We start from the raw sequence: 144,179 nt of genomic DNA, 5'->3' as shown, positions 1-144,179 counted from the left end.
TTGAGACTGCTACGTTTAATGTCACACTAGCAAATTGTATGAGAGTTAAGCCATTCGGGATGCTTAAGAATTGGCCAGTAAAGATCGCAGGTGTCCAGTTCTCCGTTGACTTTATAGTCATGAAGGGAGTGGACTACGACATCCTATTAGGCCGCCCCTGGATGCACAACGCTACGGTCATCGAAGATTGGGATAACGGCTTAATCTTCCTTGGCAATAGGACGGATGCCGTGAGAGTAGAGATGGACACCCGGAAGACCTCATCTGTCGACTTAGATGCCATCTCTACTATGCTCAAGGGCAATGCTCAGGCCAAGAAGCCCTACGGGCCCTTGACCAGGTATATCCCATGCCCAGAGGACGAGCGGGATTGGATGCATGTCCTTGCTACAATCGACTTGCCGTTCTCTGATCACGAAGCATATGAGCAGGCCATCAAAACAATTGGCAAGGCTAACGATACACCCTCCGTGCCAGTCTGCATGTTGGCAGGAAGCCTTCAAGGGAAGCCGAAGCCTGTCAACTCCCACGTTCCAACCGACAAAAGAGAACTCCAGGAGATGCTGGAATATCTACTGGACAAGCTAGCGGGCAATTCAGCTACGAATCTCAAACCACTCCAGGATCTCCTAGATGAACCCAAGTGGCAATGGACCAGAGTGCATGACTTAAACCTCATGTATAACTGGGCCCTGGTGCCTGACCAACGACCAAGGATAGGCCGAGTCTGAGGAGATGACGAGCAGTCTGATGAAGGAAATTCGAGCGATGAATACAAAACTACCAATCCTTTAGCAATGAAAGTGGGGTGAGGTAGATATTGTGGAATAAAACACTGAAGGACAAGAAATAGAGCAAATACGGGCAGACTCCAAGCCGTAGAGAAGGAGTATATTCCAGAGGGAACGAGGATTCATGAGTGTGGAATGTGACCGCGCCTGGTTGGAACATGTAGGAGCTATAGACCTCGAGCAAGTGGGACTAGCCTAGCCAGGAATGACGTCGGTATTGAGAACTGAATCACCATTTGAACTACGGCCACCAGGAGAAACCACCTCTTCTAGCAAATGGGGGGAATTCGATTCTGAATGAGAGGTTAGCTCGGAGAGTGATCCAGAGATCGTTAGGCCGTCCGCAACCAAAATCACTAAGGGGGACCTACCGGTCCACCTGAGGCGCAGGCGATTGAGAGAGGAGAAGGCAAAACAACCCAGGGAGGATCGAACGGAGGAACAGCGAAAGCCTCAGGACCTCCCTGAACGATTTACGAAATTCAAAAAGGGGGATAGGGTGGTAGTGCTATTAGGTGCCAAACGTCAAGCACAAACAAGTGAACCAATCGAGGGACCAACCAGGGTCAAGGAGGTGGACGTAGCCCGAGAGGGGAAACCACCCCCACCAGTCTTCATTGCTGATGATCTGACTAATGAAGAAGAAACGAGTCTTGTCGCTCTCTTGCGAGAGTACATAGACGTGTTTGCCTGGTCCTTGGGAGAGCTTAAGGGTGTGGACCCAAGTGTTGTGACCCACAACATACCCATGACGCCGGATGCAACACCGGTCAAGCAGCGACCATACCCTATGAATCCTAAACATGCTCATGCCGTCAAGGAGGAGATTGATAAGCTAATGAGAGTAGGATTCATTTATGAAATTGAGCACACGGACTGGGTATCGCCCATAGTCATTGTGATGAAAAAAAATGGAAAAATCCGAGTGTGCATCAATTATAAGAAGGTGAACGCTGCCACCAAGAGGGACAATTATCCGTTGCCGTACGCCGAGCATATGTTGGAGAGAGTGGCAAGCAAGGAAGCCTACAGTTTCCTGGACGGCTTCTCAGGATACAACCAGGTGCAAGTGCACCCTGCTGACAGGCATAAGACTGCCTTCGCCCCACTGAGTGGGGTGTCTTTGCGTAGATAGTCATGCCCTTCAGGTTGACTAATGCCCCTGCCACTTTCCAACGCCTCATGTGCACCATCTTTAAGGACATGCTTCGCAAGGAGTTAGAAGTCTTTGTCGACAACCTCTGTGTCCACTCGACATGGGTCAAACACTTAGACAAACTCTGAGCAGTCTTTAAGTGGTGTCGTTTATACCGCCTCTCCTTGAACCCCTTAAAGTGCCAGTTTTGGGTGAAGCATGGATGCATTCTAGGATACGTGGTGTCAAAGAACGGCATTGCCACTGACTTCTCAAAGGTGAGGATCATTGTTGACCTTCCACCCCCAAGCAACTACAAAGGAGTTCAATGCTTCCTAGGCCATACCGGGTACTATCGGCGGTTTGTACTCAATTATGCGTTGATCACCAGACCATTGTACAAACTGCTTATAGTCTTCGAATGGACTGAAGCATGCCAAAGGGCATACGAAGAGTTGAAGAAGGCTCTAACCAGAGCACCAATCCTACGAGCCCCAGATTGGACCATCACCTTCCACGTGCATATCGATGCTTCTAAGTTTGCCGTGGGGCCAGTGTTGTGCCAGCCTAGCGAACACAATTTAGACTATCCAGTAAGCTTTGCTAGCAGACAACTCACTGAGACAGAAATGAATTACTCAACGACGGAAAGAGAAGGACTAGCCATGGTATTCGTAGTGAAGAAATTCCGGCATTACCTCTTGGCCACGCCCTTCACCTTTTTTGTGGACCATCAAGCCTTGCTATATCTAGTAAACAAACCTTGTGCTACGGGACGTATAGCTCGATGGCTCCTTTTGCTTTTGGAGTTCGACTTCTCCATAGTGGTACGGAAGGGAAAGCAGCATTACATGGCTGATCACATGTCGCGCATTCCTACCGGGAAGTCGCTGGGCAAGGTGTTATTGATGAACTCCCCGACGCCCATCTGTTTAACCTCTCCAATGAGAGAGACCTGTTTAAGGCTGATCTGACACCATATTGGGCAAATGACATAGTCCAAGTGCTCGAGCACGAACTGCCTAACCGACCAATAGAAAAAGCCCGGCTTAGGAGATTAATCCTCAAGATCCAGCCTTATCAGCTGATTGCAGGCCAACTCTACAGGCTGGGGCAAGACGGATTGTTGTGCAGGTGCATGTGCGAATATGAGGTGCACGATGTGCTCTCAGAAGTGCACAGCGGCATTGCTGGAGGGCATTTTAGCAGAGACACGACATCACGAAAAGTATTGCAGTCTCAATTGTGGTGGCCCACGCTTTTCCACGACGCAACATGATTCGTCAAGCACTGTGACGAGTGCCAACGGACGAAGGTCCCAATTTGCAAGGATCGAATGGAATTAACCCCAGTTATTGCTCGACAACCCTTCGAAAAATGGGGAATTGATTTCATTGGGCCCATTAGTCCTGCAGCACAGTATTCGCAGGCCAAATACATCATTGTGGCCACAGACTACCTCACTAAGTGGGCAGAAGCGCGAGCCACACAAAAAAATGATGCTAGAACGACGACTAAGTTCTTATGGGAGAAAGTAATCTCACGATTCTGTTGCCCCATCGAACTGGTCAGTGATAAGGCACACACTTCATCAATGAAGTGATCGCACACCTCCTGTCCACCTTCCTCATCATCCATCGCAAATCCTCGCCATACTACCCTCAAGAAAATGGCCAAGCTGAATCAACAAACAAGGTTCTCATCAATGTCCTAACCAAGGTCGTTTCTGCTTCACACAGCGACTGGGACAACAAGTTGATGGGAGCTCTGTGGGCTTACCGAACAGCCTATAAAACGGCTGTCGGTCAAACCCCCTTCAGGCTGACATATGGCACGGAAGCGATTCTACCGGTAGAGTTCTTCGTCCCTAGCCTAAGAATAGCACTTCAGGAATGATGGGAAGGAAAGGAGGCATGGACGCAGCGACTAGTTGAGCTCGAACGTCTCTTAGAGACTCGTCTTCTTGCCACCCATGCACTGATCTGCGAAAAAGCCCGACGCAAGAGTTGGTTTGACAAGCACGTCAAGCAGCGCGAGTTTGAACAGGGTGACTTAGTGCTCCTCTACTCAGTTAAAGGGCATAAGCAGAAGATGAAATTTAGAGGTCTTGGACCATTCAAGGTTCGTGCAATCAGCCGAACAGGCAATGTCGAACTCGAGACCTTAAACGGTGAAGGAATAGGCTTCTTCAATGGCATCTGCGTCAAGAAGTACTATCCTCCCACGCATGCTTTGCATGAACCACCAATGTTAGAACCGCTTGTCAAGGTCTGAGTAGCCACACTCACTGAAATCGATGATGAGGATGAGGAAGCTGTGGAACCCGCATACCTTCGTATCACGGTCATGGCCAAACACACATGTGCTTTCACCGCCTTGATCGACGAGGAAGCAGACTTCAACATCCTGACCTACGATCATTGGACTCAACTTGGCCAGCCACAACTTCAACGCACCATTGCAAAATTAAACCCATATGGGGCTCATTCCTACGCACTACTCGGCAAGTGCAAGGCAGCCGTTTCTATCGAGTTTGAGACTGTTCCAATGCTTTTCTACGTATTGCCAAATGCTAAAAATGCAGGCACAGAGTCATTGTTGGGGCGCACCTTCAAAAAGCAGACCCACTACAATGTCGACTACACATCGCAGCGCATCCACCTAGCAATAGGCAAAGTTCGCATTGTTACAGCTTTCAGCAAGGGCTGCGCGACCTCATCCCGGGCCACCCAACCACCAATAGAAACACCCGTAGGCAATTCTAAGGAGGGGGGTGGAAAACGGCCGCCACTTCCCGAGTCTCATCATCTGCAACCCATACTAGCCCAAGCTGAGGCCCCACAATCTCGCCTCCAATGGGTGCCTAAACAACTGCAACAGCCGCCAAGGAGTTGACGCTCCTACTCTCAGAAGACCAGAAACTCTAAACCTAGGAGGCCCAAACGCAGCCACAGGAATAGATGTGTAATCAGTCAGAGGTGGGTCCCCAAGGCTCTCTTGCGTGCACAAGGCTACTATGAGGGCAATTCTTGGCTATGGATACCTAAAGCACACATGGCCAGAGGCACCACTCGCACACCGACCTCAAGATCGATCATCCCGAAAACTGTAAGATCTCGAAACCATGAGGCCGCTGTTAACCTAGTTTCTGTCCCAGCGACCCAATTGCAAGCTCCTAAAGTCTTACCACAGCAACTCTCCGTAGTCAAAGGCTCAAGTCCTACAAAGCCCCAACCGCCCGCAGGCCTTAGGCCCTCTTACGAGCGGAAATCCTTTCTCTCACTAGCAGCTGATTTAGCTGAGGAAACAGGGGATGATGTGGTGGATTGCATTAGACGACTGGACGCTACTTTTGTGTCGCTAGGTCTGAGCTACAATCGCCTCGACTTAGGCCTATTGGATGAATCCTTCGCAGTCGAAGTTCAAACGATGCCTTGTTCTTGGGAAACATTTGAATATGCATTTGCAAAAGCCCCTACCTCCGCAACTAAGTTGCTCAGTGGTGAGATCTCAAAAGAGCAGACAATCAAACAGTGCCTCATCGTGTTGTATGATCATCGAACCACCTTTGCCATCACTGACCAAGAGGTGGAAAAGTTGTCAAAACTAGCTGAGACGAAATCCCAATTCTTAAGGCATTGGTATGATCTTAGACTGCAATGGGAAGTTGAAGGATGCTGAGTCATGACCAATGCCGAGCAGCGACATGCTATCAAAAAGGCAAAGTACGACCCCACATACGTCACGCCGACATCATATCAAGTGTTAACCATGTTGCGAGGCCGTCCTATAGAAGACCACATCAAGGGGCACCCCTACCTCGACCGACTATTGACTGAAGAAGAGTTACACATTGCTAGCTGAGTCAACTCAGACGACTTTCTAACTGATGTTCTCACATCCATCACTCAAGCGGGGATTAAACCCTCCAACTTGGACCACGAAGCCCATCTCGAATACAACCCCAACTTCTATACCTGGCTCCTTCACAAGTAGCCAACCATGCCAAAATACCTACACCTTCTAACCCTCATCCTAGAAAGGATTCTTCTCAGACTAAAAGGGGAAGGGGTAAGGTGAATCAGATCAGAAGTAATAAAGCAAACCAAAGCTACGAAGTATGCAGACATGCATTGGGAAAAACGGATGGGGTAGGAAAGAGAGCATAAAAACTTTGAATTAAAAGGCAGAAAGTCAAAGTCTGAAAAGTGAACCTGCACTAGACTTTAATGAGTTCATTTAGAAGCATAAAGTTTTTTCTGTTTTAGCGATTACTATGTCGTAAGCACTAACGGAAATTACGGTTATGACAGGAACAAAAGATGTCACAACAGGACCGAGCAAACCGACTCCCCTTCATAGAGGAAGAAAGAACGCGGTACAACATCAACCTGGAGAACCGCGCCTATAATCAACTGAAATTCCAGACTATCCACAATTTGGAAGAATTAGTGGCCAAAGAAGAGGCGGCCAGGAGCATCGTGGAAAGTTGCAACCTTAAAAATTACATGGAAAGTTTCTCACGAGAACCTGAGCACACAAGCTGCGTAGAATTCCTCAGGACCTACAATCCCGATGGAGAGTGCGGCACTGTCACAGTGGGGAGGGGACAAAATGCTAAGCAGGTGCTATTCCATCTAACCCCGGCCTTGGTGGAGAAGGCACTGGGGCAGGAACCGAAGGTGGAGAAGAAGCAAAAGAGGGACATGTATGCCATGCTGGGGATGCGGAAGGAGCAGGTGCTGACGAACGATGGCATCAGTATCCAGGACATCCCCAGCGCAGAGACCAGACTACAAGCGAAGCTCGTACATGTGCTCTTCTCCAGCCAGCGCTATAACGCGCTGATGCACAGGATCAGCGTACCAATCCTAGGAACCGTAGCGGCCCAGACCCTGCATGAAATCGACTGGAATGGCTACGTGAGCAAGACTATTGATCAGGCAGCCTGAGCTCTAGCATTAGGAAGCCTGCCAGCAGGAGGAGAATGTCGAAGGCTGCAGAAAGAAAAAGGGCTTCCTCCAAAGCCTCATTCATTGCATATGGGGGCATTTTAAAGGCGCTTATCCAGGAGGCTGTAAAGGAAGCAGAAGAGGGGGAGGGAGAAACACCCGACTGATCACCGCCCCATCAACACCAGGACAGGTCTAGCGATAGGACGGAGACAGAGGAAGAAGGGGAAGAACAAAAGAGCAAAAAGCAGGTTAAGGAGACTAAGAAGAGAGTAGCGCAGAAGAAGAAGAAACAGGATGAAGGCCGTAGAAAGGAGAGCGAGGACTTAAATAAAACAAAACGACAATCCCTCAAGGAAGCTGAGGAGAGAGAAAGGAAGAAGAAGCAGAAGAATAAGAGACAATAGAACAAGTAAGGCAGGCTAAAAAGGCATCTAAGCGGGAAGCCGAAAGGAAAAGAAAAGAAGAGCAGGAGGAAAAAGAAAAACTAGAGGAAGAATGCAAAAAGGCCGAGGAGGAAAGAAAAAGAAGAGTCACGGAGGAGGATGAGAAGTTACGAAGAAAGGAGGAGGAGGACCTGCCAGAAGCTACCTGCTGGTCAATCGAGCAATAGTGCAGGGCAGATGACCCAAAAGCCTGGAATCAGCCCAAGGAAGAGAGGCCTAGCTCCAGCATGTAGGCCCCAGAACCCGCGCCCCCTACAACTCCAGAAGGCAAAGGCAAAGTACCCCTACATCCCATCCCCACCCTCATGGCGCCCCCCGTTGAAACCACTACGCCCACCCCTAGCATCCCCACCAGCTTGGAAGTGTCCAACTTGGTGGCCTGGATGCAATACTTCATCAGCAAGGAAATGGCCCAAGGGAAAAGCACGGAGATGATGACCATGGGACCAAAAAGGCAAGCTGTTGTAGATGCTGAATCAAGGCAGGATCAAAAGCGCCCGCGCATGGAGGCCTCAACCACCCCCACCCACACAACAATGACACCGCTAGCCAGTTACGACGAATATGTCACTGAGCTGCTCTCCCAACTGGAGAGGACCAAGGAGGAGAAAAGGACGGCTGTGGTGGCTGAGTTGATGGCAGAAAAAGAGTCAGTGGCGGCTTTCCAATTGGAAAAGACCCACATTATCGCCATGCAGCAACGCCAAATCTTTGAACTCAAGCAAGAGCTGAAGGCCAAAGAAAATAAGGAAGAGAGTTACAAGCAGCAGCTGGAGGACGAGAACCAGGAACTCTTGCAGATGCAGCGGGAGCATAAACTCCTCCTGATGCAATATAAGGAACTGGAGTCAAAGCATAAGGAACTGGAGTCAAAGACCGCTACCATTGAGCAAATGATGGGGGAGCTGAACGCCAAGAAAGAGGAGAGGAGCCAAGAGAGGGAGGAGCAACAAAAGAAGATCGAGTCTATCTCCGATCAGCTATGTCTCAGGAAGACAGAACAAGACAACATGAGCAGAGAGCTCAAGGCCCAAGAGTAGAAGCTCGTAACCCTAGCTCAGAAGCAGGGGGAGAGCATGGAAGGCATGAGCAAAAGGGCCGAGGAATGGGCTATGCAAAACGAGGCGCGGGTGAAGGCTCTGGCGCGGTGCCTCGCCTTGGTGGAGAAGGAAAAAATCTTGGCAGAAAGCAAAGCAAGTGCCATCCAAACAACCTTCACTGCCCAACAACAAGCCTTCCTCAATACGCTGCTAGATACAACTCAACCAGAGGGAGCGGAGCCATTGGAGGTGGTAAAGAAGAAGTTAAGCATTGCACGCAGAGCTCTGCATGTGGGGCTGCAGATGCCATCCCAACCTGCGGAGGTAAGGCTGGGCCTAGAGGAGCAGCGCAAGTATCTACTAATGGCCGACCTAACCCCCCAGGAGGCAGATGCCCTCGGCTTTGAGGAAAGAACACTACCAGAAAACCGGCAGGGGGAGGAAGTCGAATTCAGAATTGACATGAACAGGTTCAGAGAAGATGTAATTCCGCGTCCCCCCTCGCTGCATGAATAAGATCAGCAACAACCCGACTCGCCCCTGGACAGACAGGCCATCCTTAAAGAGCGGCGGAAAAAGCTGGTGGAAGAGGCCAGAAAACAGCTGAAAGCCAAGCCCGTCGTGCAGCCATCCGCTCCCCTCCCACCATGCCCCGAAGACCTACCTATGCAATTCCACGCCGAACTGGTGGTCTGGGAACGGCAAGAATTGGAAAAGGACCCTTTCTCCTTTAATTTTCTTATGCCTGATAGTTTGAGAAGGGTCCTGCTGATCAAGGCGATGGAGGAGGTGATAGCGGCTGGCAGCCGACCAGGCCAAAGATGGTTGGAGGACAGAGCAAAAACCCCCACCTTGTGGGGCACGGAAGAGTCCGAGTTCTTGCAAGATAAGATCTACGAGGTACCACACACGGTGAAGGGCTACGACTGCCAACCCCTTTGGAGGAGGTGAATATGTAATACCAACATGTTCGCCTGGATGGCTTTTTGTAACACCCTACCCCACGAGCAGAACGACCCCACGTTTATGGCGTATCCCTGTAGGGTAGGTGTGGATTTTTTTGCCACCCTCCATGGGCGGCACGACTTCCCCATTATCTACAATGCCAACGCCACTTCCTTTGAAAACGCTCTACTCTTTGACCTAGAAAGCCTGCCTACCTCCATGACACGTTTTCTTGCGGAGTTCTCCTCCTGCCCAGATCTCGCATTCATAACCACTTGTAATTACCTTAGGCTCCTTAAACTCTTACTTAAACAAGACCCGGCACCGCAAGAAAGCGGCTTGCCTCCCCTCTTTTTTGATCCTAATGCTATCGATAGTTGCGCCATGACCCGCTTAATGATGTGGGCTAGCCTTCTACCTTCATTTTGCCTAGCGCTCCTAGAGGATATGAGCGACAGCCAATTCACTAGGTGCAGCCACCCCTTCCTATCCACCACCTCTCTCCATGTCCGCATGAACCTGAAAGGGTACATGCAGAGCCATCAATTTTATGCAAATCCATCCGCCCGCCCTCCCCTCCTCATTCTGACGACGAAAGCTAGCCTTGGTTGTTCTACTCCTCATGTAATACTATCTCGCAATGTGGAAAAAAAAAAAACTACACCTAGGGGTCCTTAAGTTAGGCGTGTCCAGTGACCTCGATTGGCTGGCTCCACTCCTAACGCCCTAGCCCTTTTGATCCCCCCACATCACGCTTAGGGCACATCAACGGCAGGACACACCTGGGGAAATAACACTCCCCTATGGTTTGACCTGTCACCCTAAGCCACTAGCACCACTCCCCCTTGGCACAAATGGGGTCCTCAAGTGTGGGACATCACCCTGGTCCAACCCACTTCCCCATTTCACTAGCACGAGCACACCGCACCAACACGTTGACAACAGCCACCTCCCTAGATAGAGTCTCACACCTTCTTCTTCAAGTCCACCACTTCCACCCAACCACCAACTTCAGAGGCCCTCGTTCACCCATGCAATCCACTGCGCTGCTCCAACGACCATCGTTCTTGAGTTGCCACAAACCCCTAAGTCTCCATGCTACCCTTAACCTTACACCCACGCCAAAAGTGCCATGGGACTGGCACCTCTCTAGGAGGGGGTAATATTAACCCCAAGTCAAGGTGGCGAAGCCAAGATGGCAAAAAATGGAGAAAAATCAAAGGAAGATGAAGAAAAAGAGCGAAGACATGCAAGCGGCCCCTAAAGATGGACCAGGGCAAAAAGAGCAAGCATAAAAGAAAAGGCACCTCAAAAACTCGAAAAATCTTTGTAAAAGAGCGCCAGGCCCCCTCCTGTGCCCATTGTAAAATATTAGACGGGTGTAGGCTAGAGGCACGGGGCTAAAAGAGGAAAATGGAAAAAGAACCTTGCCACAATGGCCGGTCATGTAAAAAAGGGGTGGGCGCCCATGGGATTTTAAGGTTTGTATATATAAAGTTCAAAAAGTGAATAAGAGATCATTCTTGTGTGTGGCAAAAAGTGGCTCTCATCTTCTTCTTCTTCTTCTTGTTCTTTCTTGCTTGAGCTTGTGCTTGAGAGAGGGAGTGTGAGAGTGTGAGGGAGTGAGTGTGTGAGGGTGAGGGACCGAGGAGGAGAAGCTCTCCATCTTCTCCTCTCTTCTTCTCTTCTCTTCTCTTCTCTTCTCTTGCTCGCGGTGATGGAGCTTGGAGCGTGGAGCTTGAGGATGGAGCTTGCTTGAAGCTTGCACTTGGATCGTGGAGCTACCGGAGTGCGCGGGAGAGGAGGTAACTCGAACGGCATGGAGTAAGCTCACTACACCCGTAGATATGGATGGCGTGTCGGCTATGTGAGAGGTAGCCATTAGTGCTCGGCTTGGAACGCTTGAAACAATAAGCGGTCTGTGGGTCTTGGCGGTTGAGCGAAAGCTCCCACATTACTCTACTAATAATGCATGCAAATTCAACTCCCCAAGGTATTCTAATTTGTATATGTCATACCAACTTGTAGCAGACGGTATTAGCTAAATGTGTAAAAATATCCCATAATGTTTTTGGTCACATAGGATTATTGCAATGCTCCTCTCTAAATATGTAAAAATATCCCATTATGTTTTTGGTCACCTAGGATTGTTGCAATGCTCCTCTCTCTTTCTCTCTCTCTCTCTCTCTCTCTCTCTCTCTCTCTCTCTCTCTCTCTCTCTCTCTCTCTCTCTCTCTCTCTCTCTCTCTCTCTCTCTCTCTCTCTCTCTCTCTCTCTCTCTTTGCCTGCTACTCGCATAACAACTCTTATATTGCCATTACATGCCTCTCGTCAAGAATTTTTGTTTCAATTTTTTCTAAGATCCAAAACAACATTGTCAAATTATGAGAGCTCCATGTGTGTGTATGCATGTGCGTGTGTGTGAAAGATCACCATTTAATCAATCTATCTCTCTTTATCTATCTAAACTCAATCGATAATGCATTGTGAAGAGGAGATGTGGCTAATAATGATGTTGTGTTTAGAGGTAGTAAGGCTCTACTATTAGGAACCTTCGTCTACTTCATTCTCCTTCCATGTGTTCTACAAGCTGTGTTCGGTGCACGAACATATTTTCAAGACTGGTGGATATTTCACAAACAGCACACATTGTACGTTAAACAAAAACCACACATTCTACATTGTGCCACAACAAAACATTTGGCTTTGTGAAATTGATGTGTGTGATAAACTATTTCAAAGGCATTTCAATATGCCATACGCATCATTCCAACATCTTCTTTGACTAGTGGTGCCCTTTTGGTCTATAGAAAGTGATGTTGACAAGGTGCAATTGCCTGTTGAGAACTTGAGAGAACATTGAGTCACACACTATTTCACCTCACTCATAATGAGTCCACATACCATATAGCCAACACCTTTGGGATTGGCGAGTCCAATATAAGGGAGTACTGCCATATAGTTACAAAGCCACATCTTAGCTTCATCTCTATTCCATCTAGTGAGTGTCTTAAAAATAATTGTTGACTTCTAGGCACTAAACTTTATTCCCTTATGTATGTGGGTCAATCGATGGTAGCCACATTAAGCTTGCAAGGAAGCCTAACATTGAGGATATACTTGTGTAGTACTAGTGTAAGCACCACTTCCACTCTGTCCTCCTTCATGAAATATATGATGTGCATAGACATATATGGGATGTTTGATCATGGTTCTAGGAGGTGCCAATGACATGGGGCACCACAAAGCTTCATCCACTTACAGGTGTTTCAAGGAATGGAAAGTCTTGTGTAGAAGCCGATTCTTCATGTATAAGGAGTGTGCATCATACCTTTCCTTCTTGCAAACTTTGGATATGGAGCTTGCAAACACCTTATCACACCATTCAAAAAGTCCCACCCTCCTACAAGCGGCGATTGGAAGCTTCTCACTTTCCACCTCTCTAGAGGTCATGTGTGCATAGAGAATGTGTTTGGTATGCTCAAGAATTGCTATCACATTCTTAGAGACATTGACATGAATCTAGATTGTGTTCCCATGTATATTATCACTTACTATGTTCTCCACAAATTTCTTCTGGATAATGCAAGTGCAGACCTCATAGATGATTAGTTTGATACCTATCCAAACAATGCAAATGTAGTGTGCAATGTCACAAGATTAGCATGTGTGGGGGGTCAAACCCTATGTTGTGCTAACTTCGAGGAGTGGGCTACCTAAGTTGTTCTTTGAGACACCATGCCATCTATCATTTTATGTGCTAATGTCACAAATCTTCTAATAAAGAGCATTTTGACTCCTCTTTTTTTCCATGTTTTACAACCATGCATATGATGCTTATGTATTTCCATGCTTCTTTAATAGTTTTGTGTAGCATTTTGTACCCTAAAAACATGTCTTCCTCTGTATGATGACTATGTATCTTCATACTTCTTGCATACAATGATTATGTATCTTCATTCTTCTTTAATAGTTTTGTGTCACACTTTGATACCCTAATAACATGGCTTCCTATGTATGATGATTATGTATCTTCATGCTTTTTTATTAGTTTTGTGTTGCACTTTGATACCCTAATAATGTGGCATCATGCATACAATGATTATGTATCTTCATGCTTCTTTAATAGTTTGGTGTTGCAATTTAATACCCTGATAACATATTTTCATGCAAATGAACACTTTAATACCCTAACGACACGACTTCATGTGCATGATAAATATGTATCTCCATGCTCCTTTGATACTTTCACATTGTGCTAGCAAGTTATGAGTAATAACTATAAATGAAGTATAGCAATGATACCAAAAAATGATAATAACTTGAGATTAGTGTCTTTAAAAGAAAAATGACAATGACTTCAAAAAAACACTAGTAACATGGGAAAAATAGTTGCAAATTAGGAACTAAAAGGGCCTACGGATGCCATAAATACATCATCCTAGTTTTGCTTTAGTGGGGTGTTCCATGTTGGTGCCAAGAGCTTTGCAATCTCCAACTACATCTCTATGCATTTCAACTCCACCTCCTTGAAATGCAATATCAAAAGACCATGCATTGTGCTCCAAAGATGCGCCAAGAATCTAGAGGTTATGCTAACTTCTATTTCTTGGTCTTCTGTTCTCGACAATGTTGGCAACCTACAACACTAGGTGTAACATCATCCAAGCTATTGTCATCAGCTCTGAATGGGTTACTGGAGTCTGCCATGGAGGCACCCTTGTTCAAAACTACATCCATTATTGTTATGTCTACTGCTTCATCCTCCATAGCAACCTCCTCGTCCCTTGCCAAGGACATAACCTTAAGAGACATGACGCCCTCCCCGTTCAAGCCTCCCTAAAGCTCTGATACCTTGGGGTGCCATTTAGCAAGTCTGACATTCTACAAAAGTGTTCCCATCTTAGCGATTCAACACCCAAGGATGCCTCCTTCTAATGTTCTTCCATAAACTTTTTTTTTCATTCTCTCACTTATCTTTACATTAAGTCACTATGAAGTCAGTGTTGCACTTTATATTGAGGTCTCATGCAATGCCAGCCCAGTGTTTTGCCTTCAAGTTCCCTTTGTTGAGGCTAATCCACTTGTCCTTGTTGAGGTTAAGTAGCATACTGATTTCCAAAGGGTTTCCAAATAACTAAAATTTTGAGAACTTTCTTTTTTGAGGGGGTGGAGCTTCCATATCAAGGAAGGAGTTGTACATGTCCTTAGCATGATAATTGCAAGAACGATAGCCATCTAAATGTCATATCAAATAAAAGGAAAAGGTTGTATGAACAAGACAAAGAAAATCTAGTAGAGAAACTGAAATTCATACATTATGGCAATCAACAACTTAAGGAAATGGGACTACCTCATCTCAAACTCCTTCAATGTCAAGCATATGACCAATCCACAAGATAAGGTTACACAAATGCCTTAAAACCACCTAGAGTGGCATTACCACCAACTAACTATCAAGATCTGTGCAGAGCTAATTCATCGATGGAAGGAAATAATGAGGAATCTTAGGAATAGTAGGACAAGGAGCCACAAGAAGTATTAGAAACATCCACATATAATCAAGATTATTATAATAGGATGATGAAAATTATTAGGCCTCAAACATAGAAGGTGCCAAATATTCCACTATCAATAGACCTGTTAACACCGCCATCTAACAATTTCAAAATTGTCACAAGACTAATATTGCCAAGACTTAAAAGAATCCAACTTATTTACACCATAGATGCCCTCATCAAGATGGTTATAGATATCGAAAGAAAATGGTTGAAGGAAGAATATGTAGTAGCATTTGGTGAAGCTTGCAAGCGTAGAAAAAACTTTAAAGTAGCACAAATTATAGGGATGCATGGAAGGTGCAACCAAAATGACATTGCACTTTCCTAGAGATAGACAACCATGCCTACTTTAACTTATGTAACACTATTTGATGGCAAAGGGCTAATGTAACTTTTTTCCATATGCTAGATGACACATACTCAATTATGACCCAAAGGAGCATGAGAGATACAAATTTCGTAGGATCCCTAATGTGAATGCCACTAAATGAAAAATGGTATACCTATTCTAGTTAAACAATCTTAAGTACTCACTTTCTAACTTCATCAAGAAATTCTAGTCAAACAATCTTAAGGAGTCACTTTCTAACTTCATTAAGAAATTTAAGAATTTCCCTAACCTATCCTTCATCACCATATGTAGCTATATCATATTTCTACTCAAACCACTCTAGTAGAAGCCAAGACTATATGAGGATATGCTATTACTCTTGTTCTTTTATATCAATGGTAGGATTAACCAAGTCACAATAGCACATCTCAATCTCCAAGCATTGATGCTCCAATCATCAACCACTTCTTGATAAGTAATATTCACTTTGTTTTACTAAAAAAATGAGATTTTTAAAAAAAGAAAAGAAAGGACAAAAAAGAGTAAAAGATTCAATTTAGAATAGGTGCATCACATTCATGCACCTAGGGTTTCTCAAGCTTAGAGGTGCTTGGTGGCTTGACCAGCTTGATCCATCTCTAGTCTCCCCTACCTTTTCGTCACAACAAAAATTCAGGGCACCTCAAAGGTTTGGACATCGCTGGGCTTGCTCATTGGCGTAGCTATGATCCAGAATTACACTGCACCACCCACCAATTCACTAATGAGATCCTCAAGTGTGGGAATACCCAAGGAGCTTTAGCATCTATGTTAGACCCAATTTCTAATCGCACATCCACCACCTTCAATACATAATTAGGTAGTCACAATCCTAGGGGGAGCACATTGTTTGGGTTGAAAAGTGTGAATATGAAGTGTGGTGGCCATCAACTTGTAACCTCACATTCCTTGGCAGTAGTTTCTATCCTACACATCACCCTTCCATCCATTGAGCTCCATACCCCTATAGGATTTGGAACTTGAAAAGACCACCATGCCACATTGACAGAACATGGCTAGGAAGGGAACAAAATCTTAACACATACAAAAGAAAAGCTATTGAAGCAAGTTTGAAGCTGATTCAAAGAATAAAGATGATTGATAAAATTTTCTAAAAGAGAAAGCTATTGAAGGCAAGTTCGAAGTTGGATTTGAAGAGTAAACATGATTGATAAAAAGTGCTAAAATCTATATTTCAAAGCTATGTAAATTTTAAAAATCAACTAATATTTAAGGCACCATTCATCCATGACATGCACTTGTAATCTCTCCTATTCATCATCAATTTTGTTTCCAAATCATGGCTACAATACCCTAAATTGGAATGTACAAGGAGGACCAATCACAAGTGGAAAAAAGTAGATGATGCCCAACCTAAGTGTGAAACACTACCCCTAGCGTACATAATATGTAAAGTTGAATTGTAGGCTCATTCTTGTGTGTGTAACTTTTGAGTCTTCTGCTTCTCATCTACTTGTCTACTTGCTTGTTGCTTCCATCACTTGAAAGTGAGGAAAAGAGAGGGAGAATTTACGGTTAAGTGAGACTATTGAGGGTAAATCTCAATCTTCACTTCTTGCTTCCATCTCTTTGTCCCCTCTTACTTCCATAGCTTGAGAGGGTAAAGAACTTGAGTGAGAGGGAGTGTGTGAGGGAGGAGAGTATATGTGGTCAATTGGAAGAATCTCTTATCCATCATCATCATCTTATCTTTATTATTTTTCCCTTGAAATTTGATGAATGGTGGGTGATGTAGATTTGTAGAAGCTCAGGTGTAGCTTAAAGTGTAACACTTGGATAGTGACACCACCAACAACCACTCACGCATTTTGCACTACAACATGAGAGAAGGTAAGTAGGTAATTTCCTATGTTCATGAGGAATAATGAAGAAATATTAGATGGCTTGGAGCTAGAGTACGAGCCAACTAGGTGAGAGATAGTTGAAATATAGGTGATTCAGCTCTTGAAACAATAAGATTCTTTATCCATGCTCTAATGTTAAGCTCTCACAAGGCATAAGAGGGGCCTAAATTGGATAGCTCAAGCTTGTGCCAGATAATGCTAATAGCAATCCATATAATAAAAAGACCATATTAATTGTTGGGGAACTCTAATATAATCACCATTATAACCAAAAACTTACTGATATTTTCCTATGTGCTACCTAGGCAAAGATGTTGAAAAATAAGTATTTCTTAGGAAACCTTTTAAACTACAAAATAGTTACAAAGTGGATGGTACCAACTATTCCCATCAAGTGTGAGGATCATTGTAGCTTTTAGTTAGGCCAACCGATCAAAGGAAGACAACCATTTGTAGCAGCTAAGAGCATTAGCTAGCAAGGGAGGACAATAGTTGGTGATAGACTTGCTCAAAGGCAATACTTAAAACCAATCAACTAGATTACACTATCCACTAAGAAGAAGGAACACAAAGAGAGGAAGGAAAGGTTCCAAGACAACCAAATTAGGAAGCACCATGAAGACAAAAGAACACAAGTTAGACTTCAAGAAGCAAAGCAAGTAGAAGGGATAAGCCATACAAGAGGTTCAGTACCATACCGAGGTGGGTGTCAAAGCCCTACTCCATGCAAAAGGGTACTACTATGGTAATCACATATTTTGGCTAACCAAGTCAATATAAAAATAGCCTCTTATATGTCCTTCATCACAAGCTTGTGAGATACAAAGTCCAAACTAACTCCTCTATGCAAATCAAAACAAGTAGTGATATTGTTAATCTAGTTATTAATGGTCGCCAACTCCCAAAAACCAAAGACTACAAAGTTGATAGTCACCTACAAGACAAAGAACCAATCGATTGAGGGTCCACAATAACAATAGTCCTCAACTAGTGCCACTCTCATACTTGAAAAGAAGGAAGACACCAAAACCCCAATCATGGATCTCGAACAATAGGAGTCCACAAATGTACAAACCTTACAAAGACAACAAAATCCAAAGAAACTAAGATGGGGATAGACCTAAACCATCAACTAGCAAGTTTCAAAGTCAAATAACATCTAGGTAGATTCGATAAGTTCAATAATTCAAAATCTCATGCTAGATTAAAGCCAAATTATCACAAATGATCTCTTTTTAGTATGGCTAAAGATCTAACTCAAAAGAAAACATATGGTTGAGGCTTGTGAGAGATTGATACAATGATGAGCTTACTTCCACATAGCCATGACATTATAGATATAAGAGAGGTTGATGAGGGTGTGGTTAAGGTAGCGACATTACTGTGTGTCACAAGGGAAGATTGAAAACATATCTTTAGCATGCATGAGTATAGGTGACTCATAATATGTTATGACTAACAATATGTTGTTCTTCTTCTATGAGGATCTTGTCTGTAAGACCATTGGACTTAGATGCATATGTCACATATCTCATTGTTACATCATTGGACGTAGATGCATATGAAGATTTTCAATTATAATCTACGTCTCTATGATAACTTGAGTTTCAAGACTCTGTACATAATAAACAAACGTATTTTTCTTTCTATACTAATAATATCTAAACACTAAAAATTTCATACAATACTACTTTCCTTATGACAAACAGGAAATGAAAATTCTTGTCAATTCCTTAATCTAGATTTATTTAACCTCATATTGTACTTATAATTTGATCTAGTGAATTCAAATAAGATAAATAGTTGGAAAGTCTATAAGAGATAGACTTATTTAACTACATGATGCATTTACAATTTGATCTAGTAACTTTGAATAAGATTAGTTGGTGGCAAGTCTACAAGAGATAAACATATGCTAAACTTATAATTTGATTTTGTAACTTCACATAATATAAATAGGTGACAATTCTACAAGAGATATATCCTGAAAACAACTTAATGAAAACAAATGAAAGAGCCTCTTGATTGCTTCAAAACATAGTCATAGTTAGAAGGGAGAAAATCATACTCTATTTTTTAGTCTCTTATTGTTTGAAGTGTTATGACATTGCATTATGATGCAACTCAAAGAGGAAACCATCAAGTCCCATCAACTAAACCCAATGTTGCACATGCTTTCAAAAAAGAGTACCTTGATATATCACTCACCCCTAACACTAAACTTTGTTAAGAAGATTTGCTTCATCAATAGGCTCAAAGGTCTTCAATGACCACATTCTAGCAAGCTTGGTTCTTCTTCAATGACATTATAATCATTAAAGCTTTCCAATCAAAGTGATATTAGCCATGGTCCATCTGCATGGGATTGAGTGTGAGAACTAATTGTATGGCCATGATTAGCTTTTCTACCTCAAATCTCGTAAAAATAAAGCTAAAAGTTAGATTTATGATATTGAATATCATTGTAAAGAAAAAAGAGGGAACGAAATGAAGAGAGAAAGAAAAAGGAAAAATCACTACACCACCTAGAGGTTCTCTAGTTAGAGTTACTCAGTTGTATTGATCAATTGGCTCTGTCTCTAACCCCTACCTCCCAACCTTTAACCCCATGTATACTTAGGGCATGTCAAGCATAGGACATACATATAGAAGCTCTTGCTTGCTTAGTGTTAGATGTGACTCCCTAAAGCACTTACACCTTTGTTTCCTAATAGCTCCCTTCAACATCCTTAATACTAGTAGCAAACCTACAAATAATATGGTGGAAGAGGCATTTTACAATGAGAATATTCCTTATGTACCAACTACCATCTCAATTAGTGGTTGAGTTATTATGGAGTCATACACTTCAACTATCACTTGAATTGACTTCACATATTCACCATCCAACTTTTTCTCTCCATGCATTTCTTTTACATGATTCTATTTTTCTCATCATCAACGATGTTTCATGTCCCTCAATCATGGAGATTATGCTTGCTAATGAACTTCAATAGGAAGCACCAAGAGAATCTATCTTCAATACGTATGTATTATGTAAGCATGTGCACTCAAATTATTGCATTATAATGTATATACCAATCATGTCTTCAAGTATGGGTCATGCCTAGGGAGTTTTTGGAGTAATTTTGTGATAGGCCCATCTCCCAATCCAACAACATATGTTTTCTTCACAAGAAGACTAGCACTCCCCTTACAAATGTGAAAGCAACTACATGTGGGGTAGGTATTGGAGCCAACGGAGAATCTCAGCCCTTCATCTCTACTTTTGAAAAATGAAATTCATCATCCTTATAGACCTCCTTGTTTCCACACCTTTGTGCCATTTCTTTCTAGTTCTATTGTGCCTTGAGCTCATTAGAGTTGACAAAATTTGCAAAAATGGATCATGTTGATACATGGGGAAAAGAATGTATCAAGGAATCTTATGCTTTTAAGGTTTACTACTATGAAAAAATTAGTAGATGTTTCTACATGATTCAAGAAGGAATAATGATTGTAGTACTCCCATATCTCATGTCTTATATCAAGCTACCTATAGAGCCCATTATCACGAAAAACCTAGAATGTACACTATGAGTGTGGATGTGTATGAGGCAATGTATAAGAGCATGCCAAATGAATTTTGAGATTAGGGACAACTTAAATGGTTATATACTTTATTTAATATTGAAATATAGCATTTTTATTCTCTATTTGATAGTTGTCAACAAGGAGTAGCACCTAGAGTTTCTTGCATTGGGAGACAAATAAAAATCAATGACTTGCATACATGTGATGTGGTAATGGGAAAGAAATCTTTGTCATGAATGAATATAATCTACATCAAAGTGAATAAGAACAATTGTTTTAAAAAATTGTAACCATTTCACAATCAAAGACAACATTAGGACCTTGTTTTAAAAATGCAAAGCCAAGATAAGATAATAGTTGTGCTCAACTTATACACTTTTAAATCACCATATTAGCATTAACAACCTTAAATTTTTTAATTGCCTTAGATTTTCAATCTTGTTATTTGTTTTTGCCTAATAGTGGTTAAAGAGTACTCACTATGTCACAAAATGAAGTAGCATTATTAGTTTGCCCTTTTTGAGTGATGGACTAATAACAATGTTGTGCATTAAAGTGTTGTGACAAGTAAAACTAAGTAAAACTAGGATGTGTTCACATTGCCAGCTAGCATTATATGCAATGGTAATTAAGCTTGTTAAGTAGCAATGCTAACAATCATAATCATGAATCTAGAGCTCTTTGTAGCAAATATGAAATCCCCAAATCTACTAACAACTATTACTTGCTATTCGATAGCACTTGTAAATAAACTAGCACTATTAATTAGTAGTGCTCACATTATAAGCGATCTCATCAATGGTAGTCGCCATTGTTAACTAGAAAACTTAACATCCATGATAGTGAATATAATGGAATAATAGCAAATTTGCAAGCAAGTTCTTTTTAAGGACTATTAATTGCTACTAGGTAGCCTTGTTAACTAGCACTTTATTTATACTATTCATATTGTTAACTAGTAATAACAACAATGGAAATTAGCACTATATATTGCTAACTAGCAATAGCACTGGAATTTAGCACTATCAACCAAAAATGGAGGCAAATTTTGACAAAACATGACCCCATGACTATATAAAAATAAATTGAAAGTTTCACATCAAACATTACAATCCAAGTCAACCATGACCATATGACCATATTTTCAACTTCTCTACGAAACAATCTTTGATATACAAATAAATTCTCATTCTCTTCCAAGAACTAAATTATATCACCATCTATGGCTTCCTAGATTATTATGTGAAACTAGCCATTCCTTAAGAAAAGGAGCTACTTGCCTAAGGAGAAAACTCTCATGCTTCAATAATAAAGTGTACTTTATTATTACATGTTACTTGTAGTGACTATAATGCAACAACAATGGCCCTCGTGGGTTGAAGGTCAAAGCCAGACCTTGAACAATTATTTTGTCCCAACAATTAGAAACATAATTGATCAAGCTTTGTAATAAGGTCTTGAAACATCCTAGAGGGTTCAAAGATTTTGAGGACTGTGTATGAAAACTCAAAACCATTCAAAATCACACTACCAAAATCTTTTAGCATCCTTTAACACAAGAGAGGTGGCGTTAGAATGGGCCACCCACTAGAGTCCATCCCTTGAATTGCTAATGATGAAGACTTACAATACATTATACACTTTGAAGAGGAGTAGAATCCCCAGACAAGATGCAATAATCCTTATACTTGTAATAGATCTATATGTCTAATAAAATTAAAAAACATGTTGCAAGAAACCTATATTTGAAATCATAATATTGCCTTTGAAGTCAAATGCATGTATCAGAATAGCACAGTGAAAGCATGGTAGGTCCTAATCCAAAGGACATATGATCAAACTTACCATGTAAATAGCATTAACCCTAGTTTCTCACGAGATGAGGCCATCTTGATTCCTCTAAGGGGAAGAGAGTGTAATGGCTTAAACACTAAAATGAAAAATAAGGAAAAAAAATAGTCATCGTTTATGAGGCCATCGACATCACCATCACTACCATCATCATGCTCATCCCCTCAAAGCATGCCAATAGACTGTCACATGGCAACTCCATTAGAATTAACGTCATGATTGCTTTGATACTACCATCGGCCACTAATAACTAGCACTTAAAGCTTTCTGGGTGGTGAGCCGTCTAGCAAAATGGCCCCCACATGTTGAATCATGATCATCTCTCTGTCATTTCTCTTCATCCCCTATGAAAGCTACATCCCGACTATATTTCCTACCCGTGGAATTATGCCATAAAATCCTCCAAAGATTCTTCCTTAATTTCATTACTCAACCCACCTAAATCAAATTCCCAAATCTCTTAAACTCCTTCATACTTTTCTATGGGTTCTCTTGCTTCTACAATTTTCAACTCAAAGTTCAAGTCCTCCGACAAAGATCGATGAAAAAGGAGGAAACCAAAAAGTGCTGAAAATGATGGCCCAAAATGGCAGAGTCCTAGAGCAAGATAAGACGTTGCACATGTAAACAAGAACCCATCTACACCAACCTCTACTCATATGCCATTGGCTAGATTTAAGTAATTTTGACTAAATTGATCCATCGATTGATTAGTTAGCTATTGTTACTGCTAGCAACAATGAAGGGCAAAGAGTAGTTTCTATCCATCCTTATCTATCCTTATAATATTATGCATTTAGGAGGATATTCAAACTTACAAGGTCCCTAGGATATGAATATGAAATCTTTAGCTAAGAACTAGTTAGGACTATCCCTTTAAAATCCTAACTACTAGGAGTAAAGGTAGATGCCCTACTTACATGTGGTAAGGTATTGTATGCTAAAGCAATGGATCATTTAATGGAAAATTTATAACCTTTGAATGAATGAAGAGGATTTGAGGGGTATCACATCCTAACAATAGGGGAGCTACCATGTATTGATCATACAATTGCACTCAATGAGAAATAATTATGGATTATAACTTCTGAAATTGTTATGATTTTTTATTGAATGTTTATGATATACTTGTTTCTCAGAAAATAGATGGTCTCCTAATTGAGAATAGGTTGATTGCCTTGCTTGTGATTTTTGAAAAGTGATATTCTGCCCAATTGGTGTGGATTCTTGGATGCACACTAGGTCTCTCCCAACACTACTGATCGAGCCCTTCACCAAGGGGTTGGATTTGTCCACAGTGGTGGGTGCTTGGATTGGCCTTGGATGCAATAAGAGGTCTGTCCGTAGGAAGGACATTAGGCTAATAGGCGACAAGGGTGTCAAGGGTGCTTAGGATGTAAATTCCTTGGGCATTAAGGACCAACCTAACCCTTGGGAGCCCAAGATGATCTTCTCGAAAGTTATTGATGCTAGATAAGGGAAAATTGGTTGATTATATGCAAGCACATGTATCTAGGTACCTTGGATATGGGTCTTGATGTAAAAGGGATAGAATATCAACACAGTGTTGCACCTTGGAGAAGGTGCAGATAAATATTATGGGCTACTTAAGAAATTTGGTTGCAATGTGTTAAACTAAATTGTGTTAGGAATAACTAGCAAACTAAAGAAAACCTTAGAGGGAAGCGGGTAGCTAGATTCCCTATGAGTCTTGCCAAAGGCAAGGTGGTCTCAATTTTCTTACAGGCTTCCATCACAATTTAAGCATTAGTCTAGGGAAGTTTAGGAAGAACACATGACTTTCCTCTCATTTCTCACTCTCTTTGAACCAAGTGCAGCAATGGTTTGCTTTGGTCTAAGGGATGATAGCAATGCCACCTTAGAGCTGATGTTAGATGGCTGATACAAGACCTTAGTATGTCAATTAGGTTCTTGTTTTAGGTCAATCATTATGGGGTTGAGGTAGAGCTTCAAATAACTATAGGGTAGACTCAAGTAGTTGAAGATTATAAATATTTGGTTATTCAAACAAGTTCCATACGATAGTATTCTTGATTACTTCTTGATGGGCTACAAAAATACGTGCTATTGACGTTCGTTCATAGGCACGTCACAACTCTCATCAACAAAGGTTCTGATTTTAACATATTGACCTATGTATCATGGATGGAGATCATATAGCCAAAATTAATACCCACAAACATGAAGCTCAATTCATATGGAGCCATTCCTTAAAATCTTGCATGGTAAATGTAAGATTGTGGTAACTATAAAGTCTAATACTTATGTGCTTCTACATTCTTCCAAATGGAGAAGATGCCAAAACGAGATCCTATTGGGAAGACACTTCAAATACCAAAGTGAAGTGCAATGTTGATTACATTGATAGTCATATATACTTGACATTCCTAGGAGCCCAAGATACCTCATCTTGCACTTCTAGGGACCTTGCAAAAGCGAAGAAAAAATGAAACGACCACACACAAATTAGACTGCCATGGGGGATAAGGACTTATTGAGAGAATTACTCAATGGACAAGAGAAGATATTATATCATGTAAGCATTGGAAAACCTTCAATCAAAAACAAAAAACTCTACCCGATATGTGGAAACCCAAGGGAAAAATGATGATAGTATTTAATGCGAACACCTAGTCTCCTAAGGATGTTGAATCAAAGCATAAAACATAAGCAAATGTCAACCATGTATCTAGAAGAGAAACAAACCTTGTGTGTTACTACAATCATAAGCCCAAAAAATAGCCAAAAGGGAGTGCTAAACTAACCACTTGAGATCCACATTAGTAGCATCCCTTGTCTAATACTAGGGTTGCTTCATCACAAGAATCTAAAGCTCCCTAATAGAGTACAACATCTCTAAATTCACTATGGAACTAGCCACAAAATATTGGTCTATTGATGCTAAACTTGTGGCCAAAAACATCTAGCATTAGAAGAATTACAAGGCTACAAAGATGAAACATTTATAGATAAATATCTAGAATTTAATGATCAAATGTGTCATCCAATGCATACATCCATACCAAGCTCATAGTTGGCAAAAATCCTAACTATATGAAGCAAAGAATCTATAATTGGAAGAAGTGCTAGCAATTCATACCAACCTTACAATATCAAAATGCTACACAATTGCATAAAATCTTCAATGGCTTGGTTAGAGCATATGAAATGATTGACATGGGTGCTGCCAACAAGGATGTATCAAAGTGTTATTGTCACATTGACTTCTCGTAGATCAATAATCCATACAAGGAATCTATATTTGCCACACGACAACTTCAAATCACCCTATACTTAGTAAGGTTTTGCTCAAAGAGAAATCTATTGTGAATCATTTTGGAAGGCCCAATCCACTCTAAAATATCATTGTATACCCATGTGCCTTAACATGTAGGTCATATGACTTGGATCCCTTAGCAAACCTACAATTTAACCTTGACCACAAGATTGGGTTCATGTGAGTTTGTATCACGAGTGGAGCAATTTGATACAACATAATGCTCACATCAAATCTATTGGAGGAAGAACCAAGCATCATACAAGGTTACTAAGTTACAATAACACAAAAAAGCTAAGGCCATTTGAATGTAGGAAACCATAACTTATGAAGATGGTCTACTTCCTAGTGCAATAATGGATGAAGACTTGCACCTCAAAGCCCAATTTTTCCACATCATGTTTATTTAAGTAAGGCCTACCATATATATGATGGTAATCCCCAAAGACATTATGAAAGACCTTGTATTTAGAGGGATTGTAGATCAAAAGCTCAAAAGCTCAATGATCTTTCAATTCATGTCCATGAAGCTATGGTGAGAGCCCAAAAGTCCTCATCTAAGACCTTGAAGATAGGATAAGTAGCAACAGGGCAAGAAATGCCATGATTATTTATGGTAATGCTCTATCCAAGGTTATTAATACAGCCTTCGATATGCCCAATGCTCTATCCAAGTTATTAATACGCCCTTGGATATACCCCATACTCTATCACCCATTCGATAAACTTAAGAGGACCCATCAATCCAGAGTCTTGAGCCTTCCAAGGGATATTGCTTTTGCTAATGAAATACCACATCTAAAAAAATAGTGTGCATACTATGGCAAAATATACATATTCACAAATTTACTTTTTCTTCCATATTTAGAATCATAAGAACTAAACATTTAAACATTGAACAACATGAACAAGCTGCACATTCATGAATATTACCAATATCGATTTTTCCATGTCATACTTTTAATTCTAGAAATCCTTTCTTCACCATAGAGAAAAGGTATTCCCTAATGATGATTGTATAACTTCAAAAAATTATGCCACTCTTCATTGTACACCATCAATAGTCCATTTATTGTGTCATTGTGCAAATATGAGCATATATTTGGGACACATGCACTGACTTTTCTTGAATGAAAGTTGTGGCTTCACTCTACCTGTAGATTAGTTTTATCAATGATAATGGGAAATACCAATATATACTCATGAGGGAAATGGTGGCATTAATAAAGCATTGTATGCATTCAATATCTTTTTCCTAATTTTTTCCTTCTTTTACAGTAGAATAAGATACAACATATGATGGTCAAGAAAATCCTAAGCTATTGATAATGCTTTATCTTTATGTCTATTATGAACAATCTTATATTATTGATTAAGCACATCATCATTTATCCCATGTTCATCATGCACAATAAATACTAGTTGAAATGCATGACAAATGCCAAATCATCAAACACATCTCAAACACAAAATTTCACATTTATAACCCTTCCATTAATGTGTGTTTAGTCTTATGGTCTAGTTTTCTCTTTTCATCTAAAATATGTAGATAAGTAAGGTATCCAAACACATACGATACATTTTCATAATACTTTCCCATGGTGTGCTCATATATATCATTGCAATAGGTGTCTTATTTTATCTATTAGATGTAATGTCTACTACTTCCACCCAACCCTCAATCAATTGGTCTTCTACTCCAATGATGTATGTATGTATGTATGTATGTATGTGTTTATACCTCTACACAATCATCAGTCTCAGTAAGATGTTCTCATTTAGCAAAATCTTAGTTCTTTGCGGTAGTGTTTTATCTTCTTTTTCTGCAACTTTTTTTTGGATTATATGCCATGGAACATTTCCCCTAATGCCATGCATAGCCAAAAAGCGATCACATTCATTTGGCATTCTCCTCCACTATTACACATCGAGTGCATTTTATCTACCAACCAACATATGTTTCAAAGTCCTTTAACATGTCCAACACTCCTTCATGGTGCTTCAAGAAGTAATTTCTAGTATACCTACAATAGTAATGTCGTAGTCACCATAAAAGTAACATATCATCTAGATCCTCCCATCAATATCTTGTATGTGCTAGACCCCACACATATGATTGTATAAACTACAATGGGCATTAGTTATTATTGGCATGCTATAGAAAAGGTAACCTTTCCTATTTACCAAGCTGGCATATTACGCACACAAGTCCGAAATCACAAAGCTTAGAGCTTGGTACTATGCACACCCTAATATCATTGGTTGCACAATTGTGTACTTGAGTTTTATAGTTCTTTTTCACTATCTTTGATTGTATATATGTGAGCTTTGGCTTGCTCCTTCATTGCTTGTGTTCTTGTGGTGCCACCTTGCCATGGTTCCAACTTATACCTCCAAGCAACTTATTGATGATTTAAAAATGTAACTTGGCATGGCCTTTTTCTTAGGAACATTCATAAATCAACTACTATATTCAACCATATCTTCCTTTTGAATGATGGTAATAGTCTCTTCTTTAAGCTTAGTAATGAACAATTATCTAATTTGCAATAGTTTTGTTTGAGCTACTTTATAGATGTAAATATGTTTTGTTAATTCTAACACTTTTTTTTTCACATGCACAATAGTCTTGCTTTTTATAGTTCTTTATCTTTCCAGTCTCTAATGACACCCATGTAGGTACTAGTATCTCCCTTGTACACACAAGCCTTGTGAACCAAAGTCATTTCCTTAAATTCTTTCCATCATCTAACGACACCCATGTAGATACTAGTATCTCCCTTGTGCATACACAACCTTGTGAATGAAAGTCATCTCCTTAAATCCTTCCTCAAGTGGGTCGTATGACTAGAAGGACCACATTAATGCACAATCCATCATTTCAAGATTGGTCAAAGCACTCACCCTTCTCAACATTATTGATAGGAAAGAAGATAAAGGTTTTTCACATTGTCTCTACTAACAAATGCACGGTGCCATCTATCACATTTTCCTTTCATATCTCCTTACTTCTTCCATGGTAATTATACTTTGAATCTCTATTCTATTATGATTAACATGTAGGTACTAGTATCTCCCTTGTGCATACACAACCTTGTGAACGAAAGTTATCTCCTTAAATCCTTCCTCAAGTGGGTCGTATGACTAGAAGGACCACATTAATGCACGATCCATCATTTCAAGATTGGTCAAAGCACTCACCCTTCTCAACATTATTGATAGGAAAGAAGTGATGTCAAGAGGCATATTCCACGGTGGATTCCGTGAGGTTTTGCGGTGGATTCCGTAAAATTTTATTATCGGGGCTTATACACAAAGTGGATTCTTTGTGCAAAAAGTCGATGGGGACGCCTATCCTTTTCGGACATTTTGTTAATTTAATATGTAAGTGGGTGATTCCATAGCAGGTGATTCCGCAAAATACATATTTAAATTAATAAACGTTTATGAGTTTAGAGTGCGCACTCGTAAAATTAAGGTTAGGATTGATTTCTAACCAATTTATTTTTGTAGCTGAAGACTGCTAGGTATTCACTTTTGTCGGTTTAATTGTGTTATTTTTCTAACAATTGTGAATGCTTCAGTTAATGTGTAGAGCAAGCAGCGGTGGCATTGGGAAGCATTGGAGGATAGCGTGTATTCAAATTGTCGTCAATTTTTTATGGCCGTGTATATCTTAGGCATGGCATCCATATTTTGACGCGTCTATTTATTAAAGCGCTTGATAATTATTTATTATTTTTGTATGCGCATGGACGCACGATTTAAATATTTGTATTGGACATTCTATTTGGGTACCGCCTGACTTCTTGGGTGCCCAATAGCTTTAATTCTTTAGTGACACAAAAGCAAACACAAAAGCTAAAGAGTGCTAATTGTAAATTGGGCTATTTCTTGAGCTTGAAGATGAATAATATATAAAATACATGCTTTGTGAAGCGCTCACATAAGGCATGGGGAGAGATTGCACCCAATTAGTCTCTTGTTCATGATATGCAAGCTTTTTTCATTGTTTTTTGTGCAAAAAGTAGAGTTCTTTTGTTCTTGGGGACCTGACGCTCACTACACGCGCATACGGCGTCCGATCTGTGCACCAATGGTATCAGAGCAAAGCTAAGATCAAGAGCCTCCAATCGCTTACCATCTCGCGCGAAGGCAGAGCTCTTGGAATGATTGAGCTCTATAGTCAGTCTCGTAGCAAACGGTTGATACCAGCGTGTTCCTGGCAGTCAAGAACCCCCTTCTGTACCCTCTGATCACGAAGGACCTCTCATGATAGTAGGCAAAGGACTGGCGGCAAAGCTTCTACGTCAAGTCGTTTTGTTTGAGAAGTTACAGAGAAGAAAAAAGAGAAGTTTATAAATATTAAAGTGTCAAGCTTAAGGCTTAAACTTTAAAAGCTTAAAGCCCTTCAAATCGTCGATTCACTGCAGCAGTATGTCGTCAGAATCAACGGCGTAAAAAAATGCCCCTCTCCCCCCCTCAAAAAGCGAAATGGCGATACATATTTCCTTAAGCTTCATAAAGCTCAAGTCCATTAAGCTTAAAAAAGCTTAATCACCTAAATCACATTAAGCTTTCAACTTACTCAACCAACAAGACTTACTTTCCTAGTGGCCGTTTATACTGCTTGTAAGCTGAACTGGTTTTGGAGCTCCAAGAAGTCCATGTTCACACTTACAATCTTGCTGAACCAGTTTCAACAAAAGCAAAAGTTCACACGCAAACTATACGCAGTCTATACGCAAATTTATTTTCTTGGAAGACGGTTGTGACATCGAATTTCGCAATCGTAAATGAGAAATACTACAAAAGCCAAACTAATATATATATATACAAGCCTTGTAAACCCGCCTTTGAGCTACGCTCATCCCACTAACAAGGTTTCAAGTGTGTGAGGTCTTTTGGAATTTTGTAGGATGACTGATCAAAACATGGACACTTTTATGGCTGAATGTGATCTACATGAACCAACAATGGAGCAAAAGTTGGATTTGATTATGATGCAGCTTCAAGAGGAACGAAGAGCACGACAAGCTTTGCAAGCTCAATTGGCCAATCTGCAACGATCTACCACCGACCAAGATGGATCGCAACCTGAAGATCTTATACGAGGTACCATCGATGCAACACTTGAAGCCCAATCTATTCAGAAAGAAACAAAGATAAGTAAAAGAAACTTCAAATTTTGTACTTCAATGGATCACGCGATGGAAAGACTATTCTTGTTTTTATCAATCAATTTGATGATTACTTCCATGCAGAAACATATGCTGAGAATGATAAAATTAAATGTGTCACTAACCATTAGTTGACCGAGGATCCTTATGATGGACTGTGATCTGCAAAAGTGTTGATTGTCCCACTACTTGGGAGACTTTCCAAAATAAATTTTTGCAGAATTTTCTTCTGCCCAATTCCACGAAAAAGCCATCAAACAATGGGATCTTCTACAACAAAGGAATCGTGAACCTATTTCATTGTACACTGAACGTTTCTGAAATGCTCTACTGCAACTACAAATGCTCGAAGATGTACCTAAAGCAACTCATAAACGCAAGTTTATGTCTGGCCTACTTGGACATTTTTATGCGGAAGTCAATATGTTCAAGTTAACCCTTGAATATGCAATTTTCTTGGCCCATGACACTGAAGACAAAATTCGCAGACGAGACAAGCGACCACAACAATTTCCAACTAATGGTAACTTTGGTTCTAAACAATTCAATTCAAATTTTCGAATATTCAATCAAAGTCGTTTTCTCCCATCTTCATTCCGTAAATCTTGGACACGACCACCTGCCTTGCCATCAAACATAAGTCCAAACCCTAAGCCATCTCTTTAGTCAAATCCCAACATTCCTAAACTTCCTGCCATTACCAATAATGTATCCAAAGTAAAATCCATAGTTTGATATAAATGCCATCAACTTGGACATCTAACAGCCAATTGTCAATCCAAAAAGCCATCCGTTCATATCAATTATCTGGGAGCAATAGAAGATGAACGTGAGGAAATGTCAGACTTTACGAAAGACGATAACGACATTTGTACTACTTCTGATACTTTGCCAGGTACGCCAACTCTCCATTCCTTATAAACAATGAAATATTTTATGAATGGTAAAGAAAAGACTATTTTACATGATGATGAGAGCACACACAACTTATTTTTGTAAAATTAGTCAAAGAATTGAATTTACATATTGTTTCTACACATTATCACATCAAGACTACATTCCTAAGGACAAGATATAATGGAATACAAGAGGTACATAATTTAGAAATTAAAATTTGTGATTATATTGAACGAAGAAATTTCTTAGTTGTACCTTTGCAGTCTAGTGACATTATCTTAGGAATGCCTTGGCATCATCAATACAATCGTGATATAGATTATTCTACGCATTTAATTAAAATTTATTTTCAAGGAAAACAAATAACACTGCATGGTATACACGATTCCAATAATTTTTCATTGCTTACTCATACTCGTACTAAACATGTATTATGTAAAAGTAGCAAATCCTATTTAATATGGATGAATGAAATTCAAGCTAAAGAAAAACATATGCATTCTAAGCATACACAATTCATTGCCCAATTTCAAGATTGTTTTGCTACTGATTTACTACCTGGATTACCACATTTACGTCCTAAAGATCATAAGCTAAATTGAATTCTTATAACACAACCACCATGTAAAGCACTATATAAACATAACAAAATTGAATAGAAAAAAATTCCAAACCAAATAAAAAAATTACTTAGAGAATTAATTAGACCTAGTAGTTTTCCATTTGGTACACCTGTCTTATTAGTGAAAAAGAAAAATAATACATATCGCATGTGCATTGATTATCGTGCCCTAAATAAAATTATTGTTAAGAATAGATACTCGATTCCTAAGATAGATAATCTTATGGATAAGCTACAAGGATCTATCATATTCAGTAAGATAGATCTTAAATCTGGATATCATCAAGTAAGATTGGACAAATCTGATATATTCAAAACTGTATTTAGAATACAATTTGAACACTATAAATTTTTTGTTATGCCTTTCGATTTAACTAATGCACCAGTCACATTCAATCGTATGATGAATCGCATATTTTTGAAACATCAGCATTGTGTCCTTGTTTTCTTTGATGATATATTAGTTTTCAGTAAAAATGAGAATGCGCATTATGAATATTTGTCTTTAGTTTTGAAGTTATTAAAATACAATCAATTATATGCTAATCTAAAAAAAAGTGAATTTTTCTAAACAAAAATTGAATATCTAAGACATATTTTTTCATCAAAATGTATTAAAGTCAACTCTAAAAAGATAGAAACAATTTTAAATTAGCCGATACCCAAAAATTTGCATGAATTATGTTCTTTTCTAGGTCTTGCTAGCTTTTACAGAAAATTTGTGAAAATTTCTCATTACTTGCATTACCTTTGACAAAACTCTTAAAGAAGTGTATTGTATATAATTAATCTGACAATCAAAAAGTCCTTTGATTTGCTAAAACATGCTTTAACTCATGTTCATGTATTACAATTACCTAACTTCAATAGACCATTCTTCTTGGTAGTTACTAACGCAAGTGAATCTAGAATAGGAGCAGTCCTTATGCAAGATTCTCATCCCATAGCTTACTCTAGCTACAAACTCAAGCCATCTAAACTTAAATATTCTACCTATAACAAGGAATTGCTAGCCGTAGTACGTCAATGGAAACATTATCTAATGGAATCTGAATTCATGATCAAAACTGACCAACAAAGCATTAGACATCTTTTTAGTCAACCACAAATATCTGATCGACACATTAAATGGGCTGCTTTTATTCAAAGTTTTCATCCCCTTATACAATATCAACCTGTAAAAGAGAATGTTGTTACTGATGCTTTGAGTAGAAGACTGACAATTCAAAATATTTTGTAATATCATTTGATTCCCTTATTCCTATGAAAGATACTTATCATTAAGATCCTACTTTTCAAGCTGATTAGAATAAACTAATTACAAATAATTGGATTCTTATTCATCCATTATCTTGCACTAATGGATTTATGTTTTATGAAAAAAGTTTATGTGTGACTGTTCCATTTCGATCATTTGTTTTGCATGAAATTCATTATCCCACATATCAAGGTTATAGAGGAATTATATCTACTTTGCATACATTGATTAAAGATTTTTATTGGCCACATATAGACACTGATGTATTTAACTTTGTATCTGAATGCCTAATTTGTCAACAAGTAAAAAGACACCACGGTAAACAATATGGTTTATTAATGCCATTATCCATTCCATCACGACCATGGGAACAGATTTCAATGGATTTTATTACAGACCTACCTAACACTAAAGCTAATCATGATATGATTTAGACTGTTGTAGACAGGTTCAGCAAACAAGCATATTTTATTCCATGCAAGAAAACCTTAACTGCATCTCAAGCTGCTTAATTGTTTTTAAAAATTGTTTTCACTAACCATGGTTTACCAAAAGTCATTATTTTTTATCATGATTCTAGATTCTGTAATAATTTTTAGATTACTTTGTTTGCTAACTTAGAAACAAAGATTGATTTTTCATCTACATTTCATCATGAAACAAATAGTCAAACAGAAGCTACTAACAGTACTATTTTAGATCTTTTACATACCTACAGTATTTCAAATCCACATTCATGGAATATATATCTATATTTACTTCAGTTTGCATATAATAACACACCATATACAACTACAAAGAAAGCACCATTTGAAATTATTTATGGATATCGATTACCTACACCTATTACATCATTATCAAACAAAATTCAGACTGCTGATGATATTGATAACATGCATGTTACTATTTTTTATGAAGTTAAATAAATAATTACCAAAGTCTAGCAATCATACACAAAACAAGCCAACAAGAAAAGACATGCTATGAATTTTAAAGTTAATGATTATGTTTGGTTACAAATTGAAAAACGCAGATTACAAAGTGTAGATAAACACCCCATTGTCAAATTAGCACCTAGATTTTATGAACCATTCAAGATCATACACAAAATCAATGACAATGCATTTAAACTAAAATTACCATAACATTGGAAAATCCACAACACCTTCCATATCAGTTTATTACGACCTTTTAGAGGATAACTACATGTACACCCTGTTTATGAAAACTCTCCTTTGCTAGATGATGAAACTGAAATCCTTGAGCCTGAAACTATTATAGATACTGACTTTATGACCACTAGAACTGGCCGTAGATATTCTAGATATTTGGTCAAGTTTAAAAATCATCCTGTTGAAGAAGCCCAATAAATGTACGCTAGAGATTCAAGTGTTTTTCCTACACTGTTAGCTCCACATTGAGCTAATAGCAATTGAGGTCAATTGCTATCCCACCCCGAGGGTATAATGCCAGGAGACATATTCCACGGTGGATTCCGTGAGGTATTGCGGTGGATTCCGTAAAATTTTATTATCGAGGCTCATACACAAAGTGGATTCTTTGTGCGAAAAGTCAATGGGAATGCCTATCCTTTTCGAGTGTTTTGTTAATTTAATGTGTAAGTGGGTGATTTCATAGCGAGTGATTCCGCAAAATACATATTTAAATTAATAAACGTTTATGAGTTTAGAGTGCGCACTCCTAATAAATTAAGATTAGGATTGATTTATAACCAATTTATTTTTGTAGCTGAAAATTGCTAGGTATTCACTTTTGTCGGTTTAATTATATTATTTTTCTAACAATTGTGAATGCTTCAGTTGATGTGTAAAGCAAGCAACGATGGCATTGGGAAACATTGGAGGATAATGTGTATTTAAATTATCGTCAATTTTTTATGGGCGCGCATCTTACGCATGGCATCAATATTTTGACGCGCTTATTTATTAAAGCGCTTGATATTGATTTATTACTTTTGTATGCGCATGGACGCACAATTTAAATATTTATATTGGACATTGTATTTGGGTACCGCCTTGACTTCTTGGACGCCCAATAGCTTTAATTCTTTAATGGCACAAAAGCTAAAGCGTGCTAATTGTAAATTGGGCTATTTCTTAAGCTTGAAGATAAATAATATATAAAATGCATGCTTGGCGGAGCGCTCACACAAGGCATAGGAAGAGATTGCATCCAATTGGTCTCTTATTCATGTCGTGCAAGCTTTTTTCATTGTTTTTTGTACAAAAAGTAGAGTTTTTTTGTTCTTAGGGACCTTCTGACGCTCACTACACGCGCATATGACGTTCGATCTGTGCACCAAGAAGATAAAGATTTTTCACATTGTCTCTACTAACAAATGCATGGTGCCATCTATCGCATTTTCCTTTCATATCTCCTTACTGCGACAAAACATCCCAAAATCATAGCTAAATCAAGGACTAAGCAAAAGAAGTTATCCATGAATTGTAATCAAGTAATTGTCGAATCCAAGTGACTATCCTCAGATACAATGCATAAAACTAAAATATCAAGCTCCTGTAATAAACTAATAGTATGCCAACAATCAACTGTGAGTAACCAAGAAAAAAATACCGAAAACAACTAACATTGGAAGCTGTCACAATTGCAGAATGTCAGTAACCATGCATATAATAGGCATAGACATCATGCATATAAGAGATCTCAAGGTAAAGAAAAGAGAATTGCTAAATGCATAACCCACAAGCAAAGCTCAATATATAACCCAAAAGCATATATCACTGACAACACATTGACAAATATTAAGTGTCAAGTCCAAAGTAAGTAATCAAATTAGTCCATTGTAGGGTAACTCCATTCAGTACATATCAAGAGAGCATGGGATACCTAAGGACACTGCAGATATATGCATATGTTATGGTGGCCACGATATAAGAGTCATGGATACACTGGCTCTACTTATGCAAGACATGTAGAAAGTAGGAAGTCCACCTCTAGCTATGTCTTTACCTCTATACTCAATTTTCTATCATTTCTTTTTCCCGACCTCACTTTGTTTTATTGAAAAAAAAAGGGACAAGGAGTGGGAGGTTATTAAGGGTAAAGGTACTTGCAACATAGGTAATCTTTGCGTATTCAAAGGTATAAGTAATAACATCAAATGTTCATAGTTTTTTTTTTTAAGTCTTTTTTGCAAAAGTAAAAATAGCCAAAGGAAGGATAGCGCAAGTAAATGTGTATAAGCTCAATAATCACCCGTGTATTCATTACACTAATAGTACATGCACACCTATACACTACACATGACAAGCACCCATCACTTTTACTTCATTATTTATTCTTTTGAAACTATTGAATAAATAAAGATCTATCACATATTGTAATTGTTGGAGTTTCCACATACGATGTCTATCTCTCTTACTCCATCTGACATATTCTATTCACTCATTTTTCTTCCAATGCGTGTATTTGCTTGGATTTTCTAGTTTTAAGGAGACCCCATAGAATGGTAATCAATATCCTTACATGTAAGGCTTACCATGGAATAATCTCACCTATGTACATCTAAGGCACTCTTACATGTAGAGATGACAATTCTGCTTCTTGTTCTTTTTTCATTCTATGTTATTTTTATAAACTAATTAAGCCCTGATTTTACTATCATTATTGGTTTTGCAAGATCAAAATGATTGTGTACGTGATATTCTCTATTCTTTCGTTATTTATCTCTATATGGCAAGACCATAACCAAAACCCTTGGCTTTTGCTTATGATTATGTAATGCATATTCTTTTTTAAGTGCAACGGCAAAGGGGGATATTGAGCTTTGATATCCTATCTTCTTTGAGTAACTTATCTATACTTACATATGGGCACATCCACCTCTTTGTTTGGTCATGCTATAGCTATGGTGTATTTTACTTACATAATGTTGCATCACTTGTTTTTCTATGTCATAAACATTCTAAGAGAAAGTAACCACCAATGACCCTCTAATGCATCACCCATGAAGTTTGTCAATTTGATATAAATCAAGCCTAGCCACTCCAAAATGCATTTAAACTTGTGAAACCTATTATAACATCACTCCAAACAACATTTTTCTAAGATACCAAGCTATCTTCTACTTGTTGAATATGTTGAGAATCAAGCTCATAATCAGTATCACTGACATGATCGACCTTATCTAGACAACTATCGTCTTAACTGTCACTCTACATGTGTGTTGTAATAACTGAGTCGATCAAACTCAACTACAGTTAGTGGTATGGTCAATTAGTGGCCTAGGGTGTTTATCAATTATGTGTGATTAGACTTTAGTAAGCATTATGGAATAATGAGAAAAAGAGAACAATGAGAGTTCACGACTCTTTATTACAACTCCATATATTTGTGTCTCTGTCCCTCTTAATCTTCAACATGGTATCAGAGTCTGAAGGCTGAAGGCTTCGTAGTGGTCATTTGACATCAAGATATTAGATCTTAAAAAAACGTCATCAAAGGAGACTGTGCTTGCAGTTCCTTTTTTTGCAGAAGTTATATCTTGCTACAGAAATGGATTTTGGAGAAATGGCTCGCGATTCCTAACCGTTAACTTTCCAAAATAAAGTTTTTCAAATTCTTTCTAGATTTTGAGATATTTAGCACAGACATGTACACAATGGTTGTTTACTGCAGTAAACATCACATGGTTCTAGGGCACTCCTGGCTTTCATCCTAACAATGTATATGCCTTTATTCTCATGCATTTGAGCATGATTCTGAAGTGTTAAATGCTCATTTTTGGAGCTTATTTGCATGCTGAAAACAATGAACTGGTTACTGTCCTGAATTTGGAAACAATATACCTACAGGATTAAAGTATCAATCATACTTATTTGCTACTAACAAATGCTTGGATCATACCATTTGAGTAGTAGATGCTTTTTGGGATACTATGAGTACTGAAAGCTCAAAGTCTAGACTGAATTGTTGCTCGTTATACTGGGATATTGACTAGTTATTGTCTGCAGGAAGGATACCTAACATCTTCACTTGGCATACATGCAATCTATTTTGACCGGTTGGACATGTCTCAACTCTTGCATAGAGTGGCAATTGAATGAGATGTTTTGGGACTGTTTTGAGGACTAAATACCCTTGTTTTAGCATAGAAAATACTGTTGGTTATAGCAATGGCCTGACTGTAAACATGTGGTTCAAGTATTTGGTACTGCTACTTGCATACAGTACAAACATTGATGCTTGTCTGGTCACATATTAAATCCGCAATATATTGGGACATGTCTATGGTGGTTTGAGGATATTTTTGAGCTGAGAATACCATGATTATTGCAAAGTTTATGTTGTTGGTCATAACACGCTGCTTGTCTGTCATAAAATGTGGGAAAGTCTAGTAACTCTCAGTATCAGTTCTATGCATCTATTGATGCTTGTATGGACATAGTTTGTTGTTGCAATGTTTTGCCACTACCATAGAATGTTTTGAACTGATTTGAGCTTGGTTTATGCTCAATTGACTGTGTTTTCTTATTGCTAGAATATAGTTTACAGCAAGTTGCCAAGAAACTCTACCTAAAGAACTGCACGAAACTGGTCCTAAACTGCAAAAAATTGTTCCTGAATTGCACGAAAACTGTTTTTGAACTACAAAAAGTCAATTCCTACACTGTAGGAAAACTGTTCCTGAACTGCAGAACGTTTGTTCTTGAATTGTAGGGAGTCAAACACTTACAGATTGCATGTAGCATTGAATATCTTAATTGCAAATATGGCAAATGCTCAAGGCACTGACAATATCACTCAAATTGTGGCAGAGAAGCTCAACAACAAAAACTTCGCTTTATGAAAGTTCAAGATGCAAAACTTTTTAATTAGCAAAGGTTATTGGGATTTATGTACAGGGGCTGAAGTTGAATCCAAATTATCTGAACAAAATCCGACACATGAACAACGGAGAGCTCACCGACAATGCTCGGAAAGAGCTAATAAAGTACTGCATTGGTTTTCTTTATGCATTTCTAATGCAATGGCAACGCATATTACCAATTGCTATTTCTTGAAGGATGCTTGGGCTACACTCATGAAGAATTATGGTAATGTCACTCATGCAAGGAAGATATAGTTGAAGCAAAAGCACTTCAACAATATATCTAAGAACGGCAAGAGCATTCAAGTATACATGACGAAAATAAAGACCATAGCTGACTAGCTGGCTACTATTGAATCTCATGTTTCAAAGGAAAATATGATTGCAATGACATTGAATGTGTTAGATAAGGAATGTAAGGCATTTGATACGTCCATTTCTATGAGAACAGAACCCCCTGATTAGGATGAGTTACTTGCAATGTTGCTACATGAAGTAAAGCTTGGCTTAAATACATGTTCAAGCACATCTCAGGGCAAAGACACTATTTTTTACCCTAGTCAGCAAGCTAGAGGTGGTAGAGCTTATGGAGTTTTTCGGGGTCAAGTCTTTAGAGGCACGGGATAATCACCTAGAGACAAAGATGGCTCCTGGCAGTCGAATGAGCAGTCTAGCAGGGATAAAGACTGTTATTATTGCGGCAGATATGGGCATATTGCAAAGGATTGCCATGAAAAGCAAGCTGATATGAAGGCAAAAGGCAAGCTATATGGACATTATGCATATTCCATTGGTACTCAAGATGACTAAGGAGATAGATTGTTTGCTATGCAACATGTATCAAAGAATACACCTAAGCAAGGCAAAGATGAGAAATGGTACATAGACTCGGGAGCATCCAATCATATGATTCCTCATGCTAAATGGTTTGATAAGTTAGTAACAGGGTCTCATGGATTTGTATGTACTAGTGATGATACACAGCATGACATTTAGCATACATCTGCAATTCCATTGCTCATGCCTGATGGCAAAAAGAAGAGTCTACATGATGTACTATATGTACCTTCTATTACCTACAATTTACTGTCGATTGGACAGATGGCAGAACAAAACTACAAGTCAAATTCAACAGGGATGATTGTTTTATTGAAGAATATGGCAATGGATATAAATTGATTGCCAAAGGTAACAGAGATGGCATAATGTTTACTTTGGATGCATCTATCCCGGAATTGAAGGTAGCCATGTTTGCCCATGATAATGGAGTAGTCCGGGATGTAGAAATCTGACACAAATGCATCAATAATGTTAATGTATAGAAACTAAAGCAGAAAGAGGTTGTACTTGGCTTGCCAAAGTTCAAGCAAATACCTTGATCTTGGACATGTATGCTTTGGTTGTCAATTTGGAAAACAAGCGAGATTTTCATTCATGGCATGTCAAAAATAGTTCTCAGCCTTTGTGAAGGGAACTACAAGCTCAACCCCTAAGACCTACGGACCGCTTATTGGTCAAGCATTTCAAGCCAAGCGGCCATGGCTACCTCTCACATAACCAACGCGCCCTCCCTACCTATGGGGTGTAGGGAGCTTACATTGATGCCCGATCGAATACCCTCCTCTCCCGTGCACGTCGGTAGCTCCATGATCCTTGAGGCAAGCTCAAGCAACCTCAATCCCTCTCCAACAAGCTCCATCCTCCATAGTTGCGGGAGACAAGAGAAGAGTAGATAAGAGAAAAAGATGAAGAGAGGAGATGGGGAGCTTCTTCTCTTCGATCCCTCACTCTCACACACTCACTCCCTCACACTTACTCACTCCTTCTCTCAAGCATAAGCAAGAAGGCAAGAAGCAGAGAAGAAGAAGAAACTTTTTGCCACACACAAGAATGAGCTTCTCATTTACTTTTCAACTTTATATACATAACCCTAAATCCCTTTCGGGCGGTGATCCCCTTATCCCCTTTTTTACATGGTCGATCATTGCCTAAGCCCTTTGTACCATTGTTCTTTTATCTTCCTAGCTTCCTTCCTACCACCCAACCACCTTTATAAATTGCACGAGTGAGAGCCCGACACTTTTAAAATAAACCATGGTGCGCCTTGCGCTTTTTTACAAAAGTATAGACTCACGCTTTTTCTCGTGCGCCTTTTACCATGATTTGGGACTTTTCTGCGCTTCTTGTGTTTCCAGATTCTTCTTGGCGCGCCTTCGTCTTTTGTTTCACCTTTTGCTTGGCCTTGTCTTCCGCTTTAGATTTTCCAGCTTTTCCACCTTGTTGTTTGAGGGTTAACATTATCCCCCTTCTAGACGAGTGCCAATCCCATGGCACTCACTGTCATAAGTAGCAAGCTTGGGCATGCACTGAAGATGTGGGTGGAGGAGACATTATGGTGGGCTTTGGAGAAGTTTTAGTGGTGGTGCGGATCAAAGTGGTTAGTGGCACTTTGTTGGGTTGCTTGATTGGTGATAAGGGTGTTGAGGTTGGGGATGGGACCCGTTTTTGTTGGGAGTTGCATTCATGGGTTGAAACAGGTGTTGATGTTCAGGGGATGCTGGGGCAGGCGACGAGTCGTTGGTGGGCTTGCAGGATAATGAAGGATACGAATTCGGAGTGGAGTGCTGATGAAGAGCTAACGGTACTTCCGTCGGAATCTGCAATACCTGCAATTGAAAAGCTTTACATGTGGTCTCTCCCTGGGGTTAGTGCTAGTCTTCTTATCGTGCACAAGATGTAGTGTTGTTTGGTTTGGGAGACAAGTTGAACTCTCAACAAGCTGAGAGTATTGTCTTGCACTTGAGGACCCAAACTGTATATATATTATGGTGGTGCAGATATTATGTGAGTGCACATGCATACTTAGATATTACATAGTTAGGAGACCGCGGGCCTGGTCCCTCGTAGCAACGTGTGGAGGAAGCAAGGGTCTAGTGAGGTAGAGAAATTTATCGATGGTGAGGGAAAGTACACACGAAGGTGCATGAGACATAATTTGTGCTGTGACAACACAATGTAGCATGATTGAACTCAGCGACACCTTACTTTCGGTAGCGGATAGCTACTTGTATTGCTTGACAAGTACAGTGTACTTTCCATGGTTGCTCGTGCTTTGCATACCATGATCGATTGCAATGGTAATAAGGCGGGGTGCAGAAAGGAATCATGCAAATGGGTCAAGGTGACAGGTTTAACCATAGGCGAGACAAGCTCCTTAGGAATGCCCTGCCCTTGATGTGCCTTGAACAATTGTGAGCGGTGTGTAGAGGGCTAGGGGACTAGGGACGACGGAGCCAGCCGACCAAGGTCACTCGGCGTACCTAGTTTGAGGAACCCTAGATGTTGTACTGTGATTGTGGGTGCTTCATTTTTTTTTTTAAAGAATAACATGAGTACAACCACTGCAATACTTTGAGGCTAGCCTTTTAATTGGATTGGGAAATATCGAGATTTAAAGGCTGCAAAATTGGATATTACAACGATGATTGTGTCCTAGCCTTGTTGCTAGAGGAACATTTATTGAGATGGAGAGAGACATTGGAGATTTTGCAAAACCTCTTTGAAACGTGTGATGTTGGTACAATTGAGGTAACAGCTACCATGAGTGCCAGGTGTAGAGTTTAACCCAGAAGGAGAGAGTGGTCACTGATCATGCTTTGGGCCATGCAATGTGGACGATCAGCCAGGGTGATTTTCACCTTTGGCGGTGTGGCTTCGGCATGGCTCTTTTTGAGGTTGGTGGTCTTACGGTGACTTGGGCATTGAACACTTTCGTACAAAGACCTGTGTCGTCCTGCATCCACTTGATATTTCGTGAGAGTATATGCTAGTCACATGCATCAATTATAATGAACAGATGCAACACAAAAAGATATTACTTGATCAAAATCCTATGGTGCTAACTGCGATGCATATTATCAATGTTTGTTAAAGACTTGGCATGTATTAGTAGTAGGCAAGGGAGACTGGTACAGTTAGGAAACATGCCCCTTTAACCACTTAAGGAAAAAAAGTTATGGCAAGATGGCCTTTGTTAAGCGGTTTATACAACATGGGGGCTATTCTATTTGTATCAGGCGGGATGAGTTTGGGTGGTTGGACGACTGAGGCTGTGCTAGTGAGGAGCTCCCATCAGGCTGAGCAAGGAAGATATCGACCGGGACCCAAATGGTGTAGTCCCTGGCCGCAGTTGTTTCAAAAATGCCTTTAAACAATTCATCCAATTCCTGCTTGTTTCTAGCTGCCTTCTCCTCTTTCGAGCACCTAGTGCCTGAGCGTGTAGTGGGGGTCTACACGGCCGGTGTTGCTACACCCCGGGTGCTCCCTTGAGCCTTCGTCCCCTTGGCTTGGGGAGTATTCGGCCTGCGTCCTAGGCAGTGTCTCTTGGGGCCTCTTTTCGGCACATACCTCTTTAGAGTAGGCACATAGCGTTCTGATGGAAGCGCTAGTGCCTTATGCTCCCTCCGACAACGGAGAGCTTCCTTGTAGGCCAGCTGCGTTGTGTGCTCCATGACGACTACTGTGGGATCAGTTGGAATAGTAAGAAGCAACCGACCGTTGCTTTATCTAGTACAGAGGCAGAATATAGGGATACAGCCTTAGCGGCATGTGAAGAAGTTTAGCTTGTGAAACTACTGCATGACTTGGTTATACAATTGCACAGCGAAGTCACATTGCATTGTGACAATCTCAGTAGTGTGATGCTAGCTAGCAACCCCGTCTATCATGCTAGATCCGAACACATAGAAGTTCATTACCATTTTATCAGGGAGATGGTACTTGCTGGAAAGATTGATCTACTCCATGTGAAGACAAAAGACCAGGTAGCAAATATCTTTACCAAATCACTTGGTAAAGAGAAGTTTATGCATTTCAAGAAGCTACTTGGAGTACATCAATTAGCTTGAGCTTGAGGGGGAGTATTGAGAATCAAGCTCGTGATTAGTATCACCAACATGACCGACCTTATCTAGACAGCTATTGTCTTAGCTGTCACTCTACATGTGTGTTATAATAATTGAGTTTGTCAGACTTGACTACAATTAGTGATACTATCAATTAGTGACCTAGTGTGTTTATCAGTTATGTGTGATTAGACTTTAGTAAGCATTATGGAATAATGGGAAAAAGAGAACAATGAGAGTTCACAACTCTCTGTTACAACTCCATGTCTTTGTCTCTCTCTCCCTCTGAATCTTCAACAGAATATAGTCACAAAGGCTTCCTCAATACATTTATTAAGCCAATACAAGTCACGATGATAGCCATGAGAAGAGGAAAGATTGTCTAGTTTTTACTTTTTTTCGCTTACGAAAATCCTTATGTTAATGGAGACATTACAGACTTATAGAAGACCAACCGTTCCACAAAGTTATCTATTAACCACCACAGAGTTTTACGTAGTGACGACTGTATCAATGCAATTGCCCCCACTAACGTTCCGGTTAGGCGTCCCCCTACATAGCCTGAACAAGTCGAGAGGAGGCAAGCACAATGTTCTTATTAAGTGGGTGGGCAAGCATGTGCAAGTTCATAACTACCCCCGACCGAGAATTTTCTAAGACTACCCTCCATCCACTCCTCTTAAACGTCACAAAATCCTTCACCTGGCAATCGTTGTGAAGCAAACACTCTAACTAAATCAACGTACTATTCTTGATGCAGCTGCAAGACCCACAATAAGCACAATGTCTATCTAACAGGATTGAGGGTGAACTTTCCCTCGTTTGACATAAAGAATTTCTAAGACACAAACAACACCTTTTATAACAGCTTTAGAAGTTAAATGTATAGCAACAGGTACCTACACTAGATTTGTATTTTTTGTTTTATGTGATTAGAATATATCCAAATATTAGATCTCCAAAAGATAATAAATTATCCAAGGGCTATACAAAAGGCCATGGTTCAAAGACTTACATCAGGCCCGTAAGGACTTCCTGGACACATTTCCTTTGTGCAGCTGCCAATGCACCAAACCTGCTATTACATCCTCCCAAAAACCTTGTCCCTCTTTGTCCTTGCTGCAAAAAGATGGAGGACCTGTCTCATCTCTTTCAGGCATGCCCAAAAGCGAAAGACCGTGTGGTCTGAATTGAAGAAACTTACTCTAGATTGTTACTTTCTTCCTCAAGTAAATAATGGCAACTACTCATGCCTCTTGCTTGAGCAAGCATTCTGATCAATTGCAATTCTCTACAGGAAAATATCCAAAACCACCATCGATCTGTGAGTAATAAAATTGCCCATTCCTCCCACCATAGCTACAAGGCCAAGATATTTTGGCTTTAACCACTTCATTAATGCATACCCTATTTGCAAGTTGCAACAGACGAATGCTGCAGTATAGGGGGTGCCATCTGATGGCCCTCTTACCCGGGTAAAGCATCACAATCATCCTCAAATTCCTACTTGTTTGCCTTATCAATGGACCTCCATAAAAATTCCATTTATGAAGACTTCTAGTCCAAATATCATCAGGGCACATGGTCCTCTAATTTCTATTCGCTCTCAAGCATTAGCTTCCAAGCACTTCACTGCCACACTTCACCTTTCTGCTTTACAATCCCATATCCAATGAGTGATCTGCCTGAGTTGAACGAAGAAAAGACAATCAATAAGGCACTTAGCAATCTGCAGGATTCTGCAACTTGTTGCTCTTTTATACCTTTTGACATAAACTATCCAAATGTACAGCAGTCTCAAGAGTTACAAGGACATCTTTGTTCCACTATCTAAAACGTCAATGCAAGGTGTCACTCATGCTCTAGGTTGGAAGTCCATAAGAAGATGGCCCAAAAATAATGAGTTGATTTTGCTTTTTTTCAGTGCTAGAGCAAGCAGGCATGCTATAACCGCTTGATCCAAGTGAATGAATTGCTTCATTGGCCAGCTCGGGCTCAAAACATGCTATTCTTTGGTCCCTCTCTTTTTCAATGTGCCAATCTGCTACATCTTTTCAGGCTCTTCAGGACAGACCCCCCCCCCCCCACAAGCCTGGTCAGGTCAGTTATCGCAAGAGTTGATTGTTGTCCAAATTGTTCTGCACATCAGCGGTCTGAGGAGATTTCATCCTGCAGGTACACAAATGTTCAGAAATTGCACAAGGTGCTCTTGGATGATCAGACATACCATTTGGCGAGGTGCAAGATAATAAGGAAAAACCAGGCCTGAATGTAAGCTACACTCTACCCCCTCCACCACCACCTCTTCCTCTTTCACCCTCCATAGGGGAAGTTCCACATCAGCATCTTGGTATCTTGAAGGTGGGGACAACTACCTCTTACTTTCTTAACAGACTCAATATGCTTGTTCCAGCTCTATCAGCATCTTGATTTTCAGCTTCATTGAATTTAGATATCATACTTGAAATCAATTTCTTGCAAAACTTGGAAACAGCAGACCTTTTAGGCAAAATTTTGCTTCTAGCTGCCCATGTAAAAACCTCGGAACAATTGTCAAGCATTGAATAATATCATCACAAAACCTCGGTACAATTGCCCAGCATTGAATAATATCATCACAAGATGGTCAACCCCTAAAAGCACATTCTGGTTATGTCGTAAAGATGAGGGTGTTCAAGCAATGCACCAGGCAGCAATTTCAATTTCCCAGAACACACTTTCTGATCGTATCATAAGCTACTTTTCCATGCCTTAATGGAGGACTTCCCATCTTCAGATCAAACATTAAACAACTGTAGTACCTACAACAAAAAGCTATGGCTTTTCTAACCCTGACCACAGGCCAAACATCCAGATCTTCTGGATTAATGATGGAATTTCTGTCCTCAATCAAACATTAAGCTCCCATACCAACTATAACAAAAGAATACAGCTTTTCTAACCCTGAGCACAGGTCAGACACACAGATCTTGTGGACCCAGTAATACCCCATGGGAAGGAGACTATCCAAGAATAAACTGAACCTTAAAGCTTGAACATGTTTTTTGCAGCATGGTGCATCGAAGGGCTGCATGAATCTCTTTGTTTCCAGTTTGTAGCATGCAGTGTCTCACCTAACAAGGAGAGCATTTGACAGAAATAAGGGTGCGCCCTTGAGTAAACCCTATCAATTATTGAAACCTCTCCAGATGCTCTTGATGTCTCCTAGCATTTCAGAAGACAAAATTTCACCAAGCGTCTACAGGAACGCAAGATGCTGACATCAATTATGAGGTTGTTTGCTTGCTTACATGTAGAATCCACCATGGTGGAAGAAACCACCAGCCAGGAAAAGCCACATTTGCTTCATCTGTTTGCTTAAGCTGCAGCTACAGCCTCTGCTACAAGGTCATCCACAGCCGCAGACCCAGCAGGTAAACGCTCCATTGTACCAGCTGTGCGACGAGTGACCCAAAGCATATCAATCCACTCTTACTTTTCAATCTGAAGTGCTTATCCAATTAATAACCAGGAAAAAAAAAGGAACTGTTAATAAATAGATGTGAACCTGAAGTCATAAGTGCCAGATCCCGTAGTTCATGTGCATTTCCATTTGTGAGCATGTAAAGAGCCCTTCTTGCCCTTTTGCCAAACTTTGCCTTAGGCCTATATTGCCTGTACATTTTTTAAAAAAACAGTCCAGTAATAAGCAACAAGAAAGAACACAACCAAGAAACCTATATTGGTGACGTGGTTGACTTGCTGAATACCATCCTAAAAACCAAATTGTTAACTGAAACAGGTAAGTTGTAAACTGCAAAAAGCCCCTTTCAAGAAACAGAAATGTTAATTAACAGTCATCTCTAACCCTAGCAAAGCTTAAACAAGGCCACCTATGTATGCTTCCTGACTTCCCTACTCATAGAATCCGCAGAAGTTTGAGAAACTTCAGTAAAATTTAAGGACTACCACGGGTTAGTGTGAATTTTGGAGATGTTCAAGTTTGACGTCGCCATGTCCCTCAAATCAAATGGTCAAACTGGATTTTTCATCAAGTTAAATCATAAGGAAAACCTGGATGTCACTTAATTTTTAAAAATCAGGTATTCACTTCTGAAATCTACAAGCATGTCTACAACCAATGGCCTGCCGCAAGGGGTTCACTAAATATAAATCTTCTATATCATGTACGTTGAAGGCCTATTTAAAAATACCCTTACCTCTAAATTTTTTCTAAATAAAAACACACCCCTTTTTATTCAATCTATAAGTAATCCCTTTATATGGCACCCTTCTATATGTTAAAAATGTGAAAAAATGGTATTTAAAAAATATCTTCTTTTGAATCTATGAGTGACCCCCCCCCCCCCCCCCCCCCCGAGCAATCTACACCCTGTCCCTCCCCCAAAGAAAATACTACTTTGAGAATAGATTTAAAAACAAGAAAAAACTGAAAAACTTGTGAGCAGACTTCCTTTCAGTGCTTTCTATCTGCTGCCCACAGTAGTGCAAGGGCAAAGATAAGATCTTGTCCAAAACACAATGTTTCTGTGAGACACACTAACCAAAGCAAGGCATTCTCGAGAGGAGTCATTCAACACATTACTTGCTTTATCAGTAAGAGAGGAGTCATGACTCATTCCTTATATGAAGTAATGCAAATCAGCCAAGCAAGTATGGGATCAACTTGGTACTAGTCATTAGAAAGCAACTCCATAAGCAACTTGAAGATCTTCACATAGAAGGAGATAATTTTGATTCTTAGTCAACAAGTATTAAGGAATTGAATAGTTTTCCCTATCTTATCAAGGCTTTGCTACCGCATTAAAGTTAGTGATTATGTGAAACCATATCGACTATACCTTGAACCAACTTGTTTCTCTCTTATTGCAGGAAAAAGTGAAGTTGTGAGAATTGCAATGACATGATGACATCAAAGCAAGCCTTTTCCATGCAACACAAAAGGAAAGGAAAATCCCAAGCTAAATCCAAGTCTAGCAGCCAAAAAGCAACCACTACACATGCTGGTCATGATTCCTCATCCTCTCATTGTGCTCCAAAATCAGCCCATTCTCATGCTGATCACTCTTCAACCCATTCCACAATAGGTACTCATTCAAAGAACAAGAGCTATTCCAAAGAGGTTGTATGAGGGATTGGAGGGATTGATTCACCTCATCTTGGAAGGTAGTGGAGACAAATCAAATATCACTCACTAGAAACTGATGACTTTGCTTGAAATTGTGTATAAGGTCCTTGCTAAAGCAACCAATCTCAAATTATCTCTTCACATGCCAAAGAGCGTCCAACCTACCTGCATAGGTTTTATTCAGGAGCATGTTATCTTGGACAATATTTTCACTTTCTAGAAATCCACAACTCTTGCACACTTTAGGAGATTGACCTCATTGTGTTACCTCTGGACTTCAAGAAGGCTTATGACAAAGTTGATTAGGAGTTCTTGCACAGCACCGTACTGAGGACAGGATTCCCACAGCATTGGTTCAAAAGTGTAGCAGCCCTTTATTCCTTTGCTCATAGCTAGGTTCTCATTACTCATTCCGAAAGTAACAAATACAAAATTCAAGATAAGGCTGCCTCCAAGCACCTCTGCTTTTCCTATTTGTAGCACATGCCATGAGCTCTGTAGGAACAAATCTACAAGTATCTATAGCATTAAGCTGCCATTCAAGAGTTTAAGAGCTCTTGGATGTAGAGTTTGCAAATGACAAAACTATCAACATGGATGGAGATAATGAGAATTTTAAGGTTCTGTAGATGCTATAGAGACAACCTACAAAGCCTCATGACATCTTATCCATTGGCATAAATCTTGGATTTTGGGTTTGTGACACTCGCTAGCAAGATTGGAGACCACAAGAAGTCACTTGTGTTCACATAGTAGATTGTAAGCATGAAACACAAACAATATGAACAAAGCTAAGCAAGTAAGTGCATTTGATTCTCTCCAAATCCAAACATATTTGGCAAATGTTCGTAGCTCTTCATTAAAGAGATCTTCCAAGAACATTGCTCTTTGGAGAGGATTATGTGTGATTCTAGTTCTTAGTTTACCATCGGGTTTGGAAAGGCTTTGTTCAATGGCGTTGGCACGTTGCATGATGTCAAAGTTCGACCCACAAATTGATGGGCAAACAAGGAATTCTAATCGTAGCATGCTTACTATACTTCAATGCTACTTTCAAGATCATCAAAGTATGTGGAAGGAATATTTACCATTTAATCAGGCTCGCAATAAATGATATATTTCACACTTCTATCAAGCAAACACCATTTGAGAATATATAGGGGCAATTGTTAAGGAAAACCTTACTACATCTAGTATTGCTATTGTATTCAATTTTAATTTGATGCATAATCTAGTACTGCAAATATACATCACAAAAGCAAATATCCATATCCAAAGACATGTCTTTGTGTCCTCAATAAGCAATTAATTGAAAGGATTCTAGAAGTTGAACATGAAAGCTTCTCATTTGATCCAATGCTACAAGATGAAAATAAAAAAGAAGCAGATATAGTTTGCTCAACAACATAATCCATGCCAGCCAATGACGCTGCTAAAAGTGGGAAGAAGAGTCCTTTCATGCAATCACACACACACATCACCCTAGTACAACACCCTTTCAAACTACCCCATTCACATGGAGGTAAAAAATAAGTGCCAATTCATAAGCTCAAGCCACATAGGATGCACTAGTGCCACACAAGGTCCACAGAACCGACCAAGTCCCATTCCAACTGAGCACAAAGTGTAGGTGATGATCTTGGAACCAATCTTCCTTCTCATATATGGTGGTAAATAACCTAATTAGGCATTAATTCTAACAAGCATAAAATTCACATAAACTGAAATACAAACATTACCAACCAATCTTGGACAATGGACACCCTGTTGACCCCAAAAACTTTTGTCCCGTGTGGTATTTCTTTAACTTGTATTGCCATGGGATGAAATACACTCAGATTTGGCTCCAATCTCCTTCATTGTCAACTGTTTCTTCTTGTCAAAAATGAGCAACAAGACTTCTTATCAGTTTGCCCCTCCTTTCACCTAGGGATTGTGACCTTCAATTGACCCTTGTCTAGTCAAATCTAACCCCAAATCCAATTGGGATGGTTTCTTGAAATCTCTACCAATTCCTTGAATTCCACTTGCTGATTTCAAGTATTAAACCTTCAATTTTCTAATACATAACTCGAGGTAGTTGCTAGACCCTAATTTCTGTTGTAAATTAATTTACAGCAGTGAATGTTCTGTCGTCCAACTTCTATGACTAAGATCTTCTGTAAATGGCTGAGAAAGAAAAGCTGAGGGAATAACTATAGACACGAGAGAGAGAGAGAGAGAGAGAGAGAGCACTAAGGAGAGAGAAATTTATACTTTTGTAATATTTCCACGCAATAAAAGTTAGTTGGTTAGTTCGAAAGTTAGTTAGTCGATTAATAAGCTAGTAAGATTACTAACTAAAGACTAACTAAGGTAAAAACAAACTAACATTAATAATTAATTATTTTTATTTTATATTTTAAAATAAACCGAGAGTTATAATCCAACATTTTTCTCGGATTGACAAGGATCATAGCCACCTTTCACGGAAGTTACAACGTGAATGAGACTTATGAGCCATATTAATCACTAGTATTAATGTGTATAGTTTGGATGGTCCAAAAATATTGGATTTTTGGGAAAAAAAAACTAGTATATTTTAGATATTATCCAAAAAAGATAGAGCTGAAAGTCATTTAAAAGAAAAGACAAGTGATGTCTTAGTTAATTTTGAAGATTTTATAAAAAGAATAAAATTAAAAAAAAAGTGACTGACGAAATCGCGCGCTGCGATCGCAGTCTACAAGCAATAGACAGCACTTTGAACAGAGAAAAGAAAAAGAAGTGAATTGAGAGCTTTCTAATCAAGTATCTTGGGGTTTTACCCCCCTTTTGGAGCGAATGCAACCATCAAATTTATGATCTGAACATCAGATCACTGAGTCTTCCAAGAGCCCCTCTACTCTTGTCCTCAACCTTATCCCCTCCTCTCTAATTCATTATAAATATGAGGTATGGGGAGGCACAAGGGAGCATAAGAAGACCCCGAGAGGCTGCGAGAGAGAAGTAGACAAAAGAATACCCCTCCAAGAGATTGTAAGAGAGAGCTTGAGAGAGAGGAGAGAGAAAGAGAGAGAGAGGGGGAGAGAGAGAGAGAGAGAGAGAGAGAGAGAGAGAGAGAGGAGTTACCTCGAGAGGCTCCACAATTCTCTCTATCTCGATCCTCGACTTAGTCATCTACACTCTCCTATCTCAAATCCATTCCGCCTTCTTAATATCTTGAGTCTACTTATGGATGGTGGCCTCCAAGCGAAGAATGTCGCATGCGGATGGCAATCCTACAATCGGCAACGAAGCTTTGGGTAAAGGCATCACTGTCAATCCAACTGCAGTTCTGGTCGTAAGTAATGTATTTTCTAAATTGTTAGATGCTTGCTTTGATTCTCACATGAGATATATTAGGCCCATGCTTTGACATACGAGAATAGATCCTGGGAAGAGATAAACCTCTCCTCACATATTCAGAAGATGGAGTTTGCAAAGTGCATGTATCAAGGGAAGTTAATTGCACTAGTTGCGTATGGCTTATTCGTTGATAGGGCAATCAATCAAGGGTTATGAATAGCATAATCGTAAAAAGAATAACATTAAGAATTGTGCATGCAAGTATTAAGTAAATTTTGCATAGTATCGCTCTTCGACCCCAAGGGGGAGAGCAAATATGCGATGGAATTATTATTGCGTCCATTCTTGTATTGTTTGGGAAAAATACAATTAGTTTGTTGGATTGATTGAACAACATCCTAAATGCTTTTTACAATCAACTGATTGTTGTACTGTGATTTGGATAAATATTCCAAGTGCTTATGTTTGATGGCAAAAGTATGGCAAGGGTCAATAATAACAAATAGCCATGGGGAATAAAGGAATGTTTTCCTAGAAGATGATATTAGAGCTAATTGCCTTGATTATGCTTAATTCTTAATTGGATTAATTAAGGAAGGATATTTTGCACGCGTGGATCATCTCCAAGATCACACCGCGGATTACCCCGAGAGGGCACTGCTCGATTCATAGGCCGATGGTCGAGTGGTGAAAGGCCAACCACGGAAATGGCATCTCACTTCTAGACCGCTTGTGGGTCAGGTGGAGCTTTGGACACCCCTTGCTTGTCCAGAATGGAGTTGAAAATCCCCGTGAACCCAACGTCTAGGGCGTTGGGAGATCCTATTCTAGATAGAGGATGGAAATTTTGGTGCCATATGATTTGTACCAGGTACTTCTGTTGGACAAAAGGGATACATAATTCTTTTGTATGGGCAGGAGACAAAGATTAACTTGAAGATAAATTAAGGAACTTGTTTGTCAAAAGGTCTGCTTGCTTTGTTTTCGTGTCTGTGCTGTAAATTACGCGAACAAACCCTATTCCCTAAAAGGCTAAATTAATGAAGCTGATTTTAAATGTCACACATAAATGTGGTAGGACCTAATTAAAAAACTAAAGCTATCAAGGGAAGCAAGTGGACGGAATCCCCAACGGATCCGTCCTACGACTGGATGGTCCTAGAGAACTGGGAGGCTTCTCACAAGGTTTTACCAACAATGACCTTAGGTATTGTTAAGTTAGAATCCGATTTATGCCGTTTTTGGGGACCGGAATGGAACTATGCCCTACGGGCAGAGAGGTTAAGCGGCGCATCCCTCTCATTTCCCATTCTCTTTGAACCAAGTGCGGTATGGATCTGCTTCGGATTGGATATCTCTACGTAAAGTAGGATGTCCAAAAACCAATGCTAGGATGCTGTAAAGAGACTTTGTCTACTAGGAACCCAAATTTCAGGTCAATCCTAGTGGGTAGCCGTGGACGTTCTGTTGCGAGGCAGACTCGGAAAAAGCTAGGCGACCAACCCCGAAACATTCCATGGGAGTGCCGGGTGACGACGCCTAGAATCGTTTCTCGATGGAATGCTAAAACGTGCTTGGACAACCGATTAGCGGGCGCGTTACAAATCTTTTTCGCAAGGAAGTGCTCAAGTCTGCTGCTGCCATGCTGAAAATAGCTAAATGACTGCATCCCACCATCAACAAGAGTCCCACATGCAATTGTCAGCCCCTATGGGGCCTAGGACTATTGTTGCCAGATGGCATATAGGGGCTATCAACTGCCTCCAATGGCCTCCTAATCAGTTGGCAACAGCTCTCTAACAATCTCTGATGGCTGTGGGCCAATGACCAATGGTCGAAAAACTGCAACTACAGCTCTCTCTTCTCCTCTACCAACCTCCACAATGCTGGAATGAGGCCAACCAGCCTCCAACAACCTTTGTCTCGCTTGGATTGCAAGTTTTGCCAAGTGGTAGCCTTCTAATTAGATTTTCCAGTCATTTAATTAATTTCAAAATTAATAATTCTGAAAATTGATTTCAACCTTTGTAGCTACAGCTCTCTCTCCTCCTCTCCTAACCTCCACAATGTTAGAACGAGGCTCAACCAGCCTCCAACAACCTTTCTCTCACTTGGATTGCAAGTTTTGTTAAGTGGTAGCCTTCTATTAATTTTCAAAATTAATTTCAACATTTTGTACCCATCCAAAGTCAAATTGGCCGAGCCATTTTGACTCCAAAGTGACCCTATACATTCATTGACCCTTGAACTAGCATTGATTAATTAGTTAATGCCTAGGTCCTAGTGTCACCACTAACACTTATTGGTTATATAAATGCCCTAGGCCAAAACTGACGCCAAGCACCACCTACTAACCTATCCAATGATAACTTATTGCAACCTTTGGCTTTGACACTCACTGATATCTTGGGGTGCTTGACCCATCCTTGTAACTTACCTTTCACATCGCATCTACAAATATCATTAATGCCTAAGCCAAAATGCCAAGCATGGCATTAAAGTTTCATGTCTTTAAAATTGAGGAGAGGAGCAACTTTTAAAGAAACTTGAACCTCAAAATCTTCTATCCAAATAGCTACTTACTCTCTCAAGTGGTAAGTTTGCCCCTCCCCTTACTTTTTTTGAAACATAGAAGGAAACAGAATCTATTCTACATGGTCACTCAATTGAGAAGCGTTTCATTCGTCCATATTTTGAATGGTAGATCCATCTCAGTAAGAAACATTTTGAAATAATACTCTTCAATGACCAGGTCTAAGATTAGGTTCTAAAATGAGCCATCTCCATCCACCAAGCAAAGTCCACGAGCTTTTCTAGGCCTCGTTCCAAATATTTTGGTCAAAGCAAGTTTAATTTATCTGTCAGAAACTAATCTCGTTCCTAAAATATATGGCATGATCTGTTTCTTTCTTCCTCGCTTCCTACGCAAAATCTCGTTTCAATATGTTATACCCCTTCCCTTATGAACCTCGAGAAGTTTGCGCCCACGCCCATCACACAATCATGTCAACCAAGGGAGTTGAATTTACAACCTCCAAGAGTAAAAACTAAAGGGTAGGAAGCCACGGGAAAAAGACAAGGCTCCCTCCATAGTGTTGACCCTTGCCTTGGTAATCCAACTTGGGCATCTTTTTGTGGTCACCTTTTCCATTGTGTTTGGTTTGCTTGCATATAAATTACTTTTTTCCTTCCTTCAACTTCCAAGCCTTGTCACAAGCAACTACCTTCTTGTAAGAGCATCCGCCACTATTTCTTGACTTCACCTTCTCAATGTCCTTGTCTTTCTCTATCCGGCATTCCTCCATTTCTATCACTTCTTTTATGTGACATCTGTCTCCATGGCCTGCTCAAAGATAGTTGGTTGTAGAGCCTCCACAACATCCATTGACATAGCATTAGAGAAGCTATCCACAAATTAGGAAATGATATCATTAGAGAGAGAGAGAGAGAGAGAGAAAACATGAGTATAATTTTGATGAAGCCAATCCAAGAACTATATACATCCAACTACTTCTATTGAAAGTATTCCCATTCTTATTCCTTTCCTTTGTGGGAACAAGGAATCCTTAAAGTGAAGTATTGAAGAATAACCTATGAAGAAACGGTAGGTCTTGCGGTGAGAAACACATTGTGTGTATGACAAATGTTGAGACGTAGAACTCAGAAACACAGAAAATGAATGAAATGATGAATCATATATAATGATGATACAATACAGCCTCAAGGTTCCATGTCTCTTGGACCGGTACTGATGTGAGCAGAGTTGAGTTAATGATACCAATCAGAGATTCAAGATCACCATACGGCCCTAGCTGATCAGGTGGCAGCATGGATAAGCATGCCCTCTGGAGTGCAGTCCTCGAAGCAAGGGAATGTTGGAATAAACACTAGATGATGATGGACAATAGTAGAGATAGTGAAATGCAAACCTCAAGCTGTTGGCGATGATGAAGATGATTGCTCAACATGAAGACGAATATAGCCTGACAACCGGCTCAGTTCAAGAAGGCTAACGGGTCGGATGCTGATGAAGATGACCTCTAGCATGCAAGGGATGATTCCTGAATGAAGCAGCTGTTCAGCCACTAACCTCTAAATTAGTCTCCTTAAAATAGCCCCATACAGCAAATAATGAAAATTTATCAAAAAGAAATGGCTTATGTTTGATAGTAGGACAAATGCACCCCCAATCCTCTGTAAATAGGAGTCTTGTGTTTGTGCATCCCTATTTGCTCATTCCAGCCAGCTATCCATCAGTCCTCTTATCACTCACTGCTGTCTACACCTCTAGCCAGAGGACACCTCAGTTCATGGAGCTTCCTGGGCACTACTATCCACAGCCCCTAGATAGCCAGTCAACATGATTTGCAGCCATTCTACACCTGTGTTCAGTCTACATCTATCACCCCACTTGTCTTGGACAATATTCAGCTGCTGTGCACCATCTGCTGCCTGGCAACCTGTTCCTGCACTCAGATCTGCTGTGTTTACACCTGTCCCTGGCCGGCATCTGCCCACCTCCTGCAGCTGTCGCCTACATCAGAGGACCTGTGTTTTGATGCTGGAGCATCAACATAAAGAAATTTGACCTCATAGAAAAGTGAGCTCTTTATGAAGGACCATCACTTCCATGCATCTTGCCTTCATTCAAAACATGAGCTCTTCATATAAAGCCACCATGGTAAAGAAGGAACCTTCCAACTGTTTTGAAGAACAAGAAACAAACTTTCAAAAAACCTCCAAGCTCTACCTTCCCAATAAACCTTTCATGCTATAATAAGGGAATTGAGCCTGCTCGCCCCAAAAATCCTCCATGTATACTTGGAAAGAATTACGCGTACTGATATATGTCAGAGAGTACACAGAAGCTAACTGTTCAGCTTACACAAGCAATCACTACAGTCTGTAAACTTTCTTTGTTTTCTACCATGCAAGCAGCAAGAACAATCGCTAACAAAAATGCTTCCATGGATCTGGCATAAACACAATCTACAATAGTCACAAGACCAAGGATACCAACAAACAAAGAATCCCACGTGCATTGGACAAGACAAATAAAGCTGTTTGAACTCTCCCGATAGAAAGCAATCATACAACTTCTGTAGCAATTGCAGAAGAAATAAAATGTGAATTAACATATCCACATGGAAGTACACACAAATAGGCAAGCACACAAAGCAGATATTGTTACAAACAGTACCTTATGTAATGCTTAAGCATGATGCTTGCCTCCAAAAAATCATATCTATTCAAAAACACCTTTGCTTCCATTGGAATTCCAGGTAGTTGTTTGGGTAATTTTCCGACACTTGTCGAATGTGAAAATGCCCCTACCATATAAGGGCCATATGTCATGTCACGAAAAGCATTCACCTGTTGAAAGACCAACCTAAGAAGTGATTTGGGGTTGACCAAAGCCAAAAAAGGTGCACACACTGCATTAATCTTTTGGTCAAATCACAATGTATATTAGATGAAAAAACTAATGCATCAACAATCTTATAAGCGTACCATTGCTAGTTCCCTTGCATGGATTGGCCTCCGGCCAAATTCATTATAGGCTTCATGATATGCACTGAAAGTAAACCAGCTGTTGAACTGCATCATAAAAATGCAATGAATTTTATCAAACCTCACTTATCCTAGCTTAGCAGCATCAGCAAGTAACTTAAACATCCTTTTAAGCAAAGAATCTCCCTACCTCATCAATAGCAATAAGAACTGGAACCTCCTCCACCAGAGAAAGCTCCTTTCGAAGTCGCACTACAACCCCAACTGCTGCCTGTGAAGACTCTATTCCAAGTTGGATAAGGTTTTTTAAGGTAAACCCTTCACGCACAGCAACCTGTTGAGGACCTGAGACGCGGCCAATTCCAGCACCTTCACCTAAGGGTATAGGATCATGTACACGACATGGGATCAATTCAAGAATGTCACTATGGCTCTTCAAAAGATCCTGCAGAAAACACCCAAACAACATTAAAGAATACATATGGTATACAAACAGTACATGCTCTCTTACTCCTCTGTGCCCATCCCCCTAGCCAGCCCATCCTTATCACTTGGAACAAGCACAATACAAGCATGCTTTCACTTATTGCAAGTATTCTGGTAAGATTTCTTCACAGTATCCTCACATAAAAAACCCATCGTCATGTATGTGCATGGCAAACTGCCTAGTTTTTGCATCCACAGTACTTTTATGGGTCTGCCTACTGCCATTACCAGCTGTCATTTTTCTCTTCCCACTTTGGGATTCATTTCAACTTTAGGGAAATTTCAGATTCATTTCAGCTTGGCTTATTGATTTTCCTGATATTTGGAGAAATTCTATCTTTAAAAACTACCGCAAATATGAAGTTTCCCAAACTCTGAATTTGCTGATGTGATCATGCTCCTTCAAGCACATGAATTGATATTCGGGGAATTTCTATCTTTGAATACTACTGCAAATATGAAGTTTCCCAAACTGTGAATTTGCTGATGTGATCATCCTCCAAGCAAGCAATAGTTCATGTGCTTAGTGTCATTCTCTGCTGTGGCTGTCCAGTAGCTCACCATCTACATCCAAAAAAACATCATATGGCACATCTTGAGCCACCTTATTACCACCCAACAAATCCTTCATAAGATTGCCAACATAAAACATATGGAGCACAACTAGGGATCCAATGGAAGGATTCTGAATATTTTCTGTCGCTAGCCGAGTTGCTCCTTCGGATTCTCTTTCCCCATCACAAACTCTTGCCTTTCTTCATCCAAAAAAGCATTCATGATGCTTAACACCCTTTGTCTAACGCCTTGGCCTCTCTAGGGTGATCACCTGGGCTCCCTTGGTAAGATTACTATCACCTCTTCAGTCCTTGGAAGGTCATTGGGCAGCTAACGAGCCACATTTGCCTAGATGATGGCAGCCTTATTGTGCTGGTCTTATACGTGGATGACATGCTAATTGCAAGAAAGCATAAGAGTACTTTGAATACTCTTAAAAGACAACTGAGTTCAGCCTTCTCAATGAAATATTTGGGGGCAGCTGAACACATTTTGGGCATGCGCTTTAATAGAGAGAGAGCACAGAACTTGGTGTTTCTCTCACAGAACAAGTACATCAGCAAAGTACTTGACAGGTTCACATTGACTAAGATCAAAACCCAAGATGACCATACAGATGTTCTCACTAAGAATCTTGCAAAGGCTCAACGTGAGCATTGCATCCGATTAGTGGGAGTTGGCAATCTTAAAGGTACCACTTTGGGCCTTTAAGTGGGAGGTTGTCAGGTGTAAAGTCCCTTATCTCCATGTGTATAAACTTATATAGGTGTGAATATACCCTTATTTGTACCCTAACATATAAATACATTTTATTCTTTGTGTACCGTGATTGGATGGTACACTCATCTTGGGATTCTCTCACTCTCACTCTCAACAATGCTCCTGCTCCATTTCTGTCTCACATTCCATTGCGCACTCATCCCAACACAACATTCATTATTCATTCATCTTCTTCAATGTTCATTGTCTTTGAGTTACCCTAATTGTGCTCTTTATCAATCTGTGCTTTGTCATACGATTGTATTTGTTATTTATAGATGAGTGTTTCTTTATATGGTTTTAGAGCACATGTACTTAGAGAGCTAAAGATTCTCTTCATCAGATTCCAAATTAATTCCCTTGCACTATTCAGGGGATACCGTTATCTTCTTCTCTCTCCCACCCTCCCCTACAAGTTTGACGCATTGGCGCTATCACTTCTCCAAGGATAGAAGCATAGACCACTAGGTGCTCTGTGTAGCAAGATTTGCAAGAACGGTCATTCCACCACAAATTATCATCATGGACCTTTGCTCCCTACCCCACCGGAGCATATGCATCTACCTCCTACCACTACTTTGTCGCCTTGCCGTTCTAAGCAATACAAACTGTCCTACATCAACTATCACAATTTTATGCTCAAGGCAATAAGATGCAAGATGCGCACTAAGCCCTTGCAAGCAAAAGAAGGCTCTAAGACCTCACAAGGTCATAAGCCCTCCTAGAGACCACCGCAATCTGCTACAAAGGTTTTCCCTATCTATTTTCAGGTCCAATGGCTTATACAGTTTGCAATTATGCAATCCACTCCACTAAGAAGCAAAGGTTGTTAGATTTTGCCTTTTCAACAATCCACTCTGCCAAGAGACCAAGGCTATTCAACTCCTTTGGCTCCACAATCCACTCCACTAAGAGACAAAGGTTGTTGCCCACCCATGGTTCCTCCATATGAGCTACACATTTCCCCTCCACCCTATCCTAGCACCACGGGAACAACTCTGATTAGGACATCAAGGAGATTATCCTTGATACCCCTACCCCTTGCCCCTCTTCTACTTAGTTTTGAGATGCCACCTTTGGGAGATGGCTGGCCTCTATTCCATTGCAGTCTAATGGTACTTTCTTTGATAACACCAGCGGTCGTTTCTTCGTCATCAAACACTCCAAAGGTCGCTTCTTTGTCATCAATCACTCCGAAGGCCGTGATCCATGAGTTTTTAGATTTAGAGGGGGATCCTATTTCTGCATCTTCAGAGGGGAATCTACTTCCTCCATTTTTAGAGGGGGTCTCTACTCATCGTGCAGTGCTTCACAACAGCTTGGCAAAAAGCCTTTCCATTCTTTATCTTCCCTTGGATGGGATGGTTGGCATGGCTGCCATCTCACCTATTAATACCCAAGATCTACAAGTTCTACCTAGGTTGGGCCCTTCGATATTTTTGTTAGAATTTGCCAATTCCGGGCAGTGCTCAAAGTAATTTGTGAGGTGTGGACACTTATTCAAGTGTCATTGTAGGGTGTGTACACCTAGTGTCTTATGACATTAAAGTGGTGATACTAGGCTCTAGAGCAAATAAACTCTAGTTAGTTGGTGGAAATGTGGTTAGGTCAAAGCTTAGACCTATACCTTAGTCATACTTTCACCTATCTTTCCAATTGTGCAATCAAGTACACTCTCTCGTTGAGCTCTCACATTATCTATTGTTTACTATTCACTCTCTTGTTCCTCTCTCCTCCATTAGAGCCGCTTGCAACTAGAACTCCATCTATGCACAGTGTCACTTGCTCAATTGGTCACACCATTTGTTCAATTCATCCCCCTCAGGCTACGCCACCTATAGCGTTGATCAATTGATCACACCCCAACAACACCAATCCTTGCCACCTGCACCACCCACCATTTTGCCTGTTGTCACCTACCAACTACACTAATGCCGCCATTGCTACCCTATCCGCGTTGCCACAACAATGCCCCTATGGTTCCTGCCACCTACCACTAGAAGCAACGCCGCTACCCACCTCCCTAGTTGTTGCTCCTGTAGCTCTATCTCCACCTATTGCCCCAATCCGTTGGCTCCACTTGGTTATTGCCTCCACCATCAGCACCACTTGAGCCCACAGGTTCAGCCGCCAAAAGGTACTTGAATGCCATCTAAAGTCTGCCTAGCTGACGATGCATTTGGAGTCCTCACATGCTCCCCAAGCACCCAAAATTTAGGGCTTTTGCTCGATTTGAGCTCCCATGCGCAAATCTCCACTGAAATTGCCAAGATTGTGCAATTTCCTTGACATTGGTGCGAGAAATTTGGGGCTTTTCCAATTTTTGGGTCCACCACACATCCCAAGGCAAAATCCAATTGATAGGTGCTGTCTACACACATCTTGATGTGACATTTCACTAAATTCTAAGGCTGTAAGTTCTATTTTTTGAAAATTTGTCCAGAAAATTTGGGGATTTTTCTTGGCACACATCCCAAGGCAGCAACAGCGTTCAATTGCTGTTTGGTTCAAATCTAGCAGAAAAATTTCTAGAAATTTGGGGATTTGCAGCATTAAATTGCTGAAATCTGTATTTGGCACACATTCCAAGGCAAGTGCAGTGAGACAACAATGAATTGCTGTGTATTGCAGATTTGGGACTTTTTTGTGCAATCTTGCCACACATTTCGAGGCACTTAACAATTTTGGACAATTTTTGGTATTTGCATTTATATCCCGTGTCAAGATCTCGGTACTCGTGAGAGTACATTTTACACTTCAGCATGGAAGTGTTTGGTTGTAGTTTGTGCATTTATTGCAGCAATGACTCAATAAGGTCACAGTGACTACAACAATATTTTGGGTGTCCTAACTCAAGAGGATAAATTGGATGCAATATGGTGTGCAATCTACTTGTTGCAAAGGGTCTTTGAAATTTTGTGACCATCGATTCAACCTGATCAGGAGGGTTTGCAACTTAGTCCAATTCAGCCTGGACAATAGGGCCTTTGGGATTTGATGACCGGCAATTCAACTCGAACATGAGAGTTTGCAAAGGGTGTATGGGATTTTGTGACTGGTGATTCAACCAAACTAGGAGGGTTTGCACCTTAGACACCTCAAAGAGGAGCTAGAGGACAACAAGATGCCCTGGAGGGTTTGCAAAGGGTCTTTGGGATCTTGTGACCAGTGATTCAGCACAACCAAGAAGGTTTGCACCTCAAACCCCTAAAAGAGGTGCTACAGGACAGCAAGCTGCCCCTGCTGATGCCCATGTTCCTCCTACAAGAGAACAAAAGAAATGGGATTCTCAAGATGCACACGCTTTATCTTTGATTGCTCTTTCAATCAAGAGGGCATTATACCTCATATCCAATCATGTAAAACCTCAAAGGCAGCTTGGGATATCTTGGAACGGATGTTTGCAACAAGCAATGAGGTCAAAATCTCTTACTTGAGAAGAGAATTGGCCAATGCATGCATGGATGCGGGTAATGCTATGATAGATCACCTCACTTACATTTAGGATTTGAGAGACCAGCTACTAAATATTGATGAGGTGCTTACCGATGATGAGATGATAGACATCACCCTAAACTCACTTTCTAAGCCTTACCTTGGGTTTCACACTTCACTAAATTTGTCTTTGAAGGGGGCACAGCAGCCTCTCACATTCGTGGAGTTCACCGGCCACTTCTGCAAAAGGAGTAGACTAGGAAGAATGTTGCTATGCGATCAGGTGATGTAGCCATGCTCTCCAATTACAAAGGCAAAGGCAAAGCAAAGCAGCCAGTCAAAAACCAGCCTAGGGCTGATGTGGAACAGCCATTTGGCAAGGCTGCTCATGATGTTGTTAAAGGGAAAAAGAAAGGAAAATAATACCACTACTATAAAAGGCCAAGCCATTTCATCCAAGAATGCGTCAAAAGATTGACCAAGGAGAAGAAGAAAGACTCATGTTTAGCTGTCCAAGAGACATCAGCCACTCAGTCACGGATGGTGATGCTAGAACCAACTTTGTTGAGAAGAATTATGTGTTTTTCACATGCACTTATGACACCTCTATTGTTGATTTTACATTTAATGCGATTGAAACACAACACACATGGTATTTTTGGTATTTTAACACTAGAGCATCCAAGCACATCCCTTCATGGAAGTGTTTGATTACATCTATGCATTCAGCCTCTATGGATAAGAGGGTTATATGTGTGAACAACTCTAGCTATGATATCGGTGACATTGGTTCAGTGTTGATTACTATTGCAGATGGATTAGACTTCATGCTTGTGGATGTATTATTTGTGCCTGGGAATACTATAAATCTCTTGTTAATTTCAGCATTCAATAAACAAGGTTTTCAAGTCATCTTGGAAAAAAACAAGTGGATTGCCACAGACAGAGAGCTTGATTATGCCCTTCGGTTGTCAGGCACCTTGTATAAGGGCCTTTTCTTGTTGGATATCTATGAGAGGAGTTCTCATGATACTCTAGCAATTAGCACACTCATGCCCGCTATGCAAAATGCAGAGCTATGGCATGCCTATTATGGTCACATGAGTTTTGGCAACCTGAAAATACTTCAGCATTGTCAAATGGTGGATGCCTTACCTCTTGTTGAGACCCCACCTCCCCATGCATGTGAAGGCTGTATTATGGGAAAAAAGCATCATCTCGCCTTCAAAAAGGATGGTGCAAAGCATACTTTCCATAAGTTGCAGATTATACACTATGATGTGTGTGGTCCCATGCAGCTACTCCCATCCTCTAAATTATGAATGAAGGGGGGGACTTGCTGGTTTTATCATTTTTTATGTGGATGATATGCTGCTCACTAGACCTAGAGAAGATAAATTTGCAGATTTTAAGGCAGATTTGAAGCATGCTTTTGCTATATCAAATATGGGTTGTTTCCAATGTTATTTGGGAATTCAATTCCCCCAAAATCAGCATGGTATCATTATATCGCAGTCACAATATGTGAACAAGCTTTGGCATAGGTTAACATGCAAGATTGTAAACCTATGAGCACTCCAATGGAGCCAGGGCTGAAGTTGTCCATGCATAATGGTAGTGAGATATCCAATGTTGCAATTTACAGCCAAGTCGTTGGTTGTCTTATTTATCTTCGCAACACACGCCCTAACATGCAATTTGCAGTATCTAGCAACAAGCTTGGATATGCCCTAGCTCATTGTGATGGAAACGTCGACAAGTGGGGCAACTTCTCAGGATGTGTCCTAGCTCTCCACACTTGTGGCACCTCTTCCCATGTTCTTTGGATCATCAAAGTCTTTCTTGGAGTACATTGAAAGGTAGTCATCTTCAAGATGTTGGCCTCTATTTGAACCGAGCAAAGCTTTGGCTCTAAGGAGAGCGTCCTAAAGCCCCTTGGCTCGCATGGTTTCCAATTGAGTGTCCAAGGGAGGATTTAACCCTCCACAAAACTTGGCTACTTGTTGCACGATATTCATTGTTAGAGCGTACTTTGAAGGATTACAAATCGGAAGTAATACGCTTCCAAGCTCAACCCCGTTGGAAATCCACTCCTTCAATTCACACACTTCATTTAGGGTTTCGCACTGACAGCACCAAAAAGGGCTGGTGTCCACATTTTGGCCATTTTTCAATGGGCATCCACACAGTAGTACACCACCCTAGACAGCTTATGCCTATAAAGGCAGCCACTTCATTCATTCTTCACTAACCATCCTCTTCAGTCATTCTTCACCACCTTCTTCAGTCACCACCACCACTTTCCTTCTCTCACATCTCCCTTCCACTGCCCTCACACCACTTCAGGAGGACTGAAAGAAACCTTCCTTTCGTGGATGGGTGGCAATTCCCTGATTACAACTTCAGGACAACAACAACATTTATTACAAAATTGAGAAATGCAAATTAACTCACAATCTTGGACAATGGACACCCTATTGGTCCCAAAATTGGCGCCCCTTTTCGTATTTCTTACTCTCAATGAAGAAGAAGTTAATGTACAATAGGATTTTACAAATCCCCTTCAATATTCCAACTCCCCTTGCTGTCCAAAATGACCAACATATCTTTAATCTGATTTGTCTCTTGATTGAGGCAGTAAATTGGCATTCATCCATTTTGATGGAGATGGAAAATGCCCCAAATCCATGGGTTTGTTGATCCCTCCACTTGAAATTGACTAAACTCAGCTTCAGCCCTATTAAATCCAAGTCTTGGAGCTTCCAAACTTCAACCACGCTTCTCGAGGCTGCTGCGAATCCCTAATTTCTACTCCAGATTGGGGTTCACAACAGATAAATCTGAAATTTCTCAGCCTCTCATAATCTCAATGCTATAATCTTCGGGAGCAAGGCTGTAGACAAGCTAAGAGATGAGAGAGCATGTTGAGGAGAGAGACAATTCAGACTTTCTTCACAAAGAACGGAAGAAAATCAATCATTTACTGCTATTGCCCTGTCTCAACAGCCCATAGATGCTACCGCCTGCTGCAGATTGGTCTTCTCCTACCCCTGGCTGCCTCAGAAGGTCCTCCAATGGCTGCAAATCAGACCAGCAGCATCTCCTCCCTCTCTTTTGAAAGCTGAATGCACTAAAATGCCTCTCTCCAGTCTCTAAAGACGTTTTTCAGTCTTGCATGGGCATTTTTGACAAGTGGCAACCTTCCCAAATGGTTTTTCCAGCATTATCCATAATTGAATATTAGTTTTTAGTCTTTAAATACTGAAAATTTATCTCAGAATTATTTTGGTGCCCAAAAAAATAATCTGACTGACCAATAATTAAATTGCTAGGCAACTTCCATTCCCGAGGATCTCTACGTCATCTTTGACCATCCGATTGGTATTAGGTACCACTAAATGCCACTTCGCTAGTGTCACCAATTGACACTTAAGGCGAAATGAATGAGCTAACAATTGGTACCAAATACCACCAAGTACCTGTCTAGCATAACTTATAACAACTCGTAAATTTACTCTAATCCGAGTTACACTTCACATGTGCAACATATAATCATGTGATTGAAAATTAATCCACATGTTGAGTGAGGTTTCAATAATACATGTCCTCATGACAAGGACATTGCGGTTCGTGGCTCATGGTTGGCTTCACCCTTTCTCTTCTGCTTCATGCGCCATGTTCCATCATCAAGCCTTGCGCTTGGAGCATCTGCCACCTGGCGACACCATCATTTGCTTGGCATCAACACCTTTCTCCTTCACGCTCCACCTTCACCTGCGTTTTTTAGTCTAGAGGTCTTCTCCTTGTCTGGCATCATCATCTCTAGCTTGGCATTAGCATTCTAGCCTCTGGCGACAGTCTACATCACCTAGAGTCAGTGATTTCATCACTCGTTTATCTCAAGGGCTACTAAGACCTGCATTTTTGCAGCTTGGCTCCTCCTCCATCACCTAGCCTTACTCATCTATCACAGAAGATGCTGGGACCGGCGTTTTTGCAGCCCGACTCATCCTCCATCTTTGGTGTCATCATTATCTACCTAACATCAACATCATCTGGGTCGCTCTCCTTACGTTTGGTAGCTTTGATGCTCTGGGATTTGTGTTGTGCTGCCCAGGCTACTCCCCGACATTAGAGAGCTACCGTTCGCTCCCTCGACAGTTGATGATCATCTTCCACATCTCCGACATCATCAAACCACTTCTTCGACAATTGTCCTTCATCTTCCAGTGATTACTTCAATAGCCCACTACCCAGAGGACTTTGTTTCGCTCCCTTCACTGTGCAAATTCCCACAAGTGTTGCCGCTTGATTCAAACAAGACAGTACAATTATCTTCTAAGCTTCAGCTCTGCTCTATCATCTTTTCGCCTCATAGCATGGTTCAATGCATTATCACCGTGTTCTTCTTGTATTTCTCAGATTCTCCTCTCTCAGTGTTTGGTGCTTGCCATATATACTCTGTGTTATGAAGGGTCAGCGGAAGTGCCCGGGTAGTGTGCAAGACAAAGGGGGTGTATTTAGCAATAGAGTGTGTGCAAAGGAAGTGGAGACTAGAGATGGGTATATACCAGTGTGGTACACAAAGAATAAAAGAATGTATTTATACTTAGGGTATGGTACACTCACACTCACAAGGATGCGGTCAGATATACAAGTAAATTTATACATGGGAGCAGAAGTAAAAGAACCTTTACACCCAACAACCTCCCACTTAAAGGTCCTTAGCGAACCTTTAACCAACTCCCACTAGCCGAATGCAATGCTCATGTTGAGCCTTTACAAGACTTTTCATGAGAACATCTGCAAGGTTATCTTGTGTTTTGATCTTAGTCAGTGTAACTAGACCATCATCCAGAACGTGTCTGATAAAGTGATATTGCACATCAATATGTTTGGTACGTGCATGAAACATGGCATTCTTAGCCAGGCATACAACACTCTGGCTATCACATCCAAGTACATGTGTTTTGGTGGGCAGCCAAAATCCTTGACCAAACAACCAAGCCAAACAACTTCTTTCGAAGCTTCAATTGCTGAAATATATTCCACCTCATTGGTAGAAAGTGCGATTGTTTTTTGTAATCTAGAGCACCAAGAAATGGCCCAGTCAATTAAGGTAAATATGTACCCGCTAGTAGACTTACGAGTATCCAAGTCACCTACCATGTCTGTATCACAAATTTCTGCAGATCTAATGTACCCTTTCCATAGCAAATACATTTTCTTTGTGTGTATTTAAGGTACCGGAAGATGCATTTCACTGTCTCCAAATGTGCTTTGCTAGGATTTGACATAAACATGCTCACAACTCCCACTACATGAGCAATGTCAAGTCTAGTGGCAACCATAGCAAACACGAGTGACCCACAAGCTGAAGCATAAGGAACACCCTTCATAGAGTTGGCTGCCTTATCATCTTTTGGGCAATCTGTTTTGCTAAGCCTAAGATATGGTGGTAAAGTTACACCAAGTGGCTTAGCATCTGCCATAGAAAAATGATCAAGTACTTTGCTCATGTACTTTTCTTGTGAGGAAAATAAGAGTTGTTGCTCTCTATCTCTCGTCACACACATGCCCAAAATGTGTTCAGTTGCATCCAAGTCGTTCATAGAAAAGGCTAAATTCGACTGTTTTTTTAGAGCATTAACCTGGCTTTTATACTTACCAGCAATAAGCATATCATCCACATAAAGCACAAGGATTATAATACTTCCATCATCAGTCATTTTTATATATAAGCACTGTTCCGCAATGCTTCTTTTAAACCCATGGAAGAGTATGAAGGCATCAAATTTTTTATGCCACTGTCTAGGAGCTTGTTTTAAACCATACAAGCTTCTCTTAAGTCTACATACCAAATGCTCTTTCCCTGGCATAACAAAGCCCTCTGGTTGTTTCATGTACAGCTCTTCTTCTAAATCACCATGCAATAATGCAGTTTTAACATCCATCTAATCAAGTTCAAGATCTATAGATGCTACAATAGCAAACAATACCCAAAGAGTGGTCATTTTGACAACACATGAAAATACTTCCTAAAAGTCAAAACCCTCTTTCTATGTATAACCCTTGGCCACAAGCATGGCTTTGTATTTGGATTTGACATCCACACACTTGATTTTATAGACCCATTTGTTAGAAATAGCTTTCCTATCTTTGGGCAATGGAACCAGATCCCAAGTATCATTCTGATACAAAGATCTCATTTCTTCTTGCATTGCTAGCTTTCACTTTTTCTTTAACTCATATGATAATACCTCTTTATATGTCAGAGACTCACCCTCATTTGTGGGTAAAATGCAATCCAAAGAGGGATCAAACCTTTGTATAGATCTCCTGACACGTATAGACCTTCTCACCAACTGGCGGCACTTCCTTCGTCATCAAATAATCCGAAGTATGTGATCCATTAGTTTTTAGATTCCCTCTCTTGTAGAGGGGGCCTTAGAGGGGGATGTACTCTCTTTGCCCTTAGAGGGGGCTTCTACTCCTTCAGCTTCAAAGGGGGCACTGTGTCTCCACCCTTTGGGGGGGACCTACTAAACCTAAAGTTTGCCACCCTCCATAGGGTTGTCTTCGAACAATTGCCACTCATTTTTCCTATTGATACCCAAGATCTTCAAAGACCGCCTAGATTGGAGCGTTGGAGCGACTTAATGACCAAGCCTTCAAATTCCTTCCAACATGGAGTTACTGAGCTAGTGGCTTATCTCCCGAGGTGGAGTCACATTCTACAATTCATCATGTCTACTATTCCTTACTACAAGTTATCTTTCAAGTGGAAATCTTGGATCTCCCAGATCCTCTTCTTCTTCATCGTATCTCTCTTTGCTCCTCTTTCTTCACCCCTTTTTGGGCCTGAGAGGGTTTGTTGAGAAACCACTCCTTCAATTCACACACTTCATTTAGAGTTTCGCACTATCACCCTCAAAAAGTGCCGGAGTCCACATTTTGGCCATTTTTTCAATGGGCTCCCATGCAGTAGCACACCACCGCAGACAATTTATGCCTATAAATAGACAATCACTTCATTCATTCTTCACTAACCACTCTCTTCAATCATTCTTCACCACCTTCTTCAATCACCACCACCACTTTCCTTCTCTCACCAACCCCTTCCACGGACATTGAGGTTCATGGCTTGTGGTTTCCTTCACTTCACTCTTCCTCTTCTACTTCAAGCACCCTGTTCCATCATCATGCCTTGCATCTGGAGCATCTTGCACCTAGCGACACCATCATCTACTTGGAATTAGCACCCTTCTCCTTTAAGCTCCACCTTCATCTATGTTTTTCAATCTAGAGGTCTTCTCCTTGTCTAGCGTCATCATCTCCAACTTGGCGTCAGTATCCTAGCCTTTGGTAAAAGTCTACATTACCTAGTGTTAGTGATTTCATCACTCATCTAATCAGGGGCTGTTGGGACCTACGTTTTTGCAATTTGGCTCCTCCTCCATCAGCTAGCATCACTTGTTTGTCACAAAAGCTGTTGGGACCTACGTTTTTGCAACCCCGCTCATCTTCCATCACTCGGCATCATCATTACCCACCTGGCGTCAGCATTTGGGCTGCTCTCCCTACATTTGACAACTCCGACACTCTAGGATTTCTGTTCTGCTGTACAAGTCACTCCCTTGCATTAAAGGACTGCGGGTCACTCCCTCGACAACTAGTGATCATCTTCCACATCTTTGATGGCATCAAAGGACTGCATTCCGCTCCCTTGACAGCTATTGTTCATCTTCCAGTGATTACTTTGATAGCCCACTGCCTGGGGGACTAAGTTTTGCTTCCTTTACTATGCAGATTCCCACAGGTGCTACCGCCTCATTCAAACAAGACAGTGCAATTATCTTCTAAGATTCGGCTCCACTCTATCAACTTTTCTTCTCATAGCATGATTTAGTGCATTATCACGGTGTTCTTCTTGTGTTTCTGAGTTTCTCTTCCTTCTCAGTGTTTGCCGTACACACACTATGTTACTCCTCGCAAACCCTGTTGTCTCTTTGCATTGTCGCTTATTTTGACATGGTATCAAAGTGTACCTGTTATTTTTGACATGGTATTAAAGCATACTTGTTGCTAGTGAAGATCAAAGAACTCGTTCATTTTAGAGACGCAATAGGAAGAGAGAAGATATCTCCCACGTACAGCTTCTTTTATGAGTTCCCATGGCAACGACTTCCGAAACTCTAGTTTCTCTACACCACTGTTTCCACAAAAGACGCGCTTCCCTTGCTAGCTTTAGCTTTAGCCAACATGGCCTAATTAGGGGTACTCATCCTTGCAGCTCGAAAATAGTCTTCCATAGACTATCCAAACTTCTGCATCAATTTTCACATCTCTTTCTTTCCCATCAAATTTCGGAGGTTTCTTGCAATTGGATAGGATCAATGATGACCAGAATATCCTAAGTTTCAATACATTAGGAGCTAGTTTCTCATCTTTTATTCCATTATTTTCAATAGCCAAAGGCACTACATCATGATGAGGGTTCTATTATGGAGATTTACCCATGGAAGTCGGATACATCAATGGTACTATAAGATGGGGGCTTGGAAAATATATCTGAGATTTGATATTTGAAAGGAAGGTTTGAGTAGTCTTCTTTACAATAATTTTCACAATGCGAGCAGCTTAGGATAGCCACTCTATCAAGCAGAAAAACTTGGATCACTTGCTCATAGACATAGCGGTTGTGTGTTTACCTAATGTTTACCGCAGCACAGAGGAGAAAAAAGGAAAATAGAGCTATGACTAGGTTAATGATGCGGGCTACTCTCCTTCCTTCCTTCTATCTAGAGCTCTTAGAAAATATGAGTGACACCCGCTTCACAAGGTGTAATCACCCTTTCTTGTCAACCACTCCTCTGAGAGCTAAGGCCGATATTAAAGAATACCTACAAAGTCGCGCATTCTTATCTCAATGCCTGCGACCGCCCCGTGATTAAATGGGTGTGATATGCCTTGACAATTGTACTCCCTCTCTCATTCTCATTCTCAAAAAAAAAAAAAAAGCAAAGAGAGAAAAAGCCACAAGGAAACAAAGACAAGGTGACTGGAGAGATAACAAGAGCAAAAAATAGCAAAGCTGAAAGATGAATCTACTACTAAGCAAGTTAACAAGGAGAACACTTCACATGTGCTTGCAGTCTCCCTTCATTGTTATTGTGCACCACACTCACTACATTTAGGGTTCTCCCTAGCCCCTTCCCCACTTCACACTTAGGGCACATCAAGGAAGGGACTTTCAGACCTGTCACCCCAAGTTTTGCACCGCACCTCCAACGACGCACGAACTGGGTCCTCAAGTGTGGGACATTACCAAGGGCTTACCCAAGGTTAGACCCATCTCCCAGTTCCACTGGCACGGGCACCATGCACTACACAGCGAGACAGACACACCCCCTAGGAAGTGCACAACTTTTCTTGCAGGTTATGTTCATGTTTCAAGAATTGGCTGCTTGGCTGAAGAAGATCATCTACTACATCCTCCAATGACAAGGAATTTTTCCATGAGTCGAACATGACTCCATTATTGCAACTTCAGGAGCTTCGCTGCGAAGGTTTAAATGGCTCAATAGATTTCATGTTGCCAATCATCCACCTACTGATGGCTGCCATGACTGAACCAAATCAAGCAAAAGGAAAACCCAGTGATGGATCTGCCATTGGCTTAGATTTTGGAACCTCATCTTCCAAAGATATATGCCTACCGCCTCAAGATCTACGGATCGCTTATTGATTCCACAAGCCTGAGGATTTTCAATGCAAGGTTCAAGATCTTCAGCTCAGCACTGAAGATCTTGAAATCAAACCTGAAGATCTTGAAATCAAAGCTGAAGATCTTCAAATCAAAGACAAGGATCCTCGGGATAACAAGATCTTCAAAACAAAGACAAAGATCTTCCATGCGAAGACAAAGCAAACCTTTGTCAAGACAAAGTTCAGGGGGGTTTCTCCAGGATAAATCCCTCCAATACCATTCTCCTAAGGGATTGCTTATTGATCAAGCGTTTCTATTGACCAAAGATAACCGGCTACCTATTTTCCACCAGCCAATTGGAACCTCTATCAGCCGTCGCAGAATGGAAGCCACAACTGTGTGTGAAATCCCGAGCATTTTCATGAAGTCTAAAGCACACTGGAATCTCTCCTGGTCATCGTCATCAAACTCCATCACCTCTCATTCACAAGCATCAGTGTCATATACCCACCAGTTCCACCTAGCAACAGCATCATCTATCCCACTACTTCCCACCACAGTGCCATGGGACTGGCACTTGGCTAGGAGGGGGGTAATGTTTACCTAATGTTTACCGCAGCACAGAGGAGCGGAAAATGGAAAAAAGGAAATAGCAAAAGGCGCAGGACAAAAGGAAGAAAAAGACGTCGTAACCAGTAACCAGACCCTGAAAAAATTAAAAGCACGTGCACGACCCTCAGGAAGTCTTAGAGTCGCCCAAGGAAAGTAAAAGAGTAAAAAGCGCACCATTAGGTGTAAAAGCGCTCCCAAATCCTTGTAAAAGAGCGCCAGGCTCACTCCTGTGCAAATTGTATGCATTAGTTGGGAATAGGATAGATTAGAACGGTGGGAAATGAGAAATGGGCCTAGGCTAATGGCTGGCCATGTAAAAAAGGGGATGACCGCCCATGAAAAGTAGGGCATGTATATAAAGTTCAAAAAGTGAATGAGAAGATCATTCTTGTGTGTGGCCAAAGCTTCTTCTTCTTCTTCTCTTGTTTCTTGCCTTCTTGCTTCTGCTTGAGAGAGGGATTGAGAGAGTGTGAGGGAGTGAGAGAGTGATTGTGTGAGAGTGAGGGATCTTGGAGAATAAGCTCTCCATCTTCTCTCTTCATCTTCCCCTCCTCTCTTCTCTTCTCTTGTCTCGGGCGTGGCTATGGAGGATGAAGCTCATGGGAGAGGAATTGAGGTTGCTTGAGCTTGCCTCAAGGATCGTGGAGCTACCGGTGTGCAAGAAAGAGGAGGGTACTCGATTAAGCATCAAGGTAAGCTCACTACACCCGTAAGGTAGGCATTGCGCGTCGGCTATGTGAGAGGTAGCCATGGCCACTCAGTTCGTAACACTTGAGCAATAAGTGGTCCGTAGGTCTCGGGGTAGAGCTTGTAGTTCCCCTTCATTGTGTTAAATCTCTCATCCATCTATATGGAGGGTAGGGTTTGATTTAGATTCTTCGAAAATGAATAAGTAGATAACCTTAAGACTTTCCATCCACTGAATTCCCTTCAAGTCTGTTTGAATATAAGTAAGACGATCAGCATTAATGTCGCCGTATATGCCTTCACGCGTCCAATGTCTTTCATACCAATGTATTCCACCATATAATCAAGATGGATTATGAATTTAATCCAAAATAAGTATGAATAGATCCCTTTTTCTAAAGTTTAGAGAGTGCATGGCTAACATGAATATAAACCAAAATACTAAGAATCTTTGCCATGCTTTATTACTCCGATCCAAATTCTTTAAATATTAGTGACATAAAGAATTTATTCAAGAAGTAAACAAGACTATTGTTGTTCAAAACTCATTTCAATAATCAGTCATTCCTAATCTTGAGCTACTTGAGTTTACCCTGCAAGGGAAGCTCTACCTCAACCTCACAAGGATCAACCTAAAACGAAAACCTAATTTAAATGCTAAGGTCTCCTATCAGCCATCTAGTATTAGCTCTAAGTGTAGTGACAGGTTAGGCACGGAGATCGAGACAGACAATCATTACGTGCACTAAAAGACAGAGAGAGTGAGATAGTGCAGAGTCGAGAGTGAGCACGTTTTTAGGTACAATGACGAGAGAGTACCTTTAGGTTTTTTGATAGATATATATGTGTAAGTACAAGTGCTAAGGGTGTGTTCACACCTGAGCACATTTAAAGGCACAAGACCTTTATTCCCAACAAGTTACAACCTCCCACCTAAAGGCAATGTGCCTGAAGAGAAGAAAAGAATCAACTAAGTCTAGGTATGTACAAACCTGAAATACAAATATCTATCCAACTCCCATCATCTGTCGGCACTAAGCAAACCTCTCTGCTGGAAGACCCTTTGTGAGAAGATCTGTAGGATTATCATCTGTATACACTTTGACAAGCTCAATGCTCTTGTTGTCAAGTACATCTCTGATGAAGTGGTACTTCACCTATATGTGCTTTGTCTTTGCATAAAAGACAAGATTCCGTGCTAGCATGATAGCACTCTGACTATCACAATGGAGAATAGGTAACTCTGAGATGCCAAACTCTCCCACTAGACGTGAAAGCCATAAAGCCTCCTTGCATGCCTCAGTGGCAGCCACATACTCTGCCTCTGTAGCAGACAATGCAACACACTTTTGTAGCCTGGAGATCCAAGAGACTGCTCCTCCTATGAAAGTAAACACATACCCAGAAGTGGACTTCCTGCAGTCCGCATGACCAGCATAGTCTGCATTCGTAAAGCCAACAACAGATGCCTTCTGCTTTCCAAAGCAGATGCACAACTCCTTTGTGCCTTTGAGGTATCTCATAATACCTTTTGCTACATCCCAATGCTTCTTACCAGGGGTTGCCATATATCTACTAACCACTCCCACTGCAAAGGCAATGTCAGGATGTGTAGCAACCATAGCATACATCAAACTGCCAACAGCTGAAGCATATGATATCTTGGCCATTTCAATCTTCTCATCATCAAATGTAGGTCTGTCCTCTGCACTAAAGTTCACATATAGAGGCAATGAAACCCCAATTGTTTTTCCTCCCTCCATATTGAAACACTGCAAAACTTTGGAGATATACTCCTGCTAAGATAGATAGAGTAAGCTTTTCAATCTATCTCTGAGTATTCGCATGCCAAGAATGTGATTTGCATCACCAAGATCCTTCACGTCAAAGCTGCCATGAAGACTTTGCTTCAATGAATCCAAGGCACGAGTATCCCTACCAGCAATCAGCATGTCATCAACATACAAAACCAGGATAATCAGGCTGTCATCTACTACCTTCTTGGTGTACAAGCAGTGATCCACTTGACTTCTATGAAAGCCTAGGACTGCATGAATGTATCAAACTTATGATACCATTCTCTTGGTACTTGTTTCAACCCATACAAATTCCTTTTGAGTTTACATACCATTTTTTATTTCCCTTGTTCAACAAACCCTTCAACCTACTACATATAGACGTCTTCATGCACATCACCATGTAAAAACGCAGTCTTTACATCCATCTGTATAAGCTCCATATCCTCAATTGCAACCAAGCACAAAATGGTTCTCAATATAGTCATCTTGACTACACGAGAGAAAATCTCATCAAAGTCAATTCCATGCTCCTGCTTGTACCCCTTTACAACCAATCTTGTTTTTTACTTTGGTGAGAAACCAGAAGTGACCTTCATCTTGTAAACCCATTTGCATGGAAGGGTTTTCTGCCCTTTAGGTAATTGCACCAACTCCCAAGTGCCATTTTTTTCAAGAGATTCCATCTCTAACAACATGGCTTTATACCATTTCTTGTTGTCTTATCTGACCATTGCTTCCTTGAAGCAAGACGGTTCACCACAATCTGTCAACATGACATAATCAGACACATTGTTTACACCAGGAACAAATCTGTCAGGCTGTCTAATATCCCTAGCCGATCTCCTAACCCAATGGTCATTGTTTGTTGGTTGTTCCTGCAAATTTCCATTTTCAGTATGCTGTCCTGGCATTTCAGCCTGCAAATCAGCATTAACAGCTTGCTGTCCTGGCTGTTCCTGCACATGTAGTGGCTCATTTTCATGGGCAATAGCTAGCTGATCATTTCCAGCATCATTTCCTGCATTTACAGGTTCATTTACAGCAGGTATTTGCTGCTGTATAGAGGGCACATTTTGCTGTCCAAAATGTATTTCTTCCCGGAATACAACCCTACGGACCTCCTCAGTCTTTTCAGGTTGTTTGTGCATGCGATCTTCCCGGAAGATAACGTCATTGCTGCATACTACTTTCCTTTTCTTGGGATCCCATAATCTATACCCCATTTCACCCTCGTCACCATATCCTAGGAAAATGCATTTACAAGACTTTGGCTCAAGTTTGTTGCGTTTTTCTTTACGAATGTGCACAAAAGCCTCGCAACCAAACACTTTCAGATGAGCATATAAAGGTGGCTTTCCTGACCACGCTTCTTAGGGAACTCCCCTTCCCCCCCCCCCCCGGAAAGACCTGTTTGGTGACCGACTAATTAAGTGAACAGCTGTCATAACAGCCTCTGCCCAAAAACCATGGGGTAATGCAACATGAGACAGTATCGTACGGACCTTATTCTATATGGTCCGATTCATACGCTCTGCAACTCCATTTTGGGGCGGATTATGAGGGGTAGTGAGCTCTCTCTTTATCCTTTTGCTGTCACAAAATGCATGAAAGGCCTTGGACACATATTCCCCACCGTTATCGGGACGAAGACACTTAAGTGTCTTATCTGTCTGATTTTCAGCCAATGCCAAGAATTGTTTAAACTTGTCAAGCACTTCATCCTTGCTACTAACAGGGTAAACCCATACTTTCCGTGTAGCATCATCGACAAAGGTGACAAAATATTTCTTTCCCCCTAAAGATAATCCTGGCATTTGACATACATCCGAATGTATTGACTCTAGAGGAGAAGATTTCAAATAAAGATACTTTTTATCAGATGTCTGTGCATGTTTGCCATAAATACAATGATCACAATGCTCAAAATCAACATAACGAAGACAAGGCAAGTAACCCAAACGAGAAAGCACTTTCATTCCTATTTGACTCGTGTGTTCCAACCGGCCATGCCACAAAGAAACACTTGGTTGCTCGGTCACGGCAACAACATGGTCACGCACACTAGATACATGAAGTGGATACAAAGTATCACTCTTGCAACCTCTGGCAATAACCCTAGATCCCTTATAGATCTTCCATTTTCCATCACCAAAGGTGGTATGAAAACCATCATCATCTAGCTACCCTGTGCTAATCAAGCTTTTCTTGAGCTAAGGTACATGCCGTACATGCTGAAGTGTAAAGACAGAGCCATGCTGAAACTGTAACTGCACACTGCCACCAATACCTGAAATGTCACATGCATAGTTGTCCCCAAGATGGACAACACTATATAGACCCCCTGTATAGACAGAGAACCACTCACGATGAGGGGTGACATGAAAGGAAGCACCTGAATCGAGAATCCAGGTATGCATGTTATCATCCGTATCTGCAAGTAAAGCATGTGCACCAAAGTGTGAAGAGACAAAGAGTACATCACTCCCGCTATCACTGTCATAAGTCACTACATTCACCTCTTCAATTTTTACACTGCTCTTCTTAGGCTAACTGTCCTTCTTCTCTTCCTTGCTATCATCTGTCTTCTTGCCTTTTCCTTTCTCTTTCTTCCATTTATAGCAATCACGTTTAAAGTGACCCTTCTTGCCACAATGATGACATTCAACATCTTTGCCACGTGATTTACTGCTGTCCTTGATATCATATTTTCCCTTTTGCTGTGATCTGCCCCCAGTATGCAAAGCACTAGAAGACTTACTGGATGCATTGTTCTGTCGATTCATCTCTTCCATAAGTAGAGCACTCTCTACATCAACATACAAAAGGATTACATTAGAATTGCTCATAGCAGTCCTGAATGTATCCCAACTCTCTGGTAGAGTGCAAAGCAAGAAAGTATCCTTGAATTCCTCATCAATCATAAACTTCAAGGCAACCAGCTGGCTGAAAATGGAGTTAAACTCACTCAAGTGAGTAGACATTGCTGTATCCTCTTTCATACGCAAATCCATAAGCTTTTTCAGCCAATACACTTTGCTTGCAGCACTCTTCTATGCATACAGTTCTTCCAGTCTAGTCCATCTAGCATATGCAGAATCCAAACCTTCAATGTTGAACAACAAGGCATCAAAAATCGATAGCTCTATGGTTAAGCGTGCAAGCTCATTTAACTCATCCCAATCGTCCTGTTCCATGTCCGCAAGCTTTGCCCCATTGGTTTTGATCGGCTTTGCCTACTTCTTTTGCAATAGAATATTGTAGCATTGCTTTTGCCAAACTGCAAAGTTATGTGCACCTTCAAGCTTCTTTATATGCATCAGATTACTACTGTCATTGCTGCCAGCCATGATTTCCAGCCCAAATGTGACCAAAAAACAGCAAATGCTCGCAAATTTTCAGAAGCACCAAACCATGTGCTATAGCATTCCACAACTGATTACAGCTATTCCAAGGGAATATGCATCAGATTACATGAGAAATCCCAAATTTTAGCTGCAATTTCTGTTGTACATGTACCCACGGGCATAAAATTTGACACGAATGGTCAAAAGCCCCAAAATTTTATGCTCAAAGCATCAACCACACATCTGCATTTTCTCTGTCATGCATAAAACGGTCCAATTTTGCCAAAATAGAGAAATTTCAGCAAAACCCCCAAATTTTACCAAGTGTTGATGTCCAAGTTGCGCGGAATTCAACCTACATGTACATAAAATGACCAAATGCTGCACAGATTTTGCCAAAACTGCAAAAGCCCTTGCACGGGGTCTAATGTGCAACAATGTCGAGAAATTGGGTAAATTTCAGCCCAATTTGTGCATGTACATGAAAAGCCCCAAATGTCAAGGACAAAATGTCACAAACTCTTGCAATTTCTGAGACAGATTTGCTTGTCCTGCATCGAATTCTCCAAAACTGGGAAAAGCTCCAAATTTATGGGCCAAGATTGCATGAAAATTGGAAGCTGTGCCTCCACCCATGAACGCCTGTCAGTGGGCAAAAGGAATTTCAAGAAGAAATTGATTTTGTCAGAAAATTATGACGGGTCCTTTGACCCGCCAAGCGGGTCGCGTGACTGACGGCCTGCTGGCGACCGTCCCCTGCCTGTCGCCCATCACGCGTCGCGTCCTCAGCTACCAGTCACACTAGTCATCGCCAATCGCCCACGTGCCTGCCAGTCGCCGAAAACGTCGACCTACAGTCGGCCAATCGCAAACAACTGCCTTGTCGACGCCGATCTGCAGCATGGCCTTAGACCTCGTCGCCCTTTTCGTTTGGCGCTCATCAGCTGCTGCAACCGAGTGCCTCCCGCCTACTTGCCACGTCAAAGAACGACCTCACAACCTACACGCCTGCTTGTCAGCTCCTGCTCGAACTCCAAGAAGTACGAACTCTTTAACCTTTGCTCTTATACCAGTTTGTAGTGACGGGTTAGACACGGAGATCGAGACAGACAGTCGTTACGTGCAATGAGAGACAAAGAGAGTGAGATAGAGCAGAGTTGAGAGTGAGCACGCTTTTAGGTACAATGACAAGAGAGTACCTTTAGGTTTTTACATAGATATATATGTGTAAGTACAAGTGCAATCATCCCTAAAACCGAAGCAAACCATTGTCATCCTTAGCTCAAAAAGAGAGAAACGAGGGGGAAGCGATGCGCATCAAACCCCTACCTGTAGGGTAAAGTCTCAACTCTGGTCCCCCTAAAATGGCAATGGTTGGGTTCTATTGGCAACACACTAGGAAAACAGCATTTAACTCTTCCTAAAATTGCCTATGCTAATGCTCAAATTGTGATGGAAGCCTCTTGGCAAACCGAGACCACCCTGCATTTGGCAAGACTCGTCGGGAATCTAGCCATCCATTTTTCTTTAGGGTTTTCTTTAGTTTGCTAATTCTTCCTCGCACGATTTAGTTTGACACATAGTAACCAGCTTCCTTAATTAGCCCGTTAAAACGATATTCCTTCACATAAATTAGGCACTGATACAAATACAATTTCAAATAGTCTTTTGTAAACAATTGCAAGCAATATAGTTATCCGTACCTTCTCCAAGGTCCAATGCCGTGCCGGTATTCTCTCTCTTATACCGAGACCTGTATCCAAGGTATCTGGATACCTGTGCTTGCACATAATCCACCGATACCCTTATCTAGTATCAAGGCCTTCCCAAAAGACCACCTTGGGCTCGCAAGGGTTAGGGTAGTCCTCAACACCCAAGGAATTTGCATCCAAAGCCCCCCGGCATCCTTGTCGCCTCCTAGCCTAACGTCCTCTCTATGGAGAGACCTCTCGCATCTGAAGCCAGTCCTAGCATCCATTGCAGACAAATCCAACCCCTTGGTGAAGGGCTCCCCCACTAGTCTTGGGGGAGACCTAGAACACATCCAAGAATTTGTCCAAGTGGATGGCACAATATCACTTTTCAAAATCCACAAGCAAGATAATCAACCTCTTCTCAATTAGGAAACAATCTCTTTTCCAAGCAACAAGCATATCATAGACATTTCATCAAAAATCAAAATAGTTCCAAAAGATATATTCATCGTTTATTTCTCCTTGTGTCCAATTACATAATCAATATATATGGTAGCTCTCCTATTGTTAGGATGTGATACCCCTTAAATCCTCTTCATTCTTTCAAAGGTTATAAGTTTTTCATAAAATGATGCATCACTTTAGCATGCAATACCTAAACATACGAGTAGGACACCTACCTTTACTTCTAGTAGTTATAACTTTAAAGAGAGAATCCTAGATAGTTCCTAACTAATGATTTCATATCCATATCCGAGGGACCTTGTAAGTTTGAATTCCCTCCTAAATGCACAATATTTTAAGGATAGACAAGGATGGACAAAAACTACTCTTTATCCTTCATTGTTGCTGGTAGTAATAATAGCCAACCAATCAATCAATCAATCAACTTAATCAAAATTACTTTAAACTTATCCAATGGTACCTGAGTAGAGATCGGTCCAAATGGGGCCTTGTTTACACATGCAACCTCTTGTCCTACTCCAACTCCCCGTTGTTTTGGGGCTATCGTTGTCAACAGTTTCTCGATTCCTCCTTCTTCGTCGATACTTTCGGACTTGAACTTGGAGCCGGAAATTGTAGAAGCAGGAAAACACGTACGAAAAAGTATGGAGTTTAAGAAATTGGGGAATTCGGCTTAGGTGGGTTGAGTAATGAAATTAAGATAGAATCTTTGGAGGATTTTGTGGCGTAATTCCACAAGAAACAAATTTAGTAAGGAGGCGGTTGCCACCAGGGATGAAGAGAAATGATAGACAAATTGCTTCAAGGTAGGCCAACGGAGCAAGGACGACAAGGTTCTTTAGTTGGTGTAGGGGATCTCTGCACGATGAATTTCGGCCTATAGATAGTCCTTGCAATCCTTGCTCAAGTTTCTAGCTTCCTCTCTTTGATTCTCTCTCTCTCTCTCTCTCTCTCTCTCTCTCTCTCTCTCTCTCTCTACAATTTTTCTTCTTTAACCCAGTTATCTCCCTACTCTTCTTTTCCTTCTCTTTTTTCACTCTCTCTCTCCTCCCTTCTCCCCCCCCCCACTTTAATCTACTTACCCTCTTCTCCCTATATTTTATTTTATTTTTTCCTCTCCTCTAACTCTCTTCTCTCTTTCTAGTCTCCTCCTCCTCCTCCTCCTCCTTCTTCTTCTTCTTCTTCTTCTTCTTCTTCTTCTATCACTTATCACTCATTATTTCCTCTCTCTCTCACTCTCACTCCTGTCTCTACTTGTCCATATCAATTCCCTTTTTCTCTCACTTTCACTCTTCTCTCTCTACCCTTCAATCAATAGCGCAGTATATGTTGAAGAATAACCAGTCTCTCCTTAAGCCTTGTTGGCCATGCTTTTATAGCCTCTACAGCATACACTCTTGCAGCATGCTTTGTTCAATTTTCTATGAGCTTTTCTAACAGATGATTGTGTTGTGACCTTTACTATCAAAGGGATCATGACATCAATGCTGATTGAACGGTGGACTATTGGCGTACTTTGAGGATGAGAATGATCAAGATGATGACAACCACCATGATGACGTCGACGGCCTCAACAACCGCTATTTTTTCCCTCTTTTTTTCTTTGTTTTAATGTTTTAAAATGTTAAAAGAGCACCTATGATATGCTCTCTCCTTACTTCTAGTTGGATTCTAAGATATGTATGCGATACTAGCTCTTCATCATTGAGATCACTAATAGTGGACTTAACCTTTCTTACAAAAAAAGGCTCCATAAATATAATAATGACGCTACCAAGTGCCTTGAATTGAAGGCAATAAGGATACATACAAGTTATACCATATTTGATTACATCTTTGGTTAGTGTCGTCTTCTTAAACTCATTCTAACTTTTGAGGGCATTTGTATGACACATGCATTGCCTTATTAGACTGCAGAATCATGCCTCTCCGTAGGTTGTGTCCTCACATCATCAAAGGAATTGCAAATAGTCCATGTGGATGGCATTTAACCTCTCAACATATGTGACGTATGGTTTTGTGTGTTCATCTTCCTCTAGTGACTCTTCAATGTAGTGTATTGGAACATCACTCAATGGGTGAGTTACAAGATTCCGAGGTCTTGTATCCCTAAAGTATTGATGTCAAATCTAGGGCAACTCGTCTTTAGTCCAATGGGACTAACAAAGCTAATTATTGAGTTCTTTTGTAGGAGAGTCTTCTATTCTATTTTTTAGAACCAACATTGACATACGGTACAAGATAAGGAAGCTATCTTAGGGCTCTATCATAAGTAGCTCTGTGTCCAAAACAGTTGTAGTTACTATATGCCCAATTAGGTCTACGAAATTCTAATTTCAAATGGCCTCCACCACACCAAATGCAATATACAGGTTTTGTTGTTGTTTGAAGGTAGCTAGGATATCTCCAGTAGTGTTTACCTTTAAGAAGCTTCTACTTCAGGTTGGGAATCTTGCAATATTGCTCCTCTCTTCTCTCTCCTTCTCTTCCTATGCAATTCATCTATTCTAATGGATATATTTAGTGGCAATAATGTTGCATTTAACTAGCATCTAAGTTTAGCCATAACTTCATATAATGGATTCTCCTTCTCAGAGCGTCTTTCTTCCAGCGACTTGTTTTGCCACAAATGTGACGAAGTAGACTCCTTTTCTTTGTCCTTCTTGGATTTATCCTCCTCCTTCTTTTGGCCCTTCCCCTTCTTCTGACAGGACTAACCAACCAAAGCCTCAAATTTAGAAGCATTGGTCCCTTTCAATTACTCCTCTTGGTCCAAGACCATGGAAACAAACTCTTTCCACCAAAGAGTCTCAAACCGCCTTGAAGCAATCAAGGCAAAATAAAAACCTCTGAAACGGGATGGTAACTGTGAAAGAAGAGTTATTGCCATGTCTTCAGAAGTGATAATCTTCCCTGCGTTTTATGCATGCATCTAAAGCTACCATAGCTTGTTAATATGCTCCTGCATAGAAGATGACTTGTTGACACTCATGGTCCATCTTTGCACTTCCAAAGAAACTCGCTTCATGGTGGTCATATGATTGTACATCTAATCAAGCTCCAACCGTATCTCCCAAGCCACCGTCAAATGCTCAATATGAGAGATAACAACTGCAGTACCAAACATGCTACTTTGTGCCCCAGGCATCAAGCCAATGCTGCCATACATAGGGTTTTGCATATTTCCAGCCATACCCGAATACATTCGGTTGTTGCATACCATAAGGATTTCTGCCATACATTCCCGTATGTGGTCCTTGTCTAACCATAGCATGAAAATTTGCGCTTCCACCAAAATATCCTGGCTGCCCCATCATAGCATGCACGCCTGGCTGTCCAAAATCCATTAGATTGGCACTTCCGTGATGGCCTTGCATTTGCATTCCTTGCCCCGTAGGTATCAACTGTTTTATTTCATTAGCATCTTTGGGAGCTTCAAATGAAGGGTTTGGCATTATCTTCAATGCATCTTGCTGTCCCGAAGGTCCATAAGATGTCTTCTTCTTCTTGCCTTTGCTCTCCTTCTTTGGAGCATTCAAAAATCGGGTAAATTGAGGATCCTTTGTCAATTCAGCAAAGAGATTTGTTGTTTTTCTCATCCGATTCTTGAACTGGTCACATCAAATTCCTCTTCACTTTGTTGATCATCAGCCTCCTTATGCCCTAAAGGCCGTGCATCTTGCCCAACAACAACATTTTTAACTTGTTGTCCATGGTCTAACCCTTGTCCAAGGTCAGGCATTGCATTTCCTTCATTCCCATGTGAACGTTCATATTGAGAGGCATCATCATTGCTTGAGTCCATCTCACTGTATGAAAACATATTGCTGTAATTTCTCAACTGAGAGTAAAAATCGGCACTAGCACAAAGCTTTGGCTTGCAATCACGTGCCTTGGGCCCACCAAATCAAGGGACTGAGTGGTGTCCCGGGAATAGAACCATGTAACCAGCCTTCCTTCCATGGATGGGTGGTAAATCCCTGATTACAACTTATTTACAGCAGCAAACAATTAGTGCAAATCTGAAAATACAAATTTACCTACTAATCTTGGACAATGCACACCTGATTGGCCCCAAAATTGGCGCCCGTTTTGGTATTTCTTTAGCTTTATTAAATAAGAGATTGATTTACAATGGGATTCTCCCAATCCCTTTCGGTATTCCAACTCACCTTGCTGTTCAAAATCACCAACAAGTCTTTAATCTGATTTGCCCCTTAATTCGAGTACTTAATTGGCCTTCACCCACTTCATTGACGATGGAAATGCCCCAAATTCAATGGCTGCCTAGTCCTCACCTGAATTTAGCTGAAATTCACCTTCAGTGCTGAAAAATCCAAGTCTTGTAGCTTCCAATTTCTGCCACCTTCCCGAGGCTGCTGGTAAACCCTAATTTTTGTTGTAAATTAGGATTTACAACAAAGAAATTTGCAATTTCTCAGTCTCAAAGGATCCAAATGCTGAGATCTTCGGAGCAAGGCTATGAAATGGCTCGGAGATGAGATAAAAAGCTGTAGAGAGAGAGAATTCAGGGTTTTGTCACGAAGAATGACTGAAAATCAATCAAATGCAGCTGCTGCCTTGCCACAACAGCTTGTAGATGCAAATAACTAAAGAAAATCAGTCATTTATTGCTGTTGCCCTGTCTCAACAGCCTGTAGATATTGTCTCCTGCTGTTGATTGGTCTTCTCCTATCTTTGGCAGCCTCAAAAGGTACTCTAATGGCTGCAAATCAGACCGACAGCATCTCCTCCCTCTCTCTTACATGCTGAATTTATAAAAATGCCTCTCTCCAACCTCTGAAGACGTTTTTCAGTCTTGCATGTGCATTTTTTACAAGTGGTAGCCTTCCCAAATGGTTTTTTCAGTATTTTCCATAATTCAATATTAATTTTCAATCTTTAAATACTGAAAATTAATCTAATAATTATTTTGATGCCCTGAAAAATAATTTGACTTGCCAATAATTAAATTGGCTAGGCAACTTCCATTCCGGAGTGTCTCTGCGTCATCTTTGACCATTAGATTGGCGTTAGGTACCACTGGACGTCACTTCTCTTGTGTCACCAACTAACCAAATGAATGACCTGGGCCAACAACCGGCATAAGATACTACCAAGTGCCTGTGCAGCATAACTTATAGCAACTTTTGCCTTTGACATCCTGTGATTTCCTCGGGTCCTGAGCTCGTAAATTTACTCTAACCCCAGTTACACCTCACATGTGCAACATTTACTTAACAATGTGATTAAAAATTAATCCATACGTTAAGTGAGGTTTCAAAAATACATATCCTTATGACATCGACTACACTCTTCATTTTGCCTTTGAGCATCTTATACATCCTCTCCATCATTTACATAATGTTGAGATACCAAAGTCATCAAGTTCATGAGAGTACATTGATTCCTATTTTGGTCTCCATTTACAGCCCCAAAAAGGCTTTATTTGTACCATTTACTAGTGTATGGGCGCCACCCTAGACAATTCAAGGGCTCGTGTGCCTATAAATAGAGCATGGGCATTGGGCATTCATCACTCTACACTTACCCTCTCATTCATTCTTCTTCATTCGCCCATCACACCTTCAACCTCAACCCTCTACCATTGCTGTCCACACCCCTACCTTGGCCGATATTTCAATTCATGGTGTTGTCTTACTAATCATAATGCCTTTCTAGCCGACAACTTCATTCTAGAGATCTTGTGTTGAGCTAAAAATGCATTACCTTCACTTAAACAGCCCCAAAACATGCTTATTTAAGGAAGAAACCTTATTTATTTAAAAAGAAATGCATTCCTAGAGAGTGCCTATATCCCATAAGTACAAACCCACTCGGGAGGACCCAAACTTTCTATAAATAGGTATGTTACCCTCCATTCAACCTTAATCTCGTTTTTGTAGATTTCACGTATTTCAGCTTACTGCCCACACCCTAGGCGCGAAGGACATCACAATCCAAGCTGGCCATTGCTGTCTACAACAATCTGGCGCCTATTTCCAGCCTACCACACACTGTTCGGAGCTGATTTCAGCATGCTAACTACTGCTGCTAGTTTTTCCTGCGTTTTTAGTCTCTCTCTCTCCTACAGCCTGCATTTGCTGTTTTCTCTCTCCTATAGCCTGCGTTATTAGTCTCTCTCCTCACCTGCGTTTTTACTCTCTCTCTCTCTTTTTTTTTTCGTAATCTCTCTTTTTTTTTTCGTAAAAGGTAATTGTATTAATTACGAAAAAAAGTACAAGATTACATGATTACATGAGTACAAGAGACACGAGGGCCCTAGGCCAACGTGTGGGAAATCCCCGGACTAGTATACTAAAAAGGTTACACCAATCATGGCAAGGACCCAGAGGCAATTGCCAAATGCCAGGAATGCAAATCCTCCCGAGGGAGCAAGTCAGAGTGCCTGATGAGATCTAGCTGCCAATGCAAGAGCCTTTTAAGCCTTGCAATATGTCGCGGTACATTAGAGGCCGAATCAAAGAGAAAAGCATTTCGGGTGGTCCAAATGTGCCAGCATCCCCAGTATCTGAAAAAGTGAAATAAGATCTTCATATGTAACGGTGGCGGTGTGGGATACTTTGGGCGCACAAAAATCCAATCGAAAGGAGTCAGTGAGGACCCCACCACTGCGCGCCAGATTTGCGACAAGAGTGACCAGATATTCTTGGTGAGCGGGCAAGAAAGAAAACGATGTCGGGCCGATTCCGTCGTAGTGGTGCAGAAGAAACAATTGCCATTCGAGATTCGACGCTTGGAAAGGGCCGAGGCAAGAGGAAGACCACCAATCAGTACCCGCCACAGAAAGACCTTGCATTTGAAAGGTGCCTTATTCTGCCATCCCTCCATCAGCGTTGCCTGCCACCAGGACAGTGATTTCCGCAGGCCCCAAACCGTATTAGCTTTCACACCCAGCCATTGGTGATCTTTAATGAGAAGATGATACACTTGATTAGTAGCGGCCTTTTCCAGACTCAACCGGCCTGCAAGGTCCCAGTCCTGCCAAGGGCGATCCATAGCCAGGGCAGGAAAGGGTTGCCTATCCTGAAGTTCCAACGAAAGCTTCCCCCATAAATCACTGTATCCGCACGGGATCCGGAAAAGTCTCCTAGCAGTCCGAAACGATGCGAGGACATTGCGAGTAGCAAGGGTAGCATCCGCAATCGAAGTCACACCCAAACGGGCCATACGGTTAAATCTTGGTCTGAGCTGGTGTTTATCTTCCCATGAAAGCAATCTGGATACTGCCAACAATTCCATCTGAAAAGAATTAGTCTGCAAGCGGTTCCCTACAGGATGCCAGCGGGCCTTTTGGAGCACCAATTTCCAAGAGCCGACCAAATGCAGTAACAAAGAGAAAGAGGGACTGGAAAATCGAGAGTCAACATTAAGGACATGCCACCATGAGACCCGAAGCCGTGTGTTACCCTGGCGGAGCCCGCTGTCCTCAAGAAAATAACGGGCTATGATGGTCCACGGGTGGTGATCCACACATGGCACGAAAAAGAGACCAACGAAGAGCCAGCATATGAGTTTCCGCATCCAAAAGAGCTCCACCACCCATGCGCTTAGGGGTACATGCATGTGACCATGAAATCCAGGAAATGCCTGCCTTCAGCGAATCCTTCTTCCATAGCATGAACCGAATGGGATGAGTGAGAGCCTTCAAAGTAGTGGGCGTCCATGGCAGTAATGGCAGGAAATACGTCAGCATTGGTAGCATAATTGTCTGAGCCACTTTGAGGCGGACATGGAACGGCCAGGCTTGCGACTTCCAATACATAAACTTCGCGGCCAGTTTTTGTGAAATCCACTGCAACAGGTCCTTTGGCCGCACATCCACCCCCAATGGGTATCCAAGATGCTTGACAATGGAGCCACGGGAAACCACCTGACCCTGCCAGCCTAATGACTGTAAATCAGGCTCCGTGCAACTGAGCATGGCTGACTTAAAGGCATTGATGCGAAGACCAAAGGCTTGACCAAAGAGCGTCCAAACATCTAATGCCTTGCGAATGTTATCCCTGTCCGCCTACAAAATCATAAAGGAGTCATCAGCCAAAGATTGGCTAATGAAGTGCTGCCCCAAAGGAAGAGATAACCCTGCCAGCTGGGCAGAAGCCGCCATGGAGGATTACATTGAAAGGACCGAGTGAGTCGCCAAGGCAAAGAAGAGAGGACTCAAAGGGCAACCTTGTCGGACCGAGCGTGCAAGGACAAATGGCTCTGTAACTCCACCATTAAGCATAACTCTTGAAGAAGCCTCAGTACTAATGGTGTAGATCAATCTGGACATCCGGATACCAAAGCCCATAGCAGACATAAGATCTGCAAGGAAAGACCAGTCCACACAGTCAAACGCCTTTTCCAGGTCCAATTGAATCAAGACCACTTGCTGATTGGAGTGCCGCGCATAGTCAATAGCCATTTGCACATTTAAGATATTATGCAAAATGTTGCGGCCCTTAATGAAACCATATTGGAGAGGGTGCACAATAGCTGGAAGGTGCTTGTGAAGCCGATTTGCCAGCACTTTGGAAAAGATTTTATACATCGTGCCCATCAACGAAATCGGTCTCCAGTGTTGCAACTTTGACGGGGAAGGCACCTTGGGAATCAGTTTGATAAGGCCTTCTTTCCATGAAGAAGGCATGACCCCTGTTTCCCAAACCTGCTGAAACATGACCACCAATGGCTTTACCAACTGCGTGGCCAAGTGCTCAAAAAATTCATTAGTGAGACCATCCCAACCAGGACTTTTATCCTTAGGCAGGTGCAACAAAACATCCATAACCTCCTCTTCGCAAATATCCGCCTCCAAAGTGGCTTGCATATCAAATGGAACCTGCTGCTGGACCAGATGATAGAAGACCGAGCGGGCATGCGTAACCTGGCGAGAAGGCAAGGGAGAAGAACCAAAAAGATCCATAAAATAATTTCTGCACATATTGATAATGGTCTGCGGATCAGTGACCATGCGACCTTCCGAATCCTGGAGTCGAGTCATATTTTCGCGAGCCGGAGAAGCATGCAAGGCGCGAAAGAACTTATGAGACTGACAGGCACTATCTTGCAATGTGTCAGTCAAGTTATGCAGCTTGGCCTGCTGATAAGATTTCAAGCTAAATACTTGAAGAAGATGGGCCAAACGCCGCTCCAGTGACAGCAGAAAATCATCATCTCGGGAGTCCAGGAGCAAGGAACGGACCAAGGCCAATAAGTCCTCTGCTGCATGTCGACGGCGGCGACAAAGAGAGGCATTATGAATCCCATACTGCCGAGCTACCTGCTGCACATTAGAGAGCAGGCGTGCAAACGAAGCCAAGCCCTCGGAGGCGAAGTCCAATAAGAACCTCTCAATCAATTGCTGCATATAACCCTGAAAAATTGGATGCCTCAAATAAGAGGAGTTGAAGCGTAAAGGGAGCTTATCCAGTAAGAGGAGTTGAAGCTTATCCAGCAACTGCATAAAAGGTGCAATAGATTGTGCCCGCATCTCAAGCTGGAGGGGGAAATGATCCGACAACGCATATTGCTGCAAGACCTTCATCTCCAGCATCTCGGGAAGAAAATCATCCCCCTGCATGATATACATTCTGTCCAACCGCGACCAAGTGGTTGCATATTGTGCGGAATGAAAAGTAAAACCTGAAATAGAAGGGTGAAGCCACGACCAAAGATCTTGCTTAAGGACGTGCAAAGCAAAGGAGTTCCACACCCGGCTTTCCGGCGTATCCATTACCGAATGCCCTGAGGTGGACTGAGAAGGGTCAAGACACATATTGAAATCTCCCATCAAAAACCCCCTGCGGCCAAGTGACATGGAGCCCTGCAAAGTCGACCATAGATCCCGTCGGGATGCGGGATCATTCGGAGCATAGAGTCCCAATAACCATAAAATTTCTCCTTCAAATAAGACTTCGATTACCAGAAAGCGGCCCTGCACATCATTTTTAACAAGAACAGGCTGGTATTTCTCATGGACAATCATCAGCACGCCCAAATAGTGTTTAGCATGTGTCCCTGCATAAAACAGACGGAATCCATGACAATCTACAACTTTTCCTGCCTCACCGTGACTTTTGTGCTCCACTGCACACAATACATCCCACTGGTTCTCATACAAGACAGACCACATGGTATGTTGCTTATGGCGAGAGCAAATGCCTCGCACATTCCACGTGGCAATCTTCATATATTTTCAAAGAAGGAAGTCAGGAACGAGGCGCCTGTTGCCTCGATTGCACCTTTTCTGCGAGAGCATCCAGGACACCCTCATCCAGAAAATCGGCCAATACTGCAAACGAATTCGGGCGACCTGCTTTAGAGGTAGAAGGGAAATCCACTGCCTTGGGAGTAGGGCGGGGATAACGCCTATCCCAAGGTGTAATCACATTACCTTTTGCATCAAACGCTAGCTTAGCAGGTGGGCCCTTGGGGCCCTCTGAATAGACTTTCCTTGAAGCCGGATTACGGGGGGCGGACGGGGCCATAGTACGCGCAACCTACTGTGAGGTGACCATGTCTTTCCTGCGCGTGTACGTGCGCACAGAATCCGGGGAAGCATTAGGCCCAGGATCTGCCAGGCTTGCGTCCAACTTTTTACCTTTTTTTTGTCGTGCCTCAATCCAGTCAGTGCTAGGGGAATCCAAACCCCGGACCTGTTGTTGGCCTTTATCTATGGCAGTAGGTGGCTGAAGGGTCTCCTGCGTCGGGGCAACAAGTACCATGTCATCCTTGGGCTGCACAACCTGCGGCGCCTCAGAGGACGGTTGCCGGTCCGGGCATTCGGCCATAAAATGCCCTAATTTACCACATGAAAAGCAGTGGCTGGCAAAATTGCCCCATTTCAGGCGAAAATGCAAAGGATGCATGCCAGAACAATTGAGGCGAAGCCACGCAGGCCTTTTCCTGGCCGTATCCCATAACATGCATAAACGGTTTCGGTTCATAGCCCTGAGGCTTGGGGGAACCAGCACTGTGCCCACAACCGCCATCACGTCCTTCAACAATGGCCAATATACCACTGGACAATTTTCCACTTCCACCCACACCGGGCATTCTCGTTGAAGCAGACGCTGGAAGTCAGCCATAGGGCGCCATGGTACCACATGGACCAGGCGGCGATCAAAGAATAGTAGCAACCTGGACAGGAGCTCAGCTCGATGCGATTCCGATTTCAACAGCACCTCATAAAAGCCGCGAGGTCCAAGGAAGACCTCCTCAACACACTCCACTTGCAATAAATGGTGCATCCACTGGCGAATATGTGAGAGCACTGGGATCCTGCCGGTGAAAAAAAGTATAACTGCCCGGTCATAAAACACCGAGAAGGACCGCAAGACTGATTTTGGGTCCATCGTGGCTTCCAGCACATCATCCGCAGCCGCAGGAGAGAAAGTTTCATTATTATGCTGGACATAATCGCCAAGCTGAGTATTGGCAAAGTCCAGCAAATGTTCCCAGTCAATTTCCTGCGAATCCAGAGGTTCAGAGGCAACCTGCGCATAGGAACGGTCCTGAGGACCCATTGGCTCGTCTGAAGTATGCTTGGAGCGTTTGCCTGCAGGCGGCAGTTCAGAACCCGGACGCGGCTCGTCCGTGCATGGCACCATGTCCTCCGGCTCCTCTGCATCGGAATCAGGGCCAAGAGCTGCCACCGTCCGGTCGAGAAAATCCATATCCAGGCCAGCCATACTGCTGGCTTCTCGCTTTCGCTCGCTCCCTTACTCTCTCTCTTTCTCTCTCTATGCAAGTCCCGCAGGCCTACAAAATCAGGGAACCACCCGGCTGCAGCAACAGGACAGTGAGACTTCAACGCGGCTGCAACAGGCTTCCACGCTGACGCAGTGCAGCCGACCACAAACAGAGGGCTCTGCACCGGGCAAACGTCGAAAGGGCAGGCAAGGCGTGAAAGGGTCAGGCACAGGCCAGGCGTCGAGGGGACAGCGTGGAAGGGGGCAGAGGGACAGGCGCAGGCCAGGCGTCGAGGGGCAGCTTGGAGGGGCGCTGTTCGATGGCGCAGCACCAGCGACCAGCGGCGGCGCTGACGCAGATCAACAGATCAGGGCGACGGCAGGGGTCTCTGTTGTTCGAAGCAAGCGGGGAGAAGGAGCCTCGTGTCCAGCCCCTTGACGTCGTGGCGGGATAGGCGAGCTGCGACCTGGAATGCGACGGAAGGCTTCTGCGTGTATCGCGCGATGAGGCCTTGCTTCTCCGTCCGACGGTGGCTGTGGCGACGAATCCTCTCTCACTCTCTCTCGCTCTCTCTTGCGCGATGTGGCGTCGACACACACTCTCTCTCTCTCTCTCTCTCTCTCTCTCTCTCTCTCTCTCTCTCTCTCTCTCTCTCCTGCATTGCCATCTGCTTGGCAGCATTTGCCAGTGTTCGACATCCAGAAGCTTCCTTGCTGCAATTCAGGATCCGTTCAAAGTACGACACACTCTTTAGCTCATTACCCCAGCCTTGATCCTTGAGATACAAGAGTTCGAGATACAGTATTCATTCACTACATAGTGTGTTTGCTGCATGAGCATTGTATATTCAATAGCCATATCATTTCATTCATTCTCTATGTTTATTGTTTGTGGGTTACTCTAACCCTAAATGAGTTCTTCTATCAATCTATGCTTTGTCGTACGATGTTATTTGTGTTTCTGTGTTAAAGTATTTCTTCACATCTTGTTCACGTCACCATCAGCTCCAGACACTCCAAATTGCTGCATTTTGAGTCCACATGACCTAGCGACTTGTTCTTCATCACATTCGCTGCTGCATTTGCTGGTTTCACTCCTCCCGAGACTTGTACAGTAGATTATCTTCATTATTATTGTGCGTTTCCAGTTCCTCCTACAACCCTAGCACCCAAGCAACAGTTTCTAGTCATCAACCACTTTATGGAGGCTATGTTTGTAGCAAATTCAAGCCATCTACAGCAAGTTATACCCTCTTTATCAGCCCTACTTGATATCAAATATTTGCATTTTTGAGTTTCTTCACTCCTAAAGGGCAGCTACCCAACAGTCGCCTATCCACAAGCACTTACACAGAGAGATCCTCACCGACACTCTTGGGTTTTCTTCTCTAGTTGGCTGCCCAGTAGTAATCTTGACAGCAGCCATCACCTCAGAGAGATTTCAGCATCCTCGACAACTCTTGAGGATTATGTTTTGCTCCCTCAACTGCTATCCTTCATCTTCCAATGTCATCTCCATTTCACTGCACGGAGAACCGCACTTCCAACTGCTACCGCCTAATCAGCCAGGACATTGCAGTATTTGCAAGCTCTCGGCTCCATTGTATCAGTGTGATTTAGTGTTAGACATTCTTCATTGATCTTCTTCTTCAATGTTTCTAAGTTTCTTTGTCTCAATGTTTGCCTTACATTGTGTTTCTCCCTGCAAATCCTACCATCTCTCAACATGGTATCAGAGCATACCATTCTGTGTTTTGACACATGGCTGTGTGTCTTTGACATGCATGCATGGGATATGGGATAAACATGGACCACCTCCCTCCCTTTCAGTATGACCTTGAATCCCCCGCCTTACTTCTCTCTCACACCGAGAGGAACCTGGTCATGCAAGGCGATCTCCATCAACTACACATATAGCATACGTGAAAGTGTGATACTAAATGCAAAAGCTGGTGCAAGACCTATGGGACCAGCCTTAAGCTAGCAATATCAAGCTGTAATGAACCATTGTGGCTAGACATGGGTGCATTTGAGGAGACTTTTAGAGATGAGGTATCATCTTCTACTCAAAGACACACAATGGATATAAATGGGAGTCAACACACAAGATGGAGGCATGTACAATGCATGGCAGTTGTTGACGCTCAAGAGGGGTGACAATGCTCTTTAGTGAGGAGCTCTACTCACAAATCCAAGTAGCCCATCAAGATGAGCATGCCAAATACATGTGGGTGAGGGTACAACAAAAGGAACGCTCCTTGTACATTGCCATGTGCTACTTCCCTCCCATGACATCCAAATACAACCTCGCCCCCTGCACTAAAGAGGCAATCACCATTACAATTCTAGATAAGGATATCTAGGAGCTCTCTAGAGAGGGTGATGTCATCCTATTGAGGGATTTTAATGCCTGATATCTTGCCACCAAACATGCTTTTTTGACACACCAAAGGAGATGTTACAAGAGATGGACCAATCAACTTTGAGGATGGAGTGTACCTCACAGGACATGGCAAAAACACATGGTATGGGTGCTACCTCATTGAGATGAGTACAACACATGGATTAGCCATGCTTAATAGCATAGGCACATTCCCCTCATTAGGAGCATTCACATGTTACCCCCACCTAAATGATGCCAATGACTATGTATTAGCCCCTCCCATGCTCACCCCTCCTATCCATGATCCGCAATATCCTAATGCCCCATTAGAGTTGTAATTGATCATGCTGACCTCTCATTCACCATGGATTGTATATACACATAGGATAGTGTCTCCCATGCAATTCCCAAACACCCAAGATACTACTTTTCTGGGGAGACAATGGGCATCTACTCACAAGAGATCTTCAAACTATTGTATGATATCAACCCCATACCCCACTAACCAATGTCACTCGGCAATTTAGTGAGGCTTTACATACAAAAACATGAGCCCCAATTGGCCTCATCATCCATGTAGTAACAAGATATTTGATGTGGCCTCTCTAACCAAAAGAGCCACATGTGGAGATCCCCCTAATACAAATAGAGGTGCAAAGAAGGTAGCCTAATAAAAAGAGAGTGAGTATGACAATTATCCTAGGTTATGTTTCTGGGCAAGTCTAGAATAGAAGTAACTAGCCTGCCTGCCACATGGCATAAAGGGACAAAAATAGCCCTCGTACGTGACAAGAAAAATCATAGAAAGTATAGCCTATGAACTGGGGCCTAAGTACCCTAACTATGACGTGATATGGAGGTAGATGTGCTCCATATCAACACCATTCTCAGCAACATACTGGAGAGCACAAACCTGAATGAGCTGAGGGCTAAAAAGACATATGTACAATGGACTAGGGGTAAAACAAATAGGAGTAAGCAGCAAAGGTCATAAACTGAAAGGGGATGAAAAGTCCATATATTCTTTACCTAACAAATTAGACGCAGCCTAAAAGCTTTTCTCCTATCTAGGGACTTTCCTTCGTCAAGACAAACAAAAATTGTAAAGTCCTCAATAGAAGAAGTCTACAAAACCCTTGTCACAGAAAATTATGCAGCAAAGAGCAAGCAAATATAGATTTGTAGAAGTACTAGTGAATGAGCTTGAATCTCAGTTTGTGCAACCAGCAGAGCAGTAAGTTTCAGAGAGCAGTACAAGATATTTCATACCTCAAGCATAGACATAGCTTGTACAGGAGTATCCCAAAGCCCACTCACTTCATTCTTATAATATAAAGCACCATGGGTCCACTTTTTAGCACTAGGAATGTAACAAACCAGCCACCCTTGGCTTCGAGCCCATTGCACAAGCATTGCAAGTATGAAAGTTTTCCCACTTCCAGAAAGCCCATCAATGACCAGATGCTTCTTAAAACCAAGATCCGCATTGTCCAAGAAGCGCTGTTGTCTTACTAGCTTTTTCCGTTGATTATATGCTGCAAAACAAAGGCGCACCATCAAAAAAGATGTTTTTGTTGAATGTTATCACATTCTCTAGACCTGGAGTTAAAACAGCATTCCAATAACAAATAATTCTCCATGAATCAAGCAGATGATTCTTGAGATATTCTATTTAATGTTAAGAAAATCCACATGACATTTCAGGCAAGAAAAAAAGGGAAAAAAAGGAGCTTCACAAGTACAAAGCAATATATGCCGATATAAGTTAAGAGTCTCACCGATTATTACAGCCTCAAGAGCTTAACAAAGGTTAGCATAGGCACGAACAGAACATGCAGTTTTTGCATCATTCGCACAACTATACAATGTGTAGATACTCATTGTTTGCATTGGTTAGGGGTACGGTCAAAGTACTGACTATTTTTAAAATCTGAGTGAAAATATCCTTCCAAAGGTTGTAGCCTGAGGAAAATCATACCAAAAAAACAAAAACAAACAAAACAAATGATTCCTGCAATATCTCCAAGAATCTTCTGTCAGAGATCATAGCCTGGTTTCAGGCAGGCAGCAGCTGCACAGTCGGACTGTGCAGTCGGACTGCCACGTGGCAGTCCGACTGCCTGCAGCTGATTTTTATCAGGCTGCGCCCTATTTTGGCGCCCCATTCTAGGCAGATTTTCGCCTATTTATTGCTGACGTTTTCAGCAGTCTGGCATTCATTCTCTGTCGCAGATTACAGACCGGTGCCGTGCAGATCTCTGTCTCTGTTCGCAGATTTCAGACAGCAGACAGTGCAGACTGCAGCAGACTTCGAGGTGGACAGCAGGTCGCATCGTCGAGGTGGAGACACGCAGTCCGGCGCACTGCGCCCGTGTATATCTTTGTATTCAGCATTCTTTATACAGCAGATCTTCAGTGTACACTGTCTCTTTCTCTCCCTTCTCTCTCTGCGTTCTCTCTCTCTCAGTCCTACGCTTCCGCACCGCTGCACTCTGACATGGTATCAGAGCTGTGTTTGAGGGCTGACTGAGCGCAGAATCAACCTGAAGAGGAGTTTCCATCGCGACACAAATTTGCGTTTTTTGCGTTTAAGGGCAGACAGGAGGGCTGCGCCTTGGAACAAGGCTGAAACGAGTGTGGGCGCACAGGAAAGGAGTACAGGTGGTGGATTTGCTGCTGTTTACTGCTGTTTCTCGCGGAGAAAGTTTGAGTTTTCAACCTAAAAGTGCAGGTTTTGCTTTTTCATCGCCTCCAGCGGGTGAAGGAGCTTCGGGACGCTGAAGAGCCTTAGCAGGCTGAGTCTACTCAGTCAGAGGGGGCTGCTTTTGCGTTTGAGAAGGCATTGCAGGTGAAGATGTCTACAGAGATGGACCTGGAGTTCCAGGCGATTATGGACCGGAAGGTGCCTGTCCTACCGGCTCTTCCTACAGATCAGAAGCTCGACGGCGACAACTACCGCATTTGGCGCGTTATGATGTTGGCCATTCTGGAGTCCTATGATTTGGCGGAGTTGGTACAGGAAGATATTGACCGGCCTTCGGTAAGAGATGAGTCCAAACTCTCTTCTGATGCTCGTGCGGAGTTGGCCAGGGCCCAGTCTCATTGGGACAAACTGAATGCCCGGATTCGATCCTTTCTCTTTCTATCATGCACTACAGCCGTGATCGCTCACATCGAGCACTTGACGGTGGCTCGTGAGATATGGCTGGAGCTTGATCAAATGTACAATCGGATGACCCTGATGAAGAGGGTTTCTTTGGAGGTTCAGATGCGGACCTTGTCCGTCAATAAGTCTTCTTCGCTAAGGGAACACATTAACAAGCTAAGGCAGCTACAGATGCAGGTTCAGAATGCGGGGAAGCCGATCTCCTCCGAAGACATGGCGATTACACTCTTGTCCCAGTTGCCGCCACGATTCGGTACATTCTACTCTGCCCTTATTGCTTCGGGGCGAGAGTCTACTCTTCGGTGGGAAGAGTTGGTTCCTATGGTCTTGGACCAAGAGGAACAGTTAAAGGGACAGAATGCTTCCAAGACGGAGGCGTTGACAGGTCAAGCCTCTCAGAAGAAGGGGAAGGACCAAAAGAAGAAGAAGGGGGATAACAAGTCCAAGAAGGACAAGGAGAAGGACAAGGACAAAGACTCCACATGTCATATTTGTGGAAAGACTGGCCATTGGAAGAAGGATTGCCCTGACAAAGACTCGAAGGACACCAAGAAGAAGGAAACCAAGGATTCTGGAGCGGTGGCTGCACCCTCATCAGCTGCATTTCTACACTTAGTTGTCATTGAGGACGCTTCACCGAATGCTTCTGATGCTGCGATGGTGGCTTCCCAATCTCGAGAGTGGATTATTGATAGTGGTGCCTCACGGCACATGACTCCTTCATCAGATGGTGTTGCCCAGCTGCGACCTTCGCGTGGGCAGGTTCTCATTGGAGACAGCTCTTCTGTTTCTATTGCAGGTCGGGGTAAGATGCAGCTTATTCCGGATGGACGAGGTGGCACCCATACTTCAGAGGTTTTGCATGTACCAGGATTGGGGTACCATCTCCTTTCAGTTCATAAGATTTGCTCCCTTGGTCTTCTGGTGGAGTTTGACAGTTCTACAGTGCGAGTCCTTGATCGTGAATCGAGGTAAAGCAGTAACCTGTTGTAGACCGCCTGTGGTCCACGTCACCGGCCCAATCCGAGTCGCTCCAACCTGCAAGTACAAGATCTGACCCATCTGTCCCTGCGGGGTAATGAATCCCCAAATCAGACGTCCCCCTCAGATACCGAAGTATCCTCTGAGCAGCCTGCCAATGCACCGTCTTAGGTTCACTCATGAACCCTGCCAAGAGCCCAACAGCAAAACATAGATCAACCCTGGTGTTGAGAAGCCAAATCAAAGACCCTATCAACTGTCGATAGCGGGAAGCATCCGCCAAAGCAGAAGCTGAGTGGGAAGTGGCCTTCCAGTTCGGATCCATAGGAGTAGAGAGGGCCCGACAATCTTCCATCTCAAAAGACACCAAGAGCTCCTGTACATATCTCTGTTGGGAGAGAAAGATCCCCCTCTGAGACTGAAAAATCTCATGTCCTAAAAAGAAATGGAGTAGCCCCAAATCCGTCATCTCGAACGTCCGATGTAAAGCTGACTTTGTCTCCTGGACCTGCTGTGCATCATCACCTGTGACAATCAAATCATCAACATATAATACAAACAACACACAACCATCCTCGGAAGTGTGAACATACAGCTGCGGATCGGCCTTGGACCGCCGATACCCCAACTGAGATTGGAGGAACGAATCAATCTTCTCGTTCCAAGCTCGCGAGGCCTGCTTGAGACCATACAGGGCCTTCTTCAACCGGTAGACTTTCCCATCTGAAGAACCAAAGCCAGGAGGCTGCTCAACGTAGATCTCCTCCTTTAAATCACCATTCAGGAAGGCCGACTTCACATCCAGCTGGTAAACAGGCCATCTCCTATGGCCAGCCAAAGCAAGAACAGCTCTAATGGTTGCCATACGAGCTGTAGGGGCAAAGGTGTCATGACAGTCAATCCCTGGGCGCTGGGCAAAACCCTTAGCAACAAGGCGAGCCTTGTGCTTATCCAAAGTACCATCACTGAGATATTTGGTCTTGAAGACCCACTTGACTCCAATCACCTTCTTCTTCGGGGGGCGTGGCACAAGTGACCAAGTGCCATTCCTCTCAATACCCTCCAACTCAGCTTCCATAGCTTTCTTCCATGGGGCGGACTGTAAAGCCTCCTTCACGGAGGTGGGCTCTCGATCCTGCATAACTCGGGACATCAAACAATAATTGGAGCACACAAGCTCCGAAGAATGCGCCTGGTGCCTCCGTGACCGCCGCGGACCATCCTGCGGTCCCCACTCCTCAGGAACCCCCTCGATCCCTGAATCACGGAGTGTGTCACGGGCCCAGCGAGGAGGAGGCCGAACCTCCCCTCGTCGTTCTCCATCAATAGAAGACTCTGGAATGTCCACCAGTGGTAACTCCTCAGAAGGATCCGGTGGAACAGTAGACTCTGTGTCAGAAACAGAATCATAATCAAACGGCACAGGCTCCAGTGGAACTGTAGAAGGAGCCAAACTCTCCCCTGGATCTCCAAGAACGGGATGCTCCTCACCCGTTGAAGAAGCCGGAACCTCCTCAAACCGCACATCACGGCTAGTATATACATCCCGCTTGACGGGATCATACAGTCGGTAGCCTTGGGACTGGGAGCTGTAGCCAACAAATACCTGTTTGCGGGACGCCGCTTCAAATTTGTCACGGTGAGCTTTGGGAATGTGAACATAGGCATCGCACCCAAAGACCCGAAAGTAAGAAACATCTGGCTTCGACCCAAAATACGCCTCAAATGGAGTCATCCCTTCCACGGCCGAAGTAGGGGATCGATTAAGGATGTGGACAGCAGTAGCCACAGCCTCGGCCCACAGAACCTGGGGGGTCTGTCGGTGCTCCATCATGGTGCGCGCCATCTCGATCACACTGCGATTCTTCCGTTCGAGAATACCATTTTCTTGTGGAGTATTCGTATTGGCAAACTCCTGGTGAATTCCTCTATCTGCACAAAACCGAGTAAATTCATTAGAGACAAATTCACCTCCCTTGTCGGATCGCAAGGTCTTCAACTTCCGGCCTGATCGGTTCTCCTCAAAGAGAAGCCAATCCTTGTAGTGCGAGAAAGCTTCTGATTTTAGTGCCAAAAAATAGGCCCATGTCATCCTGCTATAGTCATCCACGATCAGCATGAAGTACGAGCTCCCACGCAGAGACTCATTCCTCATAGGGCCACATAGATCCGTAGATACTAACTCCATCGGTGAAGTAGACCGCCGCGAAGCGGTGTGGGGAATGGCATCCCTATGCTGCTTCCCCCTTATGCAGGAGACACAAGGCTGCTGGCTCACCACTATATCCGGCAACCCTCGAACAAGCTGTCCCCGTGACGCCTTCCGAAGATAGTCATAGTTCAGGTGACCAAACCTAGCATGCCATAATTCAGACTGTGACTGTGAGGTAAGAAGAAGAGTAGAGACGGCAGTGGAAGACTTCAGTTTGTAAATGCCGTTCTCCTCATATCCAGATGATAGAACCTTCCTCAATTCACGATCAAGGACTCGCACTGTAGAACTGTCAAACTCCACCAGAAGACCAAGGGAGCAAATCTTATGAACTGAAAGGAGATGGTACCCCAATCCTGGTACATGCAAAACCTCTGAAGTATGGGTGCCACCTCGTCCATCCGGAATAAGCTGCATCTTACCCCGACCTGCAATAGAAACAGAAGAGCTGTCTCCAATGAGAACCTGCCCACGCGAAGGTCGCAGCTAGGCAACACCATCTGATGAAGGAGTCATGTGCCGTGAGGCACCACTATCAATAATCCACTCTCGAGATTGGGAAGCCGCCATCGCAGCATCAGAAGCATTCGGTGAAGCGTCCTCAATGACAACTAAGTGTAGAAATGCAGCTGATGAGGGTGTAGCCACCGCTCCAGAATCCTTGGTTTCCTTCTTCTTGGTGTCCTTCGAGTCTTTGTCAGGGCAATCCTTCTTCCAATGGCCAGTGCTGTCCACCTCGAAGTCTGCTGCAGTCTGCACTGTCTGCTGTCTGAAATCTGCGAACAGAGACAGAGATCTTGTACTTGCAGGTTGGAGCGACTCGGATTGGGCCGATGACGTGGACCACAGGCGGTCTACAACAGGTTACTGCTTTACTTTGGGTGCAGGTGTTATTTCTTGGAGTAGCAAGAAGCAGCCCACAGTAGCCCTTTCGTCTACTGAGGCGGAGTATCGGGCCGCGTCTTCCACCACATGCGAGGTTGTGTGGCTTCGGAGACTGTTGGAGGAGCTTGGGTGCCCCCAGACTCGTCCTACATTGCTGCGATGTGACAATGAGAGTTGCATTGCCTTGGCGAGGAATCCTGTTTTTCATGCCCGGACGAAGCACATTGAGATCCAGTACCACTTCATCCAAGAAAAGCTTTTGGATGAAACCATCACTGTGGAGTATTGCAAGACGGAGGATAATCTTGCGGATTTGTTTACGAAGGCGCTTCCTCAGGCTCTACTTCGGCAACATTCCAGATCCCTCAGGCTTCTGCCCTGTCCAGGCTCTGAGAGGGGGTGTCAGAGATCATAGCCTGGTTTCAGGAAGGCAGCAGCTGCACAGTCCAGCTGCACAGTTGGACTGTGCAGTCAGACTGCCACGTGGCAGTCCGACTGCCTGCAGCTGATTTTTATCAGGCTGCGCCCTATTTTGGCGCCCCATTCTAGGCAGATTTTCGCCTATTTATTGCTGACGTTTTCAGCAGTCTGGCATTCATTCTCTGTCGCAGATTACAGACCGGTGCCGTGCAGATCTCTGTCTCTGTTCGCAGATTTCAGACAGCAGACAGTGCAGACTGCAGCAGACTTCGAGGTGGACAGCAGGTCGCATCGTCGAGGTGGAGACACGCAGTCCGGCGCACTGCGCCCGTGTATATCTTTGTATTCAGCATTCTTTATACAGCAGATCTTCAGTGTACACTGTCTCTTTCTCTCCCTTCTCTCTCTGCGTTCTCTCTCTCTCAGTCCTACGCTTCCGCACCGCTGCACTCTGACATCTTCTTAGTATATAGACAAGGCCAAGCCAAATATTCCACACAGGTGAATCTTCTTAGTATATAGACAAGACCAAGGCCAAGCCAAATACTCCACACAGGTGATAGTATGTGCTGGCAGTGAGACTTCCATATCTGAAAGGTGGTCCAATAGAGGAAGCTCTAGACTAGGAATACAACTGACAACACGTGCATATGAGAGTGCGCAACGAAAGGGAAACATGAAACATGCAAAGCAAAAGAAGAGAGAGACAGCAAGGAAGAAGAGAATGGAGTGATAACTCTGCACTGTATTTGAATCGAAAGCTGAATACAATGGCAAACTAATCAATCCCTGCACACAAGCCCAAGCATTAGTGAGGACATCAGATCAGGCTGATGACAATGGCAGCAACAAAGATGGAGAAAGGCTGACAATAGGGTGCCCTGTCAACCTGCAAGACAAGTGAATGACCAGCCAAGTGTTGGGCCCTTTTTTCTTTTGGTTGTGTTTGTGTGTTTTTTTTTTTTTTTTTTTTTTGGGGGGGGGGGGGGGGGGGGGGGGTATATAGATAGGTAATATGCTGGCCGACATGCACAAAAATAATACAATAATGCTAGGTGAAAATAAAACAAGCCACCCTAATAAATGCAGGCTGCCCACCACCACTGGAAAAGAAATGCAAAGGCTGTAAACAGCCCTCTGCTACTATTGACACACCCTAAACTCACTGAAAAAGCCCACAAACATAGTGAGCTCAAAAAGTTAGAGCTCCTATATCTCCATCAAACTCTAACAAAGCTCACAACCAAGAGATTACAAACCAATAAAATACAAGCTATCACCCCCTCTCAACCCAAAGACTAGATGTGATGAAGCATAGTAGCCTAATACAAAGGTTTCATTAAGAGACATGTTGCATTGTCCTCTGTGGGACAATAGGCTACTACTAACTCAAAATCCACGATCCACTCCCCTACAAATCAATATTGAACATCAATGTGCTTCATGCAAGCATGAACACAAGGTTCTTCACCAAAGCTAGGGCACTTTGGTTATCCACAAGGAACTTAGTAGGTCATGTCTATGGAAAGCCAATCTCCACTAACAATCAACAAAGCCAAACTGCCTCCTTTGATGTACAACAAAGAGCCCAATACTCCGCCTTTGTAGAATATAAGGTCATGGTAGGTTGCTTGTTACCGCTCCGTGAGATAGCTCTGGATCAAATGGATAGAGCAAAACCTATAGTGGAGTGTCTAGACTCCACATCTCTTGCTCAATCTGAGTCACTCCATATAGCAAGAGTCAAGACTAGCACCTCTCCATACATGATTCCATAGAATTGAGCCCCATGTATATAGCGCAACACCCACAAATCACTTTGCTAGTGAGCCTAAGTAGGGGTCTTTAGGAAAGAAGATAGAATGCCACCACAAAGGAAATGTCAAGCCTAGTATGCATAAGCTAGATCAAGAGCACATAAGGCACTTGTACGGAATAGCATCTAGTAGGGGATCTCTGGGAGTCACCAACTTGGACTTAAGGTCCATGGGTATGAAATGGACTTACACTCTACCGTACCAAACTCCGAAAGAAACTCGGAGATATAACTATGCGAGGAAATAAAGATGCTTGTTACATTAATAAGGTAATTTATGGGAGACAGGAGCGAGGGATGACCGTCTGGGGGCCTTGGGCACCCGAACGGGGTCAAGGGGAGCCTAGAGGGTAAGAGAGTCTAAGAATAGTAGGACTCACCTGAAGCAGACGGCTGGCAGAGGAAATGGGGAGAGAGGAGCTAGCACTCATCTAGGCGAGGTTGGGAGGTGAAAGAAGAGACTCGTGCCATTTCATACACACCAGACTTGACCGTCGTCAGGAGTTTTGGCTACTTCTGGTCTACTCATCAGACGCACCACACTGGTATCAGAGCCGCCAGATCCTCATGAAGAGCCGCCGAGACACGTCAGTCGTCATTTTTTGTGTGTGTTAACAAAGGCGATTACGACGGACAGGGACAAAACGGATTACGTTTATCGTCAACATTCCTGCGGGCGATTACGATGGGACTAAGTCCGGTTTTAATCTTTAATCTTTAATCTTTTTGGTTCACAACCTATGTTCCCACGTGACCTGATAGGGGGTGATTAATTACACCCATACCCAGCGCTCCTGCCGACAGGCCGTGTTCCCAGCTGCCTTGTTCTTTCCGCCATCTCTACTTTATAGAGATCATTGATTTCTGTTTTATTGTAATCAGGGAAGTACCCCAACTTGTATGCAAATTTCTTATATTTGCTTTCCAATTCCAGTGTATTAATGGAGGGGAAAGGGAGAGAGGGGGTAATCGAAGGCTCTAGTTCTGGAGACCACCCTATGGTAGATCCACATGAAACAGAAATACAAGAAGAACAATGGGAAGATTTTTTTGCCACACGAGAACAATTCGATGATCTAACTGCTCGTGTGCAAGCACAGGGGGTTCAAATGGAATTTCTAACTCAAACACTCACCAAAATAAAATCTCAATTAACCTTATTACTAGAAAGGGATGAAAATAAGCTAGAAACCTCAGATATTCCATCTTCATCAAAAGATTTAGATGTAACTATGAGAGATCCTAGGGAACCCCACCAAAAGTTGAGGGATAACCCAATGTTAAAAGATATGAAACCCCCTTAGTTTCATGGGGAGGAAAAAGATAGAAATAAAGACACTATCTTTAATTTTCTCCAAAAATGGAAGGATTTGCACAAACTTAAAAATACTCCATCACATCTCCAAGCGCTGGAGGCCAGTTTAACTTTAGGGCCAAAGGCATATAAATGGTGGCGAACTTTAAAGGAAGCAAATAAAATACCTGAAACTTGGACTCAATTTGAATCGGTCTTTTTGAAAGAATTCCTTCCTTAAAATGAAATGGAATGGGAAGATTGGGATTATGTCTAACAAAAGGGAAGACCACTGCTGACATATCTGGAGGAATATCGTGAGATAATCCTCAAATTGGAAGGAATAGATGAATTTCAAAAGACAAGAGGATTCATTAGGGGACTAGATAAGGCCTGTAAAAAGAAAGTAAAAAAGGAGTTCACCTAAGACGCTTGAAGAGACAATTAAATTTGCATTAATCAATGAAGATAGTACGCATCCAGGTACACTCACTAGTCTCACTAATACAAAGCCTAAGACTAACGAATTGGAAACCCAAAATTTGTAGGCAAATTTAAAAGGAAAATGCCATTTCTTAAGGGCAAGAAACAACCCTTTGAAAAGAAACAATATGTAAGGCCAAAGTTAAGTCAAGATGACTTTGATAAGGCCAAAAAAGAAAGGCTGTGTTTCAATTGCCTATCCCCTAACCATGCTGCCTAGAATTGCCCTCAAAGGAAAAAGAGGGAAGATAAGGAAAGGATAAGGACAAGGGCAAGGGAAAAGAAAAACAAATCCATATAGTGCAGACCCTGGAATTAAAGGGGCATGAAAGGTATAAATCTTTAGAGGTCTTGCACAAGGATGTACAACACAGGTGTTGTATGTCAACTTCTATGTGGCAGCCTACCTTTGGGCCACATGATTTAGTTAGAGTGCATGGATTGATAGCTGGAAAGAGGGTTAGAGTCATGATTAATGACTCTGCTACCCACAATTTCATGAATTATGCACTTGTCAAAAAATTGAAACTTCCCCAACAAAAGAGTGGGCATCAATATGTTGTTCGTATGATGCAAGGTCAAGATAATAAAATATGGGATACAATGGTATCCAATTTGGAAATTGAGATCCAAGGATATAAAGATAAACTTGATTTCCAAATTATGAATATGGAAAGAGCCGATATTGCTTTAGGGAGGGAGTGGCTATGGGGATTGGAACCATCCTTAAAACGTAGTTATCATCATAATACACTGGAATTTGAAAGGGATGGTAAGACTTTTGTGATTCAAGGTGAACATGAAGTATGTAATAACCCTTTGTTGTGTTCCACTGAAGTTCAGAAGCTGATAAAGAAGGAGGCTTGTGAGGTATATATGTTATGGTCTCTTCCTATACAAAACACTTTTACTTTCTGTAATATAAAGCAACAATTTTCTTATGTTTGTGAGTTGAATGTAAGTAATGAATTAAGTGGTTTGTTAGATGAATTTAAAGATGTGTTTCCTTCTGATTTACCAAGTGGCCTTCCACCAGACAGGGGTGATATAAATCACCCAATTGACATAGATAGGGAAACACACCCTATTTCTAAACCACCTTATAAGTTAAGTGAAACACAGCACCAAGAAGTTGAAAGACAAATTAAAGATTACCTTGATAAAGGGTTTATACAACCCAGCAATTCACCTTGGGCTTCGCCAATTTTATTAGTAAAGAAAAAAGACGGTTCTATGCAACTTTGTGTTGATTATAGAGCACTTAATGAAAGGATAAATTTTCTATGCCCAGAATGGAAGATCTTTTTGATCAATTACAAGGGGCAAAATTCTTCACAAAAATAGACTTAAGATCAGGCTATCACCAAGTAAGAATTAAGACACAGGATGTTCCTAAGACAGCATTTCGCACTAGATATGGGCATTATGATTTTTTGGTGATGCCTTTTGGCCTCACTAACGCACCAACTACCTTTATGAAGCTAATGAATAGTGTGTTACGGCCCTATCTAGGACATTTTGTAATAGTCTTCTTGGATGATATCTTGATCTTTAGTAGATCAAAAGAATAACATTTGGAACACTTACGATTACTATTCCAATTGTTAAGAACACATTCCCTTTATGCGAAGAAAACTAAATGTGAATTCTTCGCACAAGAGGTCAAATATTTGGGACATATTATCTCGAAAGAGGAAATTAAGATGGATCCAGAAAAAGTAAGGGCAATTATTGAATGGCCATCTCCAAGAAACCTGGAAGAGCTGCAGATCTTCCTAGGGTTATCTGGATTTTATCGTAAATTCATTCGAGATTATGCCAAAATAGCTGTTCCAATGCAGACCAACTTAAAGGGAAAAGGAAGATCTTTAATTGGGGAACAGACCAAAATGAAAGTGCTCAAAAACTTAAGGTAGCTATTGCTACAGCTCCAGTACTATTAATTGTGGATCCCAATAAACCATTTGTGGTTGAAGCCGATGCCAGTGATAAGGCGATAGGCGCGGTCTTATTACAAGAAGGTCGACCAGTTGCTTTTGAAAGCAAGAAATTAGACCGTGCAAAACGGAACTCTTCTATTTATGAGAGAGAGTTGTATGCAATAGTACATGCAATGAAGAAATGAAGGCACTATCTGTACGGTGCCAAACTTTTGATCTTGTCGGATCATGAAAGCATTAAGTGGCTTAATGACCAACTGGATCTACAAGGGCGTAAAGCCAGATGGACCGAACTCCTCCAAGAGTTCGACTATGAGATAAGGTATAGAAAAGGAAAGTATAATATAGTGGTTGATGCACTCAGTAGAATGCCCATCATAAATGAATTGAGTTTTACTCAGTTCACTTCTGATTTACTTGAATCTTTGAAAGGAAAATGCCAGGTTGATCCGGCATATTCCAACATATGGGAAGCAATAAATAATGGGGATCCAAATGGAAGAGCCTCCACAAAGGAAGGAATATCTGAGGATGTTCATCAAGGAAATGGAGCATCAGGGGTTGCTCAAATGAGATTCAAGTGGAAGAATTTTACCATTGATAATGGTTATTTACTCTACAAGGGTAGGGTATGTGTCCCGAAAGATGAAGAAATAAGGCGCCGGGACATGATGAAGAAATAAGGCTCCAAATACTCTTTGAGTGTCATGATACCCCTAGCGCGGGACATCCAAAAGTTAATAAGACTTATAGTCTTATTAAAAGGCAGTTTTATTGGCCTGGAATGAATAAGGACGTTCCCTTGACTATGTGGTCAAATGTAATAAATGCCACGTTAATAAAGCTGAAAGATTGAAAATGGGAGGACTTCTCCATCCATTAGAGATTCCTTCGGGAAAATGGGAGAGTATCTCCATGGACTTTATTGTTGCGTTACCCAGAACACAGAGGGGGCACGACTCTGTGTGGGTGATTGTGGATAGGTTAACCAAAATGGCTAGGTTTATTCCAACTTCAACTGATGTTAAAACACTAGAATTGGCTAGATTGTTCGTAGAGAACACGTACCGATTGTATGGCATTCTAGCAAATATAGTTTCTGATCAGGATAGAAAATTTGATAGTCAATTTTAGCATGTTGTATTTAGGAAGTTGGATACTAAACTTAGCATGAGTACGGCGGATCATCCGCAAACTAATGGGCAAACTGAAAGGGTTAACCAAATCCTTGAAGATATACTCAGGGCATATGTAAGTAAAAGGCAAACTAATTGGGAAGAGTATCTACCGATAGCAAAGTTTGCATATAATAGTGCCAAGCACTCTTCCACTCGATATAGTCCATTTATGTTAATGTATGGGTTTCAGCCCAGAGCTCCTCATGCAGTAGGACTGCATAAGAAAAAGGTTCAAGCAGCCAAGGACTTTTTGGAGGATATGAATAATATGTTAAAGTTTGCTCAAGAAAATATTAAGAATGCTCAAAATCGAGCTAGAGCTTATGCAGATCCTCATCGAAGAGACATCTCCTTTGAAGAAGGGAAATTGGTCTATCTTAAAGTGCCTGAACAAACTAAAACCATGAAAACGGGACGATGTCCAAAGCTTTCACCCAGGTATTGTGGTCCTTTCACAATACTTAAAAGGGTAGGAGAACAGGCTTACAAGCTCCAACTACTTACTGGTAGTAAAACACATCCAGTTTTTCATATAAGTAAGCTAAGGAAGAAGCTGGGTGATTTGGATAATCTTATCTTAAATGATAATATTGAGGGGCTATTAGATGACCAATCTAATCCACATGAACCAGAAAGAATATTAAATGTTCGTAACAGACGAACAAGAAATATTATTTATCAAGAATATTTGGTCAAATGGAAAGATTGTTCAGAAGAAAGCTCAACATGGGAGCGAGTAAGTACCCTAAGGAAAAGGTTTCTCAATTTACAGTTGGACCTTCCAAGTATCGTTTTCGAGGACGAAACCGATTCTTAAGGAAAAAGAAATGTTACATTAATAAGGTAATTTATGGAAGACAGGCGCGAGGGATGATCGTCCGGGGGCCTTGGGCACCCGAACAGGGTCAAGGGGAGCCTAGAGGGTAAGAGAGCCTAAGAATAGTAGGACTCACCTGAAGCGGACGGCTAGCAGAGGAAACGGGGAGAGAGGAGCTAGCACTCATCTAGGCGAGGTTGGGAGGTGAAAGAAGAGACTCGTGCCATTTCATACACGCCAGACTTGACCATCGTCAGGAGTTTTGGCTACTTCTGGTCTACTCGTCAGACGCACCACAATGCCCTATGTCGATTGATAAATCTTAAGACCAAGGAAGAAGTGAAGGATACCAAGGTCCATCAAGTTGAACTCCTATCTCAAAATCTCTGGAGTCTAATCAACCTCCTATGAGTCACTCCTTGTAATAATCAAGTCATCCACATACAAGATGGCCAACACACACCTCTCTCCCTAAACCTTAAAATAAAGGCTAGGGTCATGATTTGATCGATGGAAGCTACTTTGTAGAAAGAACCTATCAATCCGCTAGTACCAAGCCCTCAAAGCTTGCTTCAGGTCATAGAGGACCTTCTGTAACTTGTAGACATGATCCTCCTCCCCTCGCACATGGAAATCAAGAGGTTGATCAACATAAATCTCCTCCTCTAAGATGTTGCTCAAGGAGGCAAACTTTACATCCATCTCGTAAAACGGCCATCAGTGATGAGTTTCAAGAGCCAAAACAACCCAAATGGTAGACATACAAGCCATAGGTGCCTCTGAGTAGTCCAAGCTTGCCCTCTATGGAAAACCCTTGGCAATAAGCCTAGATTTGTGCTTATCCGAGGTACCATCAGCCAAGTGTTTGGTGTTATAGACCCACTTCACGCCAATCACCTTCCACTTCCCTAGACACAAAACCAACTTCCAAGTCTTATTGCAATTTGTAGGTGCCATATCTTTGCTGCCCACACCTTGTTCATGGAGGAAATCTTAGTTGGAGCTGTCCACCATTGTTATCTATCACCTGGCGCCTGCTCCCCAACCTTCAACTACTATTGGCCATTGTTTCCAACTTTCACAATCGCACCCAACCTATCAACCTTGACCAGAACTTCAAGATTTCAAAATCACTAAGAGGCATGATTTGAGTATCAAGTTGGCTCAGTATCGGTGATTTCTAGCTAGATTCACCACTTACCTGAGTCAACTAATGATCAAGTCACTTTGTTCATGACTTCCAAATACATTACCACAAAAATACTTCATTTTATCTAGCAAGTTATTTCACAATCCCAATTACCCACCTTCTATCAGCTTGGGTGTCAACCACACTACATTATACTTGCATGTTCAATCATTTTCGTAAGACACCCTAATTTTCATATTTAGAGAGGGCCTTGATTTCCCAAAAGGTCAAGCAAGGTGGGGAAAAGAGCAACACTAAGACTAAGACTAGTAGTGAGGAACAAAATGACCCCCTCCAAGATTGAAATTGAGTTGGCAAAATGTCCCCAAAAAAAATAGATATTGTCAACATTGTCAAAAGGCTCGCCATTTTGATGACAAATGTCCATCAAAGGCCAAAGGCAATTTGCCCAAGACTAGACCCTCTTTCCTACATGGGAACTTGAGCACATCAAGCAAGGATACTTCAGCCTTGCCTCTACAGCCGAGAGGGGGTCATCCTCCATCCCAACAAGGTCAATCCATTGTTCACACAATGGTAGGACCATTTGCCCCTGTTGCACCCAAGGGGTTATTTAATTGGCCAAGCGATGCCACTACTATGGACTTCAGTCCTCAACCAATCCTTATCTCCATGAAGGATAGACTTGATGAGTCCCCTTCTCCCTTCGAATTGCCCTCGCCATCAAGTCCGCAACTAGAAGCACTTGAGAACACTTTTCCTAGGAATCCTCTAATCAAGCAAATCATGGAGCCTTCCTCCAATTCAAATGTAGGTGAAACAAATCGTAGTCGTACTACATTTCCCCCCTATGTATCAATTGATTCTCGTAGGGCACACTCTAGCCTATCTTCTCTCTTCCACTACGCATTCCTGCTCTTATTTTACCACCTCTTTAGCATGCCTAACTTTTTGTAGTGGGAAGCCCTTCATAACCCAACACATTGCACTCACGAGCACTTTACATTGAAGTTGAGGGAGGTGTGTTTTTTGGTCCTATGTAGTGTTTTTTATTCCTAACTTATCTTTTCAAGTTGGCATTGATCCCTACAGGACCTATCGATCGGTCAAAGTGGAGACTTGGATCATTCGCCACTCCTTGTATTGGTAACCCTTCTTTGATGGGGCTTCACACTCTAGACCAGCCGAAGTCTTCTCTTCCGAAGGCCAAGTTCTTCCCTTCCTAAGCAATATCTTAGAGAGAGAGGGGGTGTTAGCTTCTTCTTTCACCATCCGATAGTGAGAGGAGGCGGTATTCTTCTCTTGGTGGTTACTAGATTTTGGCTCTTCCTACCATTGTATCATCATCTATTTGGATCTTGACAGCAAGTGGACAATTCTCCTACAAAGAGATTGTTCAAGTGGCACCATTGCGTAGCGTTTTGCTCAAGCATAAGATATTGCATTGCTCTTCCTACCATTGTATCATCATCTATTTGGATCTTGACAGCAAGTGGACAATTTCCCTACAAAGAGATTGTTCAAGTGGCACCATTGCGTAGCGTTTTGCTCAAGCATAAGATATTGCATTCCCCTCTATGCATTGGCATTTTGTTCTTGTAATCATGCATCTATGTATGTTTATCCCTTTTTAGTCAAAGAGTGGTCAACCCTAGATCCACCATATTTGCGACAGCTCACATGGCAATCTCCCTAGGCAATCTCTATGGCAACATTCCACACATACCCTCCACGTATTTTTCTTTAACAACACCCATGGGTGTACAGGATCGCTTTTTATTTTGTGATGTGTTGGATTTGACCATCCCTTTATATTTTCCCCTTGGGCAAAGATACTTAATAGGGTCAAATCAAACTCAAAAGAAAACAAACAAACTAACAAAAAATCCCAAAAAACAAAAAGAAGTTAAAAGTCGTTCCATCACCTTTGCATGTCCTGATAGGCCATTGGCAGTCAACAAGCACTCTGTGTAATGCCTTGGCCTCCCTAGGGTGACCCTTTGGACTCCCTTGGTAAGATAACCATTGCCTCTGTGGTCTTGATAGGTCCTTGGGCAATCAACATACACCCTTGGCCCAATGCCATGACTACTTTTGGATGGGATACCTTCGAATGATTATGGGCTAAGCTATGCTTTGCAATTCCTTGCTAGTTTCAACTTTGGGCTTGAGGAGGGCTAAAAAACATATTACACATTGATTAGCTCTTTATTACAATCCCGAAACATGCTTATTACCAAAAGTTTTATTAAACAACCACTTTTCTAGAGAGCATCTGTGTCTCATAAGCCAAACCCTAATTTAAAAGGATCCTATCATCTATAAATAGAAGACAACCCTACCACTTTGTAACGTGTCCACTTGTATCTTCAAGACACGTCTTAGCAATCCATCGGAAAGGATGTCTAGAAAGCTCCGCCCGGCACTCCCATGGAATGTTACGGGGTTTGCGATCTAGGGCTTTCCGCGTCTGCCACGTAGCGGAAGTATTCCGGCCGTTCCCACTTAGGATCGACTTGAATTAGGGTTTTCCTTATTGGTCATTTCCTAACGGCAACTAGCGTCGAATCCAAGCGAACTACTTTACGCAGAAACGCCAGGTCCGAAGCGGATTCACGCTGCACTTGGTTCAAGGAGAATGGGAAACGAGAGAGATGCAAGCTCAACCTCTCTGCCATAAGGCATAGTCCCATTCCCTTCCCCTAAAACAGCGTAAATATGGTTCAATCATAACTCTAGGTCAACGCTTTTGTTGTTCGTGTTCTTTGACGATCTTCCTACTGTCCATCGTGATTTGAGAAAAGTTCCCGGCCAACCGGGACCACCCATCCGTAGGACGGACCTATGGCCCATCCTCCGCACTTTTCTCGGGTTGTTTTAGTTATTTAATTACCTAACACATTAGTTGGACATGTAACAACCAGCTTCTTTAATTAACCCGTTAGGCACTCGTTCCTTCACGTAATCTTATCACTTGACATAGAAAAATAATATCAGACAATTTCCTTATTAACAAGTTATCATATTTATCTTTGAAATACAAAGAGTCTAGCCCGTAGGCTTATCCACAATCCACCCAAAGGCTATCCAGCAATCCACAGGGATCACTAGTCCAAGTTTCCGCCCGTAGACTAGTATGCGGGCCTCGAGATCCAATCCCAAGTCACGTTAGCCTCTTGTGCAGGACCCGGAAAGCGAGGGATTTACGGCCAGAGCCCCCCTTGGCACCCAAGCGTCCTCCTGCTCCAAGTAGCGCTCAACGGAGAGACCTCTCGCGGCGGGTTCGGTCCACTTGCCCGGCGCGGTTAACAACCCCCTTGGTTAGGGTCAGGCAGGCAGTCGGGGGTAACTGAAGCTGCCTCTCCCTTCAGGCCTTCAACCTAAAGTATAGATATCCATTTATCTTTTAATTCATTGATCAAACAAAGCCAAACAGTGCTCTAAAATCTGTAGCAAGCACAAACATTTCCATTGATCGTTTTTGTTGGCAAACTGCTAAGGAATGAATCCTTCTTTTCGAATGCGTCAAGCACTCAATCCGAGATGACTTGCAACTTGGCAAGATCCCCTATATCCTGGGTTAGGGCATACCCTATTAACCAGACTTGGTCAAACCTTAAGTTCATTGGTTATTTCAGTTTGTCGGTTGGTCTTTTGTTTCCAATCAATCTTCTTTACTCAAGAAAGATACTAAATTAGGATGATTATTCATCTTCTTGCAAGATAACTTGCGTAAGGACCTGCTAACTTCATTGCGAGAACTTGGCCATTCCCTTGTGATCCAATCACAAGATCATATTGTTAGAGATCAGATCACTGTGCAATCGGAGAGGCAGAGTGCAGTCGGACTGTACAGTCGGACTGCCACGTGGCAGTCCGACCTGTACAGTCAGTCGGCTACATTTAATGCAGCCGACAAGGTATTTCTGGCGCCCTATTTCCAGGCAGTTCTCGGCTATTTATTCCTGGCAGTTTCAGCAGTCTGACACACTTCTCTGACGCAGATTACAGACCGGTGACGCGCAGATTCTGTCTCTGTTCACAGATTTCAAACAGCAGACAGTGCAGACCGCAGCGGACTTCGAGGTGGACAGCAGGTTGCATCGTCAAGGTGGAGACACGCAGTCCAGCGCACTGCGCCCGTGTATATATCTGCATATCTTTGTATTCAGCATTCTTTATACAGCAGATCTTCATCGTCCACTGTCTCTTTCTCTCTCTTCTCTCTCTGCGTTCTCTCTCTCTCAGTCCTACACTTCCACACCGCTGCACTCTGACATGGTATCAGAGCAGTGTTTGAGGGCTAACTGAGCGCAGAATCAACCTGAAGAGGAGTTTCCATCGCGACACAAATTTGCGTTTTTTGCGTTTAAGGGCAGACAGGAGGGCTGCGCCTTGGAACAAGGCTGAAACGAGTGTGGGCGCACAGGAAAGGAGTACAGGTGGTGGATTTGCTGCTGTTTACTGCTGTTTGACGCGGAGGAAGTTTGAGTTTTCAGCCTACAAGTGCAGGTTTTGCTTTTTCATCGCCTCCGGCGGGTGAAGAAGGTTCAGGACGCGGAAGAGCCTTAGCAAGCTGAGTTTTCCCAGTCAAAGGGGGCTGCTTTTGCGTTTGTGAAGGCATTGCAGGTGAAGATGTCTACAGAGATGGACTTGGAGTTCCAGGCAATTATGGACCGGAAGGTGCCTGTCTTACCGGCTCTTCCTACAGATCAGAAGCTCGACGACGACAACTACCGCATTTGGCGCGTCATGATGTTGGCCATCCTTGAGTCCTATGATTTGGCGGAGTTGGTACAGGAGGAGATTGACCGGCCCTCGGTAAGAGATGAGTCCAAACTCTCTTCCGATGCTCGTGCGGAGTTGGCCAAGGCCCAGTCTCATTGGGACAAACTGAATGCCAGGATTCAATCCTTTCTCTTTCTATCATGCACTACAGCCGTGATCGCTCACATCGAGCACTTGACGGTCTCGGGAGATATGGCTGGAGCTTGATCAGATGTACAATCGGATGACCCTAATGAAGCGGGTTTCTTTGGAGGTACAGATGCGGACCTTGTCCGTAAATAAGTCTTCTTCGCTACGGGAGCACATTAACAAGCTAAGGCAGCTACAGATGCAGGTTCAGAATGCGGGGAAGCCGATCTCCTCCGAAGACATGGCGATTACACTCTTGTCCCAGTTGCCGCCACGATTCGGTACATTCTACTCTGCCCTTATTGCTTCGGGGCGAGAGTCTACTCTTCGGTGGGAAGAGTTGGTTCCTATGGTCTTGGACCAAGAGGAACAGTTAAAGGGACAGAATGCTTCCAAGACGGAGGCGTTGACAGGTCAAGCCTCTCAGAAGAAGGGGAAGGACCAAAAGAAGAAGAAGGGGGATAACAAGTCCAAGAAGGACAAGGAGAAGGACAAGGACAAAGACTCCACATGCCATATTTGTGGAAAGACTGGCCATTGGAAGAAGGATTGCCCTGACAAAGACACGAAGGACACCAAGAAGGACACCAAAGATTCTGGAGCGGTGGCTGCACCCTCATCAGCTGCATTTCTTCATCTAGCTGTCATTGAGGACGCTTCACCGAATGCTTCTGATGCTGCAATGACGGCTCCCCAGGCTCGAGAGTGGATTGTTGATAGTGGTGCCTCACGGCACATGACTCCTTCATCAGATGGTGTTGCCCAGTTGCGACCCTCGCGTGGGCAGATTCTCATTGGAGACAGCTCTTCAGTTTCTGTTGCAGGTCGGGGTAAGATGCAGCTTATTCCGGATGGACGAGGTGGTACCCATACCTCAGAGGTTTTGCATGTACCAGGATTAGGGTACCATCTCCTTTCAGTTCATAAGATTTGCTCCCTTGGTCTTCTGGTGGAGTTTGACAGTACAACGGTGCGAGTCCTTGATCGTGAATCGAGGAAGGTTCTCTCATCCGGATATGAGGAGAACGGCATTTACAAACTGAAGTCTTCCACCGCCCTCTCTACTCTTCTTCTTACCTCTCAGTCACAGTCAGAGTTATGGCATGCTTGGTTTGGTCACCTGAACTATGACTATCTTCGGAGGGCGTCATGTGGACAGCTTGTTCGAGGGTTGCGGGATATAGTGGTGAGCCAGCAGCCATGTGTCTCCTGCATACGGGGGAAGCAGCATAGGGATGCCATTCCCCACACAGCTTCGCGGCGGTCTACTTCACCGATGGAGCTAGTATCTACGGATCTATGTGGCCCTATGAGGAATGAGTCCTTGCGTGGAAGCTCGTACTTCATGTTGATCGTGGATGACTATAGCAGGATGACATGGGCCTACTTTTTGGCATTAAAGTCAGAAGCTTTCTCGCACTTCAAGGATTGGCTTCTCTTTGAGGAGAACCGATCAGGCCGGAAGATGAAGACCTTGCGATCCGACAAGGGAGGTGAATTTGTGTCTAATGAGTTTGCTCGGTTTTGTGCAGATAGAGGAATTCACCAGGAGTTTGCCAATACCAATACTCCTCAAGAGAATGGTATTCTTGAACGGAAGAACCGCAGTGTGATCGAGATGGCGCGCACCATGATGGAGCACCAACAGACCCCTCAGGTTCTGTGGGCCGAGGCTGTAGCTACTGCAGTCCACATCCTTAATCGATCCCCTACTTCGGCCGTGGAAGGGATGACTTCATTTGAGGCTTATTTTGGGACGAAGCCAGATGTTTTTTACTTTCGGGTCTTTGGGTGTGATGCCTATGTTCACATTCCCAAGGCTCACCGTGATAAATTTGAAGCAGCTTCCCGAAAACAGGTATTTGTTGGCTACAGCTCCCAGTCCCAAGGCTACCGACTGTATGATCCCGTCAAGCAGGATGTGTACACTAGCCGTAATGTGCGGTTTGTGGAGGTTCCGGCTACTTCAACGGGTGAGGAGCATCCCGTTCTTGGAGATCTAGGGGAGAGTTGGGCTCCTTCTACAATTCCAGTGGAGCCCGTGCCTTTTGATTATGATTCTATTTCTGACACAGAGTCTACTGTTCCACCGGACACCTCTGAGGAGTTACCACCGGTGGATTTTCCAGAGTCTTCTGCTGATGGAGAACGACGAGGGGAGGTTCGGCCTCCTCCTCGCTCGGCCCGTGACACACTCCGTGATTCAGGGATCGAGGGGGTTCCTGAGGAGTGGGGACCGCAGGATGGTCCGCGGCGGTCACGGAGGCACCAGGCACATGCTACGGAGCTTGTTTGCTCCAACTATTGTTTGATGACCCGTGTTATGCAGGATCAAGAGCCCACCTCCGTGAAGGAGGCTTTACAATCCGCACCATGGAAGAAAGCTATGGAAGCTGAGTTGGAGGCTATTGAGAGGAATAGCACTTGGTCACTCGTGCCTCGCCCCCCGAAGAAGAAGGTGATTGGAGTCAAGTGGGTCTTCAAGACCAAATACCTAAGCGATGGTACTTTGGATAAGCACAAGGCTCGCCTTGTTGCTAAAGGTTTTGCACAGCACCCAGGGATTGACTGTCATGACACTTTTGCCTCCACAGCTCGTATGGCGACCATTAGAGCTGTTCTTGCTTTGGCTGGCCATAGGAGATGGCCCGTTTATCAGTTGGATGTGAAGTCGGCCTTCCAGAATGGTGATTTGAAGGAGGAGATCTATGTTGAGTAGCCTCCTAGTTTTGGTTCTTCAGATGGGAAAGTCTACAGGTTGAAGAAGGCCTTGTATGGCCTCAAGCAGGCTCCGCGTGCATGGAACGAGAAGATTGATTCGTTCCTCCAGTCTCAGTTGGGATATCGGCGGTCCAAGGCCGATCCGCAACTGTATGTCCACACTTCCGAGGATGGTTGTGTGTTGTTTGTATTATATGTTGATGATTTGATTGTCACAGGTGATGCTGCACAGCAAGTCCAAGAGACGAAGTCAGCTTTACATTGGACGTTCGAGATGACGGATTTGGGTCTACTCCATTTCTTTTTGGGCCATGAGATTTATCAGTCTTAGAGGGGGATCTTTATCTCTCAACAGAGATATGTACAGGAGCTCTTGGTGTCTTTTGAGATGGAGGATTGTCGGGCCCTCTCTACTCCTATGGATCCGAATTGGAAGGCCACTTCCCATTCAGCTTCTCCTTTGGTGGATGCGTCCCGCTATCGACAGTTGATTGGTTCCTTGATTTGGCTTCTCAACACTAGGGTTGATCTATGTTTTGTTGTTGGGCTCTTGGCAGGGTTCATGAGTGAACCTAAGACGCTGCATTGGCAGGCTGCTCAGAGGATACTTCGGTATCTAAGGGGGACGTCTGATTTAGGGATTCATTACCCCGCAGGGACAGATGGGTCAGATCTTGTACTTGCAGGTTGGAGCGACTCGGACTGGGCCAGTGACGTGGACCACAGGCGGTCTACTACAGGTTACTGTTTTACTTTGGGTGCAGGTGTTATTTCATGGAGTAGCAAAAAGCAGCCCACGGTAGCCCTTTCGTCTACTGAGGTGGAGTATCGGGCCGCGTCTTCCACCACATGCGAGGTTGTGTGGCTTTGGAGATTATTGAAGGAGCTTGGGTGCCCCCAGACTCGTCCTACATTGCTGCGATGTGACAATGAGAGTTGCATTGCCTTGGCACGGAACCCCATTTTTCATGCCCGGACGAAGCACATCGAGATCCAGTACCACTTCATCCGAGAAAAGCTTCTGGATGAGACCATCACTGTGGAGTATTGCAAGACGGAGGACAATCTTGCGGATTTGTTTACGAAGGCGCTTCCTCAGGCTCTACTTCGGAGACATTCCAGATCCCTTAGGCTTCTGCCCTGTCCAGGCTCTGAGAGGGGGTGTTAGAGATCAAATCACTGTGCAGTCGGACAGGCAGAGTGCAGTCAGACTGCACAGTCGGACTGCCACGTGGCAGTCCGACCTGTACAGTCAGTCGGCTGCATTTAATGCAGCCGACGGGGTATTTCTGGCGCCCTATTTCCAGGCAGTTCTCGGCTATTTATTCCTGGCAGTTTCAGCAGTCTGACACACTTCTCTGACGCAGATTACAGACCGGTGACGCGCATATTCTGTCTCTGTTCACAGATTTCAGACAGCAGACAGTGCAGACCGCAACGGACTTCGAGGTGGACAGCAGGTTGCATCGTCAAGGTGGAGACACGCAGTCTAGCGCACTGCGCCCGTGTATATATCTGCATATCTTTGTATTCAGCATTCTTTATACAGCAGATCTTCATCGTCCACTGTCTCTTTCTCTCTCTTCTCTCTCTGTGTTCTCTCTCTCTCTCAGTCCTACGCTTCCGCACCGCTGCACTCTGACACATGACTCCGCACTTGTTGCGCAAGTGTCGCATCGAACTATGAGACTTATTCTACGTATTGAACGGGGTTACGAAACAATCTGTTCCTGATTACATTAGGCTGACGTCGTCAGTCCTAGAGTTCCAAGTTCCATCTCGAAAGATTCTTAGGGACAAACCCTAGTTCACTTTCCAATTACATTTCACTATCCCTACATTCAGTGAATGTGGGCAAGTATTTAAGGTATAGGAGTTTCAGTTTTAGCAATACGTACGATTAGGTCACATATTAATTTCCTAGTGAATTTCTTGGATTTTAACTCATTCTAAACGAGTACTCCGCGGCTTAGGTGTTTTAGGTTTATGCCAATTTGTTTAACTCTAGAAGATAATTTCAAGATCATTTCCACATAACTCGTTGTCTATACGTAAATGGTTTTTTTTCAACCCTAACTTATCGATTTGAGGTCAGGCATAGGTTAGGTTAGTTCCAACTAATCTTCCTTTACTTTGCGAACAAAATTCATGCTAAATAAGCAACCTTTTACTTGATAATTTATGCAGTTAACAAACGATAATTTCCTAGAGTTTATGCATCGTAAGAATCATTTCATGCTTTGCACTTTCTATGATGATTCATTGCGAAGAGGATATGGGTTAATAGTGCAATATGTAGTTTATACATCTAGGTTTAAACAAAGTATACTATTTTAATGGATATTAATCTAATTTTTTAATTCATTTCAATGCATAAGGCTATTTGCCAGAAATGAATTTATGCTTTCTTTATTTTGCATGTTTTATTGAAAGTATTAATGACTAAGTTCCTCCGTCGTGAACATCTAGGACAAAAATATATCCTATATCCAACAATTACCCTTGCATGATTGAATTTCAACATTACCAAATAAAAATTAGGAAGGAAAACATGGGCTTGGGGTGAGATGTCCACGTGAATGCTGGGAGATGACCCTCCCGCGACTGTGCCTTGGACTTTCTTAGGCAGCATTTCCGTTGTGGAAGCAGCTTTACAACTCCTTCTTGAAATTCCACCGTCGCTCCCTTTTTACAATAACTTGCACCGTCCGTCAAAAGTAGTTTCAGAAGGCTCCCTGCTTGAAGTAGGGATTTCGGAAGAAGGGGTGTTTCAAAATCTTTGCGGATAAGACCCATTAAAGCCATGGGAAGGGCTTAATGGCCTTGTAGAACAAAGTAGCCTTAAAGGCTATGGGCCTAAGGGGTTTTTTTTTTTTAAACACGGGGGAGGAAGGAAAGGCCCTTTTGAGTAACCTTTTATTGGGGGGGGGGGGGGAGCCCCTAAGGGAGCCTTGAAAATGTTTTTTTTTTAAATTTAATGAGGGGGGAAGGTAGCCTTTAAAGGCTATACCTTTTTGGAAGGAGGGAAAAGGCTTAAGGGCCCTTAAAGGCAAACTCGGAGGGAGGAGGGGGTAATCCTAAAAGCCATAGGAAGGGGGCTAAGGGAAAATAAAACACCGGGGGGGGGGAGCGGCGGCACAGTAAGGGGGCTTAAGAAGGCCCACCCATTGGAATCTTCTAAGCTTCCAGAGCTTATCCACGTGGGGGAGGGGGGAAAATGATTTCCCCAATGACGTGTTGGTCAGGCAGCGAGGCTTACGGCTGCAGGCGGCGGCGCTGAGAGGACAGGCAGGCGGCTGAACGGCGGTGGCTCAGGACTCCCCCAAGGCGGCGGCAGCGCATCAATGTCCCTCTCTCTCCCTCACAACACTCCAAGGTCTCAGCCTCCTCGTCCTTCTCCTCTTTCTTGGCCCTCATCTCCACCAGAGGCATGGTTTATATAGGGGGAGGGGATAGGATCCTTCCCCCCCCTGCGTGTCAGCGGGCATGCGCACAGCCCTGGCAAGCTCCAGGAAGGAGCTTGCCTACTTACTAATCCCCTCTTCCTCCAGCTCAACAGTCGACTGGAGGAGAGGGGAAATTAATTTTTTAAAAAATTGCTTTTATATTTAAGAAAAATTATCCCTATGCTCCAATAGAAGTGGTTCACGCGTGATTGGTAGTGTTGGGTATATTACACACTTGATCCATCTTTGATTGCAGATAGTCGGTGCCTTATTATTTGTTGTCCACACCCCTTTCCAATGGATATCACAGTTTGAGCTGTGGTCCATCAGCCAAGTGCCTAGATCTAGTCCTCCAGCAGTTGGCGATCAATCTACTGCTCCATTTTGCTGTTGGTGGCAGTTTCCAGCCTGCTTTCATCAACTCCCAGTCATCACATCAGCCTAACATCCTCCAGATAGCTGCATTTGCTCCTGCCAGGTCTACACAGTTTGGGTTTGCAGTCCAAATCCTGTCATCAGCAATCCAGGGCTCTTTCACAGCTGTGTTTATATCTGTGTTTCTTGCTGCTGATCACATCCGAAGGCAGCCTGTTTTGTTTAAAGGTCCGTACAAAAAACAACACTCTCTCTAGCTCATATCCTCTACCAGCGCAATATATTTTCATGAATTCCGCTACCTTCGGAGAATGAGAGTTCAAGGTTCTGTATTCACTCTACATAGTGTATTTACTGCATGTGTTGTTCCTACTCATTCATTATTCTTTCATCTTTTTACAAAGTTCCCTTATCCATACATGATTTGTCATGCAATTGTGTTTGTATTCTATGTTCCCAGTATTTCTTTATAGCAAACTGTCTTGGTAAAGTAGAGCTCTAAACAATGTGTAGAGAGGCTCTCAATGTGCCGTTTCTATAAGAAAAAGAGGGCAAGACATCCTTTAGCTTTTCCAGGCATGTAAAGTGAGTGAAAAATGCCTTAGAGCTCTCACACCTCCGATGAGAATTTGACATAAGTCTAGAAGGGGAGGTTGCTCTCCTCATCAAGACAAGTCGGCCTATACCATGTGCAATGCCATATCAGCAAGATCACTTGGCAATGCCATGCGGCACTGCCATGTGAACTTGAAAGTTCTTTTCTAATTTTTGCTATTTGGGGTATTTTGAGGTCCTCATTACAAATAGAAAGTTTATTTGTAAGAATCCATCTCTAGGATCCTCGAATTGGAGCACTATTTAGTATTTACCTTGGCATGGTGTAGAAAGCTATTAGGAGGCTATGATCTTTACATATCATGTAGGGATCTGAGGGGAGCACTCCTTTTACACCTCTCTACTATTATAGCTCCATTAGCAACTCTCTTGAGCAAGGCACTTGTAAAAGGCTTTCCCACACATGGACTATGCACCTCATAACCCTATTTTCAATGGAACACATCTTAGCAAAGATATATGGAATATCACATGAGGCAAAGCTCAACGACCAAGCAAAGAGGAAGGTTTTTTAAATCCCTCGACAAGCTGGTTTTTGAAATAATTTCTGCACACTAGATCAAATTTTCACTTTGAGGATCTTGATTGAGAAAACTGTTAGCCTACCTTAGTTTATCAATTTGTTATCTCCTACTTGTGAGCCCTAGTCAGAATCTCACAAGGACATTGTAGCTCTGATTGTGTCTTCATTCATTTTAGTATGCATTTCAGTGTTTCTCTAGCATTTCCCAGCTTTTGCTGCCCTGTCAGATGCTGTCCACTGCTACGATTTTTCCTAGGACCTGCAATTGGTGGGCCAACATTTAATGCTGGCTGATTGGCATAAAATGCCACAAATGCCACACAAAAATCACTAAAATAATACTTAAATAATCCCAATTAGCATGCATAGACTCGCACATGAACTGACAAATACTTTGCTAACACCCTCTTTCAGATCATGGGTGATCTAATAATGATGATACAATGAGAATGACTCATCACAATCCATACAACAAAGAACCACCAAAGTAGAACCATGGATACCCAAGTAGTGGGTGATCAAGCCACCACCAAGGTATCTCGAAGAGAACCTAATATCGATGTCGATCATACCAATTACTAAGGATAGAGAAGAGTCATAACATATATTTGTGTCTATCAACAATGTCTGGTAGTAGCATACAAGACTAGCCTGTCAAAAATGCCTTTTCACATATAAGACCATGGATTCCCCGCCTTTGGCCAAGACCACCAAAGTGTCCCCTTATGTGAGCTTGAACTAGGAGCCAATCCCACTCGCTATCAAAATAACCAACTCATCATGAATCTAGATGTCAATCCCAACTCCAGGATTTGAACCTACCAAGCTTCAATTGTTGTGTCAAGGACGTTCCACTTTGAAACCTATGCACCTGTATACCTATATGGATGAGGCTCGGCTCCCCATCTCGCCACCCTCTCGCACTCCCTCTCTAGCACTAGAGAGTCCTCAGGGATGACCGCATCACCTAGAATAGAAAGCAACAGAGGAAGGGACAATCAAGCCCTTCCCTCAATCTAAAGAAGTGGATTTCTACCGCGCTTTGGACATCTTCTTGGTCGAAGAATCGGAGTCGAAGTCTAAGGAAGAGGATGACTCGTCAAAGGAGTCCGCATCCCGCTTCTTCTTCATCTCCTTCTTCTTCCAAGAGGCTGCTAACTCCTTACAGTCCTTCCACAAGTATCCCTTCTTACCACAATGATAACACTAGTCCTTTGACTTCTTCCTATCACCCCTCTCCAAAGCTGTAAAGGCCTCACTAGAACCTCCATAATGAGACGAAAGCCTCCCCTGTAAACGCAAAGATACCTCATGCTCAAGCAACATCAAGGACATATGTATAAGGCTCACACGTGTAGAGGATGCTTGTGCCCACAAAGCATTGGCCACTCCATCAAACTCCAAGGGGAGCTTGCAAAGTACCATTCCCACTAGATGTGCCTCTAGAAGGGCAAATTGCATGTGTCGAAGTTGATCTTGTACCTGCGTAACATGGAGCAAAAATGATTAAATAGCGTCCTTCAGCGCAAACTTCATATACTAAAGCTGTCCATAAAGGGTCACAACACGCATGGGAAAAGGTGTCTCGTATAACATTTGAAGCTTCGACCATATTTCTGGTAATGTTCAACGGGAGGTAACCGCCGATAGAACTTCTTTAGAAATACACAGAAGCAATGCAAAATACACATATGTATCATCCGAATCCCATGTAAGCACAACTTCCTCATGGTTGTCCTCATCAAAATCGTCAAAAAGAGAAAAAGGACACTGAGGCCGAGGAATAGCTCCATTGACAATATACCAAATCAGCTTTTGCACAAACCAAGCTTTCATCTAAACATTCCACGTAAGATGAAAAACGCAAGCCTAATTAGCAAGGGGGAGAAAGACCTTATAATCAGCAAAAAAATCGCAGCAAGAACCTAGATCCTACAATCTAATACCATGTCAGAAGTGTTGCAGCAATGGAAGCATAGACAAGTGCTGAAATAAATTGTTGAACACAAGACGGAAGAAAGAAAACAAAAGAACACTACAAAAGAAGAGAACTCAAAGATGTATTCAAGAAATGAAATCCATACACCAAACACAAGAATGACATGTACAACAGTGAGTCACTGGCTGCGTGGGCACTAGCACTGGCTCCTCTCTCCAATAGGAAGACCACCTAAAGAATGATGATGACCAAATGAGGAGGAGAAGCCCCTAAATAAATAGGCCCAAAATATGCCAAATATGACAGCTGGTTGGCCAGCATTTAATGCTGGCCAACTAGCATAAAATGCCACAAATGCCACACAAAAATCACTAAAATAATACCTAAATAACCACTAGTGTGCCCAGCCCAACTAGCATGCACACACTCACACATCAGTTGACAAATACTTTGCTAACACCTACAAGATCATTTGGCCAGTTTTTTTGCTTTTCTGCTATTTATAGCCGTTGTCAAGGCTGGGCAGATCATTGTCTTCTATCTTCTACAAGTCCTCTAATAGTTTGCAACAGTATTCTTCACCTTCCCAGGCTGCACACACTCCGTCTCCATCTCCGTATCCATCACCATCACAAGTGTTGTCATCATTTTTCAGCCTGATCCAGTGCTCTCACTGGTGCCTTGGGCTGCAAGCACGGACTAATCAATCCAGTCTTGTATTCAGCATTCATCTCAAATTCAATGGAGAATTCTCTTCCCTTCCTGCTATCTTTTCTCCTCTCTCTCTCTCTCTCTCTCTCTCTCTCTCTCTCTCTCTCTCTCCGTGTTCATGATTCTCTTCTGTTGCACACTCTCACAAAAGCCAATTTACAAGGCCACAACTTTACCACTACTTCAAAGTTGGGACTGACCTCTCCAAAGACTACAATATTCAAGATACCATGAGAAATTCTAAGGGGGGATTATTACACTATATAAGAGAGTGATAGGGCAAGTGACATGCCCAAGCAAAGCACTATGGGTGAACCAAGGCCACACAATCTCTCCAATATATTTTGACCTATATATAGCTACAGTAGTTAGGCATGTAAATAAAGGAGGTCATAGTAGTGCACCATTCTCTAGATTATTGGTCCATCCACTACTCTAAGTCAATGACATCATCTTAGATATCTAACTCACAGCATGGATATATAAGATGTTTTTGGTACATAGAGGATTCTCAAATTGTCTCAATGAGCCTTGGAAAAACCAAGGTCTTGGTCTTTGAGGCCACTCGATGGAAATGATAAGCCCATCTATACACTCAAGCATCACTTTTAGTAGCACAGTAGAGAGCCATTCTTCCATGAGGTAGCTATCGTAGGATTCACTAACAGAAATGCATGTTGCACTTTAAAAAGTGGAGTGACAATGTGAACATGCCCATTTTCTTGAAAGGCATATTGCACTTAAAAAAGTGGAGTGACAGTGTGATTTTAGGAGAATCCTGCACATATTATGATTTTAGGAGATATTGGTCATCCCAACTATGCTCTATGCACATCCATACAGACTCTGAGACTTGAACCTCTCCACTTAGGACTAATTACCTTACAAGAGGTTCATCGCCTAGTTTACAACCTTCAACTTTGATTTGGTCAAAATTTGGACTTCATCAGCACAACAAGGTCAATGGAAAATTTAGTACCAACTCTTCTACAGCTTGTGACCACTAATGCTTGTAACCAAATATCAGTGTGATCAGCAGCATCCATAATTCACTTCTTCTTCTTCTTCTTCTTCTTCTTCTTCTCATTTTTTGGGGGTTGGAAAGAAAGCAGGGGTCTTCTATTTATTTTATTTTTCCTTTCTTAGGGAAAAAGAAGTTGATGTGTGTTGTTGGGACGGATGCATGTATGACACCAACTGGGGGAGAGCATCACATGTATTTACTCTCCAAGAATCATCAATTCTAAAACACCACCAATGCTCCCTTGCATAGGGACAGTCAGGCACACCATAAACAGTCGGTCTGCCATATTGGGACCAGAGCAGATAGGTATGTGCTTCAAATAACCACAGACCACCATCCATACAGAAACAGATAACTGCAATGAGTAGCAAGGGCGGCCTTTTGTTTGATGCAAGACAAACATTCCTGTGGATAAATTTTCTTGAAAATAAGTTCAGTACCTTTGCAAGGCAATTCATTCCAAATCAGAATTCTGGAGCATCCTTGACTTTATACCTCAAAAAGAGCAGCAAATTGTTCTCTGCAGTCTGACCCCTACATTCAGCTCTCTACTTGCAGCTATTCTTAATTAGAGTCTGTCTGCAGCTGTACACGCCAGAATGCTAGGGCAGGTTACAAAGCCTACCATGCAGTGCCAAGCATACCAGCAATCTGTCATGCCCCTCATTTATGCAAGATCCCTATTTTGCTTAAACAATTTAGAAACAATGAAGTCTTCTGTGAGTGAGTGTCATATATGTAAATATCCTTTAAATTTGTAAAGCAATGTATTTAATCCTTTGGGCTGAACAAAGAGTTTCCACACTAGTTGAACTGAAAATACTCTAATTATACCTCATGCTAAGCAGCAAAAACATAAAAGACTGTCCAAGCCCATGCAATCTAGCCAGCTGCACTTATCTGCCAAACATCTTCAAGAATATCATTTGACATTCATCTTTCATTCTAGCACATTTCCTCTTCATAATCGGAACAATCAGTACTGCAGAGAAGCAAAAGTTTGCTACAAGTTGCACCCGAAGTGAACATCGTGCAACTTGACAGCAACCTTGTTAACAAAGGCCATAAAGACTCAAAATATCATAATGAACGATGAAATGTACAAGTCCAACTAGACATACTGAACTTGACACTGTTCCTTCTGGCTATGAGGTCAACCACCTCAAGAGCCCTCCACAAGGCCTCCAAGCAAAAAAAGTGCTTAGTATGTGTCCTTATGTCCAGTGAGTAAAACCTACTACAAGTAGAAGAGCCCCTGTCCATCTCTTCAAATGTACTGAGTAAAAGCCCTTACATCCAGTGATAAGAACTACTAGAAAATCACAAGTCTCCTATCATTTCTAAACTCTGCTATCATCATAACGGTACGGAGTAAAAGCCCTTACATCCAGTGACAAAGACTACTAGAAAATAACAAGCCTCCTACCATTTCTACATTCTACTACCACCATAACAGTACTAAGCCAATGCCTTAAGCGGGGCGAATAAATATTTTCACAAAACATGTACTTCTCGCAAGTTCCAATGCAGAGGTGACCCGAAAATCTTTTTCATGTACCTTAAGAGGACAGGAAGCTTGCAAAAGTTCTGTGCTAGTACATGTTTCATCTTAGATTTGTTGGATCACTTCAAAAGTATGACAAAAGTACCCCTCTTTAGATAGAGCAGGCAAACTTACAGCCTATGGTCGCTTTTTCCATAACATCTTATTTAAAGCAAGCAAAGGATCCAGTAAAATTTGAATTGACTTACAGAGAGAGAAAGCAGGTTCCAAAAAAGCCAACAAGCTAAGATTCTTGGTGTCTGTCTTGTTCTTCACCTCAACATGTGTCTCATCATCAATTTCTGTGAGCTTAGACTCTTCAAGATCATCAGGCGTATCAGCAGTTGGATTTGCCAGTTCCTTCTGGGTCAAGCGTTTCAGATGATTGATTAGCTTTAGCAGCTGCTTTCGGACAAGCAGTGCATTCATTTTGCTTATTTCGAACTCCTTATTGAAACTTTTGGGTAATCCTTCAGCAAAAAAGCGTTCCTGGTCGTCTTTACTACAGAAACCGCACATGAAAGTGAATCACATTAACAAGACCAATGCTGTAACTTAGATGCGCAATATCACAAGATTGTCTAACTTTCAAAATCAAATCTTGTCTAAATCAAGCATTGAAGTATAGCTTTGGCGCATATCAAAACAACATTATCACACCAAGGAAAATATTATCACTGGTCCAGATGCCTTGGGATCGGTCATGTGTTTTCAAACACTCACCTTAACATAAAGAACTTGTTGGCATCGCTTTCGGTGACATCAGAGAAGCTGTTTATTTCACTGAACTCCACTAGCACTTTGGCCGGCAAATACTGATCAATGCCATACACCCTCTTTCCATCAACCTGTGGCAATGCTCCTTTATCCTTCAAACCTGTAATTTTTTCCTTTCCTTCTTCTTCAAGATCCCTGGCACCCTGCGCTTCCTCTTTCCCATCCTTTGACGACAACGAGGATGGATCGTGCCAATCCTCGAAATTCCAATCATCAACAAGACCTGCTGAACGGTAAAGCTTAATCTGCATTCTTGATGCAAGGTCTTCTTCTTCCTCTATGTTAATTGCACCCTCATTGATCCACGCTTCCACTAAAGATGTCAACTTCTGGAGGGCTTCTAACCTGGTGTTGTCCGCTTCTTCTGCTTGATTTGGAGCTTGCTCCGCCTCTCCCGTTGTTCCGTCAGGAGTTTGAGCACCTGAGCAATTCCTCAGCTGCAATACGCTAAAGCAAGAGAGCCTAGGTGGAGCCCTGAGAATCTTCCAAGAACCAGGTTTCTGTTCGTGAAATGCAAACCCTTGGTGGAGCAGGGGCCTACCATAAACGGTAGACGATTCGGTTTTTCCATAACTTGGGAGGGGCGACCGCTGGCCAGTGCCTGTGCAGTTGCCTTCGAGATTCGAGGCCGAGCTGCAGAGAGAGGCCCTGGCGGGAAGGGCGAGTGCGCGAGATCTCGTAAGCCGGGGAGCAGCAGCTACCCGAACGAGGTGCTTCATGGATTCACAGCATCAGTAGCAGCTTCTGCCTTCCCCCATAGCAACGAGGTTTAAAGAGGGGTTACGCCAGTGTGCATTGCGGCATTTGATGGCGTGGAAGGATACAAAAGCATGCACCGTCGCAGCATTGGAAGACGTATCACTATTGGCAGCAAGGGTTTAAGAGGGGTTACACCAATATGGAAGACGTATCACTATTAGCAAGGGTTTAAGAGGGGTTACAACAATATCGAACTTTGGCCCAGCACATCACGTTACAACAATGTCCCACCGGTACCCATGACTTGAAGGACTCACTGGTTTACGCCAGCGTTGTGTGCACGCATTCTAGCTAAGTTCAATTCCCAAGGATGGGACTGGTCTTGATTTGCCTCACCTATGTGGGGGAGTCTTGGCACTTTAAAAATCTATCATATCAAAAACGATCTCCCATGTGATGGCCTACGAGTTAAACCTTAGGCTCATAATTGTGTGCTTGTAGCCTCAAATCTCAGTAGGTGCGTCACTTGTTTGAACACCTATGTTTACATGTCGCGTTCCTGTAAGTCAAATAGCATCACTATTTAGGACACCTATTTTCACATCATCTTCTCATGAAAGTTCAAATTATTGCCTACTTAAACAATCAGTCGGTCCTCCTCCCTAGTAGGGTCATGAAGGAGGGGCGCTCTAGCAAGATCAAGCTCCAATGTTTTATAGCCTTATGAGCTTCCTATCTAAGCATAAGAAAAAATGCTAGTGTAGCTCTTACTTGCTCTTCACCCTAATGTTTGGATGCCTACCCATGGGCGTTTAGGTGTATGTGTCTTATCTTACACAAATAAAAGGTAACAAGCATATGACATTTCTACATTTGATTCCCTAGATAGTGCAAAAGGGAACTTAAGCCGAGCAACACATATGGTTATGTTCTAATACAAGTGCCCAACTATTGTGACATCACATAAGACCACTCAATGCATAATCATGATCATTTCCAACAAACATGAGGGATGTTGATTATGTATTCCTTGGGACAAGCACCTAGCCTCTCTAGGCCTTTCCTTTGGACAAATCAAATTTGTCGTTACATGAAAATGAGAAGAAAGGACTTAATACCATGTCCTTCTTCACACACAATCTCACCATCAAATGCTAGAGGTAAGTGGGCTAAACCCCCATGGGTTCCTAATCCATATTGCTTGCATTCAATTGCTAACGCATTGAAAACTTGTGATAAACATTTAATTATGCATGATACTCGCTACCATTAAATCATACAAGATGTATATATTGTCAACAATACCTTTGAGGACTTCCAAATGATAAGATCTCCTAGGATTGGACAACATCAAGTGGATGTTTGAACTAGCCATTGGTTGATTTTTAGACCTTTTGTCATTGTATACAAGATGGAGTAGGCTTTTTAAATGTGAGCTACTTCAACAAAAGTTGATCAAAAATAAAATGGGAACAATATGTTCTCACTACAAGGAACAAATGCAAATGGAAACCATACTGTAAATATTTCAAGCAACCCTCATACTAATAGGTCTAATTCACTAGACTTGCATCCATGCATCAATTCTCTCTCTCTCTCTCTCTCTCTCTCTCTCTCTCTCTCTCTCTCTCTCTCTCTCTCTCTCTCTCTCTCTCTCTCTCTCTCTCTTTGTGATAGTATGTTGGGCTAACACAAAATAGTTGTAAAACATCATATCAAAGTTTAATTTTTTCAAAAACTTCAACCTCCTTAGCTAGCTATCCCCAACTATCTCTCAAATAGTTTCATTACTCTCTGCTCTAAACTAAACATGAATCCTCTCTTCGTACCCATGAAGGCCAAAAACACAATACTAGTGTCAAGATATAGTGAACTTACCAACTTAGCTTCCCACACAATAATCCAAAGCTTGAAGGCTTAATGATAACTCCACAATCCAAGTCCCACACTCCAAAAGCAATGCGTCAACTCCTTTGCATCCACCTTAAGTAAATGAAAAGCAAGATTAAGGTTAGGGTTAGACCACCTATGAATTAGGGTTTCCACCACTTATTTGGAATCCTACATACTTTACAACTCATGATCGGTCCTCCCTTGATGCAAGCTTCCTCCTATGGTAAATTGGATCTAGCCTAGGCTAAAAATGAATAAGAACACATTGTTGCAACCCTCATATCCTTTGTGGATTGATGAACATGTTGAGGGTTAAAGGCGCCTCTGCCTAGCCGCCCGTGTATTACTACACTGATAATACCCGCCACTGCACACTGCAGGTAGCGGACGCTCGTCACTGTCACTTTATTCTTTATTCTTTTAGTGACAGTTTGAAGAAAGAAAGGCCCGGTCACACATTGTGACTCTTGGAGTTCCCATTTGGTCTCCTCTCTTTCTTGCTCTTACTCTCTTGCCATAGCTCTTCCAAGCAAGCTTCAATCCTTCTCACCTTTCAACTGGTATCAGAGCATGGTTGCTCGAGCATTCTAACTTGGTTCGTGACTCCTTTAGCTTCCTATCGATTACCTACACTCATTGGGTCTCCTTCATGGCAGCCATAGCCAACTCTCTCGAGCTCCCATCACTCCCCGACTTCCCGAGCACCTACCCGGCCCATTTGGGCACCCTCAGGGCATTCCTTCAGAGGTATTGGAGCTCTCTTTTGTTATTTTACTTCAGTCCACAAGTTTTGTGAAGCAAGGTAGCCATGTCCTCTTGCTTCTTGTGATGTCTACTCTCTACCGATGAATTTGCCCTTCAAGAGGGAGCTCCTGGGGGTCCTTGACAACTCCTCCAACCTTGCCTTGACCTTGCCTAGCCCTTCAATAGGCCCTAGATTAGTTTGGGCTAGCTTGAAGACCTACAAAAAATTCCTTTTTTACTTCAAGACTCCCTTGGCACTCATTGGCAGGTTGAAAACACTTCATTTGGCACTTGGGAACACCCCCTTAATGCTCGACATTGGTGGTTGTGGGAGCTCTCGCTCAACCGCCAAGACCCACGGACTGCTTATTGTTTCAGGCATTCCAAGTGAGCTCTAATGGCTACCTCTCACATAGCCGATGCGCCTTCAAACCTACAAATGTAGTGAGCTTACCTCGATGCCGAAATGAGTTGCCTCCTCCTCCGCACACACCGGTAGCTCCACGATCCTTGATTATAACTCAAGCATCCTCAAGCCTCCTCCATCAAGCTCCATCCCCCATAGTCATGCACGCGCGAGCAAAGAGAAGAGAAGAGAAGAAGAGATGGTGAGGAGCTTCACCCTCTTGATCCCTCACTCCCACACACTCCCACACTTCCTCTCTCAAGAGCACACACACAAGCATAGAGAAGAGAAGAAAGGAGGAAGAGAGGTCTCTTGTTAGCCATACACCAAAGAATGAGCTTCCATTCACTTTTTTTAACTTTATATACAAGCCCTAAAATTCCATGGGCGCCCATCCTTTTTTACATGACCGGCCTTTGTGGCAAGGTTCTTTTTCCTATTTCCCTTTTCTTGCCTCATGCCTTAAGCCTACACCCGTCTATTCCTTTACAAATGGCACAGGAGGGAGCCTGGCGCACTTTTATAAGAGTTTTTAGAGTTTTTTGAGGTGCCTTCTATTTAAAACTGCACTTTCACCTCCGCTTAGCTTTTGGGGGCCGCCTTGCGTCTTTGCTATTTTTCTTTTTTTTTTTCACTTTTTGCTTCATTTTTTTTACCATCTTGAACTGAGGTTAACATTACCCCCCTTCGAGACAGGTACCAATCCCATAGCACTTCGAGGTCTCTGTTGTGGGAGGGTGGATTCTGGGCCAGGGCTGGGGGACTTGTTCGATTGGGAAGCTTCAAGAATGATTTGGGGCAAGAATTAAAGGTGTGTCGAGTGGATGATGGGGGCCTTCGCAGTTGGTGGGTTGTAGCATCGTATTAGACTTGGGAGGAGGAAGTGCTCGACCTAAGGGGAGTGTCTACCTCGTCGTGCAGTGCTTGGGGCTCGTGCTGGTGGAACAAGGAGTTGGGTGTAACCCTAGGTAAGCATGGGTGATGTCCCACACTTGAGAACCCTATTTGTGTGAAGGGAGGTATAGTATGTGTAGCTTAGGGTGACATGTCTAACCATAGGCAAGTGTTATCTCCTTAGGTGTATCCTGCCCTTGGGGTGGCCTAAGCATGAAGTGGGGAGAAAAAAAGGGCTAGGGGTAAGGACCGGGACCAACGGGACCGGCCGACCGAGATCATCGGACGTGTCTAACTTGAGGACCCCTAGGTGCAATGACTGTGAGCTATGTGCCGCAATTTGCGTGGGGATATGTCGCGGGCTCCTTTTTTAAAAAACAAATAAATTTAAAGGCCTTGTTGAGGTACAGGGTACGGTAGTAGGTAATTGTTAGTTCTCATCCTCATAAGGTGGTGGTGAAGGGGATTTAATGGAGTGACTAAAAAATTTATAGCTCTGCATGAAATTCTAAAGGTTCAAGCGGACCTCGAGAGGGGTGGTGGAGAGGAATGGATGGCTGCAACGGGTGAACTGGATGTCACTCATATCTTCAAGAACGACGAGGCAGAAGGAAGGGAGGAGGCTGGCTCACATCATTAGGCGGGTCATCATGTAGCTATCAATGGTGTTAGGATAAAAAAAGAGTGGGGGGAGGCCACGTTCTGCCACGGGGTGGAGTCCTGCCTAAGTAGGATTTTTAATAGCCTAAGATAGTTGCAAGTGGTAATGAAGGTGGGATTTGGATAGGAGGAGAAGTTAGCAATAAGATGATAGGGAAGTCATAACAGTCATGGGTGTTTGCATCAAAGTCTACTCCTACCCTATGAGGGTATGCCATGTAGGTGGGGTCGTTCCTCTCAAAAGGGAGAGTGTTACAAAAAGCCATCCATGCGAACGCATTGTCGTCGCAGATGTGTTTCCGCCACAGTGCTGGCACTTGTATCTGGGCACAGACCAAGGCACTTCAAAAACTTTATTTTGCTAGTATTCCACATCCTCGGTGCCCCAGAGGGTGGGATTCTTCTCTCTTTCTTTCAGCCACTGTTGTCTTAGCCGGCTTCTGACAATGATCACCTCATCCACTATTTTAGGGGGAAGGACTCTGCGCAGGGCATTAGGGATGAGGAAGTCAAAGTTGAATAGCTCCTTCTCTTTTCCCTGTCTCTCCCAGATTATGAGCTCCACATGGAAACTAGCCGATAGGTCATTTGGGCATGGTGGGAGGGGTACAAACGACAGTGCCATAGGGTTAGCCCTCAATCTTTGTCTGGCTTCTTCCACCAATTTCCTCCTCTTCTCCCGTAGGGTGGTTTTTCTTTCCGTGAGCACATCTATTGGCTGCCCTTGCCCTTCAAATTGGGGTGAAGGGGGTTGTGGGATCACTTCTTCTTCAAATCCGCCTAGGTTGATTTATAGTTCAGCCTCACTCCCTGGGCGCTCTTGCTATTGGACCTCTTCTACGAACCCTAGAGCATCAATCTCTTGGGGTTTTAGGCTGACCGATAGCAGGTACCTACGTTGTTCATCAGGGCTCAGCCCAATTGCAATGGGTTGGGGGGGCATGTGTAGCCCTGCTCGCAAAGCTCTGCGCACTATGCTCAACTTCTTCTTTACCGCCTCCAAGGACTCCCCTTCCTCTGCATGAGTGGTATCCATCAAGGTATTCAGGAAGATTCATTGTTGAGTATTGAAAGCCACTTGGGCTGCCTCTGCTCTGCCTTCTACTAGAACTTTCTCTTTTTCCACGAGAGCCAGGCGACACGCCAAGCTCTTCACTCTTCGTTCATTTTGGCGTGCCCACTCTTCGATTCTTTTTTTCATTTCCTCCATACCTTCTCCCTGTCTTTGCACTAGGGCCAGGAGCCTCCACTCCTAGTCTTCCAATTCCTTGCTCATTCTCTCCTGCTCCTCTATTTCAAGACGCAGCTTTTCGGTCGTGGTTTCCATTTCTCGGTGGTGTTGTTCCTCTTCTTGCTTCCTTCCTTCTTCCCCTGCAGCAAACACTTTCATGCCCCGTTTGATCTGACCTATTTTTTCCGCCAGATCCTCATGTTGCATGATTAGAAGCTTATACTCTCCCTGCATTTTCTCTAGCTTTTGATTTTCATCTATGAGATGTCACTGCCAGCTTTGCTCCTTTTATTCTTTGGCTTTTAGTTCCCGTTTCAAGTCAAGGATTTTCTTTTATTGTGTAGCCATTTGCCTCGCCTTTTCGAGCTGGAAGGCTGCTAGCGACTCCTTTTCCGCTTCCAACTCAGCCACCGCTATTTTTCTTTCCTCCTTGCCTTCTCTAACTGAGAGAGCAATTCATCAACATATTTGTCATGGTTTGCTAGTGGCGTCATAGTGGTAGGGATTGGGGTGGTTGAAGCTTTCATCTTTTGGCGTTTCGGATCTTGCCTAGACTCGGCATTTGTGGTTGGCTTTTTTTGCCCGGTGGCCATGGTCTCCCCACTCTTTCCTTGTGCTAGTTCCTTATTGATAAAGTACTACATCCATGCCACAAAACTGTTCACATCGATGTTGGCCGGGATGCTTGGGGTGATAGTGGTTGCTTCGTTGGCGGGCACCAAGAGGGGTGGGATGGGATGGATGGGAGCCTTACCCTTGCCTTCGATGACCATGGGCGGCATGGCTTCGGGTACTTGAGTGCTTGAGCCGGGTCTATCTTTCCTAGGTGGACTTAAAGCCCCTAGGCCATTGAGTCGGCTTTGTTGTTCTATGGACTGGCGAGTTGCTTCGGCCATGTCTTCCTCCTCGTGTCTCCTCAACTTCGCCTCCTTTTCCATAGCTCTTCTTTCTCTCTCTTCTTCTGTTTTCCTTGATTCCTCTGCCAACTTTTCAACTTCTTCCTTCTCCTTCTTTTTCCTCTCCACCATCTCCCTTAGGGATTCCCTTTTGGCTCTCCCTAGATCTTCTTTTTCCTTTTCCCTGCCCTCATTCTGTTTCTTTTTCTGAGCTGCCTTTCCAGTGGGCTTCTTTGTTTTTTTTCTTCCGGATTGAGCCTCCTGCTCCTCCTTCTCTGTGTCTCGATTTATGTCCTGTCGCTCGATTTCTCTTCCCCTTGGTGGGTGAGCAACCTATCCGGGGTCTCATTCGCTCCTTCATTTCCTTGTTGGGCTTCTTTTATAGCCTCCTGGATGATGGCCGTCAACACACTTCCATACCCAATGAAGGAGGCTTTCAAGGAAGATTTCTTTCTCTTCATATTTTTAGAGGTTGGGGATTCTCCGTCTGCTTGTCTATTGCCCAGGGTTAGTGCTTTGGCTGCTTGGTCTATGGGCATGTAGCCATTCCAGTCCACCTCATCCAGGGTGTGGGCTGCCACATTCTCCAGCACAGGTACACTGATTTGGTGCATGAGGGAGTTATAGCGTTGGCTAGAGAAAAGCGAGTGCACCAACTTTGCATGCATGCGGACCTTAGCATCAGGGATATCTTGTATGATGATGCCGTCGTTTATTAAAACATCTTCCCTCTTCATCTTCAACATAGCATACACATCTCTCTCTTATGTTTTTTCTCCACCTGAGGTTCTAGCCCCATTGTCTTCTCCACCAAGGCCTGGTTTAATGGCACCTGCACTTGTTGAGCATTGTCCCCTCTTCCCACAGTCACTGTTCCGCATTCTTGGTCAGGGCTGTACGTTCTCAAAAATTCCACACACTTTCTGTGGTCAGGTTCTTGCGCAAACTTCTCTAGGTACTTCTCCTTCTGGCCTGCTCCTTGGCTACCACCTTCTCAAGGTTGTGAATGATGTGGAATTTTAGCTGACTATAAGCACGATTTTCTAAGCTGATGCCATACTGCGTTCTCTCCTCCTCCGTGAAAGGGAGTCGGTGAGCGCGATCTTGCTGCGACATCTTTCGTTCCTGTCATGAACCATCATTCCCATTAATGCTTGCGAAAGAGTTATTTGCTGAAAAGAAAGGCTTCATGTTTATTGCATGAAAACATTTAAGCTCCAACATAAACTTCATTTCAAACTTTTCCACCCTTTAATTCGAATTTTTTGTGACATTTTTCCTCACTCGCAAATTAATATGTTTCTTTTCTTCCTACATTTAAATGTCGACTGAGGTTTTCATAGCGGTGTATTTTTTCCTCACGTGTTTATGCATCTGCTTGATTTTGATTGGTTCCAATTTGACTCACCCACTGTACCTTATCCCCTCCCCTCCCAGATTTGGGGAAAATCCTTCCTAGGATTGAAAACTAGCAGGCCCAGGGCTATTAGCTTAGGTTTGAGTGTTTACTTTCGCATGAGCCAAGCATAGAAGTCTGGATTGCACAGCTGAGCATCGCGATCCGGATCGAAGGATTGGGTACCTACATGTGTGATGTAAGTAACATCTGTCTCAGGACATCAACGGAATCAATGCGACTAGCAATATGTAACTCTTCCTCAGTCAAGAGGCGATCAAGGTAAGGGTGTCCTTTGATGTGCTCTTCTAGGGGTCGATCATGAATAGTGGTTTACACCTTATACGAGGTTGGAGCGACATAACTTGGGTTGTATTCCGATGTCTTGATGGCTTGACGCTGCTCATCATTGGTCATTATTTGGCATCCCTTGAGTTTCCATTGCAATCGAAGGACGTACCAGCTTCATAAGAATGGAGATTCGATTTCAGCAAGCTTTTTTAACTCCTCTAATTCTCGATTAGTGATAGCAGAAGAGGCTTTCTTATCGTATGACGTGATGAGCCACTGTTTGATGGCTTGCTCTGTAGATATCTCAGTGCGGAGCCACTCGGTAGTAGCTGAGTGGGGTGCTTTGACGAATGCAAATTCCAGTGTGTCCCATGAATAAGGCATTGCACGAACTTCTATCGCACAAGGCTCTTGTAATAGGTCCAAGTCCAAGCAGTCGTATCTTAGAGCCAACGACTTGAATGTGGCATCTAAGCGTCTGAGACAAGCAATGACATCATCCCTTGTGTCTTCAACTAGATCCATGGCCAATGTCAAGAATGATTTCCGCTCATAGGAGGGTCCTAAGGCCTGTAGAGGTGGTTGAGGTTTAACAGAACTAGAGAGTTGGGCAGTAGATAGTTGCAGGCTCGATTGTTCCTGAGATTGCGGTTGGGTTGCTTGCCCGACGGGCTCGGGCAACTGGACTGTGAATGGGGTGTCACTACTTGTGGGTGCGGCCTCTTGAGTCTTGATTAAGTTGCATGAGACTGGTTTACAACAGGCTGAAGTTTGGGCCGGTAGACTTGGTCGGTCTTCATGTGCATAATCAATCGCAAGTCAATGTGCTTGGTGACTCGAGTCTTTTGCAGCCTAGGCCTTGACCCGTTGCATGGTGGGGTACGGTTACACATGGGAGTGGCACTTGATTGGTACTCTTGGCTGCTTTAGACTTAGGGATCCATATCCAGGCATTATCCTCATAATAACCCTGTGCTTGCAATAGGGTCTTAGGGACCCATCGTGGCTTGATCACCTGTCGTTGTTTGTCGCTTTGTCTTGGCCTTCTAGGTTTTGAGATTGTGTTGTTAGCCTTGCGACATGGTCGATTGCTTTTGAGCGGTAGGTTCTGGCATTTAGGCACCCACCTTAACGGGTGTTCATGGGCATTGACCTTGGTTTCAGCAGGTTGTTGGCATAGAGGCTTGTGAGGGTGTAACAAATCACAACCCTCCTCCTTGGACTTGGCTGAATGCGTGTTTACTAGTGGCATTGCGGGTCTGGTGGGAGGCGCACAGCCCTTGCTGAAAGCCGCCACTATGCGGACATTGCCAATGGCTAAGTGGATACATTGTGACTCATAATTGACATTGCAATGAGCTTGCTTTTTAAAGGTTCGACCCAATAGTGATTTGGTACCTGCATTTTCAGTGTTCGACAACACATAAAATGTCATTGGTATGCTCGCAAACTCGATAGAAACTGTGGCCCTGCATTTCCTTAGGAGTGTGTATGATCGCCCCCCATATGGGTTCACTTTGGGCAGTGGGCTGTAGTTGTGGTTTGCCAATATGGGTCCAATGATTGTGGGTTAAGACATTGAAGTATGCTCCCTCATCGACTAAGGCGTTGATAGTGTATGTTTGCTTTGTGATGATTGTGATGCAGAGGTAGGCAGGTTCTACAGTTTCCTCATTTTCTTGTCAATCTCCGTGATTGTGGCTACCCATACTTTGATCAGTGGTTCTAACATAGGTGGTTCATGCAATGGGTGCGTGGGGGGATAATACTTCTTGATGTGACTGCCATTGAAGAAGCCTACGCCCTTGCCTTCCAAAGTCTCGAGTTTGACATTATCGGTTCGGCTGATGACACGAACCTTGAAGAGTCCTAGACCTTTAAACTTCATTTTCTGTTTATGTCCCTTAATGGAATATAGGAGCACTGAGTCACCTTGTTCAAAGTCATGCTGTTTGACATGCTTGTCAAACCAGCTTTTGCGTTGTGCTTTCTCGCATATGAGCGCATGGGTAGCTAGGAAGCGAGTTTTCGAGAGGCGTTCGAGTTCAATTAGACATTTCATCCATACTTCCTTTCCTTCCCATCTTTCGTAAAGTGCAATCCTCATGCTAGGAACGAAAAACTATGGGTATAATTGCTTTAGTTCCATAGGTCAACCTAAAAGGTGTCTGCCCTACATCCATTTTGTAGGCTATGTGGTAAGCCCACAAGGCTGCCATCGGCTTGTTATCCCAGTCACTACATGAAGCAGAGACCACCTTGGTCAGGACATTTACTAGAATTTTATTGGTGGATTCCGCCTGGCCATTTACTTGAGGATAGTATGGTGAGGATTTCTGATGGATAATTAGAAAGGTGGATAGAAGATGCGCAATCACTTCATTAATGAACTGTGTGCCTTGGCCGCTAACCAATTCGATGGGACAGCCGAATCGTGAGATTACCTGCTCCCATAAGAACTTGGTAGTCGTTCTTGCATCATTCTTTTGCGTAGCCTGTGTTTCTGCCCATTTCATTAGATAGTCAATGGCTACAATGATATACTTGGCTTGAGAGTATTGTGCCGCATGACTAATGGATCCTATGAAGTCAATTCTCCACTTCTCAATGGGTTGTCATGCAATTATTGGGGTTAGCTCCATTTGATCTTTGCGAATTGGAACATTTGTCTATTGACACTCGTCACAGTGCTTAACGAACCGTGCCGCATCACGAAAAAGCGTGGGCCACCATAGTTGAGACTGCAACACCTTGCGGGCTATTGTTTCTCCGCTAAAGTGTCCTCCCGTGATTCCACAGTGTGCTTTTGGGAGCACTTCGTGCATCTCGTATTTGCATATGCATCTGCGCAGCAAGCTGTCTTGCCCTAGCCTATACAACTGACCTAATATCAACTGATAGGGTTGGATCTTAAGGATGAGCCGTCTAAGTCGGGCTGTCTCTATTGGTCGTTCAGGTAGTCGATGCTCAAGCACTTGGACTATGTCGTCTACCCAATATGGCATCAAGTCGGCTCGAAATAATTCTCTCTCGATCGACAGACTAAACAAGTGCGCATTTGGCAAATCATCTACGATGCCTTGTCTAGCGGTCTCTCCCCGTGGGGATGCGCGACATGTGGTCGGCCATGTAGTGCTATTTTCCTTTTCATACAACCACGGAGAAGTCGAATTCTAAAAGCAGAAGGAGCCATTGAGCTATGCGGCTTGTAGCACAATGTTTGTTTACTAAATATAGCAAGGCTTGATGATCCACAAAGAAGGTGAAAGGAGTGGCCAACAAATAATGCCAAAATTTCTTCACGGCAAACACCATGACCAGACCTTCTCTTTCTGTTGTCAAATAGTTCATCTCGGTCCCAGTGAGTTGTTTGCTGGCAAAGCTCACTGGATAGTCGAGATTGTGTTTGCCCGGTTGGCACAACACTATCCCTATAGCGAATTTCGAAGCATCAATATGCACGTAAAAGTTAATGGTCCAATATGGGGCTCATAGAATCAGTGCTGTGGTCACAGTATTTTTTAGTTCCTCATATGCGTGTTGCCATTCTTTAGTCCATTCGAATATAATCAATAGCTTGTACAAAGGTCTAGCAATCAATGCATAATTTAGCATAAACCGTCGATAATACCCTGTATGGCCCAAGAAGCATTGCACTCCCTTATAGTTGGTCGGGGGTGGAAGATCAATAATGGCCCTGACTTTTGAAAAGTCTGTGGCGATGCCATTTTTTGACACCACCTGCCCTAGGATACATCCATGCTTTACCCAAAACTGGCACTTTAAGGGGTTTAGAGAGAGGCGATATAGATGACACCGTTCAAAGACCACTCGAAGTAATGTCCTCTCCAGGTTGAGTGAACACACAAATCGTTTATGAAGACGTCCAACTCTTTCCTGAGCATGTCTTTAAATATAGTGCACATAAGGCAATGAAAGGTGGCTAGAGCATTTGTCAACCCAAAGGGCATGACTATGTAGGCAAAGACACCCCACTCAGTAGC

At 42.7% G+C, this 144,179-nt stretch overlaps 1 protein-coding gene across 4 annotated transcripts; it reads right to left on the bottom strand.

Annotated features, from left to right (window-relative positions):
* Positions 1 to 36,164: 36,164 nt before the first annotated feature.
* LOC148034375 (mitochondrial 28S ribosomal protein S29-like protein) lies at positions 36,165 to 131,941 on the bottom strand. 4 transcript variants are annotated; one of them, XR_015691066.1, is made up of 9 exons: positions 131,012 to 131,941; positions 130,498 to 130,790; positions 97,402 to 97,667; positions 58,696 to 58,950; positions 58,506 to 58,592; positions 58,195 to 58,367; positions 48,087 to 48,193; positions 47,830 to 47,973; positions 36,165 to 36,186 (listed from the first exon to the last, which is right to left on the bottom strand). XR_015691066.1 is itself a non-coding variant. In XM_087679322.1 (8 exons), exons 1-8 carry the CDS (start codon positions 131,782 to 131,784, stop codon positions 47,897 to 47,899), a joined length of 2,031 nt encoding a protein of 676 aa, XP_087535448.1. In that variant the 5' UTR covers positions 131,785 to 131,941; the 3' UTR covers positions 47,533 to 47,896. The 4 variants fall into 4 exon arrangements, 1 of the variants encoding a protein (XP_087535448.1); XR_015691064.1 differs by lacking the exon at positions 36,165 to 36,186 and adding an exon at positions 47,533 to 47,743; XR_015691065.1 differs by lacking the exon at positions 36,165 to 36,186 and adding an exon at positions 47,533 to 47,652.
* Between the last annotated feature and the right edge of the window lie 12,238 nt (positions 131,942 to 144,179).

The sequence above is a fragment of the Lygodium microphyllum genome, chromosome 6, assembly GCF_053477565.2.
Source record: "Lygodium microphyllum isolate KBCC chromosome 6, Lygodium_microphyllum_v1.1.10, whole genome shotgun sequence".
Lineage (NCBI taxonomy): Eukaryota > Viridiplantae > Streptophyta > Polypodiopsida > Schizaeales > Lygodiaceae > Lygodium > Lygodium microphyllum.
This window is presented reverse-complemented; position numbering and strand designations above follow the sequence as displayed.

Excerpts from the sequence above, each read along its gene's own strand:
- LOC148034375 (XM_087679322.1), bottom strand. The coding sequence starts at position 131,784 with ATGAAGCACCTCGTTCGGGTAGCTGCTGCTCCCCGGCTTACGAGATCT. Across the intron at positions 58,951-97,401 it reads AAGCTATGTCTATGCTTGAG|GATCTTTTGAAGAGCCATAG; the intron begins GTATGAAATATC and ends TGTTTTCTGCAG. Across the intron at positions 47,974-48,086 it reads TCTGGCACTTATGACTTCAG|CTGGTACAATGGAGCGTTTA; the intron begins GTTCACATCTAT and ends CTCGTCGCACAG.